Below are 144,179 nucleotides of genomic sequence, written 5' to 3'. Positions count from 1 at the left end.
CAAATGGCAAAGCCTCCTCTATCTTTCTAAATTGTCCTCATCAAATGTTATGGACGGGAGCTCATCACCACCTCATGCTACAGGAGAAGGGGGTAGCAATGCCCACACATTTAATGATTATTATTTAGTATTTATATAACACCGACATCTTCTGCAGCACTGTACAGGATGAGATTGGATAGTGTACTGGTTAAGGGCTCTCCCTCTGACACAGGGTTCGAATCTCGCGTTCGAATCTCGCTACACAGCTACTGCCTACCCTAGTGGCTGCAGCTCTGGTGCTTTGAGTCTGTCAGGAGAAAAGCGAGATATAAATGTTTTGTGTCTTGTCTTGTCATGTCATGTCACTAACTGTTCCTCAGAGGGGCTCACAATCTGATCCATATGGTCATATGTCCATTGTTGTCTAAGTCCAATTTGTGGGTATGAGAATATACTTATCTGTATGTTTTTGGGATGTGGTAGGACACTGGAGGGAACAAGGTTAACCCACACAGACATGAGGAAAACACAAGGAGAACACACAAACTCCATACAGATAGTGCCCTGGCTGGGATTTGAACCAGGGACTCAGTGCTGCAAGGCAAGAGTGCTATCCACTACTCCACCTTGCTTCCCACATGTTTGCATATGGTGGAATATGTGAGCCCCCTTTAATAATGTGACTCCCAGATGTCTGTTTATCCCAGCTAGATTGATAAAGGGGGTCAATTTTGATCCCTTGTCTATTTATAATAACACTTAGAAGAATATGTGTACAGAAGAACAGAGAGGGTGACATAAATGCATAGATGAAAATGATTAAAGAAGATAGAAGTATACATAAGATAATATTGCAAGCAAAAAAAAGGGAAGCAATAAGGGTGCACAACAGAAGAGAGAAGGATGAAGATGGAAACAGAATGCGATAATGAAAATAATAAGAAAAAAGAAGTTGTATTTATCATTTGTTTAATAAATTATGTTAATTTATTTTGTTAACATATAATAAATGTAATGTAACCCTTTTTTATAAAAAGATGGGAGGTCCAAAATTATCTACTTACCCTACATACCTGAGTGGTGGACATCTGGGAGAGTCCTTATTGTTAAAAGGGGCTCCCAAATTCCACCATAATCCACCTGGAGCAAACAGCCACATCCATGAAGAAAAAGACCCCCCTCCCCCCAATAGAAGAAAGTTAGGATGAGCCCCTTGTCTATAACATTGTACAAGAGCAATTTAAGAATGGTAAGATAGAAAGTTTCAGCAAACTTAAAACTAAATAGTACTGTATAGAGTGGAGATGAGTATTCACAGAAAGTTTGCTTTTGGGGCAACCAACCACAAGACTGGTATGAAACACAAGCCCATCCACACTGGTTTTGATGGTACCTTCAAACTGTCACATTCCCAAAAGAATAGGGCAAGTGTAAAAACCAATCAACGTACCATTAAAGGTAAGCCAATTATTGATAAAACGAGATGCTAAAAATATAATTTAAAAATGAAAACATAAAAAGTAGAAAGGGTGGCGGACATACCACCTTCACAGAAGAATACTAGGAGGCCCTAGAGCTGCACAGCCGCACTCGCGTCTATGTGGACTGCGCAGCCGTGGCCGGCTCTGGCAGTCATATTATGTGTGGAAAGATAACACGACTCGTGGGGAAGGGTCAGGACCTGACTGGGGGTCAGTAAAAGAGTGAGGGACCAGGCGGAATGAAACAGAGTGCGCGGATGGAATCCTCCGTGGATAAAAGAAGTGGTCAGGTATTTAATTATTTTTATTTTATTTTTTTACCTCGAAAGTTCTTTAAAACATGATTTAATTGTTTTTAATACCAGCCTGCATAAGAAGGGAAGACGTTAAACAGGCTTAATGGATGCATGAGGCACGAAAAAAATCAGATTTACTTACCTGAGCCGTCCTCCAGCCCCTTGAAGCCTATTTATCCTTTGCTGCAGCTTCACTCTCAGTCAGTCTCCTAGGGTCCACTCCATAGCACTAGTGGTAGTTCTCACCTCACGGGTCCTTGCAAACAGGACCCTGATACATAAACAAGCCTTCAACAATAGTGCACATAAAGCGCTCAGTGCAAATATACAGTAATTGTAAGTATATCATTGCCCACATCTCCACATTCTAACTAGTTTCGGATTTCAGGTCATCAGGGGATATTTATCGGCTACAGCGGAAGGCTGACACCTGATTGGCAACTGGACAAGTGGGTGTTTATATACTTCCAGTTACTGTATATTTGCACTATATGCGCACTATTGTTGATGGCTTGATTATGTACCAGAGTCCTGTTTGCAAGGACCCACAATGTGAGTACTAGTTTCTGGACCTGTTTTTAACTGGTTTTAATTAAATCGGATTTTACTCTGTAGACCTTTGTATGTGTTTTATGTGGTGACATCCACCTGTCAGTATATTGTGCACTGGGTGGCTGCAGGTCTCTGCAACATATTGCCAAGGGATATCTACTATTGTTCTAGAAACCTTTTGGAGAAAAGAAACTCTGGCAGCTGAACTGAATCTACTAAGTGTGGTGCACTTATAACTTTCTACCTCCATTGTGGTTTTTTTTACAAAATTGCTTTATAATTTTTGCCCATTGCAAAATCTTTCTTCACCCTGATTTACATTCTGAAATTGATCACAGGTTGTGACATCTTTTATGCTGTCAGGTGCATTTCTGCAAATATACATTTTCTGAAGCCAGTATAAATAATACCTGGTCTTTAAGAATGCTCTTGGAGAAGAATTCCACACAGCTAAACAGCCTAGGCTGTTACAGCAGAATATAGATATGGGAAATGTTTCTGATGCTGAAACCAGGATAATTAATGTAAAAGTGGGTATTCTAAATGATTTACGCCATTCTATTATATGTCACTACAGTGCCCCTTTAACTGCTCTGTGACCACCTAACGCCGATGGGTGGTCGCCGAGTGGCTCCCCCAGCACCACCTAATGCCAATGGTGGTTGCAGAGTGGCTCCCCCAGCACCGCCTAATGCCAATTGGTGTCAGGTTCTGAAGGCAGGGATCAGCAGGGAATGCATGTGCATGTGCGCGAGTTCCTTGATGACACGCAGAGCTGGGATCTGTGATCAACCTGCCAGCCCTGATCAGAGCTGGAAGGCTGTTAAAAAAACACAGCTATTTTAATTTGTACAGTGCTGCGATCTAACGCAGCGCTGTACAGGGGACAGCTCTGTCACCCAGCTGTCACCAGGAGTGGCAAACAATCTGATCCCTCTCATAGACTGATGCCTATGAGAGGTGATCATAATGATTGGATCTTGAGTGGAGGGAAGGTGGAAGAGGTAAAAACAATAGCTTTATTTATTTAAAAAAAATAAAATGAAAGTGGAATATAACCCTGCATTTCCTCTTTGCTCTAAAACATTATTTACAGCATATATATTTTTTCTTACTAGACCAGCGTTGAAAGGGTTACACACAGAGCTTGAAAGTTCAGTGTAGTGAAATGCAGACGCATCCGAACTTTAGATAATGCTATCTTGTGTTTACTTAAATGTATCAAGTGAGGAATGTGACACATTCTCAGACTGTGGAGAAGATGCTCAACACAGAGAGAGAGTCAAAGCGTGTCTGCCTGAATGAATTAATGAATAAAACCAGTTATTAATAAAATGCAAAGTCAGTTCACAAAGCAAAAAACGATACTTTTGGGAACCTATAACTTCTAAATGAATAATAATACGTATGCACAAATGCAAATATCATAACCGTATGGCATATAAAAAGTAGGAAAACATGTTCTTATTGAATATTATGTCAGGGTTTTAAACCGCTTTAAGTAAAAAAAATTGCAGCAGCAATCAGATACCACCAACAGAAAGCTCTGTTGTTGGGCAGTAAAGGAGGTAAGATTCATTTGGCTGCTAAGTTGTATGGCCGAGTAATAAACTGTTAAGCTGCAGAGTGCTGAATTGTAAACAATCGCCTGGTCACCAGGGGGATGAAAGCCTGTGGTCCTCAAGAGGTTAACTAAAACGAAGAAACACTTTTACAATCCCAATGGAAGTCAGCTTTCAATACATCAAAAATAAATTAAGCAAATTCTGTTATTTTTCATACAAAACATAAATTGTGTTAAGAAATTATTTAAAAAAAAATTCTTGGCTCACTCTGCAAATAATGGTACTTTGCCTTTAACAATACGATTTGATTCATAAGCAAAATGAATGTATTTCAATGTAAAAGTACAGTGTGTCACTAATACATACAGTTTCATCACGGAGACAAGCAACAAAAGCTTTAACTGTGCTCCTAGGTGAATATTTATCTTCAGTTTAGAATTGCTTCTATGTTGTATTTTTTTAAGAAACTAAAGGAGCACTAAAAAGTATTATAAAAATCATGCATGTGTATTGCATTATTCAAAAATGAATCTATGCAGTGAGAAAAACAGACACAGTTTATTTATGCCAAGTCTAAGCGGTTGTGTTCAAATAAAACAATACACATGGAAAGCCAGGCTCCTAGCCTTCATCATTTACAGCTTATGGATAGTCCTGCTATAAATTGGCCCACAATTTTTTATAGCCAATAAAAACAAGTAATAAGGCAATAAAACAGCTTCTTTTTAATCACTATAAAAGTGGTGAACAAATAGCATTATTGCCTAGTAAGGCCGTAGCAAAGATGCATGTATTTAATTTAAACACCATCTTGATAACAATAAATACAAGAAATACGGGTGATTATATCTATGGGGATTAGAATGTGAAAATGATACAGATAGAATAATGGTTCCTCTAACAAGGACCTCTGATCCTTTACTTAGGAATAATCAATCATGAGAGGGTGGATTTTTCACCCAGCAGTAACATGCAGTGGACTGTGCATGTCAAGTGAAGTCTAGCAGTTCCTGTACACAGCACTCACTTATCTTTGTTTAATTACAATCAAGATAAAAAGAAATGTAAAATTTAACAGTGTGTTCTATGGCTTGCCAGTGCTGATCTGCTGAAATTGTGTCCCTCAACACATAGGTGCATGTAACTCTTTTTAAAGAGAATCTGAAGTCTCGTTTTTTAGCAGTTATTTTTATTTATTCCTGTTCAGCATCAAATTCCAAGTAAATTTGCTGCATTCCCACAGCAAAATGAGTGTTATAAAGCAGAGAAATAGACCTGCAAAGTTCTATGACTTTACAGGTCGCAGATTGTGCTGCCCTGAAGAGCTAGAGCTTTGCACAGTAGCTCTGCCTCTCCGCAATCAATCTCCGCGGATCTCAAACTCCTCCCTGCCCCTCTCAGTGAAAGAAGACTAAAAGGGGTGGGAGAGGCAGCGATCCGCAGAGACTGACCAGTGTAGAAGCAGAGCTAAAGTGTAAAGCTCTGCCTCTATGCGGAAATAGAAGCTCCAGAGCCCAGGAACTTTTCTGGGCTATTTCTCTGCTTTGTAACCCTCATTCTGCCGCGGGAATGTGGCGAATTTACTTGGAATATGATGCTGAACTGATACTGAATAAATTTAAAAAAGGTAAAAAAAGAGACTTCAGAGTCTCTTTAATCAAGCACCATGATAGAACGTATGAGAATTTATTGTAGTGGTTGGGATATATATAGTATATATGTATATATACAGTGTGTATATATATATATATATATATATATATATATATATATATATATATATATATATATATATATATACTGAATATATATATATATATATATATATATATATATATATATATATATATATACTCGTATTCATGAGGTACCATTTGTTGAAACTAGTTTATGAAATGAAGTACGCCATCGAACCCAGTTTTCAAAATAGTTGGAGCACATGTAAAGTGTATATAAACAAAATGCAATATGTGCAAATAATGTAAAATCTATATTTAACTAATAATAGAACAGAGAATAGAGGAAATGCTTGAAACTGAGATTTTGAATGGTTTTATGAAAAATGTCTGTTCAGTTACATTTCATGGTAGCTACACATTTAAAAAAAAAATATGGTGGAACATTTTCGCTTGACTAAGGCTAATTTCACACCAGGACGTTGCGTTAGAGGAGGCGTTAAGGTCGCATAACGTCCCCCTAACTCAACGCCTGGTGGTGCTGGATCTGGTCGTCAGAGTGAGCCGCGTTGTGCAGCTCACTCTGGCGTCAGTGATGCCGTGATGCGCACTCTTGTGCGCATGCGGCATCACGTGGTCCCGCCGGCCAATCGCCGCACAGAGCGGCTGCTCCAGGATGTAAACACTGCACGTCATAACGTGCAGTGCATATTAATTAGCCATGTGCCTGGCCGCTCTCCGCTCCTCCCCGACATTACTGAGCATGTGCAAGCGTCCAAAGTACTGCATACAGTACGTTGTCTTGTGACGCAGCGTTACAATGTAACGCAACGTCCGCACTGTGAACAGCCCCATTGATTTTTCATTACTGTGCGGTGGGCTGCGTTACAGGCTGCTCTAACGTGCGCCTGTAACGTCCCACTGTGAAACCAGCCTAAAGGTGCCCATTAATGGTACCATTTTTTACTAAATGCGATCTTTCAATGCGATTTGAATGATTGAAACTAACCTGAAGGTAATTATTGATCGTTCACATTTACTGAATGATTCTTTATTCAAATGTGATCATAAAATCCAACTTTCGGATTGATTTCATCCTATTAAGCAATCAAATAAACAATCGCTTCTTATTGATTGCCTTCATAAACAGCAAACTTTCTACATAATTTGATCATTCAAATCACATTAAAAGATCACATTTGGTGAAAAAATCGTACCGTTAATGGTACCTTAAGTGAAGTAATTAGTAACTGATCAGTAACCTGACTGGTATAAACAGAACCTGGGAATACACATTGAGTTTCTTCAGCAGATTTACTGGCCGATCGATTTTCTGATCGTATTTTTGTTCGATTTTCATTCACTTCTATGAGAAAATAGATGAAAAAAAACGCCTCGTGCTTTGCATGCAGTAGAGAGAAGATAAGATGTGGACATGGATCAATGTCTGATAAAAAAAAGTTGTACATTGAACAACATTTTCTTATTTTTCACTGATTTTCATTAGATTTGATGTTTATATTCAATCTAATGTCTAATCTGTTTAATAACATACAGCACCTTTGGTCATTAGCTGTTTTATATACTCACAGTTAGCTTTTATGAACATAATTCGTTTGTTAAGATTTTTTTGAAATGTATTTCTTGCCGCAGAATAAAATCCCCTGCAATATTTTGTGTTCAAGTGTAGTGTTGGGCGAACAGTGTTCGCCACTGTTCGGGTTCTGCAGAACATCACCCTGTTCGGGTGATGTTCGAGTTCGGCCGAACACCTCATGGTGTTCGGCCTTTTTAGTTCGGGTTCGCCCGAACAGCTCAATGCCCAGCCGAACAGGCCGAACAGGGCCCCTGTTCGGCCGAACAGGGCCCCTGTTCGGCCGAACAGGGCCCCTGTTCGGCCGAATACTGCCCCCCTATGGGCATAAGGGGAGAGCATGCCCCGGTCGCGGGGGGGGTCGGAAATTCCCCCCACCCCCTCCGCTAGCGCTCCCCCCTCTGCCCGCTTCCCCATACAAAAATTTTCCGTAAAGTTCAATAGTACCTTCAGTGCCTGGCTGGCACTGTGGTGTGAGTGAGTAGGAGGAGTCCGAGTAGGACGCGTTGAGGCCGGGCAGCGGGCGGTTCAGCGGTAGTACCCTTGTGGTACTTCCGCCCTTTCTCTGACCTCACGTCCTCTACGTGATGACGCATACGAGGGTACGCGTGACGCGTACCCTTGTATGCAGAGGACGTGAGGTCAGAGAAAGGGCGGAAGTACCACAAGGGTACTACCGCTGAACCACCCGCTGCTCAGCCTCAACGCGTCCTACTCGGACTCCTCCTACTCACTCACACCACAGTGCCAGCCAGCCACTGAAGGTACTATTGAACTTTACGTAAAATTTTTGTATGGGGAAGCGGGCAGAGGTAGGAGCGCTAGCGGAGGGGGTGGGGGGAATTCCCCCCCCCCCCCCCGCGACCGGGGCATGCTCCCCCCTTATGCCTGCGACCCCATAGGGCCCCCAAAAGCGGGATGTTCGGGGGAGTTCGGGGTTCGGGCCGAACATGCCGAACATCTGGCCCATGTTCGGCGAACGGACCCGAACCCGAACATCCAGGTGTTCACCCAACACTATTCAAGTGCTGCTACTTTTTCATATGACAATTCAATCTTTTAACATAAGGTGCTCTTATAGATCATAAACATGTTTGTTCTAGCCTTAGATACCTATTAGACTATATAAAGTATGTGTTTGATGAAGGGTTCTTTTCATCAAGAAAGTATCAATATCACTCTGTTCTGTAATATTGACTGTGATATTTTAGGAAAGAAGGCTGCGTCTTCTGGGAGCTTAGTAGGAGGGTTCAGTCCCCCAGTTACCCAGTAAGGCTGCTCCAACGAAAAGTTAATATTCAAATTATATTTCATAGTTAATAATAATATCACTGCTATTCAGTATCTCACTACCCATTAACATTTTATGTCCATTATATCTGGTATATAATGACTATGTTCTATACTTATATGTTTATGCTGTTATTTACATAAATAATGTATAATCTTATTGATATTGTTGAAATTTGGCCATTTAGGCCTTGTTGTAAACTTAAGAAAATTTCAGAATAAAAATTATTGAAACATAAACATGTTTGTTTGCAAGTATTTTCATTACTAAGCACCTTTAAATGTATGAAAGACAGCAAGCAATGGGCAGCGCTCACAGGCTGCAAGTGAAGTGATAGCTCCAGAGATATGCCCAGCCCCTTGAGGCTAGATACACACCTTGAATACAAATCAAACTCTATTCCTGGGCAGCACAGTGGCATAGTGGTTAGCACTCTTGCCTTGCAGCACTGGTCCCAGGTTCAAATCCCAGCCAGGACACTGTCTATGCAGAGTTTGTATGTTGTCCCCATGTCTGCATGGTTTTTCTCTGGGCACTCCAGTTTCCGCCCATGTTTAAAAAACTTTGATACACAGGAGTGTGTAAGCCCTCCGACTAAAATGAAATGCCAAGCAGAAATTTGCCTTCTTATAACAGAAGGTATTTGTGATTATTCAAGTTTGAGTGTACTTTTGAGGTGTCCCACAGTGCATCACTGCTAAATATGCAAATCATCCCTTTATGTCCCTGAAAGCCAAACACACCTCCAGAACTGCTGGAATGCAATGATTTGTCAGCTTGTTAATTGTACAGAGCCACAATAATCCAGCATGCATTCAGCCTGGTGGGCCCTTAACTTCTTCAGGACCGCCCCATGCCAATGGGCATGGCCACGGCGGCAGCCCCAGGACCGCCTAACGCCAATTGGCGTCAAGTCTTGGGGCTGAAGTTTGCAGGAGATCGCGCGCAGGCTGCGCGCGCATCTCCAGCTCGGGGCGGAGCTCCGCCCCTCCTTCAGTCTCTGAATGGCAATAGCCGCTCGGGAGACTGTTAGATGGCGTAATCACCATCTATTTACATGTACAGTGCTGCAATCAGCAGCAGCGCTGTACTGGGGACAGCCGTGTGACACGGCTGTCCCCCTGGGGGGCAAGAGAGCGATCAGCTCTCATAGGCAGATGCCTATGACAGCCGATCGCCAGGATTGGCCGGCTGAAGGGAGGAAGGGCTTTGATTAAAAAAAAAATAGTAAAAAAAAAAAAAAATTTAATAAAGATATAAATATTTATTTAAAAAAAAAATAAACAACTTGGGGGCGATCAGACCCCACCAACAGAGAGGTCTGTTGGTGGGGGGAAAAGGGGGGGGGGAAATCACTCGTGTGCTGTGTCGTGCTGCCCTGCAGCTTGGCCTTAAAGCTGCAGTGGCCATTTTAGGAAAAATGTGCCTGGTTTTTAAGGGGGTTTACCACTGTGGTCCTCAAGTGGTTAAAGAAACTCAGAGAAGACGTAATAGAATAGATTTATACTATGGGTCTTTATCCAGCCCCATTCACATGGATTGCTTCCATGCCACCATCCTCAACCTTCTCTATCACCAGGTCCAGTAACTTTGGCCAGTCGCGGCCAGTTTTACGCATGCACAGTGACTCCCTGTGTCTCTCCGGCTCCTGCCTTATGCATGCACCTGCGCAGTACGGAGGGAGTGCACTGTGTTTGCTCAGACTGGCCCTGACTGGCTGAAGTTAGGGGACCAGGTACCAGCGATAGAGAAGGCTGAGGATGGCAGCGTGGGAGAGATCCATGTGGATGGGGCTGGAGGAAGCCCCAGGTATGTATAAATCTATTATCTTACTTCATCTCTGCATCTCTTTAACTAAAGTTAAGTGCTATAAAAACACTTGCAATACACTTAACAAAGATATTACTATAAACAACTTCATATAAAACAGAGTGCAGTCTGCACTGTACTGAAGAGGGTTATCTCTTCCTAATAAGAAAGTAACTGCAGGATTCTATGGTTAATGGCACATCAGCAGACAGTGTCAAACCAGGTTTAATTTCTAATGAATGGGGTTGCAGGGCTGCTATGATGAAAGGCTCTTACTTACTGTGGGGCATGAAGGGTTCCCAAGAGTTTTGCTCATCATCATGTATTTTCCACTTTTACACATACTGCAACCAATTCCATATTTCCGTAGAATCCAAAATGACCTCTACTTCATATTCTTCTTGCCTGTTGAATACAATGGGGGCAATGGGTGCCAGATTATGACCAGGGGTTAAATCTGACTGGACTAGCATAGGCAAAGAAGGACATGACACTAAATTAATCTTGTTGGAACTTGGAAGTAGAAGTTAAAATTTCACTGGGTTAATTACCCTGTTCCCCAGGAACACATTTGGGCCCCTGTTGCTTGGATGAACCAGGCAATCTGAGCTTGTTAGTCGCAAACTTATTTTAATCATCTATTATAAATTCTAGGTTGTTCATCAAGAAAGTATTCCATCATTGGTTATTGCATATATGCAAAGGAAACCACAGCAGCAAATTCAAAGGGTTTCTACTATTCAGCTATAGCAGAAAGAAAGGAGTTCTGGCAAAAATCATCTTTCAACTAACCAATGTGAATTCTCCTCCGGCTCCTGATGGGCAAATGCACTTGAAAAGTAGTTGTACGGATCAGCAGGAGAGCATATAACCACACAGGATATTGGGTCAGCAAGAGAGTACTTAGACAATCAAGCAGGTTTCAGCAGCAGTTCGAGTAGACAGGCAAGGCAGTGATAAGCTACGGAGTAGGCAGGCGGGCAAACTAAGGTTCAGTAACTGAGGTAATCAGTTAGGTAAAGGGATCAGCATATTAATGAGTACCAGGAAAAAGCAGACAAGGAATTTAGCTGAATAATACAGCACTCTGGTACTGTCAGCACAGGTCTTGAATGGCCTTACTGGAACCTATTAGAAGAATATGCACACAAACTCTCATGTATATATGTACATCACCATGCTCCAGCTAACACTGTATTGTAAACCCAAGTGCTGCAACGTGCACAGGCATGTGTGCACACAAGCGGGCACACAAACAACTTCTGCATGTATAGCAACAGCATGGTACCATAGTAAAAGAGATTCTGTGGCAATCCGGCCTACCTGAAGTTCTGACTTGTCACTAAAAACATCTGGCGTATTATGAAATGTAAAATATATAGTTACATGGTTTTCTAACTTGAAAAAAGACATGCATCCATTTTGTTTAACCTCCCATACAAGTATCATCTTTTGTTAGGAATCAGTAAAAATTAACCCCTGCTGGTGGCAGGGAGTTCCTGGACTGTGATGAACTTCCTCTGTCCACCAATAGGTGATCCTTTATTAACTTGTAAGGGTATAGGGCAAGGTGAAGGCTGTCAGTGTATACAAAGTATTACATATTTCTTATCTAACATATTAAATCAATATCTTATGTTTCCCAAATATTGGCATTTCCCCTTATGCCAGTTCATTGTGTGCCAAATTAACCAAAGTGATAAATAAACAGTAAAACATGAACATTTTTTATTATTTCTCTTTTTTTAATGCTGTTTTTATATTCTTAATGTATAATCCATAAACACTGCATTCACTAAGTAAGTTTCAATTTATTTTTCCATAAATATTTGTAGTTTTTAGCTTACCAGAGTAAACAAATAATGAAAAAAGGGAATATTTTTAATAGTTATTTGATTGTTTCCTATTAAGTTATTTATTTTAAACACGTGTAGTTCCTGACAAGAACATGAACAATGAAAGTAATTGTTATAAAGTATTAATAGAAACATAATCACCTGAGTGATTATTTGTTCAGAAAATAATTTTCTGTGACATTCTTATCCACAAAACTCATTATTGAATACTTAACCATCTACTTTCATTCAAGCATTGGTGCTGAATCCCTCAATATTTAGAAATGTCATCTTAAACAAGGTGTTGAGAGCCATGTCATACCACTCATTTAAGGTTAAAAAAAAAAAGCAGGCATCACAGGCACACTCAAATATTATGGTTATTATTATTAGTATTATTATTATCATTATATGTGAATAATTCTTTCAAATATGAATTATTTATCAAATTAACTAGAAGTGTTGGTTATTATGTATTATACCTGATGATTATTCATATTACTTATTTATTTATTTTAAGTATTTATATAGCGCCAACATACAGTATTACGCAGCACTGTACAGAGTATATTGTCTTGTCACTAACTGTCCTTCAGAGGGGCTCACAATCTAATCCCTACCATAGTCCTATGTCTATGTATGTATCGTGTAGTGTATGTATCGTAGTCTAGGGCCAATTTAGGGGGAAGCCAATTAACTTATCTGTATGTTTTTTGGGATGTGGGAGGAAACCTGAGTGCCTGAAGGAAACCCACGTAGACCCCGGGAGAACATACAAACGCCTTGCAGCTGTGGCTGGCTGGGATTGGAACCGGGGACCCAGCGCTGCAAGACGAGAGCACTAGCCACTACGCCACCGTGCTGCCCAGATTTATATTTTAAAACCATCCCCCCAGCCACATTTGACCCTACATCTTCCGTGCAGTGTGTCCACTGCCTGAACAATACCAATAAACTGCAGTAATATAATATTCTATTTTGAAAAGCCCAATATTTATTTAATCTGAAGGAATAAAGGATTGTCTTCTTCAATGCAAGATAAGCCTATTATGTAGCCGAACTCCACTTCTGAAGTTTAGTGTGAGGAGGTGAGGGGTGGTGTTAGACGTAGGTTTGGGGGGCAGTTAGTGTCATGAATAGGTGAGGAAAGTTAGTGGGAGAATTAGGTTAGTTAAGGTGACAGTAGAATATTGGTAAAATTACCAGTATACTTGTATCGGTATACCAGATGCCCAAATTCTTGGACGGCTTTGTGTACAAAGGTTAACTCCCACACCTTTGGGAACATACCTCAGGCGGGAGGGGGGAGAGAGAGTTGATTTATGGTGGAATCTGAAAGCCCTGTTTAATCAAGATTAAAAGAAAACCCCTGAAGATTATGATGATTGGAAAAGCTCATTAAAAAGGATTATGCCAATAATCAATAAACAGAAAGACAAAGGAGTTGATTCTCAAAGGTTACTTATTTTTCACCTTAACTGCAAGGAGTGCTAATGCAAGAGATACACAACTAAGGAGAAATAATTAATGAGATAAATATATAAGGAGAGCTAAACCATGATTTAAGTCAGTTAAGGATAGTTATACAATAAATTAAGTCAGTTAAGGAGAGCTAAACTATGATTTAAGTCAGTTAAGGAGAGTTATGCAGTGAATTAAGTCAATTAGGAAGATCTTAACCATGAGTTAAGCCAGTTAGGGAGAGCTAAATTGTGAGTTAAAGGCCCATACACACGTCGTATTTTAGCGAACGACCCGTCGTTTGAACGTTCCGTCGTTCGGACGTTTTCGCGTCAAATCCGACGTGTGTACAGACTATCGTTCGGGTGATAAGACTGGTTACCAGCGATCCGCCCGGCGGATCGTTGGTAACCAGTCTTATCACCCGAATAAGGACTCAGGACTCTACCTACCTACTTAACTTGCTTGAACCCAAAAATGGAAATAACAATGCTAATGCCTAAGAATCGTAGCCAGAATGCCCAATATTTTAATTATCTGAATACTAGACTGCCAGCAAAATTCTAAATATAAAAATCTTAGGATGAGACTAATTTTCTCTAGTCACTTTAAGCAAGACCTACAAAGTTTTCTTTGCCTCAAAGTTTTGTATCTCTCTCTTTTTTATTGCATGGACAGTGGAGTGTTAAGGATTAACATATTTAATTAGGGAACTCCTGCTAACTTAAGCAACAATTCATGGATCCATCTACCCTTTATTATCCCAGTAAGATATCAATTTCAATGCATATCCCCTTGAGAATAATTAAAAAATGGTTATGGTGGTGTGGTTTGTAAATGTGTATGGTGTTTATATTCTAGATGTGCATTAAGCAGTGTATTCATATGAATGTTATCAGACCCCCGATGTCCCTGTCATTTTATTGTAGGTATTGGAATCACTTCCCTGAAGGCACCCCTGATGTATTGTTTTGAAGTACACTGTTAGGAAAATATAATTCTTTGTGATTAAGATCCCAGGCTGCATCTTAACTATCTGCAATCACACAGACATAATAGGATTCCTACTCTACCCTTATGCTTACAACCAATTATCAGCTTAACTTTTGTCTCATATTTGATGTCCAACTGCCTTCTTAAAATGTTTTTATTTTTCAGAGAGCTTATTAAGTATTAACTGATTGCTGTGAAACAAGATGAAAATAGATATTTTATTTCTTATTTGCTTTTCTAATATGTTTTGCGTTCTTAGTTTATGGTATTTTTTTTTCATATAATTTATTATGGAAAAATGAACATTCCAATCTTATATTCCAAGCATCGGTATACATTTCACCAAGTTTTCAAATTTTACAAAAACAGAACTCCCCAATCCCCTCATCCTCCCTTATCCACAAACATAATCATCATCATATCAATATCTCATTATAACAAAAAACAAAACAAAAGAATTCCATAATTTTCATGTATCCCCTTAAAGGGACTCCGAGCAGTGCGGAAACTATGGAAAGATGCATATCATTTTAAAGCTCTCTTTCTCCTCTTTCCAATGATTAATAAACTGCCACCCTACGCCTTTTAGTTTTTGCGATTTTCGCGATTGAAATAGCAGCGCCCGCGAAAATAGAGAAAACTAAAAGGCGTAGGGTGACGGTTTATGTGTCGTCAGAAAGAGGAGAAAGAGAGCTTTAAAATGATATATATCTTTCCATAGTTACATTGTATTACACAGGGTGACTTTTTCTCAAAGACAGCAGCTCCATTTAGCAGAAAAAGTCGCCCTGTGTAATACAATGTAACTATGGAAAGATATATATCATTTTAAAGCTCTCTTTCTCCTCTTTCTGGAGAAAGATAGCTTTAAAATGATATGCATCTTTCCATAGTTTCCGCACTGCTCGGAGTCCCTTTAAATTCCATACCCTCCTATAATATATCCTTACATTCCCTTGAGTTCTCCTCCTCCTACATCTCCATCATATCCCCATATTCCCTTGTATCCTGAAACTCATTCCAATTTTCCCATTTTACATGAAACCCCTCTAATTTATCTTGTAATGCAATTTGAATCTCCAACCCCTTTACCTTATTAAGTCTTTCAACCCATTCCTTAATGGAGGACTCTGGCATCTCCACTTAGCCGGAATCAAACGCTTAGCTGCAATCAATAATTGAGGTAACAAAGATCTCTTATATCTACCAATAGATGCACGCTTCATTCAGCAACACTTTCACAACATCCAAATCACCCTCTCCTTCACACAATCCCCCAATACATTCCAACACACCTCTCCAAAACCCTGAAATAACCAGGCACTCCCACACCAAATTCAACAGTGTACCCTTTGCCCCACATCCTCTCCAGCATCTATCACTGATTCCCTAAAACATTACAGCTAATTTATCCGGTGTCCTATACCACCTAGATAACAACTTGAAATTAATGTATTTTATTCTAGAGCTTACAGACGTAGCATGAGCTAAAATACATATCTTCCACTTCTGTCCATTATCCAAAGAGATGCCAATTTCCTCCTCCCACCTATCTAAGTAACAAGGAAAATTCCCTTCTCCCCTCCGATTCATTTCTCTATACAGGAATGACACTAGATGTACAGGAGGAGCCTCCAAAACAAATAACTTTTCAAACTCAGACAACTCAACTCTATAGTAAGAGGTTCTCTCCTTCTCTGCCAAAAAATGCTTCAACTGTGCATATCTCCAAAAATCAAATGGAAATTGTCCAAATTTCTCCCGTATCTCATTAAGAGACTTGATTTTCCCATTTTTCAAAATATCCTTTAAGACCACCCCTCCCCTATTCCCCCATAATCCAAAAAAAAAGTTTCTCCTTACCTGGCAGAAAAAAAGAGAAACCCTCCAATGGTGACAAAAGGGAAATCTCCCCAGACCAACCCCACTTTTAATTAACTCCATCCCAAATCTTAATTATATTCTTAATTCAAAAGGGAATTAATCCTGGCAGCCCCCTAGACACTCCTGGAAGCCAAAAAACGTTTGCCAGATCTAATCCGACCAATTATTTTTCAATATTGACCCAACTTTTCACTCCTCCCCCATATGTACAATCAAATAGTCTAACCAGGACACATGCAACATAATACGACTTCAGATCAGGAACCCCAGTCCCCCTTTTTCCTTGGAATTAACCAAAATTCCATATGCTAATCTCGAAGAACTCCCCGCCATACAAATCATATAAAAATTGATTTCAAGGCCCTGAAAAAAGCTGCAGGCACACAGATCGGAATCATTGACATACAAAAAACCCACCTAGGTAGTACGTTCATCTTAATAATCAGTGGCGTAGATAAGGAGCAGTGGGCCCCGGTGCAAGTTTTACAATGGGGCCCCCCAAGCACTCTACACATAACAATTGATACAGCGCACCAAAACCTGCAAATGGCAACCCCAGTGTCAGAGGCACAAGAAGGGGATGGGGAACAGTTTGTTAATGATTATCACTATTCAAAGTATCTATAGAAGTGATTATTATTAGCACAGGACCAATAGAGAGCTAATACAATAGTTGAGGGAGGGCCCTATTGCTACGCCCCTGTTAATAATATCTATGCACCCAAACCAAGAAAACCTCTTTCCTCCCCACCCCTCCAAATCTTTTTTAATTTAATTAAGTAATGGGACATAATTAAGACAATACAATTTTTTCAAATCACTAGGTAACATTATACCCAAATATCTGATTGCATCCTTTCTGAATGGAAATGAAAAATTACTCTTAACTGTATTCAAAAGCACTGGAACCAATGACACAATAAGCGCCTCAGATTTAGAAACATTAATCTTAAAATTAAAAAAAAAAACACATACCTCTCAATTTTCCTTTATCAAATTAGGCAATGACACCAGTGGTTCCGAAACATAAAACAGAATATCGTCTGCAAAGGCCGACATTTTATGAATCTCTTTTCCAACTACTACCCCATGGATATCCCCAGATTTCCTAACCATACACAAAAATACTTCTAACGTCAAAATAAAAATAATGGGAGACATAGGGCATCCTTGCCTCGTCCCATTGGACAAGGAGAAGGCATCCCACAGGGCCCCATTCGCTCCCACCCTTGCAGCTGAATTAGAGTATAATGCACCAACCCATCCTAACATATCTCCAAACCCCACATATTTTAAAGTGGACATAATAAAATTCCAGTCTACCCTGTCAAATGCCTTCTCCGCATCCATCGACAAAACCATAATCGGGACACCTCTCCCTAATGCCCATTCAAATAATGCAATTGGCCTTGCCACATTATCCCTCCCTTCTCTCCCTGGCACAAACCCCACCTGATCTCTTTTAATAACTGAGCTTAACCATAGCTTAATCCTTTCCACCAAGATTTTGCAAAAAACCTTTATGTCCAAATTTAACAATGAAATGGGCTTATAACTCTCACCTAAGGTCGGATCTTTTCCATTCTTGTGAATAACAGTAATATGCGCCTCTAACACGTCCCTGGGTAGTATTTTACTACCAAGGGAAGGAACCAACACATCCCCAAAAGTAGAGAACCAACACATCCCCAAAAGTTGAGAAATATTGCTTAGAAAAACCATCCGGCCCAGGTGACTTCCCCAACTTCATGGCTTCAGTCATTGGTGATACTTCAGCTTCAGTTATCTCCCCTTCCATTATATCTCTACTTTCCTGCGATATTTTAACCATACCCGATTCTTCTAAATAATCCCACACCCCTCTGTCAAAGTTTCCTGATCCATTCCTAGGAAGATTATACAAAGAAGAATAATACTCTTTAAAAATATTTGCAATTCTGTGTGCCTGCAACTCCATACCACCTCCCACATCCTTTATCTTAGGTATATACATACTCTGTCCTTTTAAAGCTCTAGCTAGCCATTTTTCACTTTTATTTGCATGCTAAAACCATCTAGCAGAACATTTTTTATTCCTTTCTCTTAGTCTATTTTCTAATAATGTATTCCTTACCCCTTTTAATTTTCCTAGGGCCTCCTGATCCAAAGAAACCTTATGTTCAAATTCCAGCACTCTATTTTCTGATAATAAAGCCGCAATTTTATCATTATACTCCCTCTTTTTCTTGGCTCCCAGGGAAATGAAAACTCCCCTTATCACAGCCTTATGGGCTTGCCATATTATGCCCCTGTCCATGCCCTCCACTTCATGTATATAAAAATATTCAACTAATGCATTTTTAATCTTATTTTTAATTTCCACATCATCAAGAAGCTTGCAATTGAGTCTCCAATGCCAACTACTTCTATTCCTCACCATTAAATCCAAATCAAACCATACTGGAGCGTGATCCGATATGGTAATATTTCCTATATAGGCCCCTTTGACTCTATCCCAAAAATATTGGTCCAAAAATAATATATCTATCCTCATGTATACCTTATGAACCCCTGAAAAAAATAATAATCCTTAATAGAAGGGAAAGGTACTCTCCACACATCTATTAGATGCAAACTTTCTAATAACCTTTTTATTGATTTATTAGCTACTGCTGAAAAAGCCCTGGTGCCCGATGACACATCCATCTACAATCTACAATCTACACCCAATTACAATCCCCCCCAAAAAACAAACACCCCTCCCTAAAACTCTCCAATTGTTCAAAGATTGATCTAAAAAATGTAGCCCGCGTTCCATTAGGTGCATAGATATTCACAAATGTATAAATCTGTTCTAATAAATTACTCTTTACAAAAATATACCTATCCAACTCATCTAATTTCTTATCTAAAAAAACAAAAGGGCAATTATTTCCCACCGCTTTATTCTATGCAGCTCCATTCACAATTTGCCTCTCTTAACAGGAGACCCCAAACCTTTAATTTATAGGAAAGAATTCTTAAACTATCACCTTCTCGAGACATCTTCCCCACCCTCCACTATCTGCTTATAGGAAATCAGAAGGAGAAAAAAAAGGCAAAAAATAAACCAAGAATAACCCCAAAATACATAAAAAACCAAAACAAAACCCCAATTATCCCCTCAGGATACCCCCTTCCAGAGAATCCCATTCTTCTAGTCTTCCAACCCCTAGAGACCCGCCCACAAGACATCCGAGAAGACTCAGCAGCCACCCTCCCATTACCTCCCCCCACTAGTTTTATCTCTATCTAACTAACGCATACATATTAATCAACCAATACTTATTCATATGTTTCATTACTGTAAAAAGGAAACGCTTATTTTTTCTACTGCCATTTATCCTGTTGGGAAAAAGAAACATTGAAATCATCACATCTCCAATCTTCAAACTCCACCAAAGGAATGTTTAAGGTCCCTCAAAACTTTTTTAGATCATCCTTTGACCTCAAAGTCACAGACTTCCCGCTCAAATCTGTACTTAAACTAAATGGAATACCCCACTTGTATTTAGCACCAGCTTTTTTTAACTCCTCCAATAAACGTTTCACTGTCCGTCTAATCGACAAAGTCCTCCACGAAAGATCCGGATATAAATCAATTACACTTTCAGCCACATTAACTGAGCCAATTTCTCTAGCTCTAAACATAGTCTCTTCCCTGTCAGAAAAGCGCAACAGCCTGCATACCACATCTCTTGGTTTCTTGCAACCATTTTTCTTGGGACCTAACGATCTATGCACTGTATCAATCTCAATTGGTCTGTCATTTTTCAAAATGATATTAAAGATCTTCAGAACAGTCTCCTTTAAATCAGCTGCAGCAACATTTTCAAAAAGCCCCTTTATTCTAATATTTTGTCTGCGACTCCGATTTTCATAGTCATCCAAGTGGGACATTAACGCAGATTATTAACTTTAGAAGACAAATAAGTCACAGTCTGCTCTACCTTCTCCACCTTATCCTCTGCCGCCCCTACCCTCTGACCAATATTAATTACTTCATTTTTAATATTCATCATTTCTTTATGAAACGATTTTTCCAATCTCTCAATCAGACTCTCCATATCAGACAGAGTTGGCAAAGATCTCACCCATTCCTGCCAGTCCTCCTCCTCCTCTTCCTCCGTCCCTGCTCCTGCTAACATTTTCCTTTTCCTTGCAGAGCCTTTTATCGATACACACTCGTCCCCAGATTGTCCGACAGCACAAGGGATCTCGGCAGGTGATTCCTCCATCTCCTCCCCACCTCCAGCAGATTCTTTGGATCTTACCTCCATGAAGCCACGTATATCCGCAGTCTGTGAACTGCTATCACTCTTTCCTCTGTTTCTCCCACGAGTCATCTCCAAGTTTCCCTTCTGGCCAAAAGCACCAGATAGTGATCTCCAATTTCCTCTCCACCTCTCTCCTTCCACCACCCAAACAGACTAGGACCTGTAGGTACTTTGGCCAGTCGCACCAAACCCTGCAGTAATCAGCGTCCTTCCATCTCTTAGATTGCCGCTCTTCCTCCTCCTACCACCGTCTGAATCCTTCAATGAGCCGGCTCCCCCTCTCTCACGCTGCGACTCTCTGCTCCAGGTAGTAGTCGGCTCTAGAATCAAACAAGTGTGTGACGCGGCGGTAATCCAATCACTTCCTGGTGAGGGGGAGGATCAGAGCGCACCTCTCAGGATGTCAGCACGCCGCCTCTGCCCCGCTCATCTCTCCCAGTTTATTGTATTTTTAAGCCAAGTGGTGCTTTAGTTTAAAATTGATTTTGCAGCATAAAGTGCCATTTCATTTTTTTTTCCAGAAGTATTTGAGAATACCAACATTTCCACCAGTATTTCATACAAAGTAAAATATGAACCGGGGATAATTCCTTTAATAAGAAATAACTGCTTTAATTGTTGTGATTACAGCTGAGAGCCGTAGAAAACAACATTTGGGCAAAAAGCCCTTTCTTTAGCTGATATCTTTTTCGTCAGACTCCAGAAGTTTGGAGAATAGATCACTTTGTATTTGTATACTAGGGTCCTTGCTGAAAGGTTAATATATGGTTGGCCTTATGGTAATTTTTTATTTTGAATAGATTTTTATTTAAAAAAATGTTTTTATTTAATTTTTTTAAAAAAACATAGTCATATTACTGCTTTAATCAGCCATGCCGGTTGGATTTCCATTAAAGTAAAACTACAGTCTGGATTAGGCATACAATAAAAAACCTGTCTGCTAAATCCCCATTGACTATATAGTGATCCTACCTAGCTTTGACCTAAAAGTAACCCCCACCCATTCAGCCCACTCAATACTTACGGTGTGTGTATGTTCATGTGTGGTGTTGAAAGAGTCTTTGCATTAGAAGGTGTGAGGGGAACGTGTCATTATGCGTTCTTGCATAAGGAGTGACATCAATTTGTTCATGCTGCTGGAAAATAGTGATGTGGTTAGGAGAAATTAGAAAGCCCACAGCCACTTATGAGACCACTGTAACGATTGTGGGATATCTCTGTGGTCAGCGCACAAGATGTGCGCTGACACTGCGGAAGTCCTCCAGAAGCGTGTCAAAATGCTAGAACCCAGCTTTTGGTGCGAAGCACCAGTAGAGGGGAATTCCCACCGGCAGATGGAGCTGTGGAGTGCAGAGGAATAAACCCTCTGCGCTGCCACAGATGCCAGATGGAAATTGTACGAAGAGAAGCAACACAGGGCAAGATAGCCCCTAAAGAGACAGAGCACAGAGACAGAATCAATGTGTGTCCACCAAACTAGTCGCTACCCAGTGACGGTGAACACACAACAGCGGAAATGAAGTGGGAACACAATCGCAAGAATGGTGATTGCCAAATAGTGACACCAGACTGAGCAGGACAGAGCACGAGAGTAGCAAAGGCACAGCAAACAACAATCAGAGGATATGGAAAATAACAACCGCTAGCTAAACGCGAACACCGCACTCATTCGCAACAGCGAACGCGTTTTCTGCCCAATCACCGCACGTTAGGCGCCCAGTGATAAGCGTGCCACCCTAACTAGCCACAAGTAACAAAAATGAGCAAAACCAAATAAGACAGATAAATGAGGTAGCCAGTAGCAACCGCTGCTCCAGCTTACACTCCAGGAACACAGATCAGAAGGATCCACAGCCGCTACCGCTAGAGGCTAGTGCGATCCAAACAAGACGGACAGATGAGGTAGCCAGTAGCAACCGCTGCTCCAGCTTACACTCCAAGAATACAGATCAGAAGGATCCACAGCCGCTACCGCTAGAGGCTAGTGCAATCCAAACAAGACAGACAGATGAGGTAGCCAGTAGCAACCGCTGCTCCAGCTTACACTCCAAGAATACAGATCAGAAGGATCCACAGCCGCTACCGCTAGAGGCTAGTGCGATCCAAACAAGACAGAGCGATTCACTATCAACCACCGCTATCAATCGTGACAGAAAAACAAGACAGGACTAGGCAATACAGATTATACACAAACTGACTGCACTAAATAGGAATGCAAGGAGCACTCCCCAAGAATTAACTATACTAAGATAGCAGTGGCTGACACTGCAGGTGAGTCCAGCAGGAACAAACCTCTATGAGCAGCAAAGGATTCTGGGATCACATGGTATTTATACTGCAAGCCTTCAAAGGAGGCAGCTAGGCCATTTGCATGACAAGTGTATGCAAATTGATCAGCAGCAGAGCAGGTCTGAAACTTGCAAGGCACAGGCAGGTCTCTTTTCCAGGGACCTGCAGCCCTCAGACTTAAGGAATGGACAAACAGCTGTCTGCCCGTGCAGACCGCTGAGCAGATCGTTACAGTGCCCCCCCCCCCCCCCCTCTAGGGACGGATTCCAGACGTCTCTCAAAACTGACGTTTCCAAAAAAATCTAACTGAAGACTCATAAAGGTCAGGTCAGCCCGACAAGGCCCAATTCCAGAGTCAATCCTCCCGAAACCGGCCTCGTCGGAAACAGAAACCACCGAAACATGCCCATCAGTACTACAAGTCTCAGCGTAACACACATCAGAACTGTGAATGCCAGAGAACAAGCCATCAACACCCTCCAGGCAATACCCACCACCTTCCAGGGAGCGTCCAAAAATACCAAACCTGCCACAATACCTATTCGAAGTGTCCCTTTCAACAGAGAAGCCACTGTTGATCCCATCCAGGTCACCCAAAAAAAATTCTCCCAAAATCTCCCAGAACACTTTGAAGCTCCGCAGAGATCTCAAGAGGCCAGAACGCTCACCAGGCTCACATGGAGAACTACCAAGAACCCATATGGAAACTATGATTATTCCGGATTCAGGATTACCAGGACAATTATCAAGATCAGGGCTGCCAGGGACCACTTCTGGGCATGCAGGCAGGCAGGCAACATCAGAACATGTCTCCACCGGTGAAGCATCTGAGCATGCTGGTAACCGAGGCACACTTGGGCTTTCTGGGTCACAGAGTACATCGGGGTACACTAGCACAGGAGAAACCTCAGGACATGTCGGGGAACTGTCAACCTCAGAGTCCGACACGACAAGACCAAAACCAGGACCGGGCAGAAAATCATCACGAGTAGTGGTCACAGGTACTGGTCTTCCAAAAGAAGACTTGGACTCAGACTTAGAAGTTTCCATGACTATAATTGTATCTGACTAAAACTCATCATTGACTACGCATGACTGAAGCTCCACAGGAGCTGCAAGGTTAGTCAGCATAATGGCAATGCCTACAGAAGTGGGCAATACCTCAGACAGATCTGGGGGGCAGGAGGCATCCCCCAAGAGTTCTGCACCCTTTGGGAGGAACTTGGGAACCTCCAAAACATCAAACAAGACCCCAGAAATATCATTTTCCAAGTTTTCTGACAAGGATTCTGAACTATCCATGTTACAGGGCCGAACATTAAATACCTTCTGCGGACAGGGCAGATGTCCCAGGAATGGTTCTACCATATGCTGAGACTGAATTTCATCATCAAGACAAGGATACACAGGAATATCTAGTGAAGCTAGCTCTGATTTTCTGAGTTGCGTTTCACTGCAGGCACAATCCTCCATAGCAGTCAAACCAGACTGCAATTCTAAAATAGTAGAGAAACAGGTGAGAATAGTAGCAATACCTAGACGAGCCTCTAGGGTCACTGCAGGAGATTTTAAGCAAGGCAATATTGACTCATCCAGAGTACAGGGTGGAGAGTCAGTACTTTCTTCAGAGCAAGAAAGGGACTCACAAATGTCAGTGCGGGTGGACATCATGTTTTTATTCATGGTACAGGGCAGGCTCAGAGAAACCTTCTTGGACACAGCAAAGATGCTTCAGTATCAGATTCGCAAAACCAAAGTGCTGTCTCACTCCTAGACTCGGCTAACGATGTTGAATCCGAGGAGTCAGAACGCACAATTTGCGAATCCAAGATTGCAATCGATTGCGAAACTGGACAATTCGAGGACAGGGATTCTGAGGTCTCCAGGCTGGATTGCTAGATCTCAGAAACGCCAGCTGACAATGTGCTTTTTTAAACATCTACTGAGTGAAGTACACGTTGTTCATTCAGAATCATTTTCCACATACAAATCAGCGGGCTCACAAAGTCCTATTCACACACGTTTTCTTTTATTAAGGCGGAAGCAGAACTTATGCATGCTCTCACGACAGACTCACTTCTGGCAATGTAATACTCACAAAACGACTTTGAATCATTCTCCAATTCATACACCAGCGCTTTGAGCTGCTTTTTCTGGAACGGGGGCTCCCATTCACACCTGACTAGGTCTGAACATTCATATTGAACAATATTTGTAGAAGAAGTTGTGACAACACCATGAGAAACTTTATTTATCATATTAACCTTAATCTTGAAACTGCATAGTTTGGGAATATTCCCCATAGCAAGATCATAGATGGAAGATCTTAAAGTAGTAATGGGAGAAGAAGATCAGTTTTTACATGACAAGGGATCCCACATATCATTGACAAAACTGACACATTCATGTTGATCACCATCTGCAGGAACATCTGAGAAACAGGCTTTACATCGCATAGATTCAAACTTCACACAATCAGGAGAGGATCTCTCAAGATTCGCACAGTAATCAACCACAGTGGTACACCCCTTCACTTCAGTTCACACAATATCTAGACTCACATGTTTTACCCCAGAAAGGCAGGAACACTCATCCGATAACGATGTCTCTTTATTGAAGTCAATTGATTGGTGTGTGCAATTCATCCAAAATCGTCTGCCACACACAAATCACCGGATCCACAAAACATTCGTCACACTCATCAGAGTCAATCAAAGTGTACACCGAATCAAGACAAGCATAAAGAATCTCTTCGCTTTTTGCAATGTAAAAATCGCAAAAAGCCTTCCAATCAAATTCAAATTCTTTCATCAAGGCCCCAATTTCCCATGAGGCAAATGGAGGCTCAAACAAGCCTGTATCAAGGTAAGATTCATATGGGTTGGGCTCAGGAACATGTATAGATTATTTTACTCCTTTAATATACTGAACGGCTTTGCATGGAAGGGATAGAACAGATGACTGATTAGCAAATACATACTCATCAAAAATGGGTGGTAAAGAAGGCAGTTTAAACCAGTGGGAAAAAATCAATGTAAGAAACTGATAAAGATTATCCTCCCAGGAATTGCTTCTCAAAATATCATGAGCCCACACAAACAGATCTCCTTGCAACAGCACATAAGCATTGGAGAGCAGACGTGGACAGATCAGTAATTTGAAAGGTAGGATTCAGACAAAATTTTACACATTCAGAGAGGAAATCCTCTTTTGTCTCTGAATCTAATCTTTTAAAGCTCTTAAAGACATAGGAACCATATTCGACAAAAACGTACAAATCGGAAATTCCCTCTACACTGGGAATTTCGGTTTGGCTGCTCATACTGTAACGATTGTGGGATATCTCCGTGGTCAGCGCACAAGATGTGCGCTGACACTGTGGAAGTCCTCCAGAAGTATGTCAAAATGCTAGAACCCAGCTTTTGGTGCAAAGCACCAGTAGAGGGGAATTCCCACCGGCAGATGGAGCTGTAAAGTGCAGAGGAATAAACCCTCTGCGCTGCCACAGATGCTAGATGGAAATTGTATGAAGAGAAGCAACACAGGGCAAGATAGCCCCTAAAGAGAGAGAGCACAGAGACAGAATCAATGTGTGTCCACCAAACTAGCCGCCACCCAGCGACCGTGAACACACAACAGTGGAAACGAAGTGGGAACGCAATCGCAAGAATGGCGATTGCCAAATAGTGACACCAGACTGAGCAGGACAGAGCACGAGAGTAGCAAAGGCACAGCAAAGAACAATCAGAGGATAAGGAAAATAACAAACGCTAGCTAAACGCGAACACCGCACTCATTCGTTTTCTGCACGATCACCGCACGTTAGGCACCCAATGATAAGCGTGCCACCCTAACTAGCCACATGTAACACAAATGAGCAAAAACAGACAAGACAGACAAATAAGGTAGCCAGTAGCAACCACTGCTCCAGCTTACACTCCAGGAACACAGATCAGAAGGATCCACAGCCACTACCGCTAGAGGCTAGTGCGATCCAAACAAGACGGACAGATGAGGTAGCCAGTAGCAACCGCTGCTCCAGCTTACACTCCAAGAATACAGATCAGAAGGATCCACAGCCGCTACCGCTAGAGGCTAGTGCGATCCAAACAAGACAGAGTGATTCGCTATCAACCACCGCTATCAATCGCAACAGAAAAACAAGACAGGACTAGGCAATACAGATTATACACAAACTGACTGCACTAAATAGGAATGCAAAGAGCACTCCCCAAGAATTAACTATGCTAAGATAGCAGTGGCTGACACTCCAGGTGAGTCCAGCAGGAACAAACCTCTATGAGCAGCAAAGGATTCTGGGATCACATGGTATTTATACTGCAAGCCTTCAAAGGAGGCAGCTAGGCCGTTTGCATGACAAGTGTATGCAAATTGCTCAGCAGCAGAGCAGGTCTGAAACCTGCAAAGCACAGGCAGGTCTCTTTTCCAGGGACCTGCAGCCCTCAGACTTAAGGAATGGACAAACAGCTGTCTGCCCTTGCAGACCGCTGAGCAGATCGTTACAACCACACTCTGTTGCTTATTTGGCAATTAGTGGGCAATAAAAAGGACACATAACTATTTCATTCAGATTCTGGAGGCACATGGCTACCTAATTCTTCATCTGGAGGTCACACATAGATACCTTTATCTTGGGGTACACATACCCACTTATTTTTTTTATCTGAGGGACATAAATGGGTAGTTAATACTGATATCTGGGGAATATGACCTCTCAATTGTAGTGTTCTAGAGGGAAAATGTTTACCTCATTCTTTTCACTGTGAATCACGTGGCTACTTATCGGGGCACATAGCTTCTTTATTTCTGTATCGTAGCACTTGGCTTTATGCAGGTACTGTATCTGGGGCGAACACAGTGAATCCAGGAAGTAACTTTAGCACGGTCAGAAGACGGAGCTGTAATTACTTTTAAAACACAATAATTTGGCTTCCAGCAATTGCTGGAAGCCAAATTATTTCATACCCCATCATCAATGGCGGCCGAGAGGGGGAATAGTATGTAACATGGCCGGGACTTGTGCAGCAGCAGGATCAGCCATATATCGGCTTTATCCTGCGCCCAAGTCTCCCACACCGATTCCTCTCGTACGCATCTGGGGGCATTTGCAATGGAGACAACATCAGCATAAAACTCTTTTGCAGTCATGAATGTGCCAGGTTATGTCAGTCAGCACCATTGATGTATTGTACCATTCAAACCAGGAAGACTGGCATCATCTTCAAATAACTATTTTTATTATACAAGATAAGACCATAGGATAGCAACATTTCATATGCCGAGCTCCTTTATCAAGCTAGGGCATATGCATGCATAGTTACATATAGTTACATAGTTATTTTGGTTGAAAAAAGACATACGTCCATCGAGTTCAACAAGTACAAAGTACAACTCCAGCCTGCTCCCTCACATATCCCTGTTGATCCAGAGGAAGGCAAAAAAAACTCTTACAAGGCATGGTCCAATTAGCCCCAAAAGGGAAAAATTCCTTCCCGACTCCAGATGGCAATAAGATAAAATCCCTGGATCAACACCATTAGGCATTACCTAGTAATTGTAGCCATGGATGTCTTTCAACGCAAGGAAAGCATCTAAGCCCCCTTTAAATGCAGGTATAGAGTTTGCCATAACGACTTCCTGTGGCAATGCATTCCACATCTTAACCACTCTTACTGTAAAGAACCCTTTCCTAAATAAATGGCTAAAATGTTTTTCCTCCATGCGCAGATCATGTCCTCTAGTCCTTTGAGAAGGCCTAGGGACAAAAAGCTCATCTGCCAAGCTATTATATTGCCCTCTGATGTATTTATACATGTTAATTAGATCTCCTCTAAGGCGTCTTTCCTCTAGACTAAATAAACCCAGTTTATCTAACCTTTCTTGGTAAGCGAGACCTTCCATCCCACGTATCAATTTTGTTGCTCGTCTCTGCACCTGCTTTAAAACTGCAATATCTTTTTTGTAATGTGGTGCCCAGAACTGAATTCCATATTCCAGATGTGGCCTTACTAGAGAGTTAAACAGGGGCAATATTATGCTAGCATCTCGAGTTTTTATTTCCCTTTTAATGCATTCCAAAACTTTGTTAGCTTTAGCTGCAGCGGCTTGGCATTGAGTACGATTATTTAACTTGTTGTCGACCAGACTTTTGTGGGGAACAGTGTCGAAGGCCTTTGCAAAGTCCAAGTATATCACATCTACAGCATTCCCAATATCCATATTAGCATTTACTACCTCATAAAAGCTGAGCATGTTAGTCAAACAGGACCTGTCTTTAGTAAATCCATGTTGATGCTGAGAAATAAGATTATTTTCTACTATGAAGTCATGTATAGTATCTCTTAGTAACCAATAGTTTGCATACAACTGATGTTAAGCTTACAGGTCTATAATTTCCTGGATCTGATTTTTTGCCCTTCTTAAATAATGGGAAAACGTGGGCTGTACGCCAATCCACTGGGACTCTGCCAGTTGCAAGAGAGTAACAAAAGATAAGATAAAGGGGTTTATCTATAACTGAACTTAATTCCCTTAAGACCCGAGGATGCATGCCATCTGGGCCAGGTGCCTTGTCTATTTTTAATTTATTTAGTCTTGCCTTCACTTCTTCCTGCGTTAAGTATTTAAAGAGATATGCACTGGTTGTGCACACTAACACCAGCCTCTGTTGCCCCATGGTGTGCCTCCAAGACCCCCCTGCGCGCCGCTATACCCCCCGCAGTGCTGGTGACACGCAGCGTGTCACCCGCACAATGTTTACCTAAGCGCTGTCTGTCAGCGCCGCTCCCCCGCCTCCTCCGTATCGGCGCTACCCGCCATGTCACTTCCCTCCGGCTGATTGGAGGGAAGTGACGCGGGGGGTATAGCGGCGCGCAGGGGGGTCTTGGAGGCACACCATGGGGCAACAGAGGCTGGTGTTAGTGTGCACAACCAGCCTCTGTGCCCCACTAGCATAATAAAATCCCACCTCGGGTTCTCTTTAATATTACAGTTAGAAGATTGAGACTCTTCTGCCTCTGTAATTTGCAACAGTGCTGTTTCCTTTGTAAAGACAGAAGCAAAGAAAGCATTTAATAACTCTGCCTTACCTTGGTCATCCACCATTGAGTTCCCACCCTCATCCTTTAGGAGTCCTATACAGTCAACCTTTCTTTTTTTAGAGTTGATGCACTTGTAAAACTTTTTTGGGTTAGATTTGATATCCCTATGATTTTCAGCTTCGATCTTTGCCAGCCTAATTTTTTTTTTTTTACAATTTTTATTGCACTCCATATAATTGCTTAGTGCAGCCTCGGTCCCCACCTGTTTTAGGACCTTATAGGCATTCTTTTTCCTCTTCATTTTATCCCTAACCTTTCTATTCATCCTTAGAGGCCTTTTTTATTCGTAGACATTTTGTTTCCATATGGGATATACATACTACAATATTGATTGAGAATAAGTTTAAAAGCTTGCCATTTCCCTTCAGTGTCCTCCCCTTGTAGTACATTATCCCAGTTCACCAAACTTAGTGCCTGGTTATTTGATTGAACTTTGCTTTTCTAAAATTCATAGTTTTAGTGGTCCCGCTGCCCCGTGGCCTATCAGTCACCAGATCAAACGTTATCATGTTGTGATCACTATTTCCCAAATGTTCTTGAACCTGCACATTTGATACATTATCTGGTTATACTAGAAATGATCAGATCCAGTAACTCATTCCCCCTAGTTGGTTCCGTTACCATTTGAGTCAAGTAATTGTCCTGTAGTGCTGCCAGAAATCTGCTGCTTTTACTGTTTTCGGCCATAATAGTTTTAAAAGAAAACGTTCTGCTGTGGATAAAATGCCCATTTGTCCCAGTTATTGCAACATTCAAAATATTTCCCTAGTACAATGTATGGCGCACATTTTTTTATTTAGAAATAAAGGTGCATTTTTTCAGTTTTGCATCCATCACTAATTACAAGCTCATATAGGCTAAAAGTAATAAGGTTTAGGCTACTTGCAGACCAAGACGTTGCATTAGGTGCCACGTTAAGGTCGCATAACGTGCACCTAACGCATCGTATGGTGCTGCAAGAGAGGACGGTAGAGTGAGCCGCGTTAGGCCGCTCTATCCCTATAAGGTCTCCCAGAGTGGCGCTGATTGGCCGGCAGGACCATGTGATGCGGAGCGAGACACTCCGCATCACGTGGTCCCGCCGGCCAATCAGCGGCCGCCAGTGCAGTGAATATTAAGTAGCCATGTGCACGGCTACTGTAGCTGGCTCTCCCCGCCTCCTCTCCGCCCCCCACTGCCCATGTGCAAACAGTCTAACGCGGCTATAGCCGCTCTAACGCCGTAGCATGCTGCACTTTCCCGACAACGTGCAGCGTTACATGTAACGCAACGTGGGCTGTGTGAACAGCCCACTTGTGTTACATTGCTGTGCGTTGGGGGAGCGTTACAGGCGCACTAACGTGCGCCTGTAACATCCCTGTCTGGAAGCAGCCTAATAGTAATATACCTTCACAAAATACATATTTAAAATTTAGTCCCTAAGGTAATGATTTATGTATTTTCTTTACACTGTAATTTTTTTTTTTTTAAACGTGTGTGTTTTTATTTTTTTAGTTAATGGGCAGGGTGGGGAGTCAATCAGTTTTCATTTAGTGTGCATTGTTTGTTTTTTGTTGTTGTTTTTTTTCCCATTTCTACAGTAATTTTACTTTTTGGCCACTAAGCACTCTCCTGGAAGATACCAGGGAGTGTGAGATCTTTTTTTTTTACACATTTCGATTCTCCTGATTGGAGGCATTTGATTTATTTGCAGGGAATTGTTTGCCTCTGGGGAACACTGGTTCCTCTTCAGCAATCAATCCCCTGTAATAGCAGCTGGGATCCAGCCGCCTGCCCGCAGATACGCGTGCACGGGTAGCAACACTGCTGGACGGGTATATTCGTCCAGATTGTCTTTGAGTGGCGATTTTTGACAAATATATCCGTCCAGATTGGCTTAAGTGGTTAAAGGTTATTATGCTGTTGTTTACCTTTTGGAGCAGAGAGGGCATTCTGAGTTCTGATCCACTTTCTTAAAGGTTATTATGCTGTTGTGTATCTTTTAGTGCAGAGTGGACATTCTGAGTTCTGGTCCGCTTTCTTAAAGGCTATTATGCTGTTATGTATCTTTTAGAGCAGAGAGGATGTTCTGAGCTCAGGTCCCCTTTCACTAACCCCTCCATAGTCAGCCCTTCTCCTCCTCAGCTCTGAGTTTTTCCTCTCTGGCTCCCTCCTCGCTGATTTTCTCTGCCTCCGCCCTCCGCTCATAGTAGTTAGTGCAGGGCTACAAAAAGTGGCCAACAATGTCCGCAAATGCGTGCATCAGTGGCCATTTTCTTGTAGCCCTGCTCTAATAGACTGAGCAGATGACAGAGCCAATCTGGCAATCGGGGAGTCTGCAGAGCGGGGGGATGGGGCGACACACCCGTCGGGAACCACTGATCTAGTCAATGCTAAAAATACTTCCATGTCAAAGCGTCAAAGCAGAGAAAGAGAAAGAGGACATCAAAAAATACTTTTACATCCACATTGGGGAGCAATAAAGAAACAAAAAATATTTGAATATCAGCTGTAATATTTTTACAATAACTTTGTTACAACAAAAACTAAATTCTGACTATAAAACACTTAAAACAATGCTGCAGCTTCCTGTTGGTAATCATTAAAGCAATTATGTACGTATTTTTACAACTGCATGCATTAATAATAAAGCTTCTCAAAAGCCCGCTATATAAATAAATGATTAATTCGTAGAAATATTAATACATGCTACCAGCAAAATACAGGCAAATGACATGGAATTTAATATATGATTCACCCTATATTATTATTAAAACTCACATCATGTGCTATATAACAAAGTTAATCGATCTGCTGCTCAATATAGGACAATCTCAGAGGGCAAACAGGGCTAGGTGCCAAATTAAATTTCTTAGTAAAGGGCTGATTCACACTACAAGAGCTTTTTAAATGCTAGAGATTTTAAAAGCTCTTGCTAATGCAATGCTATGGGGGATTTTTACAAAACTACATCGCTCCAGTGTGAGCACACACATAGGATAACATTAGCAAGAGCTTTTAAAATCACAAAGTGCTCAGAAAAGCTCTTGTAGTGTGGCTGGTTCACACTACAAGAGCTTTTCTGAGCGCTTCGTGATTTTTAAAAGTCATACTTCAAATATATGTGATTCAAAAAGACTTAAATGAAAAAATACTTAAAGAGAACCTAAAGTAATGGAAAAAAGCCAGTTTAACCCCTAGCCGACCACTCCACGCCGATTGGCGTGAACGCGGCGGCAGCCCCAGGACCACTCCACTCCGAATAGCTGTGGGCGGGGATTGCAGGAGATCGTGCCCCTGATGCATGTGCATCTTCGCATGAATGACAGAGCTCTGCTCTGCTTTTAGTCTCCCAGTGGTGATCCACTCTAAGACTGTTAGACGGCGAAACCACCATCTATAAACATTGTACAGCTCTGCGATCTACAGCTGCGCTGTACTGGGGACAGCCGTGTGACACAGGGGGGACACAGGAGCGATCCGCTGTGATAGGCTGAATCCTATCACAGCCGATCGCTGTGAGAGGCTGACTGGGGGAGTAAGGGAGGGAGGGAAAATTCATCAAAAAATACATGATTTTATTAAATACAAAAGAAGAAAAATATATGTAAAAAAAAATAACCATTGGCATTGAGAGAACGATCAGACCCTACCAACAGAAAGCTCTGTTGGTGGGGAGAAAGGGGAGGGGGGATCACTTGTGTGCTGAGTTGGACGGCCCTGCAGCGAGACCTTAATGCTGCAATGGCCCAATTAGGAAAAAATGGCCTAGTCACTAGGGGGGGGGGGGGGTTAACATCACTGTCCTCAAATGGTTAACTTACCTAGGGCTTCTACCAACCCCCGGCAGCTGCCCTGTGTCCACACCATCAATAAGCGTTCCTCCAGTCCCCGCAGTGCCCCACTTTCATTTCCGGCGACTCAGCAAGTCAATGGCCACTGCGTCTGTATGGCTCTGGCTGTGCGCATCCTAGACTGCAAGTGCAGTATGAGAAAATTGCTACTGCGAATGTGCAGGACACTCCCGGCAATGGGAGCACGAATAAGGATGAGCACAGCCAGAGCTGCGCAAGCACAGTGGCCATCAACTTCCTGAGTCACTGGAACTGGAACTGGGGTGCTGCGGGGACTGGAGAAATGCTCAGTGACGGTGTGGGCATCGGGCGGCTGCAGGGGGCCGGTAGAAGCCCCAGGTAAGTCAAACTGGCTTTTTTTCCCGATTACTTTAGGTTCACTTCAAGATCCAGGTGTTAGTGAGTTCAGTCATACATATTGTAGTATCCAAACACTTCATCAGGGATGTAAGAGTGTGGACTAAAAGTGCAACTGCATATGCATGCAAAAAAAAAAAATCATAAATCTAATAAAGGTGCATACTGTACAGTGCAATGTCCCTGTTCTGATTTAAATAGCAGGAATGGGAAATCATGTAATGTAATGATGGAAGTCTTAAATGGTCTGTGCCATATTTTCTCACATACACACCTGTGTCATAATAATGTATATACATAATTAAATATTCAAAGTACAATATTGTATAACAAAATAAAAAAAATATTTAATCAATAATTTCATTATGAAGCATACTACAATACATGCAAAAATATAAAAATAGAAATAAGCAAACAAGATATATGGATACAACAGTGTGAAATATTGCCATCTAGTGGGTTAAAATATAAACCTTATGATATAGGGAGCATAGTTTCATACAATTATAGCTCATTTTAAACACCCCAGAGAAACATACAAGAAAATAGAATTTAAAAAAACATAAAAACAAAGGAAATCCACAAGGGCAGTCCAAGAATATCAGTATAGTGAAAAAGACCCAAAGGAGTGCTTGCAGCGGATTGTAGAAATCCTGTGCAATACACATTTCAGAGTAAATAAACAGCCAGAACATACATATTCATCTAACAATCTTTTATGTGAAAAGGCTAAATTCATTTTCACTGTGAAAATGACTGTGCTGATGTATTTATTAGTGTATTATATTACTATCAATTTATTAATGAAATAACTATTAATTACTGTTATCAATTGGAATTTTTACTTTTTATTATATTAATACATTGATTAATATTTTTGTAATTTATATTGTTAGCGGTTAATCACTAGGTGTTTTTGTTTGTTTGTTTGGGGGTTATCCTTCTCTTAACCATGGGGCACAGACTCTGTTGCCTGCTGACTTTTCCTTCTTCATGTTAAAAAGTACTGAAAACAGCAGAGGTATTATTATTATTTATTGTATTTATAAAGCGCCAACATATTACGCAGCGCTGGACATTAATTTAGGTTACAGACAATATTTAGGGGTGACATACAGCAATATGACAATACAGGAATACAAGAAAACCAGATCACACAGCACAGTAGGAGTACAAGGTAATGCTTAGTCAGTCACTGGATGGAGCATGGAGATTAGGCAAGTTAGGTTCACTCAAATGTATAGCATAGGTTTACAGTAATGGAGGTGCATGATCAGGTAGGACACAAAAGGAGGAGGATCCTGCCCAAAGGCTTACAATCTAGAGGGAGAGGTAGGGACACGAGAGGTAGGGGTAGGGACACAAGAGGTAGGGGTAGGGACACGAGAGGTAGGGGTAGGGACACAAGAGGTAGGGGTAGGGACACGAGAGGTAGGGGTAGGGACACAAGAGGTAGGGGTAGGGACACGAGAGGTAGGGGTAGGGACACAAGAGGTAGGTAGGTAAGACAAAGTGTTGGCACTGCAGTCTGAGAGGAGGAGCATCCACCTGGTTTGGTTGGCTCGTATAAAATTCATTAATTGTGCGCTCTGACCAACAAACAACGGATGCAGAGATGGGAAGAGGCAATGAGGAAAAGGTTGGCACCGCAGATGGCTGGTTTATTGTGATAGGCCTGGATTTACCTCACAGGAGCCTATAGGCACAGATGTCCTGACACCTTAGACTTTGCCTTAAAAATTAAAGGACCAATCCAGCAATAAAAGTAAGTAGCTAAAAACTGGTAGTACTGACAGGTTTTGAACTAGTCCATCTTCTCATGGGAGAGTCTCTGGGTTGTCTTTGATTTCAAAAGCAATGCCTGAACAGCAGTTGCTAAGTCTAGCTGCCAAAATAGTGTGCAAGTGAGTAGGGAGGCTGGCTGGTATGTTACTGTTTTGGCAGTTAAACTGCCATTCAGGAAATGCTTCTGGAAACAAAGAAAACCCTGAGAATCCCCCATGAGGAGATGGACTAGTCCAAAATCTGTTGGTTCTGTCAGATTTTAACTGCTTACTTTTTCGCTGGAGTGGTCTTTTAAGTAGCTAGAGGTGCCCTGACTGAAGGGAGATCTTGTCAGTAGAATGGCGAGAGCTGGGTGAGTAACCTCTCATTTACACTCTCATTAGGACTCTGCATAGGGAAGGAGGGAGGGAGGCACTCAGGGAGGGGACTGAGCCGCCTTTCCATCTTCAGGCACCTGTAGGCACGTGCTTACAGTGCCTTATGGTAAATCCGGTCCTGTAAAGTGCTTACCCAGCAATAACAGTTGCATGAGCTTGTGCAAGAACAAACAATGGAGGTGGACACCGGCCCCGGTGGTTCCGTAGAAGTGCTGTTTTTATCGGGAAACAGCCATCAGGCAACCAGTGCCCTGCACCCTCCACTCCACTGCTGCCCACCAGGAACAGCATGTGCACCTCCATTGTTTGTTCTTGCACAAGCTCATGCAACTGCTATTGCTGGTTTAAGCACTTTATTATCACAATAAACCAGCCATTTGCAGTGCCGCCGACCTTTTTCTCACTGCCTCTCCCCATCACTGAAAACAACAGCCCTGAAACATTGACTTTACAGGATCTTCTCAAAAAATTAGCATACCATGATAAAGTTCATTATTTTCTGTAATGTACTGATAAACTTTAGACTTTCATATATTTTAGATTCATTACACACAACTGAAGTAGTTCAAAGCCTTTTATTGTTTTAATATTGATGATTTTGGCATACAGCTCATGAAAACCCAAAATTCCTATCTCAAAAAATTAGCATAACATGAAAAGGTTCTCTAAACGAGCTATTAATCTAATCATCTGAATCAACTAATTAACTCTAAACACCTGCAAAAGATTCCTGAGGCTTTTAAAAACTCCCAGCCTGGTTCATTACTCAAAACCGCAATCATGGGTAAGACTGCCGACCTGACTGTTGTCCAGAAGGCCATCATTGACACCCTCAAGCAAGAGGGTAAGACACAGAAAGAAATTTCTGAATGAATAGGCTGTTCCCAGAGTGCTGTACAGGCATGTACAGGAAATGGGCTACAGGTGCCGCATTCCCCAGGTAAAGCCACTTTTGAACCAGAAACAGCGGCAGAAGCGCCTGACCTGTACTTGACACTGGACTTCAGGCATTTTGGCATTTACCTCTCCCCAGTCTTCCTCCAGACTCTGGCATCTTGATTACCGAATGACGTGCAAATGTTGCTTTCATCCGAAAAAAGTACTTTGGACCACTGAGCAACAGTTCAGTGCTACTTCTCTGTAGCCCAGGTCAGGCGCTTCTGCCGCTGTTTCTGGTTCAAAAGTGGCTTGATCTGGGGTATGTGGCACCTGTAGCCCATTTCCTGCACACACCGGTACACGGTGGCTCTGGATGTTTCTACTCCAGACTCAGTCCACTGCTTTCGCAGGTCCCCCAAGGTCTGGAATCGGTCCATCTCTCCAATCTTCCTCAGGGTCCGGTCACCTCTTCTCGTTGTGCAGCGTTTTCTGCAACACTTTTTCCTTCCCACAGACTTCCCACTGAGGTGCCTTGATACAGCACTCTGGGAACAGCCTATTCGTTCAGAAATGTCTTTCTGTGTCTTACCCTCTTGCTTGAGGGTGTCAATGATGGCCTTCTGGACAGCAGTCAGGTCGGCAGTCTTACCCATGATTGCAGTTTTGAGTAATGAACCAGGCTGGGAGTTTTAAAAGCCTCAGGAATCTTTTGCAGGTGTTTAGAGTTAATTAGTTGATTCAGATGATTAGGTTAATAGCTCGTTTAGAGAACCTTTTCATGATATGCTAATTTTTTGAGATAGGAATTTTGGGTTTTCATGATCTGTATGCCAAAATCATCAATATTATAACAATAAAAGGCTTTGAACTACTTCAGTTGTGTGTAATGAATCTAAAATATATGAAAGTCTAATGTTTATCAGTACATTACAGAAAATAATGAACTTTATCACAATATGCTAATTTTTTTAGAAGATCCTGTAATTCACTAAACTAATCTCCAGTCATTAATAAGGTTTCTGAGCTTTTTGTCCTGTTATCTACCTTGGCGATAGATCATCAATAGATCATTTAGCATTTATTAACCTTTTGGGGACCGACGTAGTTTTTTTTTTTTTTTTAAACAATTTTTATTGTTTTCAACACATAGAAAAAACATATAACAACACATACAAATCGGGTTCCCCCCTTCCCCCCGTCCCAGTCCGATCCCCCACCTCCCCCCGCAGAGGTTAATTATAAAAAATTGCAGTAGCAGTTAGACATTATGTAGACAGAGCTATTAAGCAAAAATACAGTTAAATGTCTATATAACAGAATGCTAACCAACATTTCCAGATCTTATAAAATTTCTTAAGGGAGCCTCTGTTTTCGTATACGGACCTGTAGATAGGAACATCCTGATTGATTTCTTTTTTGAGATCCGCTAGAGATGGAGGAGAGGATTTCTTCCACCGTATGGCGATTGCCCTTTTAGCATACATGAGGAGTAGACGAGCTAGGAGTAATTTTTTGTCTGAAAGTGCAATGTCCCCAAATATTCCAAACAGACATGCTTTAGCAGTGTAGGGTATTAAGTTATGAAATAGAGTGGAGAGCATGTCGTGTACATTTTCCCAATATTCATGTAAGTGAGCACACGACCAGAATATATGTAGAAAACCAGCCTCGTCCTCTCCGCATCTCCAGCATTTCCCATCCTCTTTTCTCCCCATTTTTTGGAGTCTGTGAGGGGTGATATATGATCAGTATAAGAATTTTAGCGATATTAGTTTGTGTCTGGCAGCTATAGGCGTGGGTACCATACTTGCAGTAGTTTCCTCCCAGTCCTTCTGGGAAAGATCAGGGATATCTTTTTGCCATTTATTCATAAGTTTGTCGGTCAGACAGGTCTCTTTGTCAATAAGAAGTGCGTATATTTGGGAAGTAACCCCTGTGAGTCCTGAGTGTGATAGTAAGTCTTCTAAGGGGTGGGATTGCACTACGAGGTCAGTGTCCTTAAACTGGGTATTGAAGGCATGGCGTAGTTGAAAGAATCTAAAGAGCATGGAGGTTGGGAGGTTATATGATTGTTTGAGGGTCCCAAATTGTCTAAGGGAGTTGCCATCAACTATGTCTCGGATTTTGAGAATGCCCTTAGTAGCCCATATGCTCGGATCAGGGATTGAGAGAAACTCTTTGAGTTTGATGTTGTTCCATAGAGGTGTATGTGGGGACCATTGCCCCTTCCGTGTCAAGTATGCCCCTGCTATCTCCCAGACCTTTGCGGTTGTTTTCATAGGAGTGGTTAAGGATGGTGTTGCTTTGGGCCCTCGAAAGGGTAAACTGGAGAGAGCCGCAAATGAACCCAAGAATGACGCCTCCAGTACTGTGGCCGGGTTGTAGTCTGATTGTGCGAACCACCAATATACTGTTGTTAGGACAGCTGACCAATAATAAAATTTGAATTTAGGAAGTGCAATCCCACCCCTGTCCACAGGGAGCTGTAGGCTATTTAATGCTATACGGGGGGATGAGGAGTTCCAAATAAATGATCCAATTATTTTATCCAATTCCGAAAAGGTGCGTGCAGAGATAAGGATAGGGGTGTTACGGAAAATGTACAGAAATTTAGGGAGTACACACATCTTAATAAGATTGCTGAGTCCTATTAAGGATAGAGGAAGTGTTGCCCAAGCCCGTAGTTTTTCCCGAGTATGTGTCAGGACGGGGATAATATTAAGCTCATAGAACTCTGAGATTGTAGGGGAAACATCAATGCCGAGATACCGTAGTGTGGATACCACCTGGAGTGGATGGGAGGGTGGCGATACCTGAGGGCAGGGATCTAATGGCATCAACAGAGACTTGCTCCAGTTAATTACCAACCCAGAATACCTTCCAAAATCGTCAATGATAGATAGCGCTGCGGATAAGGAGGTGGATGGGTCAGCGAGATACAGGAGCAAGTCATCCGCGTATAGGGACACTTTTTCTTCTAGGCCAGCAACACGGAGTCCGGTGACCTCCGGAGAGGAGCGCAGGGTTGCCGCCAGGGGCTCCATTGCCAGTGCAAAAAGTGCAGGTGACAACGGGCACCCCTGACGGGTTCCCCGGCCAAGAGGGAAGAAGGGGGAGATTCTATTCCCGGTTCTGACCTTCGCCATAGGGGCAGAGTAAAGAGCCTTAACGTAGGTAATAAATTTAGGGCCCACCTCAAACTTCTCCAGAACTCCCCACAAATATATCCACTCGACACTATCAAAAGCTTTTTCAGCATCAAGGGATGCAATGACCCTAGAGCCACTGTTGTCGTGTCGAGTGGATATATTCGTAAACAGCCTACGTAGATTGATGTCGCATCCCTTCCCGGGAATAAATCCTGATTGGTCCTTGTGAACAATTGAGGTGATAACCATATTAAGGCGAGTGGCCAGAATTTTTGCTAGAATTTTACTGTCCACATTCAACAAAGAGATAGGGCGGTAAGAGGAGCAGAGGGATGGATCCTTACCCTTCTTTGGAATTATTGTGATTAACGCCTCAGACATAGTGGGGGAGACTTTCCCTTCCCGAAGCGTTTCCTTAAATAGTGCTAAGAGCTGCGGAGACAGTTGTTTGCTGTACTTAACATAGAGTTCCGTAGGGAGCCCGTCGAGTCCCGGGGTTTTTCTTGGCTTAAGGGTAGATACTGCCTGGCACACCTCCTGGAGAGTAATATCCGCCTCCAATAGGTCCCTATCTTCCACCGAAAGTCTGGGGAGAGAAATCTGTGATAGGTAAGCTTGGATGTCTGAGGGAGTTTTTGTGATTACGGAGGTATACAGATGTGTATAGAAGCTCTGGAACTCGGCATTGATGTCCCCCGGGTGCGTTAGTTCGATACCATGTGCGGTGGTGATCTTTGCAATCTGAGCCATGTTTTGGTCCTGTCTTACTAATTGGGCGAGGAGTCTACCTGTCTTATCGCCATGTTCAAAGCTTCTAACTGTTTTGACTTGGATGCCTTGTTTAGTATAATCTAATTGTTTAGTGGAGAGTAAGGTCAGGGAGGTCTGCCATAAGTCATAGTCCTCATCGGTTTTGGTGTTAATGTAGGTTTGCTCTGCTGCCAGTGCTTTCTGTTCTAGATTTTGCATAGTGATGTTAGACTGTCTTTTTTCCTCGGTAACGCCGGACATATATGCGCCCCTGGTTACAGCTTTGTAGGCGTCCCATTTGATTAGTGCTGGGACAGGGTCGTGAGGGAGCCGCCAGTACTCTTTCATGTAGTCCATTACGTGATATTTAACTCTAGGTACGTCAAGCCAGTGTGGGGCAAGTCTTCATACTGAGTCCGAGCGAGTAACGCCAAGATCCAGTTGTAGAGCTAGTGGACAGTGATCTGAGATCCCCCTGGGCAGCATCGTCACATTGTGTATTAAGGTTAAACCTAAAGTGGAACTGTAGATTAGATCAATGCGGGACATAGTCCGATATGATGTTGAGTGGCAGGTATACCCCGGTTTATCTGGATGTTTCCACCTCCAGACATCACGGAGAGTGTATGCCTGAGACCAGTCATGCAGTGCTGTGGGTTCTGAGGGTCTTTGCGTTAGCCTATCAACTGTTGGGGACGGGACCATATTGAAATCGCCAAGTAAGAAAACATATGGAGTTGAGAAGGCAAGTGTTTTTTGCGCAATTTCATGTATAAGGTCGGGTGACCCGGGGGGGATTGTATAGTCCTACTAGCACTAGAGTGGTTTCATGTATTTTCGCATGCATCAGGACGTACCGACCAAAGGGGTCAAGATCAAGGTCTAGCAGTTGGAATGGGAGTCCCTTCCTGATCAGTATGCTGACACCTCTCGAATATGACGAGTAGGTGGAGTTGTAACAGTTACCGATCCATGGCTTTTTGAGGGCCATTAACTTACTACCAGTCAAGTGAGTCTCAACCAGAATTACTAGGTGAGGGGTTTGTTTTTTAAGGAAGTTAAACACTAAGGATCTCTTTATAGGTGAGTTGAGCCCCCTGGTGTTCCATTATATACAATTTATCTGTGCAGATCTATTAATCATGGTTTAACATATACATAGTACAAATAAGGCTACCTACATAGCAGGGATAATGTACACAGGAGCATAACCTACGGGTAGGAGGCAGAAACCGGACCATCTTGGGCAGGAAGAAGAATATGGAACCCGTTCCCCAGAACCCCCCCCCCAACCCCCCACCCTAACCCACCCTGCAGCTTCACCCCAACATCGAAGATGCCTATACCCTGTCTCCCACGGTTAGGAAACATAAACTGTGCAGTTACCTATACTAGTGGTGTCTTCCGCATGCGAGATATTTTTGGCTTTAAACATAACATATTTATAACATCTACAGCAAGCGCTCAGGGAGCAGCAGCGAAGAAGTATCAACATTTCCAAGGGAGAGTTCAGTAAACATCAGGAGGCTTAGACGTAGAGGGAGGCCTTCTCAGCAGTTGGATGTGACCTCAGTTGCCAGTTCTTTATCAGAGAAAGAGGTAGAGAAAAGTACGAAAGTCACATGAACCCCGAGAGATCAGGCCTCGCCCCTTCTCCACAGCCGTGTGTGGCACTGGAAGTGTTAGGACTAAGGCGCCTCCCCCCCCACGAAGGGCGCGGGGACCCCCGCACGACCAATAAAGACATGCCGGAGGCCCCCGCACCCCACCAGGGAAGGCCGGCACCGCAGCAACGCCACACAGGCAGCGGCAGCCAACAAGCCAAGAGTCAAAAGCTTCGCTGTATTGTAGGAAATAAAGTTCCAAGGCAGCCATCCCTGACAGACAGGCAGCTATAATGCCCGGTCTCCATGCCATCGTCATAGTTCAGTAGCAGAACGCTAGTAGTGGAAACACAGGGGCTGAGTGGCTCCTGGATAAAATCCGAGGTGGCCATATTGTAAATAACAGCAAAGTACCTGGATAGCGCTGGATCTCCGGGCATCACATTTAATATTAACGTTTAACTCAGGAACGTAGTAAAAGTTTGAGCAAAGGGCAGATCTTACCGCTCTTCGTTCACTCACGCAACTTATCGAGCCAGTCCGAGGCCTCAGATGCCGTGGTAAAGAAGTGAGCCTTTTCCTGATGCGTCACACGGAGCTTGGCTGGAAAGAGCATGGCGTACTGGATACCCTTAAGGCGTAGGCGAGACCTCACTGTGTCGAATAACTTCCTTTTGCGTTGGGTTTCAGTAGCCAGGTCGGGGAAGAACATAAGAACCGCGTTTTCGTAGCGAACTTCTTCTTGTTTCCTTGCTTCCTTCAGGACAGTGTCGCGATCTTGATAGTTAAGCATTTTGAAGATGAAGGGCCTTGGAGGAGAACCCGGGGGCTTACTGCGTCCAGGTATGCGGTGCGCGCGCTCAACGATAAAGCATGTAGAGAACGGCGCCTCTGGAAAGAGCTTTCGCAGCAGGTTGGTAGTGAATACCACCGGATCGTTGCCCTCTGTTCCCTCCGGCAGGCCTATTAGGCGAAGGTTGCTCCGTCGATTGCGATTTTCGCTGTCCTCCATTTTTTCCTCCAACTGGCGGACCCGAGTTAAGGCCTCATCGGAGGATTTGCGTATAGGCGGGATGGCATCCTCGCATTCCCCAACGCGTCGCTCCACTTCCCCAACTCGGTCTCGGATGTTTCGGACGTCCTGTCTGAGAGTGGATACTTGGGTCTCGACATGATCAATCTTAAGGGCCAGCGAGTCCCGCGTTTCTGCGATGAGGTCTTTGCACGCAGTGACTGCTGCGAGGACAGTCGCCAGGTCTGGCTGCTCTCTATCCTCCTCGATATCCATGGTCTGTATGCCCTTTGTCTTGGTCTTTTTAGGCAAGATGGCGGTTGGGCCTACTTCCGCTGAGGCTAGGGGTCCCTTCGCGCTCCTGAGTTTCCGCGAATGTTTGTTCACTGCTGTCATAGGTAGGTTCCCTGAGTGCTATATTGCAGTTTTTAGAACAAAACGGCGTTAAAAAAAGTAAAGCAGTAGGAGGATTGATTAGGATTATAAAAGCCGCATGCGGAGCTCCTCTTCCCTACGTCTGCTCAGGTCCCGCGCATAGCCACGCCCCCGGGACCGACGTAGTTTGAATCTACGTCCAGCCGGTGGTGCTGCCTCCCTGACTGGATGTAGATTCAACATCCACGACACTGGCGTATCCAGACGGGGGTTCTGGATGTATGGAACACCCCTCTGAGACTCCTGTACCTTTACAAAAAATTCCCTGAAATCGCTGAAGCAGACAAGCTGGTGAATATACAGAGGCTTGCCTGCAGGGTCTGTGGGAAAAACTCAGCTCTTTCCCTATTGTAAAGACTGCATGTAGACAGCTACATAAGGTATTTCATAGGTTGAAAAGTTTTTGACAGTCCCTAAACTCCAGGAGGGCTGCCTGCAGCTTGTGTGAGAGGCTGACCAACCCGTACATTCTCCACACCCCTATGGACAGTATACCTATATCCTTCCCCTATTCCCACAACCCCCCCCCCCCCCCACCACCACCACCACCACCACCACCACCACCATGTTGTTAATGTTTTGTTTTTGCTTTGGCAATGCTAAATGTATTTGGTCCTGCCAATAAAGATTTTTTGGATTTGGCTGGCAGGGACAGGAGACACAGTACATGCAAGTAGCCTGTGTGATGTGGGACTGCAATACAGATAGGCTATCTGCTCTATCTCAGTCTCTCCACTCCACCTGGGGGGCAATCTCCCTCCAGGCCCCCTTTCATTCAATGATTTAGGGCTGGTGTCCGGTGTATTCAGGTTTGTTGTTGTAAGGCAATGCAAAATACTAGGCTAGCTGATAAAACTGCAATTAAAGGGCAGGCAAGCTGGTATATATACACAGCATGATGCAGAGCTTGCCTGGAGGGTCCGTGGGCAAAAATATGTCTCTCCCCTATGTCATAATGACTGCATCTTGTTAAACAAGGTGAACATTTTTTGACAGTCCCTAGACTCCAGGAGGGCTGCTTTCTGACTTGTGTGAGAGACTGGCAGGAGTCCTATTACAGGCAAGTAGCCTTTGTGTGATGTGGGACTGCAATACAGATAATGCTCCATCTCAGGCTATTCTCAATTTCTATCCACTCCTCTTCTCTCTGGGCTAGTGCACGCCAAAATCACAATAGCAATCGCTAGCAATTAGTGAGTGCGATTTTCAGAGCGATTTCTGAATGAAACACTCAAAAAAATGCTACATGCGGTATACCTGCGATTTTGAAAAAATCACAACGCTGCTGTGGGAACACCCACATAGGGTAACATTAGCCAAGCGCTTTTCAAATCAATGTTGATTTGAAAAACGCTCAGAAGCCCTCTTTGTGTGCACCAGCCCTCCCTCATTCACCTTTGTTTCCCTCTTCCCCTAGTGCTGGGTGTCTTCTTGTCATACAGGAAAGCTAAATAAAAGTGCAATCCTGGTGAGGCAAATTATTATTATTTAGTATTTATATAGTGCCGCCATCTTCCGCAGATGCATATATCCCTGCATCATATGGGTATCGCTTGCGCTATGTGACATGTGACATATTCCACTGAATTGTCCAAACTAAGTCTATCTCCCGTTCCTCTCTCGGGGAGTTGTTCCAGCGCTGTCCCCTGCTGCTTCCAGAAGCCCTCAGAAACACTTGTGTCCTTGAGTACTTCCAAAGATAGGCAGCTCCGTAATACGCCAGCGCACTTTTGTGCATGGGCAGTATGGAGCCACCTGTATTCGGAAGCACTCGGGGACATAAGTGCTTCTGGACCTTTCAGGAATCCCCCCCTTAAAAATCCTGTGTTAGCCCCTGCACGATAATGAAGCGTCCCGACACGATCGGCTGTCATATGACAGCTGACATCTCCCCTCATTGATCAGAAGCCATCGCATATGGCTTCTGATCACGTGATCACTATAATCACCGGCGGATCATAGTGATCACTTACAGAGCTGCGGCAGTGGGGGAGAAAGAAGAGGATCCACTCACCTTCCTGCCATGCCCCCGATGATCGATGCTCCCTTCCACTCTGGCCGGCATCCCTGCTGTATTGACGCTAAGTGCCGGGTCCTGATTTGATGATGTCATCAAGCTGCAACCCGGAACTTAGCATCAGTACAGCGGGGATGCCAGCGAGAGCGGAGGTGTCCACAGCTGCTCATCGCTGGAGCCTGGGAGGTGAGTAAAGGCATCTGGCGAAAGGGAGGAACATCTGGAGGCAGGGGGGGCACACAGCCCAGCAAACCCCAGCAGGGATCCGGCTGCCTCACCCCCCCCCCCCAAACTCGCCCCCCTGCATGTAAAATGCCTGGTCCTTAAGAGGGGTAGACAGCCGGTCCCGAAGGGGTTAAACAATAAGCTTGCAAGGGCAGGGCTCTCTCCCCTTTTGTGTCTTGGAGTTTACTATACATTTTTTCCATTGTGCTACTTTTATCACTGTCATTACCAATTCTGTATTTTGTATTGATTTTGTATTTTGTCACGTACTATGTATTTTGTATATTGGTGTTCACCATTGTCTGTATTATGCACCCTATGTTCATTTATTATATAACCAATTTACCTAATGCAATCCTTAAGTTAAGGCTTAATCCTGTAACTTAACCACTTCGGTACCAGCAGCCTCTGCCCCCTTAAGGACCAGAGTCACGCCTACCTGTCCCCGCCGCAGGCTTCTATCTCAGCCATCTCTATGACAGCACAGTGCTGTTCGCCGGTCAAGAGCCGCTTTCATTGGCTCCTGACCCTGCCTATCAATGTAAGCCAATGGGATCGGCTTACAGTGATGACAGGGCCAGGAGCCAATGAAACGGCTCCTGACCTGCACACAGTGCTCTGCCGTCATAGAGACAGCAGGGCGAGCGAATTGCGGCATGGTCTATGCGGCGAGATTGGCGGTAACGGTGGGGACGTGCGTTTAATGGGACATTCAACCTACGTCCCATCAGGGCTGCAGCGCCACCTGCTGGTAGTAGATTCAACCTACGTCGATCCGGATCCGGTTGAAGATAGAATTTTGTGAAATGTCAATCCACAAAGAGAAATACTAATGATAACATCTATTAAAGGACACTCAGCACCTATTTAGTAAAATATAGAAAATGAACCTTCCCCTATGGGAGGTTTTGTAAATAGTGTGGGCTGTTGGGGGGGAGGGGGAGGAGGAGACAAGCATTACTTACATTTGTAGGGCTGCTCCCCAGTTCCCCTTCTGTATGCACTCCTCCATCTTCTCCAACCTGTAGTTGCCACAATTTCAAGCTACCGTAGTGGTGTCGTGCATTCCCAATTGCTACAATGCATGCAGGGAGACACATCAAAGGACTAAAAAAAAGACTGATATCAACTGATATCAAACATGGAGGAAGAAGTGTGATGGTCTGGGGTTCTCTTGCTGGATTCAAGGTTGGTGACTTGTGTTGCTGTGCAGAGTGAGAGGCACTCTAGCCACCACAACATTCTGCAGCACCATGAAGTTCCCTCTGGAATGTAAATTGCTGGTCAGGGGTTTATACTGTAGCAAAATAATGACCAAAAACATAAGTCCAAGCTATGCCAGAACAACCTTAGATAAAAGAACAATATGGTAAGCTTGTAAACTTGGAGTTGCCAGCACATTCTTCAGACTTAAACCCTACTGAGCTAGTTATGGATGAACTGCACAGAAGAATGAAACCAATGCAATGTACAAGTGCCCCACTTTATTGGAACTTTTGCAACAGAGTTGGGAAGAACTCTGAAGAATATTTGATTTCATTCAGCTATGATTCAGCTCACCCTGCGACCAACTGACCAGGCAACGGATAGATACATGATCAAAAACAATGCCATCGCAAGTTCAAGGAGCGCTCCTTCTCAGGTCGGGACACACCTGCACTCACAAAAAAGCTGCCCACACACACATACATAGATCCGCTGTAAGATAGCACATGCATATTCTGCACCATGTAATCCAAGGAGAGTGAAAGGTGTGTCCTTCTGACCAGTTTCACCTGACTTATATACTGGCAGCCTCAAGTCTAATGACTCATTCAAATTTAAACTGACTCTCGTCTAATTAAAATGGCAAAGCGTTGCAAGCTGCAATTGCTTACCAGATTGTGCAGGATCTAAGGCTACCTTCCTAAAATTCCTGCAGGAGTTGGCACATGCAAATTCTTGCATCTCAACAGGGGCGCCGCATGTAGGCCTCCTTGTACCCCCAGGAAATGAGGGGCAGCGCAAGCACCCCCACAAAGCAACCACTGCCCGGGAGCGCCGCAACTGCCCCCCTGGAGTGGGCTGTCTGCGCCTGTCCTTCCCCTCCCCCCCTTGGAGTGTTGTGTGTGTAGGGCCTTCACCATAGCAGCGTTCTCTTTACATTACGCCTTGGAAAGGCCATCCTGTGCATCTGGTGGGTCAGATGCCTGCTTCATTCTTTTCTGGCCTTCATTTCCTTTAATTGAGCCATACAGAATTTTGTGTTACGGCCTGATGAAGGGCATATGTATTATATAAAGAGCCCGAAACGAACATGTGTCGTTGCGTTTAAAGACACAATGCTTATCTAAGGCTAGCCTACAATCAAGCCAAGCCAGAATACAATTCCTATCAGTTCCACCAGCTTCAGTCTTTTGGATGTATTTTGATGTACCATTTATTATATGGAAACCAATCATGTGGAATTGAAGAAACCTTTTTAATGTTTTTGTAATACGTGTTAATAAAGTTTTTCTACAAAGTTTTTTGACACTACAGGACTTTAGTTCCTCGTTTTTTGAACCTAAGCCTTTTTCTATAAAGTGATTAAGGTTTATATAGGCAAGGTGGATTGCCTTTTAAAAGGACTGTGTTTTTTCGATCCTTCACTCTGAAAAAGGATTGTACCCCAATATACATATAGTGTTGTGTGTGAGCCAGTCCTGAGCTCTAAAGCTCAGTGCGACCCATGCTTCATTCCTTTCCTTTTCAAATGTGTTGCACCCAAGCTATGCTCAGTAGCAGAACGCAATGGACGTTAACGGGGAACTTCTGCCTAAACAAACATACTGTCATTAAGTTACATTAGTTATGTTAATTAGAATAGATAGGTAATATAATTTTTTACCCATCTGGTTTTTAAAAGAACAGGCAAATGTTTGTGATTCATGGGGGCTGCCATCTTTGTCATGGGGGCAGCCATCTTTTTGGTTGAAAGGAGGTGACAGGGAGCATAAGACACAATTTCAACAGTCCTGTGTCCTGATAACCACTCCCAGCTGCATACGCTAGGCTTCAAATGTCAAATTCAAAATGTAAAAAAAAAAATTGCACCAAAACAGCAGAACGAGAACAACAACATCAGAAATCCTATCATGCTTTGCACAGTTTCAGGGGAAAAATGCCCGGGCAGTTTTCTTCTGTGCAGCTAAAAATGAGGCTTGTATAAGAGAAACAAACTTCTAATGCTGTGAAACTGTTAAAGAAACACCAAGCCTTTTCAGTGCTGCTGAGTCGATTTTTAGTCTGGAAGTTCACTTTAAGGTAAGTGCCTGTTTTTAAATATTGGGAGGTGGGTGCGGACGGCTCTCCCCGGCGTTGGCCACGCTTGGGGGGGTCGCCAGCGCCACCCAGCCTCACCCTCTGGGGTGCTGCTTTGGTTCCCAGGCAGTGAGAGCGCCTGGGACCCCGCGGTCCCCCGGTTGTATGGGGGCATTGGGAAGCCTCCTCGTGGCGCTCCTGGATAGTGCTATTGTAGCATGAACTAATTCCTGCAGGGCAACCGCTTTGCGGCATTGGTTTTTGACCCTGCATTAGTTGGCATGCGAAAGCGAATGCATATTTGCATGAGCATTGCCTCATGAATAGCCAATTAGGCCAAATTTGCTTAGCCAGTTTTGTCAGGTGTTCACTTGGTGTTTAATGCACACATTCAATTCTCTGTGTAGTGATTATAGTCTGCACCATTGCCACAGTCGCTTGGATTGTACCCTGAAGGTCCTATGGGAGGAAAGTTCACCATACTGTCCAAACTGCTGCCTATGGTACAAACCACACTTATCACTGATGCCAAGTCAATTTTCAACTGCTAAGTCCCAGGTTTTCAGTGTGCATCTGCTAACACCGATAACAGGCCATTTAACAGTAAAAGGATCCCATAGTTCCAAATGTGTCTGTCTGCTAGCTACTGAATAACTTGCATAACTTGCCGATATAATACTTGCCATCAACACGCAATTTCAGATCGCCCCTCTGGCAACAACCAGTTATGATCAAAAAAACAATATCAGCGCAGCCAAGCAAATCTTAACATGTGGAACACTACATATATCGCAGCCAAAGTCCAACGTCTCAGCAAAACGTCTTCAATTAACATAAATAGTACACTTCAGCGCGAATTCACTTGTGTCCACCACCGAAAACACCATAAAAATAATACGCTTACCAGATTATCACAGACCTTAACTACAGGGTCTGCAATATGGCTTAATGAGGTCAGCAGCAGGTATCTTCGCAGCCGGCCTCCTCTCCAGACAAGCCGAGCAATCTAATCCTCAATTGCAGTATTTCACCAAAAATGAGGCATGCAAAGAGACAAACGCACATCTAAGCGTATCTACAGCGATTTTAATATCTCATTTAAAAAAACATAAAAGTTTTTTAAAAATCACTCACATCTGGGCCCTTATGACAGGGACCCACAAGGAAAAACAGCACTTAAAACATAGGACGCCGTCCAGCCACACGTCCGCCTCGTCCGATCGGTTTCACTGTCAAAGTTTCATCAGGGACTAAAAGCAGTTATGGACTCACTGCTCCTGTGTTTTGGCAAACTGGTCTGCTTATCATGATACAGCATACTTTAAAGCTTACCATCGCGTCCCATTGTTGGACAGGTACCTTCCATGATTTGTAATAGTGGGGATTCAAGGCTGCATGCTGACTGGGCAGCTCCAAACAAGTTCAACAATGAGAGGAAGTAGATGCTCTCTGTAGCTCAGTTCATGATCTGTGCCCCACATAAACGTTACGTCTTCTGTAACGTAGCCTTCATCATTGTGATACTTTGTGGATACTGCTATTGCTTTAAACAAGTTATTTTAAAGGTATTTTAATAACTGTAAAATTAAAATTAATATTGTAAGTGAAGCACTGAGAAAATAAGTGATGCATGGTGCTGAATAAGCTCAGTTAAAGGAATAGAAATAGCCCCAGTATCACTTAAAGCCAATTTTATAACTTTATAACTTAACAATCACTTTTACCTGGCACACACATCTATTTAGCACTCAATGTTACCTAGCAACCAATGTTTCTTAACCCCCTTGGCGGTATAAAAAATACCGCCAGGGGGAAGCGCAGCAGTTTTTTTTTTTAAGTTTTTTTTTTAATCATGTAGCGAGCCGAGAGCATAATGACATCCCCCCGCCCGCTTCGATCGCCTTCGGCGATCACCGATCAGGAAATCCCGTTCAAAGAACGGGATTTCCTGGAGGGCTTCCCCCGTCGCCATGGCGACGGGGCGGGATGACGTCACCAACGTCAGCGACGTCGGGACGACATTGGGAGACCCGATCCACCCCTCGGCGCTGCCTGGCACTGATTGGCCAGGCAGCGCTCGGGGTCTGGGGGGGGGGCCGCGCGCCGCACCGGATAGCGGCGATCGGGCGCGCGGCGGCGGCGATCGGGGTGCTGGCGCAGCTAGCAAAGTGCTAGCTGCGTCCAGCAAAAAAAAAATTATGTAAATCGGCCCAGCAGGGCCTGAGCGGCACCCTCCGGCGGCTTACCCCGTGTCACACACGGGGTTACCGCTAAGGAGGTTAATACCCACTGCTATTTAGCAATTAGGTTACTAGAACCCACTCTTGCCAATCACTCAATGCTACTTATCACACAAAGTTATTTGGCATCCAAAAGAAAGAGAGGGAAGAAGGACAGTAGACTACACAAGAGATATGTCATTTGCCAAAACCGCTGTCCATGTTTGGTGTGAGCACCCTATCTGGCCTATAGGATCCTGGGACCACAGAAGTAGAAAATTGGAGGTATGTTAATTTGTTCTTTTTGCCGTGCTTGCAGAACAACGTTCACAAACATAACATCAAAAACAGTCATCCTTACTAGGCAGCAACAATCTTGGATGTACATAACAAAGCCAAAATAGCAATACCACCACCAGGAAGAACGAAATGCATATCTAGGATAAGTGTTTCTTTTTGCAAAGACTCTCCTCATGGCAGCAGGGATGCCAGCTACCCATCACAACTCTAATACCCACTTTAGACAAAAAAGCAGCAGCAGTAGTGCCTTCACCAGCAAGAATCATTGGTTGCAATTTTTGTTACATTAAGTAGGCCTCAGTGGAACCACTTGTACCTGATGATCAGGGAGTATGTGAACTTCAGCTTGCACACCTACACTCTCTGAAAAGAAGACCATCATGCAATGTGCGAAATAGACACATTGCTACAGAGTTTGCATCAGCATCTGTGCAGATTTAATTCCCTTAATTTTATAAAACAGGGTTTGTTTGCATTAACTTATTCAGTTGAGCTGCCATCATCAAATCAAACACATCAATGTATAAGCAGCCCTCACCATCACACTGCTTTATCCTTAGCCATCTAGCCTTACAACTACATGATGTCACATGACTATGGCATGTATTAATGAAGAGGATTTCTACAGGATTCAATAACAGCAGAGGAAGGCCTTGGAGGAGAGCTTGGTACTGTAATCAAGGATTTGATTTTAACAGGGGCACCATTACAAAGTAACAATTATGAGTGACACTACATGACACTACATGACAGAAGTACATTAAAATGGGGACACAATAGGGTAAACAACACAACAGAGGTTCTATAATAGGGAGAGCTTACTAACAGGAGTATAATAATAAAAGGAAAAAATAAAATATGTTACTAGAGAGCCTCATAACTGAACCACAATAACTTGGAGCACAATAATGGGGAGAGTGAAATGATGGCAAAAGGATAGACATTACATTATAATGAGAAAGCGCTATACATGATGCACAAGAATGGAGGCTGTAAAACTGGAGGAGCATATCCCATCTAATTTCAGTTCTGAATCAAGTCGTTTTCTTGGTTTTCATGGCTATAAATAAATATCATGGTTTATACTCTGGTTTATATTCAAATTATGCACAGTACTTTTTTATACAAAAAGAAACATTAAAGTAGCCTCTCTACCAAAATATATTTTGTTTTTGTTCATATTGAACAATCAATAATAATTCTCAGAATTGCATGTAATACAAGCTCAGTTTACTCTTGTAAATCCATCAAAACCACTTTGCTGTGTTTATCCATTTCTTCAGACCTCACTTCCTCATTTAGTTCATCCTCCTGAGGAACCTGTCTCTCTAGCACAGGATAATTTAAGATGTGTTTATGTGGGAGTGGGACTGCATCTCTTATGAATTGCTTCTGTTTTCTCATTATGATCTCTTGTTCTTCTTTGTTCTTTCTGTGTTGTACACTATTTCCTAGGCTGTTATATGCCTAACATTCCCTAAAGGGATCCAATTTACGTGATAGATCTTTGACATTATCAAACTATACTGAGAGAGAATGTATGAAACATTTGGTCCCACTTGGTCCTTATTTTACCTTGCTTTTTGTATAATTACATAAGCAGACAATCTGGCCTTCTGTCTGGATATTACCTACCACAAAAGGCAAACCTAGTTACAAATGTAAAAGTCTTCACGGTGACTTAAGCAATGAACTAAGAACTTTAAAATAGAACAACCCTTTTGTAGACAAAAAAAAAAAAGAATTATCTCAGGGTGAACTCTGTCTACTACAAGAATTTTAATAAACATTATTCCAGGTCATTACCTTTTTCTTATTTGTACATATCAGCAAAGAGTATAGCAGTCTGTAACAGGAAATTGTGCATGGTTGTATAAGTTTGATGTGTCACAGAAAAATATATGTTGCAATAGAAAATAAAATCAGTTTATCGTCTTTAGATGTGTAAGATTTCCATGCTGGTTTCATTAAACCTAGAAATGCTAATTAGTATATATCTTCATGAAAACTGCCTCAGTTCAACTCTATTACTTCTGGGTCTTTTTCCTCCAACTCACTCCTTAAACCTCGTGTCCGCCGGCTTCTGGTGCGTAGCCCCGTCCCCTTACAGAAGAGTGCCATGGCATTCTCTCTAACAAGATAGAGGGTGTTATGGAAGCGCCTCGGCATATCTCTGCAAGGGGCTATGAGCCAGAAGCCGGCTGACACAGGGCTCGGGAAGTGAGTTGGAGGAAAAGTAATTATAACTTTTTATGAGAAGATACATGTTTATTTGACACTGAATAGTCTCTTTAAGCCAGTACAAGCTTTCAGAACCAGCACACCACACTCAATCAGTAAAATGTCTAAACAATGTCTAAACAATCAAAGGATAAGGAGGCAGCACACAAATTACTGTGCTGTAAAGCCAGGTGTATTGGAGTACACACAATCACACTACATAAAGAAGTTGGTTTGGAGCATTTGGGAGGCACGTGTGGGATTGATAATAACATAGAAGGAGTGTCCATTGGAAATGACAAGGAGGAGGAGAAGGTAGTGGTGACAGAGAGGTACACATTTCCAACCTCGCTAGTAAACAAGCCCCAGTGGCATGAAACGATTGTTCCTTGGGGTTTTTTGTCCCATCACCCACGCTGTCGAATGTAGCTGCTCCACAGATTTTACTATAAGCGAACTCTCTTTGTATACAAATACATTTTGACACAGTAGTGCAGCCTCCCTTGCTCTGCCTCTAAATATTCAAGTGGCATGTTTCTGGGATAGAGCACTCTGCCATCAGTATTTGTGACCAGGAGTGTTACTGACGAGCCATTGACTCTTGTGACTTCTTTCTGGAGTCTAACTTACTTCCCATACACACATTTCCAACCTCACTTGGTGGTACCAGAAAGTTGGTGCCCCCTTGATTCTTCCTTCTTTGCCACTGAAAGAGAAGGAGGGGGTGGGTCAGCCAGCCTATTCTCTCAGCCAAGTGTACCCTTTCAGCAAACTAGGTGATTAATCTTTATAAAGTTGACGTTGCTAACATTCCTGCTTAATTTTAAGTGCTAAGCATAGATGTTGCAGTTTAAAATGGTTTTGTCAAAGAATGAGGCATAAAAGAGGGCTTAGACAGCACTAATCTTATGTACAGGCCTAGCATCAGACTACAGCTGTTCCTGTATATTTTTGATGGTGGATGATGATATGTTTTGGCTGCTATCTTGACATGCATTGCATTGGACTGCTGATATTTTTGGGCATTCTGCTCCTTCCCAGTGTAACTTACTCCTCATTTCCCTCTTATATGTCACAGTGCAGGTCCATACTTTTAACCTATCATCATCTCCTACCTCCTCCTTCGCCTGACTGGAGTTGGCACTTCTCTTTCTGTAGATCTGCATTTTTTATCTTACAGCCTTAATTCATGTGGAGGACTCACAGCAGACAGTGAGCTGTCCTTATGCTACAACATGTTATTTTATATAGAAATTTTGAAGAAATTAGGAACATCTCACTTTGAATAATAACTAGCAACTTAGTCATGGTTATCTCCACCATTGGACTTACTGTATATCCTTGTCTTAAGTTGACCTTGTGTATAAGTCAACCCCAGTGTTTCACCAACTTAAACTGCAATTTTTGATGACTCAAAAAGTATAAGGCCACCAAGGAAAATTAATGATTGCACTTCGAAACTAGGAAAATTTAATGTTTGCACTTGGGGACCAGGAGGGGTAATGGCTGCACTCTGGGACCAGGATGGGTTAATAGCTACACTGCATAAAGTATTTCACCAATTAATACCTCCTGGTAGCCAATAGCTACTCCAGTTCCTTATATGCAGTCATTACCCTTTCTTGGTCCCTAGATGCAGCCAGCAACAGCCATTAACTCCTTGTGGTCCCCAAGTGCAGACATTAATCATCCTTGTCCTCAAGTACAGACAGTATTAACCCCTCCTCCTTAGTAACCAGTATAGCCAATATCTGTTCCCCTCTGACCTTGATAATAAGTATGGCTAGAATCTGTCCCTTTCCGCTCCCTCCTTGGTGAATAATGTGGTCAGTAAGTTTACCTACTACCTCCCCTTCTTGGTAATCGATATGGCCAATATCTGATCCTGCTGAATAACTGATGTAATCAGTATCTGCCCCCCCCCCTCCCCCCCACCTCAGAAATCAGTGTGGGCAGTATCTGAATGCCTAGTAAAACAAGTTCAAATCTGCATATACAGTGTATGCCTAATATGAAGACATCCAAAAATACAGCTGCAAGTTCATTTGAATTAACCCTGAAATGAGAAACACTTACCCTTGTAATCTTAAAGCCCGCTGTAAAGTAGGATGGAGATTCACTGGCTTATCTGCTTTTAGTGCTTACTTTCATGCACAGTTTTTGAATGCATTTAATGGAATATTTAAAAAAATAATTATCATAACAGGGGTTATAAAATATGTTCACTGCTCCTCACTCCCTAAACAGCTGTGCAATCAAATGCAATGCTTTCCAGTTAGAGAATGAAAGCTGAAAGCAGTGAGGCGATAAGTCAGCTGACAAAGTAATCAACACCACCACCCATATGCTCATGTGGCTAATGAGTAATTGTCTTAGATTGGCTGGGAACACACAAATGGTTTCTGCAAAAAAAGGTATACTTCATTGTTGTCAGACATTTTGGATACCTCATTGCTCATTTTACCTACTGGTGGTAGTATTTGCCTCAATGCTGAACTTCCTTATCTGATCTCACTCCTTGGTCTACTGGCCAAAAGGCTCTTTATATTGTCCTGAAGAATTGGGCTAATACACACATAATGAATTTCTTTTTTACATGCAGCATAAATGGTCATTTATTGGAGAATGTCAGTATTTTTCCTTGGAGATACAGTAGGCCAAAATTTTCCATCCATTTACATTTTTTTATTCTTATTTTAATGTCACTTTGGCCTTGTTTTTACCCTATGGCATAGGTTACCTCTATTAAGAGGTCAAATATATTTAGGTTTTTGTACAGCAACCGGTGTCAGGGGAGGAGGGTGGCACACACCTAAGTAAGGATGGATACTCCCCACACTTCTTTTGGTGTATCAAGAAAATCATAGCTGACTGCAGACTTTAATAAAAAGGCAATGTTTATATAATATTGTAAGGAAACACGGAAAATCAGCCGCCTCCACTCAGCATGAGGCGGCTGTTTCCATGGAGAGCATAGCGGAACGCAGAAAAACCGCCGCATCTGACGCGGCGGTTAGCACGCATGGCTCTGTTGCTGACACTTTGACCCAGCGTGGGGAGGCAGCCGCCGGTGCAGATAGCGGTGCGACCAACCCCGCGCATGGGTCCGTGGAGACATTGCTAAGCAGTACTGGTGTGGCTGGGACTGATAGTCCACCTAGGTTCAGAATGACACGCGTGCGCGCGGAGAGGCAGAACCTTTATGGCAGTCAGAGAAAGGTCAGCTGACCAGGCCAGTCAGCTGACAATCACAGCAACTTTCATTGGTCCAGCACTTGAGGGAGGTGCTGGAGAGCACAGGTGTATATATACTGGGTGCTGGTCATTCTCTGGTTGTCTGTCATTGCGATCACTACGTGGTAGCACTAAGGCCTTGTCTGTATCTGTGTTCTAGCATAGTTTCCAAAGGTGTTGACGATCACGGACCTCACACCTTAGCGTTAGGAAATTGAACTGTATTATTTGTTATGACCTTCTGCCTGCCTGACTACCCTGCTGAACTCTGATTCTGTACCTTGCTATCTCTGATATCCTGTTGCCAAACTCTGCTCATTCCTGGACTCTGTATTTTCCTCTCTAAGTTGTACCCCGCTATTCTGATACTCCGTTGTCAAACCCTGACTGTTTATTGGATTCTGTATCTGTCTCCTGAATCTGTACCGTATCTGTCTGTGTGTTAACGACCTGGATTGCCCGACCTCGAGAACTGGCCTTACTGTTAGAGGCAGTTCCCAGACCTGTTAGTGACACCCTCTCTCTGGTGTCACTCACGTTCTGTCCTTCCTATCCTCAGCCTAGCTCCTCGCCCGGGAGAGTCTAGGCATACGGAAGGAACCTACTTCTGTGCAGTACTCCTTACTGCTTCGGTACCTTCTCCTAACTTAAGGTGCAATACTCAAAGTATTACCGTTACACCAAAACACTCTTATCCCTCAGGTGTCCAGAGGTTAGAATATATATCTGATTATTGGTGATACTGCAGATCACCAATAATCGGGTGTATTCTGTATTCTCGATGATACTGCAGTTCACCGGTAATCAGACCTTCTCTATTACACCGATCGTTACAAATATTTAAAGAGAACCTAAGGCATGGAACTGCCTAAAAAAGTAAATACTTACGTAAGGAGAAGGTAGCTTGTGGATCCTATAGAGGCTTCCCACGATGTCTACCAGTCCTCAGACACTGGCTGGGACCCTCCTTAACATTGGGGCTGTGCTACTCTTCTGGCATTATTGGCCATACTGGACCCGCGCAAGCATGGCTGCGCCTGCACGGTAGCATGGTGCTACTCCGGCTTACTGCACAGGCACAGCCGTACTTGCAGGCATCAGGGGACTGGAGGATGAGATAGGAACCAGAGGCTTCTCTCTTCTTAGGTAAGTATTCTTTCACCGTGTGTATACTTAAATTACCAAATCATCTAAGTATTAAAACACGTCCATTTTTGTAAAAAACTACCATTCAAAGGATAAAGAGTTCCAAAAACATATGATGCTTTTTTTTAAACTATTGACAAATGAAATGCCATTTTTTGTACACTTCATACATAAATGACTGAATTACGTGAACTCAAGAATATCTGTGTATTTTGTGTCTTAGTATATTTCATTTGCTAGAAATGCTTAACTGAAGCACGATGTCATGTTCTTTTGTATTTTTAATTTGTATGTGTTACTTACTTTTACTCATTAGATTTACTTCAAAACATAAAATAACTAAATGTGCATATAATGAACACGATATCTATGGCAATTTTCATTGATATCATAATTTTCATATAACACAAATTGTTATTGTGTATTTAATATGGAATTAATATTAATTGCTATTAATATTAAATCTTAAATACATTTGCATGAATGTTGACATTGCTTTTATTGTAATCTATCAGCTAAGGTATTGATTTTAATTACAATATAGCTAGAAGTTATTTCTGAATGGTTTGTTTGCTTTTTATGATTATTCTATTACACATTTACAACTTCTAAGTTGAAATCAAACTATACCTCAGAGTAGCACAAAATAAATCCATATACAAACAAACAAATCAGCTGTGCCCACTTGGGCTATCCCAGGAGGCATCACAGCCTAAAAAAATGGCCTTGGAGTTGAAGAAAAGCTGAAATACTGTTCTTCTCATCCTTATTGTTTTGTTGATAACTTATATCTTGTTTGTTTGTTTTTTATTTTGCCTTCTACCTTTGTTCTCATTTTTGAAATGTTTTTGTGAGATTTGGTGATTAGGTTTAGTTTAATCTGGGCGTTTTATCTTTTCCTTTTTTTTTTCTAGAGGAGAGGAGGTTGGCTTTAAGGCTGTTTCAAGTGTTTTGTTAGGAGTTTGTATTTCCCAAACACAGGAAAGGATATAGGATATCTTAGATAAGGCAAGAAGATTAAATTGTGGGAGGATATTTCAGAGTCAATCCATTTTATAACTATGTGTAGAATAAGCTAGTGTCTTGTATGATACAAACAAGGGTATTATATAGACCAACAGCACATCCAAAAGCATATTAAAATGTTCACTGGTCAGCTGGTTTTAAGCCTCATCGACACAGTACAATTTTCCGTCAGATCGGATCTATGAGATGGATTTATTAGATCATTTCCAACCGGTCCAATCAGATTGCGTTAGATTTTGCAATAGATTTTGGGTACTTATCAAAGCAAAATCTATCGCAAAATTGATCTGAAACAATTCGGACGTCTAGACACAATGCAATTTCTTATTAGATCTATCTAATAGATCCATCTATCTGATGCAAAATTGTACCGTGTAGAGGAGGCTTAAGTTATGAGCAGATGATATTGCTAATATGCAAATTTTAACTGACCCAGGGAGAGAATGATAACTTAGCTGGCAGCAGTTTAATCAGCAGATAGAGGCTAAATATCTACTGTTTCCTTGGTCAGCAGAGATTTATGTAATCTCTATTTTAGACTAGGTTTCCCAGATGCACTTTTCCAAGTGAAGTGCATCAAGCATTCAGATAACTCCACACCTCCCAAATATTCAGAATTCCAGTACCTTAGACATTGCCATCAGTGCAGAAGCGATCCAGAGTCTGCCATTCTAAAAATAAAAAATAAATCCCTGCCATTAACAGAACACCCTGAAGTCTATGACATCCAGGCCTCCCCCTTTTTGGGCAAATTAGAAGATTTACACTTGTTTTGGTGTCAGAGGAATTTTTTCTGGTTTAGTTCAACAGCATAGGATGAGTGGGAGGAGGTTCCCCAAGAGTATACAAGATTTGAAACCTATTTAATTGAACAATCTTACCTCAGATGAATAGGATTACAGAATGACTCATTTTTTGGACAGTAAAAAGATGACAACTTTCACAGGCCTTACCCATTTCCTCAGCAAAATCACAGTGTCCTTAGTTAGAACACCATGGACTTGAAGTGCAATAAAAAAAGGAAAACTCTTTGAATTCACTGATAGGAACATTTATTTTATGAGGATTTCAGTCCAATATGGGAAAACACACAGTTTAGTAGGGGTGTGTAATAATGCTGACACTGTAAAAGATCACTGTAGCTCGTTTTATGGACAGTCCCAGCAGCCACACTGTGTATTGGCGGTGCATACTTTGTTCTATTCAGAGTGCTGATGGCCTCCCCTGACTGAGCTGGAATGGGAGATAAAGGAAGTGAGGACATCTCGGGAATAACACATTAAAAATGCAAAGAAAAAGTTTACATGCAATCCGGATATAGAGCAAAATATACATACAAACACCTTGAGTTTAAAAATATATCTGGAGTTCAGTTATACTTGAGCAAGCTTGTCTCTCCATTTCTTAGTCCTATCACACAATAAAAAGCTAATAATACATCAATATCCCACCACATAATATAAAGCTTATAATGCACTAATATCCCAATATTAAATGATTACATAAAGCTAGAACAATAAATGAAGGGCTATTTTGTCATGGCGTATGCATACATTGTACCATAGGTAAACTATAACAAAAAGTGTTTGTTGAATAAGAATTAAAATAACCTCATAGAGGATGCCAAAAAATGTATTTTACATAATTCTGTTAGGAATAGACGCCAGAATGTCCTAATGTGGAGACACAGATGGGGTGACCCTGTTTTCCACTTTAGTGGGCACCTTTGCAGGATTTGCAGTTTTGTTCTGCTTACAAGGGAAATTGCTATGTGCTGTTTCCATGTCAGTGGATTTGTTTATGACACTTCAAAATTGTTGTACAAGCTCAATTGGAGCTGTTTATTCACCTCTGAAGAATCTGACATTTGTTCCATAAAACGTGCATCAGGATTTGCATTTATAATTGAGCTTGAAAGACAATTGGCATCTATTTACAAAAGAATTACATGATGCATACTTTTTGGAGTCCTGTATGAGGTGATTTTAATATTGGTACAATAAATGTTTGTTTTTTATTGGTTTACCTATGGTTCTAGTATACTGTATAAAACTAGTATATTTTTAGTATATGATATGACAACATTGCACTATAGACAAATAGCCTTCCATGTCCATTGCACATTGAAAATGGCCTTCCTTTTGTCGATCTAGCTTTATATAGCCATGTCTTAGTTCAATTGGTTTGGAGTGGTTGCCATGAATTTGCATATAGTGCCATACCCGTGCCAATGAATCCAGCACCCAGCCTAAATCTTTCTACACAAATTTGCAGAGAGGACCAGGGAACTCAATCAAACGTTTGTTTAACATCCAAAGTAATATAACCAGATTCTATCCTTTTATTCCTGCATAAATGTGTTGTCATAATAATAATAATAATAATATTAATAATGCTAGAGTTGCCATAATGTTGTCCCTCCCCTGTACTTTGCCTGGATCTAAAACTTTCTTGAAGCCTAAAAAAAAGAAAAAAGAAATCCAGAGCCTAATATAGTGTAGTATTTTTGTCCAACGTGGTAAAAAGAAAACAATATAAGATATACTCATAAAGGTAGGTTGCTGATAAGCAACCACTTTCAAGGCATTAGGGGAACTTGACCTGCCCCTCGGGGTAGATTAAGATGTTACTCTCTGTAGGCAGGAAGAACGAGGGTAGACCCCTCCACCAAAGGTGGACTAGTGATACTTGCATCAGAAACACAGAGGTGCTAAAAGGATAAAACAATGTTCAAATTAAAATATGGTGGTTCTTGAAGCCTTATTCTGGGAAGCTGTAACAACTGAAGTTGGTTGCAATAATTTGCAACCAGCTCCTGTACATGAACAATAAATTCTGGCCAGGCATAGTAGATAGGATATTAGGAAATAATATAAAGGAAATAATATCAAGTCATAGAAAAATTACTGACAGCAGAATGACAGCCAAAATGATGACGCAAGAATAAAAAAAAAAAATACAGACACTTTTTTTTAAAATAAACCTTCTGTCAAGCTGTTACTGTTTGTGTATTCATGCAAGTTCAGTTAAAATACGTTTGTTCACGGACGAGGCAAGAGGATTTAACTCCCCCCCCCACCCCCTCACAGTCATGTGAAAGAATAAGACATAACGGTGTATAAGAGCAAAGCTGGAGGAGTGCAGGAAGTGAAATAAAACTAAAAGGAACAGAATCATAAAGTTAGATTTAGCAACTTTTTTCAGTTCAGGCGCCCTTTAAGTGTTATGCAGCAAATGCTTTGTGTCACTAAGCAAAGCTTCATATACATGCTAGGCAATCTTTGGCGAAGACGGTTGTTTTGGCACCATCTCTATAAAGTATCTAGTGTGTATAGGTATCCTCCGACATCCATACAGCATGTTGGATCGCCAAACAACATTGACAAAAAACAAGTGCATTGCATTTTCACTTACCTCACCATTCACTCATGTGCCACCCCGTTGTCCCTCCTTTCTTCTTCATTGAACAGTGCATGTTTCACAGATATATCTTTGGTAAGCTTTGAAAATGTAAGCAGTGCATGATAATCTGTTACAGATTACCATATGAAGGACAGTGGCAAGTAGGAATGATCAATTAGATGCAAATGACTTCCCCTTGCATTCTTAGTTTGTGTAAATGTTATGCAGCTTGAACTTGGACCAATAAAAATTGACAGGAAGTTATTCCAATTTCAAGCTGCATATAATTTACATGAAATTTGAATGTAAGGAGAAATTATTTCTATCTCATTGATCATCCGTAGTGGTGAGCCAAGTGCTGTAAGTGGTGGTGAAAAATGATCAGTTGAGTAGATGCAGCCTGCAGGCCATAGTAGGAAGGCCACATATTTATCCTGCGCAATGTGGTGCAGTATTCTTCCTTGCATCCTGGCTCCAGCTATAATTCTCTCCAGATATAGTTTTAGGTAAAATGAGGCCCTAATTTAATCAAAATGGAGTAGGATCGATAAAGGAAAGATGTGTGCCAAACAATATATACACATAATTGTAAAATATCATAACTTTATTAAATTCATTAGAAAAGTTAAAAAAGAATGTACATTAGCCTGATGTCTAATCTAGGCCGGCCGGCCGGCTAGCCCCGCACTCATACCTCACAAACACACTCAATTGCTCCTAAAAGGAAACAAAGTTCATAATCCTGTTCATGCGCATAGAACTGTATTAGTAATAAGGTTCAGCAAGGTTCAGCGGTGTAGAGTGAAAGCAGCGAAGCAATGGGTTATGGCAGCAGATCACAGTAGAGTCCACAGCATATACTGAAAATCACTGTAAGCAGGGCCGGATTTGTACTTTTCACCACCCAAGGCCAACTATACCGTCTGTTTGGTTGTTATCTCTGTGTGCCCCAATGAGAATTCTACTTACTTTCCATCATTGGATGTCAGTTGTCACAGACAACGACTATTTTAGTAATATGCGTATAGATTATAAATTATGTTTTCCTTAAGAACTTTTATGTTATGTTTGCTATCTCATTAATGATGGGACCATTGTGTCACTATGAGAGTTAGGCTGAAGTGTACCTGCAGGAAAGAGCTTACAGGTCTTGCAGGGACGACACAAGTACAGGACAGGGAGTTCGAAGGTTAAATCTGTCCTTGTAGATAGATAGAATAGCTTTATTGCACCTCACTGAGCCGCCCCTAAATTTCTGGTGCCCTAGGCCATGGCCTATCCGTCCTTGCCAGAAATCCGGCCCTGACTGTAAGTATAGCTGTTAGTGGTTGAAACAGCTCAGCAGCATAATGGCACACATAGTTCAAGGTACAACAACTCCCAGCAAGGCAATGGATATTGTAACCAGTATATAAGCTACGCTGTGTGCGGCTATGCAGTGATCCAAGTCCTCATGCACGCCGTGACAGCGTCACACACACAAAAATAGGAATAAGTCTCCAAAAGCATGAAGCAGTAAAGGTTATACTATACCACTCCGTTGTCCAGTGTTGGCTACAGACAAGGTCCTCCAGCACCCAAGGCTGAGACACCAAAGTGCGCCCCTCCATCCCTCCCACCCCAGCCGTCACACACGCATTGCTATTCGACTAAGATGCGCCACAGGGCCCACAGCCTCCCCAACACCTTAATCTCTAGTTGTCTGCCTTGCAGTCACTGCTATGTATCCACTTTTCTTATTTCTTTCTGCTTCAAACACAATTAGGAATGACAGCTGAATGAATTCTGTGCCCCCTCCTACACTGCGCCCTGAGGCTGGAGCCTCTCCAGCCTATGCCTCGGCCCGGCCCTGGTTGGCTGTACTGCTCAGCTGTGCAGACTCCTGAGCTCCATCACAGCAAAGATTGGAGATCACATGTATCCAGATCCATAAACATAAATGCCGCCTCCCACATGCAAATGCTAAACAGCTGGATAGTGTCCACTGGCAATTTGGTCACATCGCTGCTACTGGGGGCGTACTCTCACAAAACCGGGAATGAGTTCCTCAAATGCAGGGGATGAGCAACTAGAGGCCCTAGGCAACAATTAATGTGCGAACGCTTTCATGTTCATACTGTGCTGAGATTAAACTTGTGAAATGTACTGTCTCTGACTTGTGGGGCTCCCAAGAAACATGGGGCCCTGGGTGGTTGCCTAGTTTGACCCTATGGAGGCCCCAGCCCTCATCTTCTCCACCCTCATATTATTTTGCTACTGTGCCTCTCTGATGTTAAAGGACCTACAGAAGGTCCTGGTAATCCTCACATACAGTGGGGTGTGAAAGTTTAGGCAACCTTGTTAATCGTCATGATTTTCCTGTATAAATCATTGGTTGTTATGATAAAAAATGTCAGTTAAATATATCATATAGGAGGCACACACAGTGATATTTGAGAAGTGAAATTAAGTTTATTGGATTTACAGCAAGTGTGCAAAAATTGTTTAAACAAAATTAGGCAGGTGCATAAATTTGGGCGCCACAAAAAAGAAATGAAATCAATATTTAGTAGATCCTTCATTTGCTGAAATTACCCACAGACCAGCACCAAAGACCTACAACATAATTTTGCTGCAGATGGAGTCACTGAGCATCATTCAACCATTCGGCGCACTTTACACAAGGAGATGCTGTATGCGAGAGTGATGCAGAGGAAGTCTTTTCTCCAACCACAGCACAAAAAGAGCCGCTTGAGTTATGCTAAAGCACATTTGGACAAGCCAGCTTTTTGGAAAATTAAATTGAGTTATTTGGGCATTGAGTTATTTGGGCATAACAAGGGGCATTATGCATGAAGGAATAAGAACACTGCATTCCAAGAAAAACCCCTGCTACCTACAGTAAAATGTGGTGGTTCTGTCATGTTGTGGGGCTGTGTGGCCAGTGCAGGGACTGGGAATCTTGTCAATTTTGAGGGACGGATGGATTCCACTCAGTATCAGCAGATTCTGGAGACCAATGTCCAGGAATCAGTGACAACTGACAAAGCTAAATCTGCACCGGGGAATTCATGCAGAGGAACAAGTACAACATTCTGGAATGGCCATCTCAGTCCCCAGAACTGAAAATCTGTGGTGTGAGGTAAAGAGAGCTGTCCATGCTCGGAAACCATCAAACCTGAATGAACTAGAGATGTTTTGTAAAGAGGAATGGTCCAAAATACCTTCAACCAGAATCCAGACTCTCATTGGAACCTGCAGGAAGCGTTTAGAGGCTGTAATTTCTGCAAAAGGCGGATCTACTAAATATTGATTTCATTTATTTTTTGTGGTGCCCACATTTATGCACCTGCCTAATTTTGTTTAAACAATTTTTGCACACTTTCTGTAAATCCAATAAACTTCATTTCACTTCTCAAATATCACTGTGTGTGCCTCCTATATGATATATTTAACTGACATTTTTTATCATAACAACCAATGATTTATACAGGAAAATCATGACGATTAACAAGGTTGACCAAACTTTCGCACCCCACCGTAGATTAAAAGGATTTTTTTTCATTTATAATTTTCATAAAATGTTGCATTTTCTTCAAGTAAAAAAGGCATGCTGTGACAACACTTGCAGAAATGGACAAAACCTATATGTGCTGCAAACACTGACATGCATGGCCTGCTACTATGAGGTTGTACCTGTGTGAGATGCAGCAGAAGAGGGAGTAACATGAAGGGGGTTAACATGAGATGGCACACTCCAGAACCATCAAAGAGAAGCTGACTGCACAGACAATGTGAGGAAAAAAGGGAATTTAAGATTTTAAAAAGACAGTAGTAGTACATTTGAGATTTGTCTGCAATCTTACCAGGAAGGTTTCATTATGCCTTTTCTAAGTGACGTGCTTAACGATAGTTGTTCTTTAAACTTTCGAAAATGGTAAATTGGTGTTTAGAATATCATATTTAGGGTGAATAGAGGAACTAGGAAACAGGAAACACGCTCTTTAGTTTTTCTGTATTATGTCACCTATATTAATAGCCCTTCTGGGCATGCCATTATGCTAGTAATATGGAATCACAGTTATCACACAGTATCATATTACATAATTAACATGTATAGATACATCAGAGGGCAATATAATAGCTTGGCGGATGAGCTTTTTGTCCCTAGGCCTTCTCAAAGGACTAGAGGACATGATCTGCGCATGGAGGAAAAACGTTTTAGCCATTTATTTAGGAAAGGGTTCTTTACAGTAAGAGTGATTAAGATGTGGAATGCATTGTCACAGGAAGTCGTTATGGCAAACTCTATACCTGCATTTAAAGGGGGCTTAGATGCTTTCCTTGCATTGAAAGACATCCATGGCTACAATTACTAGGTAATGCCTAATGATGTTGATCCAGGGATTTTATCTGATTGCCATCTGGAGTCGGGAAGGAATTTTTCCCTTTAGGGGCTAATTGGACCATGCCTTGTAAGGGTTTTTTCGCCTTCCTCTGGATCAACAGGGATATGTGAGGGAGCAGGCTGGTGTTGTACTTTATACTGGTTGAACTCGATGGACGTATGTCTTTTTTCAACCAAAATAACTATGTAACTATGTAACTATGTAAGTCACAGTCATAGTAACTTAAACCAGCAGTTTATTGTAGCCACTTTCACCAAGCTTTGACTCTGACTTCTTCTTCATAGCTGCACTGTTGTGGATCTTTTCCATTAGATTCTTTACAGCACATCATTGTGTAGTTAAAATATTCTGAAAATACATTTAAGAAATATGAACAAAAAAGTGTCAGTTATTCTGCTGCAAAGACTTTCGTGATTTGTATGCTGTATGTCTGAGCTGCAATGATATAAATTGATTCCGTCTCATGAGGTAAAATTTCAGTTCACCCTAGAGAAACAAAACGTATTTGCTCAGCCTCTCTTCTAAAAGATTTTAACTTTATTGCAAGCTCAGTAAACTATTAAACTGACATTCATTACTTCATGACAGTCTGGGAATGGAAAATAAAGCACTTAAAATGCTTAAAACACGTATAAAATCTAAGAAAAAAAATATCCTTTGTCTAACTACAGCATTTCTGCTGTGTGTGTGAGCGTGTGTGTGCGTGTGTGTGTGTGTGTGTCTGCGTGTTATATAACGGGAGAGAGAGAGATGGCTTCTGTATTATTTTCCTCTATGTATGCTGCCCACTACACTCTTACATACAAACATATGTTAACTCTTCTGTACTTTTCATTCATTGTGCATTTCTACCACATCTCTACTTAAATCCATTGAGCATCTAAATCCCAATTCCTGGTAGAAGCAAAATTTAAACCATGAAATATACATCTATTGTTGTCAACATTAAGTGTCTTTCTGGTTTGATAAAGTACTATATAGTAATTTCATCAAGGTATCCATAGTGTTTGAATGAATATACCTCCAGACTTCAGACACCAGTAGTTAACAGTTGCTGCTGACTTTACTGTACTGGTGCCAGACCAGTGGCATAGAAATAGGGGATGCAGAGGTTGCGATCATACTGGGGCCCTTGGACCAGAGGGACCCACTAGGCCTTTTCCCTCAACAGTGGTATTAGATCTTCAATGCTGATAATGATCTTCTATGTATGGTTAAAATAGTGGTAATCTTTAGTAAACAGTTCTTCTCCTCTGCTTACACCTCTCATACTGCGGAGGTCCTTGGCAGATTTTATTGTGCCATTTAAATTGTTATGTATAGAATGCTTGGGGGGGCCCAATGTAAAGCTTGCGCTGGGGCCTAAAGTTCCTTAGCTACACCTCTGTGACAGACTGCAGTGGCAACATTCCATATAATGCTGGAAGTTGAGTATCTAGAGAACAGTGGGTGATTCCTTCGCAAATCCATTTAGAGACCAATTTTATGATTGATAGTATACAGCAGCCTTAAACATTTAGTCACTTTCCCAGTTGGAAAAAAGATGCAAGTCCTGCATGTTTGCTGCAGTTGCAGCTGCACATACAGTCCTTCCTTCTAAATTAAATCATTTGAATAAAGAAAATAATGATAAGGATGTGATCAGATATGTCATGGATCGATGTAGGTATGTGGCTGCATGATTACAACTGAAATGTGTTGTGAAATAGATACATAACTTTTTAATGTACATAAATGTGTCTTTCTTATTTGCTTGGACCTATGTGTTCACTATTACATGTAAACATATCCAACTGTCCCAGGAACAGAAAACGCTTCTTCATGTTTCTGACAGGACTACAGCTAAAGAGAGGCAAGCAACAAAAAAAACCAACATTTTTTTGGGACTATACGACTCACTTTTTCTCCCCAAAAAGTGGGGAAAAAAGTCACTGCATCTTATAGTCTTAATGCAGGGAGTTCCTGACTTGTGAACGCCTGCCAATATGAACCTCCAGCCTGCCGCAATGTCAGGACTACCTGTACTGTGCCCATGCAGAGGAGGACACAGACAGACAAACAGAGGACACAAGTAGGACAGAGGAGGACACAGGAGGACACAGGGGGACAGAGGAGGACACAGGGAGACACAAGAGGTACAAGGGAGCATGAAGTAAAAAGGGGGTATAATCCACAAGATGCCCCTTCACCATGGATACACCAGGTGTAGTATATATTTATTTCCCCTGGTTTTTGTCCTCTAAACCTAGTTGCGTCTTATGGTCAGGAGCATCTTATAGTCCGAAAAATACGAGTGCTGAAAAGTTATTCTAAACAGAAGATGAAAAATGACCACCTAGGAGTAAACTTGAATTGATTAAGGGCCAGTTTATCTATCTAGAGGTGGCATTTTTCCTGAGATGGTTCATCTTAACCAAGAGGAAAGCAAATCAACAAAAAGGCATTATGCTTGGTTGTTCTTGTGTCAAAAAATACATTATTATGCTATACCAGTTGCCATAATTACGTACAGTAATTATAGGCTACTACTATTAGTTTCAACAGCATTATCAATTCTATTATATTTTCTGAACAGATCTTTTAGACTTACAGTATGGCTTATCTTTTTTGACATTCACTGTGTCCACCTATTTTATATCTCTTCCAGACACTTAGCTCTGTTTAAAAATCACTAAAGATAAGTATACTCCAGAAAAGTGTACATTACTATGGATTAAATTGCCAGTCTCTCTTCGGTTTGAGTTTCTACATAATAATTGTTATAATATAAGCAGAGAGCTAGACTTTTGTTATTAAAGCTGGCATCATTGCTTGTTCTTGAGCTAATGATTTCCTTTTTAGTTTAACTTACAGGAAAGAAAATACTTCTGCCTGCTAAACTATATTTACATACTGTTTATGCATTTTATCTCTCATCTTGTCATCACCGCTACATCAGGTAAGAAAACGAAAGCAAGGTCAACATTCTGCAATGCTAAGAAACAGTATTCTTGACATTGATGTATCACTTTTTGATTATTTTCAAGGGGGTAGCAATTACTTAGGAAAGTGGTCTTTAAATGTTCTTCTAAACAGAAATGAAGAATGCACTGTCTAGCAGAAAAAAGTACAGAAACTGTAATTGTACCGGGAACTTATCATCTGGTGACTTTTCCTAAGTTGCAAGCATGCATATGTGTTAGTAATAGGATGGGTTGAATGCTGTTATTATATTCCAGAGGAAAAAATATATAATAAAAGCACATCTCCCATAAAGTGCTCTTGCAGTGACACTTTGAAAGGAGGCGTGTTGCCTACAGTCTTTTGAATGTGTTCAAGTTTCTCTTTCAAAGAGAACAGAAGCACTGAGGTCAGAAACAAAAGCAATTCTCATTCACCACTTATTTTCACACTTTGATAAACTTCCCTCAGCTGCTACTATGACAGAGGATGTTCATAGATAGGAATCATATTTTACAAACAGGAAATAAAATGACTACACTTTCAATATTACAATTTATAAGCAATATTATACTACTGATTTAAAGAGAACCCCAGGCGGTCTGGTGGGTGGGGCTGATGGGAAACAGAGGTATGTTCCCTGCTGCAGGACATGCCTCTATGTCCCTCCACTCCGCTCTCTGCCCCCCTACTATAACCCCCCGAAGTTGGCGACAATAATTGTCACTATTTTGGAGGGTAATGGGAGGAGAGAGATTCCCTGCTCAAAACGCCCACTGGGGGGCATTCTTGCAGGCTTTCTACAGCTGCCATTGGGCAGCTGTCTCTCCATGGCTTCTCCCCCTACCACTCCCCCACCTCCCTGCATGGTGTAAGAGCTTCTCGCTCTCCTTCCAGCATCGTGACCCCAGAGGTCACAAAAATGAAAGTGGCATACTGCAGGAAACAGGAGCAACTGAGAGAGGTTGATCAGGTAGCATAGTTTTTATTAAATCTTCTGACCCCACTTCGGACTCTCTTTAAAATAAACCATTCACATTTCTGGGCAAGAGAAAATGATCATATGATGAAAAACCACCTAGGTAGAAAAATGTTCTTCACAGTAAGAATACCTTACCAAGGGATGCAGATATGGAAAATTCTATATCTGCGTTTAAAAAGGGTTTGTATACTTTCTTAAAGGGATACTGAGGTGGGGAGGGAGAGAAATATTAGATTTACTTACCTGGGGCTTCTTCCATCCTCTTGCAGTCTACAAGGTCACTTACTGTAGTTTAACCACTTGAGGACCGCAGTGTTAAACCCCCCTAAAGACCAGGACATTTTTCACAAAATGGGCCACTGCAGCTTTAAGGCCTCGCTGCAGGGCCGCACAACACAGCACACAAGTGATCCCCATCCTCTTTTCTCCCCACCAACAGAGCTCTCTGTTGGTGGGGTCTGATCGTTCCCCCAATGTTTGTTTGTTTTTTATAAATATTTATAGGTTATATTTTTAAATAAAATTGTGTCTTTTTTTTTTAATTTTCACAGTGGCCCTGCCCTCCCTCCGCCAGCCTGCCTATCACTGTGATCGGCTGTCATAGGCTTCACTCTATGACAGCAGATCACCCGGGCCTCTGGAGAGGACAGCCGTGTCACACGGCTGTCTCTAGTACAATGCTCCCTTAGCTCGCAGCGCTGTACAGGGTAATTAGATGGCAAAAAAGTTTTTCAATCTAACAGTCCCCGAGTGGCGAGTGCCGCTGGGAAACTGAAGGTGGAGCGGAGCCTACCAAGCGGAGATGCGCGCTAACAGTCATCTAACAGTCTCCGAGCGGCGATCTCCACTGGGAGACTGAAGGCGGAGCGGAGCTCCACCTACCAAGTGGAGATGCACGCTCCTGCAAAAGCCAGCCCCAGGACTTGACGCCATATGGCGTTAGGTGGTCCTTGGGCTGCCGCCGCATTCACGCCCATTGGCGTGTTGATCTAGTCAAGGAGCGAGTGTGTGAGGTTAAACTTTATGGATGCACGTCTTTTTTTTCAGTCTAGATAAATATGTAACTATGTTTCCCTGTGCCTGTCCGGTACCTGTTTGTGTGTGACAGGTTCACATTGTAATACCCATCACTGCATATACCTGCTACCTGTTGTTCACTTCAGCGCACCCACCTACCTACGTGAGCACACGCAGTGTCACTGTGCCTGTCCGGTACCTGTCTGTGTGTGACAGGTGCACATTGTAATACCCATCACTGCATATACCTACCTGTTGTTCACATTGCACCCACCTACCTACATGAGCGCACGCAGTGTCACTGTGCCTGTCCGGTAACTGTCTGTGTGTGACAGGTGAACATTGAAATACCCATCACTGCATATACCTACCTGTTGTTCACAGTGCACCCACCTACCTATGTGAGCGGACGCAGTGTTACTGTGCCTGTCCGGTACCTGTCTGTGTGTGACAGGTGCACATTGTAATACCCATCACTGCATATACCTACCTGTTGTTCACTTCTGTGAACCCACCTATCTACGTGGGCGCAAGCAGTGTCACTGTGCCTGTCCGGTACCTGTCTGTGTGTGACTGGTGCACATTGTAATACCTATCACTGCATATACCTACTACCTGTTGTTCACTTCTGTGAACTCACCTACCTACGTGAGCGCATGCAGTGTCACTGTGCCTGTCCGGTACCTGTCTGCATGTGACAGGTGCACATTGTAATACCCATCATTGCATATACCTACTACCTGTTGTTCACTTCAGTGCACCCACCTACCTACGTGAGCGCATGCAGTGTCACTGTGCCTGTCCGGTACCTGTCTGTGTGTGACAGGTGCACATTGTAATACCCATCACTGCATATACCTATTACCTGTTGTCCACTTCAGTGCACCCACCTACCTACATGAGTGCATGCAGTGTCACTGTGCCTGTCTGGTACCTGTCTGTGTGTGAGAGGTGCACATTGTAATACCCATTCCTGCATATACCTACCTGTTGTTCACAGTGCACCCACCTACCTAGGTGAGCGCATACAGTGTGATATACCACTCTGTGCATACCTGTTAACTGCACCTGTGTGACTGCACATTGTATTAGTCAAGTCAGTGCATACCTTTCATCCCCCCCGATATGGACAAAACGGACAAAACAGGTAGAGGCAGAGGTAGAGGCAGACCCAGAGGAAGGCCACCCAGCAGGTCTGTGTGAGGTCATGCTAATGTGATTTCGTGCAGCCCTGGACCAAAGTACAGTGCTCAGAGGAAGGCACGTCCCATCAACTCCCAAGATTGTCAGGACGTGGTTGACTATTTAACACAGAACACCTCATCTTTCACAGCCACCAGCACTGCTACAAGCACCACATCCACTGCATTTGACAGTTCGCAGGAGTTATTTGGTGGGGAAATTACTGATGCAAAGCCATTATTGTTACAACCAGATGAAGGCGCTAAACAAGTCACACCACCTCATATGTCTGAGTTAGGCACAACAACTCACCTGTAGGCAGAAAGGATGCAGCACTTGCAGAGCAAGCTGGCAACTATGCTTTACAATGCGTTTAAGGGTGATGTCACAGCACAACGCAATAAAGGTACCACTGCCAGTAATCCTTCTCCCATGTCCACACAGGCAAGGAAAGGACGCTCCAGCGATCTCATGGTGATGTCGGATATGCAGACATTCTTTAGTCCAACGCCTCACCTTAGCCCTTCTGGATCCACCCTCCACCAATGCCTAGACCGGCAGGTAGCCGACTACCTGGCCTTAAGTGTGGATGTAGACACTGTAAGCAGCGATGAACCGTTAGACTACTGGGTGCACAGGCTTGACCTGCGGCCAGTGCTATCCCAATTTGCCATCCAATTTCTGTCTTGCCCTGCCTCAAGTGTCCTATCAGAAATGACCTTCAGCGCAGCTGGAGGCATTATCACTGAGAAAAGAAGTCGCCTAAGTCACAAAAGTGTTCAGTACCTCACCTTTATCAAAATGAATGAGGCATGGATCCCGGAGGGCTACTGCCCGCCCCAAGACTAAGTCAGTCCCAACACACAGCATCTCTGCCTGCACGCCATGTGACTGCCTGCCCCAAGACTAAGTCACTTCCCACACAGCATCTCTGCCTTCAGGCCCCTTGACTGCCTTCTCTGCCCCCACCAACAGGGTCCGGGACTCCAGGTGGATTCCTGAATTTTTAAGGCCGCTACTAGCAGCGGCCGCTAAAATAATTTTCTGGTGCGTGTACATGCCTGCCTAATTTTTCTGGCTGCACTGCGGCTACAACAACAAAACAAAAGGCATGTACATGTGTCAATTCCCCTTCGTGATCGTTACCTTGCCGCGGTGAAGGGGCTTGCGTATCACAATAAAGCAATGACCGCCGGCTATATGAGTGTCTCAGGGGGTGGCACACCAAAGATAATAAGGTCATTGCTCCATATGGGCTTGAAAACAGCTATCGCCTGCACTCCCGCATGGTGCGCATCAGTCCAGCACAGCCGTCACAACACAAACAGCTGTTTGCGGTGCGTTACACAGTGAGTTTGGTATGTCAGTGTGAATCAGTACTCTAATTACACTCCGTGATTGATGTATACACATGCAAGATGTTTGAAAGCACTTTAGGCCTGCAATTTAGCATTCAATGGGATTTCTGCCCTTAAAACGCTGCTTTGCGTCAAATCCAGATTTTTCCCCGGGACTTTTGCCGTCTATACCACTCATCCATGCAAAAACTCAGATGTTAGACCCCTTAAAACATTTTTTCCATCACTTTTGAGGCCAGCATAAGTGTTTCTAGTTTTCAAAGTTCGCCTCCCCATCGAAGTCTATTGCAGTTCGCGTGAACCAAACTTTTGCAGAAGTTTGCAAACTCGGTTAGCGAACCAAAAATCGGAGGTTCGGGCCATCTCTAACTGCCGGCAGATATTGCTCCTTGTCCAGGGTTTCTTTGTAAAGGGGGTGGGGAGGCATTGCTGCTTCCATTTCAAGAGTACCCCCAATGCTATGGAATATGTATACTGGTATTTCTCAGGAGGTGAAACCCAATGCTCATGGGTTCTGAATTACTTGGGAAATATAAGCCTACATGGGACATGGGGTTAAAAATATTTGGAGTGGGAACCACTTGAAAATCAATATCAACCAATGATTGCATTTTTAATTTCTACTTAGAAATGACATTTTCCAATCAGAAATTCAGAAGTCAGAAATCCTTAAAATTGGAATGTTCATCACTGCAGCTATTACACGAATGATTATGGGGTAACTGAATATTACATTTTTGCTATAGTGGTCCTTTAATAAATTCATCAAGTGTAAAATGTTCATAAGATCGAAATCCAGAGCATTGTTCAGCTGTCATTTGGCTCTCTGTGAGCTCTACAACAGACAGAATCTGTTTTTCAGCCTGGCAATATCTGCCAGCATGAATACATTAGAACCTGGCCTCATTTCTAAAGGGGAAAAAAAGAAAATGAATCGGTGCAGAATTAATTGGTACAAAAATACTAGATTTACATATTGTGAAATAAATTGAAAAACAAAAATGACCAGTAAGCATTTCTAGACAAGGTTGGACGAATTAATTATGTTCTTTCCCTACAAAACTTATTTAGCATTCTGAACATTTGCATTGTTGTCAGAAGTAATTCATTTGATTAAGCCCGTATAAATTACACTGTATTAACCAGTTTAATGACTCAATCAGCAAGTACCATTGGGCTTATCTTATTTGCTGCATCAATGATCAAACTCTTGCCTAACTATGAAGTACGATCATTTTATGAGAAAGGAAATGTTTTATGATTTCTGAACAGCGTATTTTTCCTCGGTAATTTTTTCAGCTTTATCTCATTCATTTTACAGTCAATGGATATACTGCCATTAAAAGTATCTATAATTGCATTCAAAGCATACACAATTATGCTTTTGTTGTGTTGGGCTCTTTGATGTCTTGTGGGACATCTTTTTATATATCATGCTAACAATATGTACAATGAATACCCTGTTGAGTCCAAACAGATGCAAGAGATGTTTACTTGCATCCAACATATTGTCGGAACTATTGATGTGACCAGAAACTGGAGTTATCAAGAGTATCTGTCTAATGTATTTGACTGAATGAGACCTAAAGCATAAATACAAAATGGTAGGCAGTTTATATTTGTACAAAGTAAGAAATAATTCAGTAAGTTTGATGTATTGTTTTGGCTATTTCTGTTTGTAAAAAAAAAACAAAAACCAGAAGTCTCCGCAGTATTAATTTACAGTTAAATAAAGAAACATCAGGGGGGGCGTGGCCAGCACGGAGACCAGGACGGACGTGCAGTAACTGAGCTCCGCACTCAGCAGGCCATAAGCGACGGAAAAGCTACCGCCATACACTCCCTTTTTCGCCCGATAGGATGGAGGACAACACCATGGACCTGGATCTCTCCAAAAAACGGAAGAAGTCAGGTCAGAAGCCACAGAAGCTGACCGACTTCTTTCCCCCTCGCTCAGATCCGCCATTCCAAGATGGCGCCGGACTGCCTGCAGCCTCACCGAGCGCCCAGACAGACAGCAGCGCAGCTTCCCAGCCGGACACAGCAGCGACTACAGAGACCGCTCTATCCTCGCCAGACACAGCCTCTCCGTTCACCAGCCCAGCAAAATCGAGGCCCAGGAGAGACGAGGACCAGGAAGCACCCACGCAGGTAGGCCCAGGATTGCCTCAGCGCACAGGGCACAAACACTCCCCAGCAGCTTTCCCGATCGAGGCATTCCCTGCTACTGACACGGCAGCTACACAAACATACATTAAAGAAATCCTCCTAACTTTCAAATCGGCATTACTATCAGATCTAGCAGACTTTACAAAAGAACTGCGGCAAGATCTCACTTCAATGGGAGACAGAGTGCACAGAGCTGAAAACAAAATCTCAGAACTCACCAAAGCACATAACGTCATGGTAGAGTCCTCTGATGCACAATCCTCTGACATAATCTGGCTCAAGTCTAAAGCAGCAGATCTAGAGGATAGAAGCAGGAGGAATAATCTTAAATTCAGGGGTATCACTGAACAGATTTCCCCTGGGGAACTTTCTGCTTACTTAAAAGGCCTGGTCAAAGCGGCGCTCCCTAATATACCTGAAGTCGAGCTGACAATCGATAGAGCCCACAGACTACCAAAACCTGCTCATCTACCCAATTCTACTCCCAGGGATGTGATTGCAAGGTTCCTGTTCTTCACAACTAAAGATGAACTGATGCTATTTATCCGGAAAAATGGAGCTCTCCCTGAGCAGTACTCCCACATCCACTTATTCTCTGATCTCTCTGCAATGACCCTACTCCTGAGGAGACAACTCCAACCCTACACAAAAGCACTTCAAGCAATACAAATCCCCTATAAATGGGGCTTCCCTACCAAACTAATGTTTTCTTACAACAGCAAGCAATACGTAATCACCTCAACAGAGAATGGTCTCAAACTATTCCGTCAGCTAAAGATCCAGATCCCAGAGACTGCACACTCTGCATCAGACCAAATGGGTCCCTCCAAGATTACCCCTGATTGGCGGTCCCAACCTAAGCGTTGAAGGCCTGTCTGAGGATTGGCCACATTCTTCCTGAGCACACACGAATAGATCACTTCTATTCCTATCAACACGTGAAATGTTGATAATCCTACCCCCAGGTTTTCTAGTGTGGCATGACGAACTGTACCACACGATCATACATCTGAGTTTGTTGACTGGGCTAATCCCAGCTGTAAATGGTTATTTAAGTTTGTTCGGTTGTTATATTATTATCTGGTTAATTTCGTCCACTTTATCTGCCTTTTATCACAGTAGCCTCTCCCCTTCTGGTACAAACGCCCATTCTCACACCACAGTGCATAGGTTTCTACAACTTCTTACTAAAATAATGCAGGATTCGCAGCAAAATGAAGAATAAATATGCCTTTAAAATTTCTATCGATAAATGTTAGAGGTCTCAACTCAGCAACTAAACGATTTATGTTCTGGAAGGAGGTCAAATCTAAATTGCCCCAAGTTGTGCTCGCACAAGAGACACATCTGATAAAGGACGATACCAAATATTGTCATAACCCCTTATATCCAACAATTTACTACAGCTCCTTTTCGAAAAAGAAAAGAGGAGTCTTACTAGCTTTTCACAAGGACGTAAAAATCGAACCCCTTTCAATCATACAAGATCCGCAGGGAAGATACATAATATTCATTGGATCAGTAAATGACCAACCTTTTACAATAGTAAATGTATATAGTCCCAATCAAGGACAAAAGGCTTTCTTACAAAAAATATGCACACGCCTTCAAACCCTGAAAAAAGGCCGCCTCCTAATTGGAGGAGATTTTAACGCCTGTACCTCAGCAATAGACTCCACAGCCAAAGACCCTAGTAAATTGATCTTAATTGATAAACAATTAAGATGGAACTCACTCTTCGACCCCTGGAGGATTTTACACAGCTCTGAAAAGGATTATACATTCTTTTCTGGGGCACATAAATCCTTTTCTAGAATCGATATGTTTTTAGTCGACAAAATTCTCCTTCAAGATATTGTGTCAGCCTCCATAGGTACAAAAACATGGTCCGACCACGCTCCAATTGAACTTTTGATCAAAGACGGCCCCCTGGCCCAAAAACCCTTTTACTGGAAACTAAACAGTTCCTTATTATCTGAATTATCTTTTAAAAACGAGCTGTCCCAAAACATAACCTCCTTTTTTAACATAAATGTCACCCCGGAAGTTGGCATGGCGACGATATGGTCCGCCCACAAGGCGTTCATTAGAGGATTACTCATTCGCAGAGGAGCTTTCCTCAAAAAGCAAAGAACCAAGGTATATGATGACCTAATTGCAAATATCCACCTCAAAGAAAAACTACATAAACAAAACCCCACTCAAGAATTAAATAAATCCTTGTTTCAGCTGAGGGAAGAACTACGCATGCATTTAACGCATCAATATGACTACTTACTGCAAAAAGCAAACCTACAATCTTATTCGCAGCACAACAAAGCGGGCAAGTTTCTAGCGAGACTACTCCACCAAAGACAGGCCAAAACTAGAATTCACACCATGATCAATCCGGCTTCTAAATGCGTAATCACAAATCCCAAACACATAGCTGATTTATTTAGTGAGTACTATGCAAAGTTATATAATCTTAAAGACGACCACATTACCCCCCAACCCACGGATGAAATCATAGCTAATTTTCTCCGCGACATTAATCTGCCACAACTATCCCCCTCCCAGCTAGAAAAGTTAAACATGCCCTTCACCCCATCAGAGGTATTAGGAGTGATCAAATCCCTAAAACGTAACAAAGCGCCCGGTCCTGACGGATTCAGCAACGAATATCTCCTAACCTTTGCTCAAAACTTAGCCCCGCACATCTCAACTTTATTTAATACCTTTGCAAAAGGTACGCAAATACCTCAGGAATACCTGGAGGCGATAATCACAGTCCTACCAAAGCCTGGGAAGGACCAATCCAGCCCTGCCAACTTTAGGCCAATATCCCTACTAAACGCAGACACAAAATTATATGCAAAGCTTATAGCCAACCGATTAATGCTATGTACCCCCTACTTATTATCGCATGACCAGGTGGGTTTTACAAAGGGCAGGCAGGCCTCAGATGGAACCAGACGCATGCTGGACATAGTCAAATTTATTGAACTCTGTCGGATGCCTTCGGCGATGCTCACTTTAGATGCGGAGAAGGCATTCGACAGAGTTCATTGGCGGTTTCTTAAAGCCACACTTCTTAAATTTGGCTTCACAGGTTGGATCACAACGGCGATTATGGCATTATACACTTCCCCCTCAGCTAGAGTCAATGCCGCAGGCTTCATGTCCAAACCCTTTTCCATATCAAACGGCACCCGACAGGGATGCCCCCTATCTCCTATAATTTTTGTCTTACTAATGGAAACAATCGCCCAAAAAATCCGTGCAAACCCAAATATCTCTGGTATTAAAATTGGAGACTCCCAACACCTGATCAGTATGTTCGCAGATGACGTAGCTCTAATCTTATCCAACCCTGAAAACTCTTTGCCCGCCCTAATGAATGTCCTTCTCTCATTTTCAGAAGCATCTTACTATAAACTAAATCAGCATAAGTCTTTCTTGATGGGGTTTCACTTGCCTGCCCTTATTAAAGCTAAATTAACAAAGACATTCAATTTTCCTTGGGCCGTTTCGGAAGTATCATATCTGGGAATCAAAATAACGAAGAACCCAGCAGAATTATTTCGATACAACTACATCCCTTTGCTAGCCTCTATTAAAAAAGAGACATCCGAAATGTCCAAAACCTGGCTCTCATGGTCCGGCCGTATAGCCGCACTAAAAATGTTCATCCTTCCTAAGATATTATACTTCTTTAGAACGGTACATATACCATTGCGTAAATCCTTTCTTCTGGATATTAAAAGATGTATCAACTATTTTATATGGCAAGGTAAAAAGGCTCGAGTTCCCTTCGAAATAATGAAACTTCCAAAAATAAAAGGGGGTTTAGGCCTTCCATGCATCATTTCCTATTACTATGCTGCTAACCTGGATATGATTAGATTCTGGTGGTCTTCTGACTCCCCAAAACCATGGGTTTCTTTAGAAACTACTATACTCAAAACTCCACTAAGACAGATCTTAATGAGCATAGCGTTAGGGGCCCCCACACCACCCTCCCCGTACCCTTCCATTCAAGCAACTCTAAAGGCTTGGGAATACTTTCTCAAACACCCTCCGGACATAAAGACCTCGCACAACCTCTTAATACAAATCGATACCTTGAAACAATTTACTCCTAATTTAGACCTCTCCATGTGGCATTCAGCTAACATTAAGTTTATAAACGACATCTATGAACATCAGAATATTAGATCCTTCAAATCACTTCACACTAAATATAACCTCCCTCAATCACAATTATACACGTATCATAGAATCTATAACCTACTGAAAACCCGCCAAATTACTATCCCACAAATCTCCAGCAAGATTTTAACAATGCTCAATTTTAGAGGGAATTTCTCAGGTGGCATCTCATTATGGTATGAAGAGCTGATAGATAATCTTACCTCTCCGCTTCAGAAATATGCTTTAATCTGGGCCTATGACCTCAACACTAATATTACCCCTGATCTCTTAGTTAAAACCAATTCGTTTATAAATAAATTCTCAAAGTGCAACTCCCATTGGGAAATGTCCCGCAAGATTTTATTTAAATGGCACTATACACCGCGGAAAATCGCATCATTCTCACCTGAGATCTCCCCTTTGTGCTGGCACTGCTCTGGTAATGTAGGCACTCTAGTACATATGCTGTGGGATTGTCCACTAATTCAAGATTTCTGGCTCAAGGTGGAGAATCTGATTAAACAATTATTTCTAGGGGATTTTCAAATATCTCCCCCACTAGCACTACTTCTGATAGGTATAGATAAACTTCCAAAGCAAGCTCAACCTCAAATATGCCACACTATACTAGCAGCTTTATCACTCATATTATCCAACTGGAAATCGGCAGACCAATTATGTATTTCTACGCTCTTGGCACTAGTCAATAGAAACCTATCAATGGAGGAAAAAATTAGGATAAGATGCCCTGGATCTCAACTCAACTTCTCATTGCCAGAAAACTGGGTGCACTTGTCCACATAAGGTATCAGAGAGGATCTCAGATGGTCACTATCTATTATTATGCAAGCAGAAAAGTGGACTGAACTTTTAAGTTGTTTCTTTCTTTCTTTTTATTTGCCTCTCTCCGGTGTTAATGGTCTCATAGTATGTTCATCATCAATCTTGCCATATCTGATAGGTTTATCGACTGGATATAGGTTTAAGTAGTGAGACACTGGAGATATTTGTTATTACTCTCAAGTTAATGTTAATTTAGATAACAGTTTCTTGGTACAATTTTCCCTATAGAATACTATACTTATGCTATCGACAGGCCCACGGCCCTCTGGTGTTGATAGCCCCATTGGACAACCGGGTATGCATAGTGTCAGCCTAGTCGGCTTAGTTAATGATACTATGTACGGTTACGAATAATTTAGTACCAATAACAGTGGATATATACTATAAGCAAAATAATTCTGTATATAATGGATTATATGAATAAGGCCTAATCATTACATAAGCTTTATAAAGTTGTTTAAAATGTTTGAAGCAGCAAAGCCTTTATATCTGTATGTCAAAAATCTCAATAAAAACTATTTTGATGGGAAATAAAGAAACATCAAAGTCGAAGAGAGATTCAAAGAAAATTAGAAAAGGCCAATTTGCATGCTGTTTTTTTTTTACTTGTCTTTGTAAGGAAACTCCATTGTGTCTAAAGCAACAGCAAGCAGAGGGTGAAGTAGTCAGGGGTGGGTGCTAGGGCAAAAAGCAGACCACTACTTTGGCTATTTCGCATCTTAACAGATGCTTGCTCACAAGCTAAGACTGGGTGCAAGACTTGAGAACATGTCTCTGTGGAAGTATTAACTTACTTTATTATTTTCTCTCTCCTGACAGCTGATCCCAGGCACAGGATATAACAGAAAGTGGATTAGACAAGATCTAATACTCACAGATGAAGCTAGCAGCTAGTTACTCCTACCTTAACCTTTATATGAGCAATGCCAGCAACTATTATCAGGCAGTAGGGAACAGGGAAATAATACAGCAATGTGAGGAGCACATTTTTACAATAGAGTAAAAGCAGTAAAAGCATGAATGCTAATATACTGTACTATTGGATTTCAGTTTGTCCACATGGGAAGACTTACTTTCCTACTTTTAAGAAGGTAGATTCAATACAATAAAATAAAAAGTGTAATCAAATAATGTGAATAGGCACCACCTGAACAATGAATTATAAATGTACTGATGGATATGGATGTAATACTAGTAGAACAGGAAAAGAAGACTAGATAACCTGCACAATGTAAAGATATCAAAATGTCCTTTATTGATAAATAATGGAAAACCTACTTAAAAAAACACAAAAAAAATACAGCAAGTATGGGGGAGAGGAACAAAATGCTGCACAACAAGAATAAATAATCATACGCCATCACAAAGTAGCAACCATTGGATTAATTGTAAAGGTTTGCACAAATTTTACTTGAGTATCCAACAAAATCAACCACGGTGACAGGAATATTTAGATTTATGCATGTTTTAAATCCATGAAAAATTCAGACAATATCAAACCATATACAATAAGAGGAGAAAAAAATTTGGCTGGCACTCAATGCAGGCTGACCTACAGCAACCTGCCTCCTGGATATGTGGTGTGCACCAGCTACAACAACTTGCAGTAAAGGAGTAGGAGAAACAGCGCTGGGCACTAGTTACATATGCTTCCAGTGAAATTTATTGACAGGTAAACATACAGACTTCAAGCCAAGGGGGTAACAGGTCTAACAGCCGTTTCGCGGATAGCCCGCTTCCTCAGAGACCAAGACTTTTGGTGTCTGAGGAAGCAGGCTATCCGCGAAACGGCTGTTAGACCTGTTACCCCCTTGGCTTGAAGTCTGTATGTATACCTGTCAATAAATTTCACTGGAAGCATATGTGCCTAGTGCCCAGCACGGTTTCTCCTACTCCTTTACATCAAACCATATACATGTGTAGCCCAACATACATAAACATTCCAAAATGAGAGAAGGGAAAAAATATATCATTCCCATTGGTTTCCAAGTGTGTGAATCACCTAAGGTCTCCATGTATGGAGCAAAAGAGTCATAATCATAAATATGGCAAGATAAAACACAACCCAATCAAGAAAGGGCAACCTGCATATAAAGCTTGGATTGCCTGTCAGTGGGGAGATGGGATAGTGCACAACCACCTTAGCTAAGTTCACTACTCCCTATTTTTGCTCCATATACAGAGACCTTATGCGATTCACACACACTTGGGAACCAACAGGGATGATATCATTTTTCCCTTTCTCAGTGTGGAAGTTTAACCACTTGATGACCCACCCTTTACCCCCCCTTAAGGACCAGCGCTGGTTTGATTGATCTGTGCTGGGTGGGCTCTGCAGCCCCCAGCACAGATCAGGGTGCAGGCAGGGAGATCAGATTGCCCCCCTTTTTTCCCCCCTATGGGGATGATGTGCTGGGGGGGTCTGATCTCTCCTGCCTGCTGTGGGTGGCGGGGGGGGCACCTCAAAGCCCCCCTCCGCGGCGAAATTCCCCCTCCCTCTCCTACCTGCTGCCTCCCCCTGGTGTTCCGGGCTGCACAGGACGCTATCCGTCCTGTGCAGCCAGTGACAGGATGTGGTCTGTCACATGGCGGCGATCCCCGGCCGCTGATTGGCCGGGGATCGCCGATCTGCCTTACGGCGCTGCTGCGCAGCAGCGCCGTACAAATGTAAACAAAGCGGATTATTTCCGCTTGTGTTTACATCTAGCCTGCGAGCCGCCATCGGCGGCCCGCAGGCTATTCACGGAGCCCCCCGCCGTGATTTGACAGGAAGCAGCCGCTCGTACGAGCGGCTGCTTCCTGATTAATTAGGCTGCAGCTGGCGACGCAGTACTGCGTCGCTGGTCCTGCAGCTGCCACTTTGCCGACGCACGTTATGAGTGTGCGGTCGGCAAGTGGTTAATGTGATACAAATGTAAATGTTTTGATACTGCCCGCATCATATGTGGAATCACAGCATGTACAGTTATGTAAATGTTCCTGTTATCAAAGCAGATGGTTTCGGCCACATAGCACCTGAGTTGGGGGCTGCTATAGCAGTAATGCTATAGCCCGCGGCCTGGGTATGGGTAATTCAGGGTTTCCAGGGATCTCTGAGTTGCTACGACTTGGAGGGGGAATAGCATTTAATGCCGCCGGGAATGTGAGCAGCAGCAGGGTGAGCCGTCATTCGACTCGCCCTGCACTCAATTCACAGACGGCATACACTTACTGTACGTACATCCTGTTGAATTACATCAGTTTAATTTGTTGGATATTTATTTAAAACTTCCATTTACAATTGATCTTACGCATATTACTTTGTGATGGAGTATGATTATTCTTATTGCACAGCACTTGGTCACCCTCCCCCATCCTCATTGTATTGCATTTAAATACATTTATCATTTATCAATTAAAGACATTTTGTGGAGGAAGAAGTCGATAGAGTAATTATTTTTTCCAGGATATGGGTTTCGGTGCTATGTCAACACTTACTGTGTGCAATCTGTAGTATCATTATTTTAGGGACTTTTTATAAAAAGGCAAACTAAAACACATGCAGATCTTGTAAAAGGACAAAAAAACCATACTGTATGTTATTTAGTTGTTCTAACATTATGTGTTATTCTTAACTTTTGATAAAAAAAACAACAACTTTACAATGATAGATATGTTATTTAGTTGTTATTTATCTGTTATTCTTAATTCTTGATTAAAAAAAATGAGCATTTGAAAAATGCTTTTCTTGTAACACTTAAATGATAGTCTACAATAATTGCAATGTAGATGCCAGACAAAATCTACTAGACTTTAGCCAGTGGCGTAGCTAAGGAGCTGTGGGCCCCGATGCAAGTTTTACAATGGCCCCCCCCCCCCCATGCACTCTATACATAACAATTGATACGGCACACCAAAACCTACCAATGGCAACTACAGTGTCAGAGGTGCAAGAAGGGGATGGGGAACAGTTTGTTAATGATTACCACTGTTCAAAGTATCTATAGAAGTGATTATTATGAGCACAGGACCAATAGAAAGCTAATACTGTGGTTGAGGGAAAGACCTTCGGGGCCCCTCTGGCTCAAGGGCCCCGATGCGGTCGCTACCTCTGCAACCCCTATTGCTACGCCCCTGACTTTAGCTTGCAAATGAAATAGAGTCATTTTTCATAATGGAGGAGTAAAGGTAGTCGTACATCTAGCAATGTATGGGCAGATTCAACCAAGAGACAAATCTCTTTCTAATCGCATCTGATTAGAGAGAGATCTGTCAGCTGCCCTGACAGATCCTGAAATTGATCCAGAATCGGCCTTGTGCGCAGCATCCGACGCCTCTACGCTGTTCCCTTATGAAAAATGTGTCGATCGGCCGCCAAGTCATCTGATGTATGGCCACCTTAAAGAAAACCTGAACTGAAAATAAAAGTCAAAATAAACATACACAAGTCATACTTACCTCCTGTGTAGTCTACTACTCAATCTATTTTTCCTCTCCTGCCTCCTGTTTGTCCACTGTGATCATGGGAATTCTCCGTCCTCCATTTTAAAAATGGCTATAACCCTATAACAGCTTCCTGGTCAGCACACTGTTAAACTGTAACATCGCCCACTTGAGCCATAGGGAAACATGCACACATCAGTTCTCCTCTCAGCTGTAACTGACAGCAACTGATACATAACTGACAGCAACTGATATATTTCAGTTCTGACAAAATGTTGTCAGAACTGGAAGGGATCACTGTAAGAAGAAAATGGTGCGCTTCTGAGAGGAACTGATGGCAAGGTAACTATGTAATGTTCATTTGAAGTTACCTCATGTGTTTATTTTAAATAATTTTACTCAGTACGGGTTCTCTTTAAGTCTTTAAATTGAACTGAAACTCTGACATAACATTCAATAAAAATGTGTTTTCCTACTCTTTATTACCCATACAGTTACCATATTTGCTTTTGTGCACAAGTAATATTGTCTGGTCACAAATTACAACTTCTCAAAGTACAGTTTATCTGCTCTCAAAGCTGCCATTGCATTTTTTGCAAGCTGCTTTTTATTATATATTACAATTTTCTAGTGAGCTGAGCTGTTCTGAACTGTGCGCATGCTTGAAGCAGAGAGAGCTTCACAGAGAGCTCATTTTCCGTTGTCACACACAATGTCACAACTGAGGAATGTAAACAAAAGATACTGTTATCTCCTCTTCTGATCGGATCCTACACTGAAGGGGCTTTCCATGGCAGGACAAAGTGCTGTGTTTAGCTGTTTGAATACTGTTTTGCTAAAATGCGTTTTTGTGATGGTAGCTTTAAAGCTGTAAAGAATCTTTTAAAGCAAAGAATACATGCTGAGTTTCAGACCACTTTAAAGTAATGGCAACATATCCACCTGGAGTACTTTCGGTGGGGCACTTTTTTCTCCAACATTTAGTTACATGCAGCTAATAATGAATTTCTTCCTGTCAACACCTGAACTTAAACTCCTCTGTAATATTACCTACTTCTTATTTACTTTCCACAACATTATTGCACCACTGATGCAGTTTGCTGAACATTTTTGAACAGTGTCAACAGGTGCAGCACTGTCTTATGTGAGGCTGGAAATGATTGCCAAGTGACTCTCATATAGCTAAGGGATATTGTGAAATGTCCACTTGATCTATCTGCAATTATGTGTCATTAGAAATTATATAAAACTATAGCCTAAGCTTAGACTTAAAGAGGAACTGTAACCAAGGATTGAACTTCATCCCAATCAGTAGCTGTTGCCCCCTTTCCCATTAAAAATCTTTACTTTTCTTAAATATATCATCGGGGGGTCTGTATGGCTGATATTGTGATGACATTCTTCCCACAGTGTGATGTCATGACCATGGTCCTGACAGTTTCCTGCCTGTGAACCTTGTTGCCTTGTGGAAAATAACAGCTTTCCAACTGCCAAGCAACCCTCTGTGCATATGTATATCTATTAAAAATACAACAACCTTTTGGCCTATTGCATTGTTAGTGGATGTGGTTATAAATAATGGCAGTTGGTTCTGTCTACTTTTTATTGACTGCCAGTAGTAAAGATGATTATGTGCAAGCTCATTGCGGATCAAACAACATGAACAAATTACATAGCGAATATCAACCATTTCTTGATCTCTCTTGAATTTTTTAACTTCTCACTTTGTAATGTTTATTTTCTATCCCTTTTTGCCAAAGTTGCTCTTTAAGTTGGTGACCAAAATATGACCAACCAGGTTGGCTGATAAAGATATGTGTGTTTAGAGAGAAAGAATCTGCTATGGGGAATATGACAGTTAAAAGAAGTCACACCAAATGGGCTCATTCCAAGAGGACAGGGATAAGATACACGTACATGGAAATATTGCCAAATCTCACTTCAAATGACAAGATCAAGCAACTATCAAACTATAATCTAAAGTGTATACATAGTGTGAGGGATCAGCTGCAAATGGTGAGTACTCAGCGGGAGATAGTAGCACAGACAGGTGTATTTTCCAAAACAAACAATAGTTTATTGGACAGCAGGCTTCTTAGACAGCAGTCTTTTGGCAGTTTGTAAAGTACAGTTCAAATGAAAACAAAATGCCAGTCCAGGCCAGCAGCTTACATTTAGCTTTCCATATCAGGAACACACCAAACTCCATGTGCAGCCTGCCCTTTCTCTCCAGAGCAAAACCAGCTTCCTGGAATCAAACGTGAAGTCTTTCTCAGCAGGCTGTCAGACCTTGCTGGTCACACCCTCTCTCTCTCCTCCTACTCCAGCCTTTTAAAGCTGCTCTGTTAACCCTGTGTGACCTGACTCCAGCAGAAGCCCACATACACAGAGCAAACGATCCACCCAGGATCTGGCGACCAGATGCGCCCGCCCACTCTGCATCTGGTCAGCTCCGGACCCAAGTAAGGTTTTTAACCTCTGTCCATGTGACAGACAGCCAAAACCTTTTTATTCCGGAGCTGCTACTGGATGTAGCGTCTGATCCCAGGTGGAATGTACCTCCCATCCAACACAACCTGGGACAAATCGATTACCTCCTGGGTATCGACTTTGTCACATACTCCCCCCCTCTGTTCGATCCCGTGGGCTCGGACACAGTCTGCGGCAAGACAGAATGCCCTTGATAGAGCATCTGCATTGCCATGCAGTCTTCCAGCTCTGTGCTCCACAGAAAAATTAAAGGGCTGTAATGCCAGAAACCAGCGCGTTACCCTTGCATTTTTCTCTTTGTTTTGAGGCATCCATGTGAGAGGAGCATGGTCGGTAATGAGGCGAAAGCGACGGCCCAAGAGATAGTACCGTAGAGCCTCGAGTGCCCACTTGATGGCCAGACACTCCCGCTCCACGATACTATATCTTTCTTCGGCTGCGGTCAGCCTTCGACTCAGATACACAACTGGGTGCTCCTCTCCATTGACGATTTGGGATAGGACTGCTCCTAACCCCACAGCTGAAGCATCTGTCTGTACCAGAAACTCTTTTTTAAAATCAGGCGTGACCAAGACTGGACCCCTGCACAATGCCTCCTTAAGACCTTGAAAGGCTTCTTCAGCCTCCTGTCCCCATGGACCCATGGAGGAACTTTTCCCTTTTGTGAGGTTTGTAATGGGAGTGGCCAAAGTGGCAAAATTTGGAATGAACCTCCTATAATAGCCCACCAAACCTAAGAAGGTCCTGACCTGCTTTTTCGTGGTAGGCCTAGGCCAGCCCCTTATGGCCTCCACTTTCTGCACTTGGGGCTTAATCAGACCTCTCCCAATTGTGTACCCCAGGTAACGAGCCTCCTCCAACCCTACTGCACACTTCTTGGGGTTCGCTGTCAGCCCCGCCTTTCTAATGGCATCCAGGACCGCCTGGACTTTCGGAAGGTGGCTTTCCCAATCTGTACTGAAGACGACCACGTCGTCCAAATAAGCCGCAGCATACCGCTGATACGGCCTGAGGATCTTGTCCATCATCCTTTGAAAGGTGGCTGGGGCCCCTTGCAACCCAAACGGCATCCTGACATACTGAAACAGCCCTTGGGGAGTCGAGAAGTCTGTCTTCTCCTTGGCTGATTCAGTTAAGGGCACCTGCCAATATCCCCGGGTCAGATCTAAGGTGGTGACATATCTTGCGGGGCCCAGCCTTTCGACTAACTCATCTACCCTTGGCATAGGGTAGGCATCAAATTTTGACACCTCATTCAATTTTCTGAAGTCATTACAGAAACGAATGGATCCATCAGGCTTCGGAACTAGCACTATGGAGCTATTCCATTCGCTGTTGGACTCCTCAATAACCCCCAGTTCCAGCATTCTTTCTACTTCCCCTGCTATGGCCTGTCTGCGAGCTTCAGGTATTCTATAAGGTTTAAGGCGGACCTGTACATGGGGCTCAGTCACAACATCATGCCTGATGACTTGGGTACAACCTGGAAGTTCCGAGAACACCTCTCGATTCCGTAAGAGGAACTCTCGGACCTCCCGTTTCTGTGAAACAGACAGCGTCTCAGACACCTGTACCAGCTCTATTCCACCCTTGGTGGATTCTTGAGTAACCTGGGAAGCTGCAAGGGCCACCCTCTCTTTCCAGGGTTTCAGTAAATTCACATGGTATATCTGTTCTGGCTTCCTCCGGCCAGGCTGGTAAACCCGGTAATTCACCTCCCCGACCTTTTCAATAATCTCATATGGTCCTTGCCACCTAGCCAAAAACTTGCTTTCAACCGTGGGAACCAACACCAGGACCCGGTCCCCAGGACTGAAAGCTTGCACCTTTGCTGACTTATTATAAACACGAGACTGCGCCTCCTGGGCATGTTGCAAATGCTCTCTGACTAAAGGCATCACTGCTGCAATCCTATCTTGCATACCAGACACATGTTCAACAATACTTCTGTAGGGGTGGCCTCTTGCTCCCAGGTTTCTTTGGCTATATCCAGGATTCCCCCTGGGCATCGCCCATACAACAACTCAAACGGCGAAAAACCTGTGGAAGACTGAGGGACCTCCCGAATTGCAAACATTAAGTAGGGCAAAAGGCAATCCCAATCTTTGCCGTCCTTGTCCACTACTTTCTTTAACATATTTTTTAAGGTTTTGTTGAATCTTTCCACAAGCCCGTCCGTTTGAGGGTGGTACACTGAAGTACGAATCTGATCGATCTTCATCAGTTTACACACTTCTTTCATCAATTTAGACATAAATGGGGTACCCTGGTCTGTCAAAATTTCCTTTGGCAAACCTACTCTGGTGAACATGTGGAACAACTCACGTGCAATCACTTTAGACGACGTATTTCTCAGGGGAACCGCTTCTGGGTAGCGAGTGGCATAGTCCACTACCACCAGAATGTATTGGTGACCGCGGGCTGATCGAACCAATGGCCCCACTAGGTCCATGGCTATCCTTTCGAAGGGCACTTCGATAATGGGCAAGGGGACGAGCGGACTTCGAAAATGGGGAGCCGGAGCACATCTTTGGCATTCGGGACAGGATTCACAACAAGCTTTTACATCTCCATGTACCCCAGGCCAAAAGAATCGCTGTAGGACTCGGTCCCTAGTTTTTTCGGTACCCAAATGTCCCCCCAGGGCATGTTTGTGCGCTAGGTCTAGGACCATTGTGCGATACGACTTAGGCACTACGAGTTGTTCCACAACCTCACCCTGAATTTTACAAACCTGGTACAGCAAGTCTGATTGTACCGCCAAATGAGGAAATGCTTTTTCAGCCCCGACCACTTGGGGTTCACCGTTCAACACCTTGACATTTTCCCACGCTTTTGCCAGCGTAGGATCCCTTAGCTGGGCCGTTCCAAAGTTATCCCGAGAAACCTCCAGCTCTGGTAGGACCGAGCCCTCAGAGGTCTCCGGGGATAACTCAGAGTCCCCAGCAAACACCTCCAAGGGAGAAAACATTTCATTACCATCAATGTCTGTATTATTTTTAGATTTCAGCTCTCTTGAGCCTCCACAGTTATCCCCTTACCACAAGTTCCAGAACAGTGGAAAGTCCCTCCCCAGAATGACACTATGTGCCAAGTTCGGGCTCACCACTATTTCCTGAGTGGCAGGTCCACAGTTTGTTTCAATGGTGAGAAGGGCGGTGGGGTATTGTTTAGAGTCCCCATGAACACATTGTACTGTGACCCGACGATTCCCCAGCCAGGCCGGGTCCACTAAACTGGAATGCACCAGGGTCACCAAGCTACCAGAGTCTAAGAGAGCCTGGACAGTTTTTCCAGCAATTTTTACCACCGCCAAATGAGAGTCACAGCTTGCGATATACACAGGTCGTGCAAACAAGGACCTGCGACGAGTGTAATCGCACTCCATGGGTTCAACTGCCTGAGGACAGTTAGCAGCAATATGTCCCCACTCTTTACATTGCCAACATTGTACCGGGGATCGACTTCTTACTATTGTGCCTGGTCGACCTCGGCCTGCAGAGCTTGGCTCACTGACCACACCCCCCACAAAGTCAGCTTTTGTCTTACCAGTTCCCTGGGGTGCTGCCAGTCTCCGGGTAGCTGAGCGCTGTCCTGTGGCCCAAGCCAAAGAGTCCTCTGCAGCCAGATAACGTTCCAGCAGCGCAATGAGTTCATCAGCTGACTGTGGATCTGCATGACTCACCCACCTTCGCAAAGCCGGCGGTAGGGAGCGCAAGAAACGGTCAATGGTAACTCTTTCGACGACCTCCGGAGCTGTTAACTTCTCAGGTTCCAACCACTTCTTTACCAAGTGGATTAGATCGTGCATCTGGGACCTTGGAGAGCATCCGGCTGAATAGGACCACTGGTGAACTCGCTGGGCTCGCACAGCCGGGGTGACACCAAGTCTATGCAGGATCTCCTCCTTTAGCTTGTCGTAGTCTTTAGCATCCTCTAGGGCAAGGTCGAAGTAGGCCTTTTGAGCATCCCCAGTCAGGAATGGCGCTACCAATCCTGCCCATTGCGTTTTAGGCCAGGCTTCCCTCTCCGCTGTCCTCTCAAAGGTATGGAGGAACGCTTCAACGTCATCATGAGGAGTCAGCTTCTGCAAGAAGTGGCTTGCGCGGATGGTGCCTCCACTGCCAGGTACCAGCAGCTGTCCCTCTTGGTTCTGAGCCACAAGTTGTTGCACCAACTCACTCACTGCTTTCCTGTCAGCCTCAGCAGTCTGACGATCGGCCTCCGCAGCTGCAGCCAGACTCTCACACAGGGCAACCGCTTGCTGCTGTACTGCCTCTGTATGTTGTTGTAGGGCTGTGTTCGTTTTCCGCTGCTCAGCATTAGCGTGTTGCAAGGCCGCATTCGCCAACACCAGCTGCTTCACCATTTCATCCATGCTGCTGTTCAAAATTTTAAATCTTGCGCCAAACACACTGTCGCTGTAGGCATGCTAAGTTGCCCGCATCCGAGCACCAATTGTGAGGGATCAGCTGCAAATGGTGAGTACTCAGCGGGAGATAGCAGCACAGACAGGTGTATTTTCCAAAACAAACAATAGTTTATTGGACAGCAGGCTTCTTAGACAGCAGTCTTTTGGCAGTTTGTAAAGTACAGTTCAAATGAAAACAAAATGCCAGTCCAGGCCAGCAGCTTACATTCAGCTTTCCATATCAGGAACACACCAAACTCCATGTGCAGCCTGCCCTTTCTCTCCAGAGCAAAACCAGCTTCCTGGAATCAAACGTGAAGTCTTTCTCAGCAGACTGTCAGACCTTGCTGGTCACACCCTCTCTCTCTCCTCCTACTCCAGCCTTTTAAAGCTGCTCTGTTAACCCTGTGTGACCTGACTCCAGCAGAAGCCCACATACACAGAGCAAACGATCCACCCAGGATCTGGCGACCAGATGCACCCGCCCACTCTGCATCTGGTCAGCTCCGGACCCAAGTAAGGTTTTTAACCTCTGTCCATGTGACAGACAGCCAAAACCTTTTTATTCCGGAGCTGCTACTGGATGTAGCGTCTGATCCCAGGTGGAATGTACCTCCCATCCAACACAACCTGGGACAAATCGATTACCTCCTGGGTATCGACTTTGTCACAATAGCTTAAAGCACACCTAAACTGGGGGAGACGGGTTAATTTTACTTACCCGGGGCTTCTTGCCAAATCACCTGTACAGAATTGAAGTAACTTAACAAAATGCATTACATTTACTTACGCTGGGGTTTGTTGCTATGGCTTCCAGCAAGTTTCCTAAAAAGTTATAGTAGCTGCAGTCTGTATTTACTCTAAAGAAGTATCAGGCAAAATTAGATTTTCTACTTTTATCTCAGTTGCAAAACTTCATGAACTGCATTAGCAGCTTCTTAAGTAGTTTTTCTTATTACCTGGGATTGCAGTTGAAGAACTACATTAAACAAAACCTAAAAAATATCCAGTTTGTGATATTTATTGCAGTAAAGCAAAGGTTAACGCTCTTTAGCATGCAAGATTTATTTTGAAGACAGCCTTCCTTTAAATATTGAAGATTTAATATGCTAAATGCCATCAATGCCAAGGCTATAATCCATTTCCAGAGGCTCCAAAGATTTATTGTCCTTGTGTGCACACCAATGAACTGTAAGTCACATACCTATATTTCTGTCCTTTGCCATATTACACCTCAAGTAACTCACACGCCGATATGTCAGGCTGCAGTTTTCAGGGAAATTCATCGCTTCTCTCGGCACAGAATCAGCCATGTAAATGTAAAATTTCATTAATCCTCCGAGGAAAGAGTCTAGTAAATTTCTTAAGTTGGAAAAACATTGCAGTGATAATAAAATGCTTGTATAAAAGCCAATTACCTGTAGTATTTTCTGTGAGTAAAGTGCTTGAAGATCACTGTTTCTTGAATTTATCAGGAGAGGTCAAATAAATAAAAACAAAAAAAGAAACCGTTAGATTTGTATCTTTCTTCCTCTCAGTACTTCCTATTTTATAGCAGATTAATATGCAGAAGTGTCAAGCAAAGAGCCATTTGGTACATAAAGCTGCTTTATGACTAGTGTGTTGAGATAGCTTGTGGTTTAATGAAGGACTGGATAAAAAAAGAATTTAAGTCATCATAAATGTCAAGTCTTATGTTATTAAGGCAAAATCGATCTGAATTTAATAAGAGAATGAATAGTATAGCACCTTGGTGAGCTCACCTCCTACTTTCTTCTGTAAATTGTTTGGGAACGTGTTAGAGTAGATCATGCTTATATCTCAGCCCACTGTGATATAAAACCTGGTAACAGATGCTACCAATGCAGCAGCTAATTTGCAACATCTACTGGCACTAGGAAGACTGGCAAATTACAGAAGGTAAGCCCAGAATAAAACACCTAAAATTCAAATGTAATCTGTTGTGATTCAAGTCACATTTTAAATATGCGTTAAATCTTGCATGCCTGGGGATTTAAGATTGCTTCTCATTTTTATTCCCTTCTCCAGTTTTCTATGCTGACAGACTTTTCTTCCCCTTTTTTGCTATCCCACCCATCATCACAGATGCATCAAGTCATGAATCTGTTTCATGCTACCCAAGGCTTATTTTCTAAAGATGGAGGGAAGAGCAATACATGTATTTACTTTAAATAAAAAAAAAATCTTATCATTGTATGTTTTATGCAAACAAAGCTTAGTTTGTGCCCCGATTTATAAAAATAATAATAATATCTAAAATCTTAGCCTTGTGTAATACTTGGATAATGATACATCTATGATGTACTTTGACATTTGCAAAGTGTCCTCAACGAGCATACAGGGATTCAGGCTGACACACTGGGGGAGATTTATCAAAGCATTACCGGCACTTTTTTCTTCTAAAACTGTTCTAACCAGCAGAGGAACTGAATGAGAATAAGAAACTTCTCAAATCCTACATAATAGCGGCAGTTTAGCGTGGATTTCTAGAACTGCACTACAGTTAAGAAAAGTGCAAATCCATCCAAAACTGCTGCAGAATAAGAAGTGCTTCATAGCAGTTCTACAGATAGTGTAGCAGTGAAGGCTAGATATGATTTGTGAAGGGCTCCTCCCACCTCACTCAGCGCCTGCTGACAGCAGATGTATTGGTTACCTCAGCAACAGCAATTCCCCTTACACACAGCACTACCTGAGAGACCCTGAGAGACCTTCCATATTCCTAACAGTTTAAGAAGGAATCTGCACTATCTAGTGATTTCTTAGGATGTCTGAGTCAGTTCTGCATGGATTTCTAAAAACCTACTAATATTTTGTCTCAGACACTCTTGATAAATGTCCCCCTATGATTCTGGGATATGACAAATTGTTTGCTGGTTTTTACCTACTTCCCACAGATAGACCTTTGACCAGCAAGTTCAGCTAAACGAGGCTTTCTTCTTTTCTTCTGGCATTCTAGTACAGTGGACACCTAAAAGATTAACCTGGAGATGGAGCTGTGATGTAGACATCTTGCACTTGATAAACGGGCCTGATTTAGAAAGGCATCTTCAAAGATTTCCAAGTATCTCCATTAGAGCTATCATAAGTGATTAAGCACAATGGATTGGCTTACTTAAAAAATGTCTACTACGATGCATGGGAAACACAATTTTTCTTTGACAGCAATTAATCACACCATTGTCCATGTATTCTGCCTTGGTTGCCTAACTAAAGTAATTAAAGTAGGTTAGGTGGATATTCCAGCACGCTGCTTAGTAAGGTGAGAAGGGCTTTTATTTTATAAACAGTTGAGATTAGTCTGGCTTTCCTTGTGCCCTAAAATCTGTCTTGTCCTTTACCACACTTGTTTGACCCTAAAATATGGTTATTTCTGAATAATGAGTTATTGTCAGTAGCATGACAGGTATAACCTGTGACATGGGAATCTTTAACTTTCCAGATAATGTCAGAATAAGTACATTCTTACCAAGCATGCGCAAGTTCACGAAGCGCGCATGCCCATTAAAAAGGATCTTTCAATTATGTCTTCTTTTCTTCATGCATTGACCGTTTCTTTTACTGGGAATGCTTGGATCATTAACTTGCACATGTTCAGTAAACTTGCACACATTCACAGTTGTGTCTGCACTGTGACAGCACAGCTGAGGAAGAGCAACTTCCTGCAAATGTATCTAACTGTCCTGCAGCTCAATAATACAAAGAAGATGTGCCGATGAAAGCTCAGTGAGCTTATGCTTCCTATCATTATTATTTATTGTATTTATAAAGCGCCAACATATTACGCAGCGCTGAACATTACTTTAGCTTACAGACAATATTTAGGGGTGACATACAGCAATATGACAATACAGGAATACAAGAAAACCAGATCACACAGCACAGTATGAGTACAAGGTAATGCTTAGTCAATCACTGGAGCAGAGCATGAAGATTTGGCAAGTTAGGTTCACTCAAATGCATAGCATGGGTGCACAGTAATGGAGGTGCATGATCAGGTAGGACACAAAAAGAGGAGGACCCTGCCCAAAGGCTTACAATCTAGAGGGAGAGGTAGGGACACGAGAGGTAGGGGACCAGAGTTCAGCTGTGGGTTTAGAGCAATTGTAAGGGGTGGTAGGCCAGAGTGAAAAGGTGAGTTTTGAGGGCCTTCTTGAAGGTGTTGAAGGAGGGGCTGCCCTAATGGGTGGAGGTAGGGAGTTCCATAGTGTTGGAGCGGCTCTTGAGAAGTCCTGGAGGCGTGCATGGGACTGGGTGATGCGGGGGGCGGTCAGGCGAAGTTCATTGGAGGAGCGGAGTGAGCGGCTATCATGTGATACATTTGCTGCATAGTGTTTTCTTATACTCGTGCCTGCTGTGATGTTCATCTACCCAGGGTGGGGTTTTTATTCTTCTCCATACTATACGCCTCAATCATGTTCTGGATGAAGAAAAATTTGCAAGACATTAAAAAATAGGGCCTGTTAATTTGGGCAACCCATGTGTAGTAACACAAATCTCCTTACTAATGGTGCTAACTGTGTGATATGGGTGCTTGGTTAAATTACAGCTTTACAGTGGTACAGCTGCTTGGGTAAATTGTGGCTGCTCGAGTAAATTGCAGCTGCTTGGGTAAATTGCAGCTTTACTGTTCTGCCTCAGATGAGATTCAATATATTTCAGTGCCATACTGTTGTTATGTCTTTTTACAGCATGTATATTGTTCAGTTAATATTCAGCACTGCCACCCAGTGGTACTTTTCTTTAATGCCCCTTTTCCGTTATGTCAATTCAAAACCTTGCTACGAGCACAATGTTTGTGAGTTGGCTAGTTTGCTGGTGATTTGCAAAGCCTCCTGCTTTGTGCAGCTAACTACTGATGCAAAGATATGGGAGATGCTCATGTGTTGCTAGGAAGGATGCACTGATTTCATGGTAGAAAAAAAATGAGAAGAACATTTTAGCATTAAATTACAAATTGCCATAAGATTTTTATTTAAATGAAGACAGAATCCTCTTTTTCAGACTGAATAATAATCATTGTGCTTATTAATTTCACATGCAATCACTCTTATCCTCATATGACTAGATCCCCTTAGAGCAGCTTAGTTTGGTCTGCTTTTATAAGCTTATTTTAATCGGTCACTCACAACAACCACACAATTTCAGCAAGCAGTTTGCATAACTGTGTGTATAAACATGTAAGCAAAAGACTAATTATTCCAGTTTAATTACCACTCAGACCTACTGGTTTTATCCAGTCCTTTACCTGGTGAAGTGTGTCAAGTTATTTCTATTTTTACTTGAAAATCTCCACAAAAAAAGGCAAGGTCATTTAACATCAGATGTCATCTGGCTGATATCAATGCTAATAAAGAGCCTTCTTATCATTACAGTACGCTATCCCATCAGCAGCTCTGTCATCATTACAAATACTGTACACAATGTCAGGAAAACATGAAGGTTACCTCTGAAGCTAAAAAGAATAGTTATGAGTAAGGAGAGAAAAGTGCCCTTTGTGAACCTTCCCACTTATATTATTCGAACAAAATAAGAAAACAATGCTCAGGTTGCCCTTTGTGTCCCCCTAGCTGAATGCTTTTACTGTTTGTAAGCTTTTTTTCCAAGCCCCAGGCAGACTTTCAGATGGACTGACAGCCTCCATTTCTCTCAGTTTTCCTGTCAGTTCTTCTGTCTCCGAATAATGAAAAATCTCTATTCCTTTCCTCCCATCCACTCAGTCTCTGCAAGCAATGTAATTTAAGGTATAATACAAACACATCAGCTAGTTCTTTGTTTGCCCCCAATTGCATAATAACTAGAGAAGGCAAAACAAAGGCCAATGTGAAGTTTTCACCATGAATAACTTTTCTGTTTCCATCTAATGGATTTATTTTCTTCTATTTAGCTAATAAATTGGGTCATTATGCTACAAAATCTTTCATTCCCTAACAAGTGCCTCAATCTTTGAGGTTCTCATTTTTTTCAAGTACAATAAGGAGCAGTGGGTAAGTGAAAATAGCGCTACTTTAATATATGTGAATAATAGCTTTCAAATGCCGATAAACTCTTCACGACCTTTTTTAATTTGAATGTTTGTATCACAATTTTTACACCAATTAGTGCTATCTACACATCTCCTATCAGGGATTTCTATGCAGCTACTCGGAATATATCAAAGGAATTTAATAAGCCTTTTAAGGTAAGTGCAATATACAGTTTTGCATAACTCTAACTTTTGTCCTTGGCATGTTCAGCAATATGACTTCAAAGACAATAAAAAAAAAAAGCTTCAAGAATTTCATTAAAGTTGTAACTTAAGGAAAGTGCTTTAAGAACATGATGTACATTTTAAATGGTTTTAACAACCAATGTAATTTAAAGAGAGAGTTAAAGAAAATGATCATTCGGAATCAGAACCAGTGACTGGTGGGTTGCTCACCACCATCTGCACAGTAACTGATTAGCAACTACTGGGCTTGTTGACAGAGGCGCCAGGCTATGTACCGGACCGCATTGGTGATATGCTCCTATTTATTGCCTGAGGAAGTGGGATATACCCGCGAAACGCGTTGCACCTTTTTTGGAGTATGTAAATAAACAGATTTTTGCTCAAAACAGCAATTTTTGTGTCTGTTTTGGAGGGGTAAGTCCACCGCTACCTACTTCATTTTATCCATTTTAAAGAAATATTGTTTTTACCCTGTTGGCGCCTCTGTACTACTTTTGAAGATATAGATCTTGTAATTGTGATTAGTTGTGATTAAGTTATTTTCAAAAGAAAGGAAGGAGTGCTGAAAGGTGAAAATTGCTCTGGTCCTAAAGGGGAAAAAACCCTCAGTGGTCAAGTGGTTTAACCACTTAAGGACCGCGATGTTAAAGCCCCCTAGTGACCAAGCCATTTTTTACTGAATAGAACACTGCAGCTTTAAGGCCTCACTGCAGGGCCACACATATCAGCATACAAGTGATTCCCCCCCTTTTCTCCCCACCAACAGAGCTTTCTGTTGGTAGGGTCTGATCGCTCCCCCAGAGTTTTTTTTTATATTTTTATTCTTTTTTTAATAAATTTACTTTTTTTTTTTACCTCCCTCCTTCCCCCAGTCAGCCTATCACAACGTTTGGCTGTGACAGGCTTCAGCCTATCACAGCGGATTGCTCCTGTGTCGCCCAGGGGGACAGCCATGTCACATCAGTGCACGCGCTCTCCTGCAAGCCCCATAGGAAGCCATTCAAGCCAATCGGCGTGGAGTGGTCCTGGGGCTGCCGCCGCGTTCACACCAGTTTGCGTGGAGCGGTTGGCAAGAGGTTAAGCAGGGAGGGGAACAATTTGTTAATGATTATCACTACTCAAAGCAGATTCCCACTACATATTCAATTAAGAGCTAATATAGTTGTTGGTGCAGTGCCCCCTGGTGGACGTCACTGGTCCATGGGCACCAGTGTGGTTGCAACCTCTTCATTTCCTATACTCTCCTAGTGGTTCTGGGTCACCATGAGCTATATGGGTATGCTGTATATATCTTTAAATTAACTAATAAAGGAATCCTTTACCACTATTATTTTAACACATCATTGAACCACAGTGAGTATTTACTCACCATGATTCAGAACTAGGTAGGTCAAGTTCTGACTGAGGCAAACTGACCTGTTTATTGCTACTAGAGATGGCCCGAACCTCAGATTTTCGGTTCGCACGAAGTTTTGCGAACCACAATAGACTTCAATGGGGAAGCGAACTTTGAAAACTAGAAACACTTATGCTGGCCAGAAAAGTGATGGAAAAGATGTTTCAAGGGGGTCTAACACCTGGAGGGGGGCATGGCGGAGTGGGATAGATGCCAAAAGTCCCAGGGAAAAATATGGATTTGAAGCAAAGCAGCATTTTAAGGGCAGAAATCACATTGAATGCTAAATTGCAGGCCTAAAGTGCTTTAAAACATTTTGCATGTGTATACATCAATCAGGGAGTGTAATTAGAGTACTGCTTCACACTGACACACCAAACTCACTGTGTAATGCACCGCAAACAGCTGTTTGTGTAGTGACGGCCATGCTGGACTGGTGCGCATCATGGCCAGAGTGCAGGCCATGGCGGTTTTCAAACCCATATGGTCGCCGGGCTGTGGTAGCTCAATGATAGAACAACAGTGACTGTCAGGTAGGTATATGCAGTGATGGGTATTACAATGTGCACCTGTCACACACAGACAGGTACCAGACAGGCACAGTGACACTGCGTGCGCTCACGTAGGTGGGTGGGTGCACAGTGAACAGCAGGTAGGTATATGCAGTGGGTATTACAATGTGCACCTGTCACACACACAGATAGTAGTCACTAAATGTGCTGGGCCTGGCAGTGGTACACACAGTAGGAATTAGCAAGGCTGTCTATGCAACACAAGTGTCAGTGGGACACACAGAAAAAAAAATTAGATCACAAGAACAAGATTAGCTCTCAAAAGAGCTGTTATGGGGTGCTTTTTTTGCAATAAGAATCAGCAAGGAGCAAGCTAAGAAGCCTAAAAGAGCCTAACTAAGCTTTCCCTATGAGAGTCTGCAGCAGAGCAGCTGTCCCTTCACTAATTACTGCTGGCAGTGAGTGAAAAGCCTGACGTTGCCTGCCTTTTATAAGGGGGGGTGGAGCTCCAGGAGGGAGTGTAGCCTAATTGGCTACAATGTGCCTGCTGACTGTGATGTAGAGGGTCAAAGTTGACCCTCCTGATGCACTATGAGGGCAAACCGAACTTCCGGAAAAGTTTACGGGTCTCTGCAATCACGAACCCCGGAAGTTTGCCGGAAACCATTCGCCTGCAAACCATTCGGGCCATCTCTACCTGCAGTGCCCAGTGCCCAGCCTTTTTTTAATAAAGAGTATCACAGATATCCACCTTCTCCTATGAAGAATTAGTATACGGGAACATTAATACTTCTCCTACATTCCCTCATTAGTACTGCATTCCAGAAACCTCAAGCTTCATTCCATATTGATGGCCATCTTGTGTTGTAGGCATGCAACATTGACCAGAATAGAGGGTGTATTTAGTGATGCCTCCCTCCAATTGCAAGAATGTGAGAAGGACCACATCTTCCCCCAAAAGGGAATGCAAGAGGTTGTGTCAATATCATGCCATTGCGACTAGGGATGATCAATGAGATGCAAATAATTCCAAGTTGATGAAGAATTATGTACATTTTATATGCAAAAGTAAGCAGCTTTAAAAAGGACCAATCAAAAGTCCCAAGATATAAATTGATTGGACCATTTTCAAGCCACATATATTTGCATACAGAATTTGCAAATCTTGTATCAAGTCGGAATTATTTGCAGCTCATTGACCATCTCTTATTGGGACATGAGCTAAAAACTGTTAAGTAGTGCTGCTGAAATATGCCTCTGATTAGCTTGAGGACATTTGGCTAAACAAGTGAAAAATGTTCTAAATCAAAATACCACTAACATTATTTGGATAAAGTTTGAGTTTGTTGTGGCCTAAATGGCCTAAATTAAATGCAAAAAAATGTGTACCGCTGTGCAGATAGGGTGCTTTTTTTTAGTTGTAACGACAGTATTATAAAGGTGCAAATCCTTCAGATTACAACTTTGGCAGTCCTTCAATGCTATACATACTGTTACAGAATCAAATTACTAAGGGTGATTTCTGTTAGAAACACACACATTGCTTAAACACACACTGGGTATTTTGAGTTTGTTGATGTGAATACTCAGTGTTATGTGTTGCTTTGTTATTCTGCTCTATTCTATAGTAGGTTTCTAGTTTTCTCTTTTTTAGATTAAGGTTCTATTATTCGTAAGTGATACATAAATAAGATATTTCCTACAAGATAAGCATTTTTTTGTTTCTGTTGTTTTGGTTTATGTGGTAGTTAAGATAAGCCAATAAATTAAAGATGTAAAACTGCTACATCCCTGAGGGAGTGGGGAGTTATGCACAGACCTCTGTAGACTAGAAAATGCCACATTTATTGCCATTAGGTATTGAGAAGAGATCCTGGAACACATTCACAGACATACACTGGTGCAGTGGGTCCTGTGTTCCTCCTAGTTCATGACAATGCCCAGCCTGTTGTGGAAAAAGTATGCATTCAGATCCTGGGGTATAAAGGAATTAATACCACTGACTAGCCCCCCATATTTGCATGACCACTTAAATTCAATAGAACACATATAGGGCATTATCCAATGTGACCAAATATCACCTCAGACTTTAAAGAAAAACTGTAACCAAGAATTGAACTTCATCCCAATCAGTAGCTGATAACCCTTTTCCCATGAGAAATCTTTTCCATTTCTCAAACAGATCATCAGGGGGCTCTGTATGCCTGATATTGTGGTGAAACCCCTCCCACAGTGTTATGTCAGGACCATGGTTCTGACATCACACTGTGGGAGTCTTGTTGCATTGTGGGAAATAACAGCTGTTTACAGATGTTTCCAACTGCCAAAAAAGCAAGCAGTCTACTTCCACTGACATCATCTGCCAGCAGTAAAAATGTCACCATGTGATAAATGCCAGGATGTAAATCAGGGAGAGGAAATAATTAACAATGGGCAAACACTGACTAAATCATGTATACATAATTATTGTAAAAATGAAGCACTTTTATATTACATTATTTTCACTGGAGTTCATTTTTAAAGGAGATTAGTTATGCCATTTTCCAGATCTGGGAGAAGATTATAACACCATCTGTCCATTCACTTTTTCACTTTGATTTGATGCAATTACATTTTTGTAAAATGAACTAGCCTACCACATAATTTTTTTCACTTTGATTTTTGGGGTGTCTTTGAATTCAGCCCTCTGTAGATTGATCATTTATATTTCCATTAAATTATGTCACATCCTTTCATTCCTAATGCCAAGTCCATATCAGTATAGATATCACGCATATTTTTTACCTTTGAAATATGAAGCATATTCAAAGTGTCCCTTTAGTTTTTGTTTTTTTAAGTAATGTATTAGTATTAATATTATTATTATTCTTAGTATTATTATTATTACTACCCATTGTATCCAGCAGTGGCTGGATGGTGTAATGGTTAAGGGCTCTGCCTCTGACACAGGCGACCAGGGTTCGAATCTCGGCTCTGCCATTCAGTAAGCCAGCACCTATTCAGTAGGAGACCTTAGGCAAGTCTCCCTAACACTGCTACTGCCTATAGAGCGCATCCTAGTGGCTGCAGCTCTGGTGCTTGGAGTCCGCCAGGAGAAAAAATGTTATGTGTCTTGTCTTGTATGAAGTAGTGATGAAGTAGTCATTTATTACTTAAATTTAGCTGATGAAATAATATTGTGCAGAAATATTTAAAGGGGCACTATGGCGAAAAATTGTAAAATTGAAAATATGTGCAAACATATCCAAATAAGAAGTACATTTTTTCCACAGTAAAATGAGCCATAAATTACTTTTCTCCTATGTTGCTGTCACTTATAGTAGGTAGTAGAAGCGACAGGTTTTGGACTAGTCCATCTCTCCACAGGGGATTCTCAGGAATTTATTTATTTTCAGAAGCACTTAGTGAATGGCAGTTGCTCTGTCCAACTGCCAGAAAACTGTGTAGTGAGCAGGGAAGCTGGCCAGCATCATTGTTTAAATCCTTTTTAGGGAATATCTTTGTAAAGAATAAAAGCCTTTCTGAGAATCCCCTATGAATAGATGGACTCAGTGGCGTCCCTACCATGGGGCGGCCAGGAGCGCTCCGCTCCGGGTGTCAGCTCCAGGGGGGGTGTCATCAAGGCCTCCCCAGAAGCCTTGATGACACAGGAGGGGAAGCAGCGCTGAAGGAGGGGTGGCAGCGTCGGCGGGGAGGGGGGAAATACCCCCCCACATCTCCCTCACCTGGGTCCCCTCCTTCGGCGCTTCCCCTCCACGGGCGCCGGCAATGGGCACTGACAGGGCGGCTGATAGCCGCCCTCAGTTTACCCGAGCAGGGCTACGGGAAGATGGCCGCCGAAGCCCGCACTGGAGACAAAAATAGACGGCAAGATGGCCGCCGACGCCATCTTGCCGTCTATTTTTGTCTCCAGTGTGGGCTTCGGCGGCCATCTTCCCGTAGCCCTGCACTGATGACGCAGCAGGAGACGGCGCGGGACATTCAAGAGGAGCTGCGGAGGCTGCCTGGGACTCGGAAGAGAGGTTTCATCTGCAGGTAAGTGAGTGTTTTTTTTTTCTTTTACAGGTGCACCGGCCCGGCCACCCACCGCTGCTGCCCACCTACCCACCGCTGCTGCCCACCTACCCACCACTGCTGCCCACCACCTACCCACCACTGCTGCCCACCTACCCACCAGGCTACCCACCACTGCTGCCCACCTACCCACCACTGCTGCCCACCTACCCACCGCTGCTGCCCACCACCTACCCACCACTGCTGCCCGCCTACCCACCAGGCTACCCACCACTACTGCCCACCTACCCACCACTGCTGCCCACCTACCCACCGCTGCTGCCCACCTACCACCACTGCTGCCCACCTACCCACCGCTGCTGCCCACCTACCCACCACTGCTGCCCACCTACCCACCAGGCTACCCACCACTGCTGCCCACCTACCCACCACTGCTGCCCACCTACCCACCGCTGCTGCCCACCTACCCACCAGGCTACCCAGCAGGCTACCCACCGCTGCTGCCCACCTACCCACCGCTGCTGCCCATCTACCCACCGCTGCTGCCCACCTACCCACCGCTGCTGCCCACCTACCCAGCAGGCTACCCACCACTGCTGCCCACCTACCCACCACTGCTGCCCACCTACCCACCACTGCTGCCCACCTACCCACCAGGCTACCCAGCAGGCTGCCCACCTACCCACCACTGCTGCCTACCTACCCACCAGGCTACCCAGCAGGCTACCCACCACTGCTGCCCACCTACCCACCACTGCTGCCCACCTACCCACCGCTGCTGCCCACCTACCCACCGCTGCTGCCCACCTACCCACCGCTGCTGCCCACCTACCCACCGCTGCTGCCCACCTACCCACCAGGCTACCCACCACTGCTGCCCACCTACCCACCACTGCTGCCCACCTACCCACCAGGCTACCCAGCAGGCTGCCCACCTACCCACCAGGCTACCCACCACTGCTGCCCACCTACCCACCACTGCTGCCCACCTACCCACCACTGCTACCCAGCAGGCTGCCCACCTACCCACCAGGCTACCCAGCAGGCTGCCCACCTACCCACCACTGCTGCCCACCTACCCACCACTGCTACCCAGCAGGCTGCCCACCTACCCACCAGGCTACCCAGCAGGCTGGCCACCTACCCACCACTGCTGCCCCCCTACCCACCAGGCTACCCAGCAGGCTACCCACCACTGCTGCCCCCCTACCCACCACTGCTACCCAGCAGGCTGCCCACCTACCCACTAGGCAATCAGGCTGCTCACCCTTCACCACCTACCCACCAGGCTATCAGCTTGCCAACACTCAAATCTGCTACCGATATTGTGTATTTTGTGGTCAGATCTGCTACCGACATTGTGTATTTTGTGGTCAGTTTAACTACCGTCATTATGTATTTTGTGGTCAGTTTAACTACCGTTGTGTATTTTGTGGTCAGTTTAACTACCGTCATTGTGTATTTTGTGGTCAGTTTAACTACTGATATTGTGTATTTTGTGGTGAAATCTGGTGCTGACATTGTGTATGTTCTGGTCAAATCTACCGCAAGATTGAATGATTTTTTTCTGGTCAAATCTGCCGACATGATTGAATGTATTTTCTTGTGAAATCTGCTCACATAACGTGTAATGTCTGGTGAAATGTTCTCGCATTACGTGTATTTTATGTTGAAAGCTTCTGACATTTTGTGTATTTTCTGGAGAAAAGCTGCGCAATGATGTGAATTTTCTGGAGAAAGGTTGACTAAAACTTGGGTGCACTTTTAAATTAGCTCCGCCTCATCCGGTCATAGCCACGCCCATTTTTCCGCCGCAGGTGGTGTACTGTGGGGGGGGGGTGTCTTTCAATACCTAGCACCGGGTGTCAAATGCCCTAGGTACGCCACTGGATGGACTAGTCCAAAACCTGTCACTTCTGTCAGATTTCTACTACCTACTGTAAGTGACAGCAACATAAGAGACAAGTAATTTATGGCTCATTTTACTCTGGAAAAAAAATGTACTTCTTATTTGTTTATGTTTGCACATATTTTACATTTTTCAATTTTTCGCCGTAGTCTCCCTTTAAGCTCAGCAGGTTAGGGATATATTACATAACGTTACTGATAAAATGTCAGCATGGGAACTTATATGTCCAATAGAATTTAATGCTCATAAAAAGTGTGCAACTAGGGTATGGAAATATATTTCCCTTATATGTATTGTAGCAGAACTGGAGTTATTAATATCTGGCTGAGATAAGGAAACGGTAAAGCCATTACCTTTACTTCTGTGGTTATCAGAGGCATTTCACCTAGGGATATTCGATCTTCTGCACTACAACAGTTCCCCATAACACTTCTAAGCGTTAAGATGAAATCTCCCACAGACTAATATGGAGCTGATTACTTCTAATTAAAGCTTCAGGGAGGTATACAAGTGCCCTGACCAAACCTGAACCATCAGCTAGTAAAACGTGTAGCTTCCACCATACCTAATACTGGATCACTGGTGGACAGCTATAGAGACACCACACTTAGACTGTTTATGTGGTATAATAAATTCACAATATGTTTTTTAAATTCTACAGGCTCTCTGCTTTCAGACAATACACAGTATATGTGAACACTGTATTACAAACTTTAAAGTGCCCATACAGGGAGATCGACCATTATCGACCACGAGACAGATCTCTCTCTAATCAAATCTGATCTCTCCGGAACTGGCCTTGTGAGGCTGCATCAAACCCTCTTGACCTCCCGCCCCCCCCCCCGCTGTTCCCCCTAACGTAAAATGCCCCCCCCCCACAGTACTTTACCTGTCCGTGTCCGCCACTGCCTCCTGCTTCTTCCACGTGCCCAATGTGGTTGCCAGCGTATACATGGGCGCGTGTTACGTCACACACACACCCATGTTACACCAGCAACTACATGGGGAGTGTGTATGAAGATGGAGCCAGCAGCGCACATGGACAGATAAAGTAAACTGCACCAGGCACTGGGGGGGTAATTTACATTGGAGGATAACGCCGGGGTTTCTTCGTGTTTGTTGCTCATCCTGATATTGCATGCCATTACTGGCATGCACCCTATCAAGCCTGAAATTGGTTGCATTGTCAATTAGGTATGCTCTTGGCAGCACCAATTTTCATCCGATTCGATAATGATTATTAAATCCAATGGCAAGCATAGGGTAAAATGAGACATAAATTACTTCTCTCCTATGTTGCTGTCACTTACAGTAGGTAGTAGAAATCTGACATTACCGACAGATTTTGGGTTAGTCCATCTCTCCATAGGGGATTCTCAGCATGGCCTTTATTCTTTATAAAGACATTCCCTGAAAAAGATTTATACAAAGATGCTGGCAAGCCTCCCTGCTCGTTGCACAGTTTTTTGGCAATTGGGCAGAGCAACTTCCATTCACCAAGTGCTTTTGAAAATAAAGAAAACCCTGAGAACCCCCCTATAAGAAGACGGGCTAGTCCAAAATCTGTCGATAATGTCAGATTTCTTCTACTTACTGTAAGTGACAGCAACATAGGAGAAAAGTAATGTATGGCTCATTTTACTCTGGAAGAAACATACTATTTGAAACATGTATTTAAAATGTTTAGATTTTTGCGACAGAGGTCCTTTAAGGTGCTAGTGTTTTAGACATGTGTATATAAAAATGAGGCCCTGATCAATAACACAATGTATTTGATGTACTTCCATTACTGTTTTTAACTCTGTTTTGAAATATAAGCATGTCACTCCTGCTGTTTCCATTTCAAAAATGACTCATCACAAGCCTGTACTGCAAACTTAGATTATCATCTTCACAGGTATGATATAGAGTGCAGATACACTATTTAGAAAGAGGGAGGTGAGAGGAGTACTAGCTACAAAAGCAGTGAGAATTTTTCTTTTCCATTCTAATTTTCATGATCCATTTTAAGACATTTTAAGCACTCCTACTGTAATGTATGCTAACACTTTCATTTACATCCTGTTATATTTACTATAAATTAAGTCACCAATGGGGCACACCACCAGTAGATCGAGGAAATTACTAAATTGCTACTACCATTTTCAAATAGCATCTCTAGATTATTTTGATATTTCAGTTATTTTACTTCTTATTTTCTAAATTCCTTTGTAGGTCCTAAATATGTAACACATTTTGTTTTTAGAAGGAATACAGAATTCAAAATATGCATACAATAGCTGCATAAAGCATTCTAATCTGCTCTGTTAACTTGGAAATGTTGTACTAATCCAATATTTAGTAGGACGGAGTGCAAAAGGTCTTTCCGATGAGACACACAAGGGATACCAACAACTGCAAAGCAGAAAATAGTGGCTGGTTCTTGTGCAAAAACAAATTGTTTAATTATAAAATGTTACCTACTGTGGAAATGGCATACAGGGGCCTCTGACTCCATTAGGATGTTTTCCTGAAAAAGCAATGTATGAATTATTGCAAAATAAAATATTATATCTAAAAATGCACCTCTCAGTATAAAAAAATGTAACATAAATAAACCCATTAGAGTTTTCCTTAACTATACAATATAAAATTAGAGTATTGGCGTATTGAAATTCTTACATCTTAAGTTAAAGCACAAGCTGTTTATTTCTTTCAAAATAAAACATAATATCCATTGAAATTTTACACAGACAAAAGGTCTCATGCTATAAGGTGAGAAATAATCATTTTTCCTGTTTTCACTTCAAATGTTCAGTTGGGTTCAAGAAGTTAAAGAGAATCTGTAACATCAAAATGTCCCCTGGGGGGTACTCACCTCGGGTGGGGGAAGCCTCCGGATCCTAATGAGGCTTCCCACTAGAGTTGGGCCGAACCTCCGATTTTCGGTTCGCGAACCGGGTTCGCGAACTTTCGCGAAAGGTTCGGTTCGCGTTAAAGTTCGCGAACCGCAATAGACTTCAATGGGGATGCGAACTTTGAAAAAAAAAATTAATTATGCTGGCCACAAAAGTGATGGAAAAGATGTTTCAAGGGGTCTAACACCTGGAGGGGGGGATGGCGGAGTGGGATACATGCCAAAAGTCCCCGGGAAAAATCTGGATTTGACGCAAAGCAGCGTTTTAAGGGCAGAAATCACATTGAATGTTAAATGACAGGCCTAAAGTGCTTTCAAACATCTTGCATGTGTATACATCAATCAGGTAGTGTAATTAAGGTACTGCTTCACACTGACGCACCAAACTCATCGTGTAACGCACCGCAAACAGCTGTTTGTGTAGTGACGGCCGTGCTGGACTGGTGCGCACCATGGCGAGAGTGCAGGTTTTGGTGGCTTTACAGCCCATATGGTCAGCAGGGCCGGGCCGAGGCAGAGGCTGGAGAGGCTCCAGCCTCAGGGCGCAGTGTAGGAGGGGGCGCACAATTCATTCAGTTGTCATTCCCAATTGTGTTTGAAGCAGAAAGAAATAGGAAAAGGGGATACATGGCAGTGACTGCAAGTCAGATAACTAGAGATTAAGGTATTGGGGAGGATGGGGGCCCTGGGGCGCCTCTTAGTCTAGTAGCAATCAGTGTGTGACGGCTGGGGCGGAGGGATGGAGGGGCGCACTTTGGTGTCTCAGCCTTGGGTGCTGAAGGACCTTGTCCCAGCTCTGATGGTCAGTCACCTGGCTGATGTAGCTGAATGACAGAACAGTGACTGTCCAGCTGATCAAATTTGGTCTGACCACAATGAGGCAACGACCTTATTATCGTGGGTGTGCCCCCCGAGACACTCATCTAGGCGCCGGTCATTGCTCCATTGTGATACGCAAGCCCCTTCACCACGGCAAGGTAATGATCACGAAGGGGAATGGGCGCATGTTCATGCCTTTTCTTTTGTTGTTGCAGCTGCCCGCAGTGCAGCCAGAAAAATTAGGCAGTCATGTACACGCACCCGAAAAATTATTACAGCGGCCGCTGCTAGCAGCGGCCTAAAAAATTCAGCAATCCGCCTGGAGTCCCGGACCCTGTTGGTGGTGGCGGAGAAGGTAGTGAAGCGGCCTGCAGGCAGACATGCTGTGTGGAGGGACTGGGAGCGACTTAGTCTTCTTGGGGCAGGCCAGGCAGCCAGTCACACGGCGTGCAGGCAGAGATGCTGTATGTGCGGGGACTGACTTAGTCTTGGGGCGGGCAGCAGCCCTCCGGGATCCATGCCTCATTCATTTTTATAAAGGTGAGGTACTTAACACTTTTGTGACTTAGGCGACTTCTCTTCTCTGTGACAATGCCTCCAGCTGCGCTGAAGGTCCTTTCTGAGAGGACGCTTGCGGCAGGGCAGGAGAGAAGTTGGATGGCAAATTGGGACAGCTCTGGCCACAGGTCAAGCCTGCGCACCCAGTAGTTCAAGGGTTCCTCATCGCTGTTCACAGCAGTGTCTACATCCACACTTAAGGCCAGGTAGTCGGCTACCTGCCGTTCCAGGCGTTGGTGGAGGGTGGATCCGGAAGGGCTACGGCGAGGCGTTGGACTAAAGAACGTCCGCATGTCCGACATCACCATGAGATCGCTGGAGCGTCCTGTCTTTGACTGCGTGGACACGGGAGGAGGATTAGTGGCAGTGGTACCTTGCTGGCGTTGTGCCGTCACATCACCCTTAAAGGCATTGTAAAGCATAGTTGACAGCTGGTTCTGCATGTGCTGCATCCTTTCCACCTTCCGGTGAGTTGGTAACAGGTCCGCCACTTTGTGCCTGTACCGAGGGTCTAGTAGTGTGGCCACCCAGTACAGCTCATTCCCCTTGAGGTTTTTTATACGGGGGTCCCTCAACAGGCAGGACAGCATAAAAGACGACATCTGCACAAAGTCGGATCCAGTACCCTCCATCTCCTCTTGCTCTTCCTCAGTGACGTCAGGTAAGTCAACCTCCTCCCCCCAGCCGCGAACAATACCACGGGAAGGTTGCGCAGCACAAGCCCCCTGCGACGCCTGCTGCGGTTGTTCTCCTGCCGCTGTCCCCTCCTCCTCCTCCTCCTCCCCCAAAGAAACACCTTGCTCATCATCCTCTGAGTCTGACTCATCTTCTGCACATGACCTCTCTTCTTCCTCCTCCTCCCCCCTCTGTGCTGCCGCAGGTGTTGAGGAAACAGCTGGGTCTGATGAAAATTGGTCCCATGCCTGTTCCTGCCGTAACGGTTCCTGGTCACGCTCATTCGCAGCTTCATCCGCCACTCTACGCACAGCACGCTCCAAGAAGTACGCGTAGGGAATTAAGTCGCTGATGGTGCCCTCACTGCGGCTCACCAGGTTGGTCACCTCCTCAAACGGCCGCATGAGCCTGCATGCATTTTTCATCATTGTCCAGTTGTCGGGCCAGAACATCCCCATCTTCCCAGACTGTTTCGTTCTACTCCAGTTGTAGAGGTACTGGGTGACGGCTTTCTTCTGTTCTAGCAGGCGGGAGAACATGAGGAGGGTCGAGTTCCAGCGAGTGGGGCTATCGCAAATGAGGCGTCTCACCGGCATGTTGTTTTTACGCTGAATTTCTGCAAATCGTGCCATGGCTGTGTAAGAGCGCCTCAAATGCCCACAGAACTTCCTGGCCTGCTTCAGGACATCCGCTAAGCCAGGGTACTTTGCCACAAATCTTTGAACCACCAGATTCATGACATGTGCCATGCAGGGTATGTGTGTCAGCTTCCCCATATGCAAAGCGGCAAGCAGATTGCTGCCGTTGTCGCACACCACGTTGCCTATCTCCAGGTGGTGCGGGGTCAGCCACTCATCCACCTGTTTCTTAAGAGCAGCCAGGAGAGCTGCTCCAGTGTGACTCTCCGCTTTGAGACAAGCCATGTCTAAGATGGCGTGACACCGTCGTACCTGGCATGCAGCATAGGCCCTGCGGAGCTGGGGCTGTGTAGCTGGAGAGGAGAACTGCCACTCAGCCAAGGAGGAGGAGGAGGACAGCGAAGAGCATGTAGCAGGAGGAGAGGAGGTGGCAGGAGGCCTGCCTGCAAGCCGTGGAGGTGTCACAATTTGGTCCGCCGCTTTCTGCTTGCCATCGTTCACCACCAGGTTCACCCAATGGGCTGTGTAGGTAATGTAGCGGCCCTGCCCGTGCTTGGCAGACCAGGCATCCGTGGTCAGGTGTACCCTTGACCCAACGCTCTTCGCAAGAGATGACACCACTTGCCTCTCAACTTCACGGTGCAGTTGGGGTATGGCCTTTCTGGAAAAATAAGTGCGGCCTGGCATCTTCCACTGCGGTGTTCCGATGGCCACAAATTTACGGAAGGCCTCAGAGTCCACCAGCCGGTATGGTAACAGCTGGCGAGCTAACAGTTCCGCCACGCCAGCTGTCAGACGCCGGGCAAGGGGGTGACTGGCCAAAAGTGGCTTCTTCCGCTCAAACATTTCCTTCACGGACACCTGACTGCTGCTGTGGGCAGAGGAGCAGGAACCGCTCAAGGGCAGAGGCGGAGTGGAGGAGGATGCCTGTGAAGGTGCAAGGGAGAGAGCGGCATAAGCAGATGATGCACCTGAAGGAGGAAGAGGAGAAGGAGAGTGACTTTGCTTTTGTGTGCTGCTGCTGCTTTTGCTCAGGTGGCCATCCCATTGCTGTTTGTGCCTTTTCTGCAGGTGCCTTCGTAAGGCACTTGTCCCTACGTGAGTGTTGGCCTTTCCACGGCTCAATTTTTGTTGGCAGAGCGAACAGATGGCTTTGGTCCGATCTGAGGCACACACATTAAAAAATTTCCACACCGCTGAGCCACCCTGGGATGTGGGCACTATGGGGACCTCAGCAGCTGATGCTGAAGGGCAAGTTGGCTGGCTGTACATAGGTGGCGAATCTGGCGATACATGGTGCCGGACTCTGCCACCAGCTGTTTCTGACGAAGAGCTGCCCCAGCTTCTTTCAGCAACTTCTATCCTCCTACTACTCTCTGACTCCCCCTCTGAACTGTCCCCCTCTTCATCTCCTCTATTGGGAACATACAGAGGATCCCTATCATCGTCATCATCGTAATCATCCTGCCCAGCTTCGCTTGCCTCAGAAAAATCCAAATGTGTAGGTCCTTCATCCTCCTTACACGTTACATCCATAGTGTTGTCGCGTAACGCAGACATATGAGCTGGTGAAAATTCATCTGGCTGTAACAATGGCTGTGCATCAGTGATTTCACCACCACTAAATAATTCTTGCGAAGTGTCAAATGCAGCGGAAGTGGTGCTAGTAGTAGCGCTGGTGGCTGAGCAAGATGAGGTGTTCTGTGTCGCTAAATACTCAACCACGTCCTGACAATCTTGGGAGGTGATGGGACGTGCCTTCTTCCGAGCACTGTACTGTGGGCCAGGTCCACACGAAATTACATTTACACGACCTCGCGCAGACCTGCCGGGTGGCCTTCCTCTGCCTCTGCCACTACCTCTTCCTCTTCCTCTACCTGTTTTGTCCATATCGGGTATGCACGGAGTGGTATATCACACTGCGTGCACTCACGTAGGTAGGTGGGTTCACTTAACTGCACAGGTATGCGCACTGATGCGGTGGGTTCACTGAACAGTACAGGTATACAGTGGCGGGTTCACTGAACACAACAGGTATGCAGTGGCGTGTTCACTAAACAGGTATACAGTGGCAGGTCCACTGAACAGAACAGGTATACAGTGGCAGGTCCACTGAACAGAACAGGTATACAGTGGTGGGTCCACTGAACAGAACAGGTATACAGTGGCAGGATCACTGAACAGGTATGCAGTGGCAGGATCACAGTACAGGTATGCAGTGGGCTGAGGGCTCACTGAACAGAACAGGTATGCTGTGGCAGGATCACTGAACAGGTATGCAGTGGCAGGATCACAGTACAGGTATGCAGTGGGCTGAGGGCTCACTGAACAGAACAGGTATGCTGTGGCAGGATCACTGAACAGGTATGCAGTGGCAGTATCACAGTACAGGTATGCAGTGGGCTGAGGGCTCACTGAACAGAACAGGTATGCTGTGGCAGGATCACTGAACAGGTATGCAGTGGCAGGATCACAGTACAGGTATGCAGTGGGCTGAGGGCTCACTGAACAGAACAGGTATGCTGTGGCAGGATCACTGAACAGCTATGCAGTGGCAGGATCACAGTACAGGTATGCAGTGGGCTGAGGGCTCACTGAACAGAACAGGTATGCTGTGGCAGGATCACTGAACAGGTATGCAGTGGCAGGATCACAGTACAGGTATGCAGTGGGCTGAGGGCTCACTGAACAGAACAGGTATGCTGTGGCAGGATCACTGAACAGGTATGCAGTGGCAGGATCACAGTACAGGTATGCAGTGGGCTGAGGGCTCACTGAACAGAACAGGTATGCTGTGGCAGGATCACTGAACAGCTATGCAGTGGCAGGATCACAGTACAGGTATGCAGTGGGCTGAGGGCTCACTGAACAGAACAGGTATGCTGTGGCAGGATCACTGAACAGCTATGCAGTGGCAGGATCACAGTACAGGTATGCAGTGGGCTGAGGGCTCACTGAACAGAACAGGTATGCTGTGGCAGGATCACTGAACAGGTATGCAGTGGCAGGATCACAGTACAGGTATGCAGTGGGCTGAGAGCTCACTGAACAGAACAGGTATGCTGTGGCAGGATCACTGAACAGGTATGCAGTGGCAGGATCACAGTACAGGTATGCAGTGGGCTGAGGGCTCACTGAACAGAACAGGTATGCTGTGGCAGGATCACTGAACAGCTATGCAGTGGCAGGATCACAGTACAGGTATGCAGTGGGCTGAGGGCTCACTGAACAGAACAGGTATGCTGTGGCAGGATCACTGAACAGCTATGCAGTGGCAGGATCACAGTACAGGTATGCAGTGGGCTGAGGGCTCACTGAACAGAACAGGTATGCTGTGGCAGGATCACTGAACAGCTATGCAGTGGCAGGATCACAGTACAGGTATGCAGTGGGCTGAGGGCTCACTGAACAGAACAGGTATGCTGTGGCAGGATCACTGAACAGGTATGCAGTGGCAGGATCACAGTACAGGTATGCAGTGGGCTGAGAGCTCACTGAACAGAACAGGTATGCTGTGGCAGGATCACTGAACAGGTATGCAGTGGCAGGATCACAGTACAGGTATGCAGTGGGCTGAGGGCTCACTGAACAGAACAGGTATGCTGTGGCAGGATCACTGAACAGCTATGCAGTGGCAGGATCACAGTACAGGTATGCAGTGGGCTGAGGGCTCACTGAACAGAACAGGTATGCTGTGGCAGGATCACTGAACAGCTATGCAGTGGCAGGATCACAGTACAGGTATGCAGTGGGCTGAGGGCTCACTGAACAGAACAGGTATGCTGTGGCAGGATCACTGAACAGGTATGCAGTGGCAGGATCACAGTACAGGTATGCAGTGGGCTGAGAGCTCACTGAACAGAACAGGTATGCTGTGGCAGGATCACTGAACAGGTATGCAGTGGCAGGATCACAGTACAGGTATGCAGTGGGCTGAGGGCTCACTGAACAGAACAGGTATGCTGTGGCAGGATCACTGAACAGCTATGCAGTGGCAGGATCACAGTACAGGTATGCAGTGGGCTGAGGGCTCACTGAACAGAACAGGTATGCAGCCAGGAAGAAGTTAAGCCTAACTAATCTTTCCCTGAGAGACAGTCTGCAGCAGCTCGCCCTACTCTGACTAATGCAGGCACACGAGTGGCCGTAATGGCCGCCGCTGCCTGCCTTATATAAGGGGGGGTGGGGCTCCAGGGGCTAGTGTAGCCTAATTGGCTACACTGGGCCTGCTGACTGTGATGTAGAGGGTCAAAGTTGACCCTCAGGTGCATTATGGGGCGAACCGAACTTCTTCCGCAAAAGGTTCGCGTGCGGTACCCGCACGCGAACCACCTAAGTTCGCGCGAACCCCGTTCGCCGGCGAACCGTTCGGCCCAACTCTACTTCCCACGCTGTCCTCCATCCCTCGGGGGTCTCACTGCAGCCCTCCGTACAGCGGCGACATAAATATTTACCTTCCCGGCTCCTGTGCAGGCGCTCTGGTGGCTGTCGGCTCCGAAGTAGGCAGAAATACCCGATCGTCGTCGGGCCTGCTCTACTGCGCAGGCGCAAGTCTCCGACGCCTGCGCAGTAGAGCGGACCCGACTGAGATCGGGTATTTCCTTGTAGTTCGGAGCCGAAGGCAGCCACAGCGCCCCCGCTGGAGCCAGCAAAGGTAAATATTAAATTGAACAGTCGGGTCTGTCGCCGGCTGTTCGGAGAGCTGCAGCGAGACCCCCGTGGGACCGAGGACGTCGTGGGAAGCCTCATTAGGATCCCTGAGGCTTCCCCCACCCGAGGTGAGTACCCCCCAGGGCTGGGGTCAGGAACCTTTCTGGCTGAAAGAGCCATAACCGCCACATATTTTAAAATGTAATTCCATGAGAGCCATACAATATGTTTCAAACTGTGACTGTGCTCATGCGTAGCAAAGGGCCAGGTAGTCCTGTTGCCATGGTGTTGTGTGTACAGTTGATCCGACAGGCAGCAGAAGTGTCAGACACGTCTTCAGCTTCTCTTGGGTTTGAGCAACATCAGCAATTTCCCGAGAGCCAGACAGGAGAAATACCGACTAACAGCTTGTACAATTCACTAGCTGACTTGGGGGTTGATTCACTTTGTAGGACGAGATCCCGCACTTTGGCCCAATAGGCTGCCTGTCAAGTGACAGGCAGCCTATTGGGCGAATCAAAGTGCGGGAATCTCGTCCTACAAAGTCACTGGACCTGACAGAGTCCTGAGTGGGACAATTGAAGCAGCTGTTCGATTTGGGGTAGTGTAAGTAAATTAGTAGTGCATGCTAGAGCAGTAGCGTGCCTACTTTGAAAATGTTACTTGCACTGCCACACTAAGCTGCGCTGCTTGAGTTGTGTAGCTTAGTGAGTCAACCCCTACTGATTTGTCTGTGATCCAGATGTAGCCATCAAAAGAGCCACATCTGGCTCCCGAGCCATAGGTTCCCTGCCCCTGCCCCAGGGGATGTTTTTGATGTTACAGAGTCTCTTTAAAACATTTGAACATTTCATAAGTTTGATTGGGTGATTGGAGTGAAAAGAGGTAAAATAAACATTTCTCTCTTTACCACAACAGCTTTGACCCATCGATTTTTCAACATCTTATTTTTTTTTTAAACATATTTTATTATTGCTTTTTTTCATAAACACACAAAAACATGCAATCTGGATCACACTAGTTAAAGATAGGCATAAAAGCATAAAGCAAATAGCTTGACCACACAATGGTCTGCACATCTTATTTTTTCAAATCTTATCTATATAAATACATACAATACTTTCTATAACTTGTTCTTGACTTAACTTACTTCCATATTACTAACCCAATCCTGTTTATATATCACGATGTTCACTTGCTGGGTGCTACATATATTCCGTAGATTTTTCTCATAGCATTTGTACCTTATCACTAAAATACTCTTTCCTCCTGTAGGTAGACACATGTGCCCCCAGTATTAGATAGTCCCCCCATTCACTATAGGTAGTCATAAGTTCCCCCATTATAGGTGACCACATGTGCTCGCAGCATTAGATAGAATGGTGGCATAGTGGATGGCACTCTCACCTTGCAGTCCTGGGCCCCCAGTTTGAATCCCAGCCAGGGCACGATCTGAACAAAGTTTGTTCTCCGTGTCTGTTTGGGTTTCCTCCGGGCACTCTGGTTTCCCCCCACATCCCAAAAACTACTACGATACATACAGTACAGGATACATACATAGACATATGACTAAGGTAGGAATTAGATTGTGAGCCCCACTGAGGGACAGTTAAGTGACAAGACAATGTACTCTGTACAGTGCTGGAGAAGATGTCTGTGCTATATAAATTCTAAATAATAATATTAAAATAATAATAATAAGTATCCCCTCATCCAGTTTATAGGTGACCACATGTGCTCCCAGTATTAGGCAAAATGCGAGCAGAGCATGCTGAACTTACTCACATCTCTGCATTGGGATCTCTCTTTAGCTATGTCCAGCATCCCTTCTCTATGACTCGAGCGGCGTCAGTTGTGAGAGGTGTCAATAGGGTCATAGAGAGGGACACTGCGAGTGTCTAAAAAGAGATCCTGGTGTAGAGATGGGAGGTTATTAGCTTAGCACGCTCCACTAACACTATGCAATCACTGGGGGAGGGAGGCAATTGCCAGGAAGGTTGCAGTACCTCTCCTGGCCTGCCCCTGACCAGAGATTGCTATAGACAGCAAATTTAGGTTTAGGTTGAGTTCTTTTAGTTAAAATGAAATAAAAAAATATGCTATAATACCTGACCTTAAAGGGACTCCTAGCAGTAAATAAATTCAAAATCGGAACTTACTTGGGGCTTTCTCCACCCCATCGTAGGTCGGGAGGTTCCTCGGCGTCCCTCCGGCTCCTCTCCCAGGGCCTGGCCAGAAATGGCTCCCGGCGACACTGGGCCCGAGTGTCGGGCTCCTTCTTCCTGAAAGGTGACGTCAGTCGTCACTACAGAGGCCGGCGTGGCAGTACTGCGCATGCTCTGTTTAATCGCGCATGCGCAGTACTGTCACGCCGGCCGCCGTGATGACGCGAGGTGGCCGGCGTGGTGACGACTGACGTCACCTTTCAGGAAGAAGGAGCCCGACACTCGGGCCCAGTGTCGCCGGGAGCCATTTCTGGCCAGGCCCTGGGAGAGGAGCCGGAGGGACGCCGAGGGACCTCCCGGCCTACGATGGGGTGGAGAAAGGCCCAGGTAAGTTCCGATTTTGTATTTATTTACTGCTCGGAGTCCCTTTATCCTTTCTACCTAATCTTAAAAAATTCTTAATGCTTGATCCTAACCTCCTCCTACCCTTAACTCTTTCCTGAAGCCTAAAGGTGGCCTGGCCGTACATCTAGCGATTTGGCTGTACGATCGACCATTCGATTCGATCATTTTATAGAATCGAGAGGAAATCAAGCGTGTTCCAGAATTCCCAATCAATGAAAAGTGGCTGATTTCATGTTGAATCAACCAGCTTAGTTGATTGAGCAGAATGCATGATATCGGTCAATTGCACAGGAATTGGCTACTGTTCACATGTCATTCAATCGACTCTGAATCGATTTTTGCATTCAGAGCATGGAGACATAACACATCGGTCAGATCGAATGTGAAAGTAAATTGCATAGAATATTGTTTGTAGTGTGTGGGTCACTAGTCGATCGACTTTCAATCAACCATACTGAAGTTGATTCCTTAATAAAGTCGAGCACTTTGTTGATTGAATCAGAATCACTAGAATCACTACGCCACTAGGTGGCGTAGTGGGCAGCACGGTGGCTCTCGCCTTGCAGCGCTGGGTCCCTGGTTCGAGTCCCAGCCAGGGCACTATCTGCAAAGAGTTTGTATGTTCTCTCCGTGTCTGTGTGGGTTTCCTCTGGGCACTCCGGTTTCCTCCCACATTCCAAAAACATACGGATAAGTTAATTGGCTCCCCCTAAAATTGGCCCTAGACTACAGTACTTACACTACATAATATAGACCTATGACAATGGTAGGGATTAGATTGTGAGCTCCTTTGAGAGACAGTTAGTGACAAGATATATATATATACTGTACAGCGCTGCGTAATATGTCGGCGCTATATAAATACTAAATAATAATAATAATAATAATAATGAATGGCTAGCTTAGCCCTCTCCACCCCTTCACTGAAATCTAACCTTATCATTGACTCCAACATTATCTACACTTAGAATTTCAACCCTAATATAACACGAATCTCCCCTTCTAATTTATGCCTCATACTAACTGACCTTCTGTTCTTTGTTTCAGCTTTAATGTACCTTGTCAAACCAGTCTCAAATGTTTTTTGCATAGGCCAAGCTTTTCCATTACCACATAACAGTGTGTGTCAGGTACCCAATGCTGTCAGCTACATGCATCAAATCAACTTGTGTCTAGATTTGCAGATTTGCTTTCCTACTTGCAAGCACACTCCCAATGCTCACAGACATAGCAGACGTGTTGATAGACCAGGATGGTACCCACTTGCTAGGTAACTTTTACCTGCTTTGCCTGGACATGGAAGTAGTAGTGATGTTCTAATGGCCTTGTGGGTTGTTTTGTTGTAGCTGAATAGTGTATTTATTACATCTTAAGTTATGCATGAGTAACACTGTAATGGCAGCTAAAAAAGTTGTCTTGAATAGTATTGGGCATAACAACTTAAAACTTGTGGCTTTTTGTAATTACATGCCGTAATTGCGGATTCCGACATTGAAGTTGTATTCCATAATTGACTGCGATTATGAGTTGCGACTTCAATTGCATTCGTAATTACACTCATAATTACAGTTTTGAGTCGTAATTATGACTCCGAGTACATTTTTACATTTGTGTGGACCAATCAGAATGTCCCTAGCAACCAATAGGAATGAGCTGAGCTCCGGGTCCACCCCTACTTATATAAAGCGGATGCCATTTTGGATGAACTCCTTGCTGTTACTCAGTACTGTGTGGAGAGGTTGCTTTGGAGAGAGCAGTGCTGTCTCTTTGCATCAATTTATGATTGATATGTGCTAATTTGAGATTAATTGTAACTGTGATTGATAGCTTTGCGATTCAGTTAGAGAGTTAGATTACTAATTGTTTGACTTTTCAATTCAGTTAGACAATTAGAAGTGCAGTGGTAGTGTGTAGTCAGTGGTAGTTTGCAGACAGGGATTTTGTACATTAGCAGGCCATACACTGGCTCGATTCCCGGCCGTTTCGACAGCAGATTCGATCCTGGGATCGAATCTGCTGCCAATCGTTCGCGGTAAACGCAGCCGCCGATCCGATTTCCTCCCGAAATCGGATCGGTCCGTCGATCATGCCGTGCGGGAAATTACCCTCGATCGCCCGCGGGTAAAGTGCGCGTCGCTAGCGGCGGCCGATCCGATCAAGTATACATTACCTAAGGCTGGCTCCCGGGCGTCTTCTCCGCATTGCACGGCTCTGTTCCGGCTCCATCCATCCCGGCGCTTCCTGTGTCACTGAAGTGACCAGGAAGTTCAAATAGAGGGCGCTCTATTTGAACTTCCTGGTCACGGAGTAACACAGGAAGCGCCGTAATGGAGCCGGAACAGAGCCGTGCAATGCGGAGAAGATGCCCGGGAGCCAGCGTCAGGTAATGTATACGGGGGGGGGGACAGGCGGCAGGAGCAGCTCAGCAGATGGTGAATCGGTTTCAGGCTGAAATTGATTCACAATCTGTTTGCAGTAAAGGCAGCCATACGATCCCTCTCTGATCAGATTCAATCAGATAGGGATCTGTCAGCTGGTCGATCTAATGGCACATCGACCAGTGTATGGCCACCTTTAGAGTAGTAATTAGGATCCAGGGATAAGGATTAGGAAGGCACTTAGTTATCTTAAAAGTCTAATACTTAATAGTCTGAAAAGTTCACTATTGTTTTAGACCAGGCATGGGCAAACTCGGCCCTCCAGCTGTTACAGAACTACAAGTCCCACAATGCATTTGCCTTTATGAGTCATGACTGTGGCTGTCAGACTCCCGCAATGCATTGTGGGACTTGTAGTTCTTTAACAGCTGGAGGGCCAAGTTTGCCCATGCCTGGTTTAGACAGTACTAGTATATGTTTCCCCGAAAATAAGACAGTGTATTACATTAATTTTTGCTCTAAAACTAGGGCTTAATTTCAGGGGATGTCTTATATTTCTATGAGGAAGTGTACTGTGCTGTTCCTGGATTTGAAGGTATGCTACTGTACTGATCAGGCACCGGTCCTGTCATTCCTGCACACAGCTGATAACCTGGCTGTGTGATGCCTGGGATAACAGGACTAGTGCCTAATCAGCACTGCACCGCTGTGTCCCTGCTTTACTGTCCGCCTCTTCTTTCTCTTTAACTTATTCTAGGGCTTATTTTCAGGATAGGGCTTATATTTCAAGCATGATCAAAATTCCAGCCAGGAATGTTTTGATGGTAGGTCTTATTTTCAGGGAAAGAGGGTAGTAGCAGCAGTTGTCACAGAAGTTGTAGTAGTTACAGTAGTCATTCACTCACTATTCACTACTCAGTGTATGTTGCTCAGTATAGTTATATCTGAGTTACTTGTTTGACTATTACAGTTTATCTTGATATATTCATTTTTATTTCTGAATGAGTTAGAGAGCTAGCTTAGTCTACTAGTGACTAGCACTTTTTGATTCCCTTACAAAGCATTTTCTTAAAGGGGTTCTGTTGGTGTTTTTGAAAACAAAAACTGACACTCACCTGGGACTTTTACCGGCCCCCTGCAGCTGTCATGCCCCCTTGCCGTCCTCTATGGTCCTAACTAGACAAATACAACTGGGCCTCCATCGCTGAGGCTGCATGCATCCTAGCTCCCGGTCGCGTCTCCAAGAGCTTATTGTGCAGGCGCAGTATGATACTGCACCTGCACAATAAGCTCCTGGCCGCGCAGCTGCAGTTGTATTCATCTAGTTAGATGAATAATTGAATGGTGACGGCAGCAGGGAACTACGGATCGTAGCAGACGGTGCAGGCACATGACAGCTGCAGGGGGCCGGTAGAAGTCCCAGGCAAGTGTCAATTTTTGTTTTTAAAACCTCCCACAGAACCCCTTTAAGTTTAGCTGCAGTTAGGGGTCAGGGACCTCTACTTTGTTCTTGAGCTATCAGCACAGCAGCAAGTTAGTGCTAGTGTAGTATTAGTTCCTTGTTTGTGCTTTTTTGTAGTTTGGCATTGCACAGTTAGTGTGTTTTTGTCCTCAGTGTGTTAAAGCACGTGTCTCATATCTCGTGTAGTTTTTTTTTTTTTTTTTTTCGTTTTTTTTCCTTTTGCACGTGTTCTGTGTGATTGTTTGTGTGCTAAGTGTTAAATAAAATTGTACTTTTCTGTGCTACGTCTGTTAGTTTAATCACTAGTGTTTGCCTAAACATTACTTGCATTTTTTTTCCAGTAATTAGAAGACCTATTATTTTGAGTTTCCGTGTATTTGATTAGTTGAGGTAATAGTTTGATGTTCCAGTTGTCTCAATCTGCATTTACATCTCACTGCTTCAATTTGACATGAACACAGTTCGTACCGCTTAAAGTACTACACAATTAATTTTTACACATTTATTGTTAATAAGAATGTTGTATAATTGTATTGTTGTATAATTTTCAAATAGCTGGCGGGGCAGAGGCAGGAAAGGCAGTGGTGTCAACTTGCCACCAGCCAGTGGGCGCTCAGCTACTGTAGAGGGAGCTCTGGGGAGAGGCACAGAGGCGCAAGGTATTTCTGCCTTTTTTGCTCCCCAGGTTGTCACCCCATTGAAGAGAGTCATATCGAGGCTGTTGTGGAGCTGAAGTTGCAGGAGCAGGGCAGTTGCACACAGTTCTCCTCCATGAGTCCTCCTCCTACTAGCAACAGCAGACCCCACCCAAGTAACATCTACTCCAACTGTTTCCGGCTCCCTGGAAAAAACACATAAATACCTAGCTAGATAGGTACATTATAAGTTATACTCAACTCCTAGTAGAAGCATGTAGCAGTGTGTGTTTATAGGGAGAAATCCAAGTAGATAGCTATGGCCAGTGGTTCCGTTTGGATGGAACTCCGGGCTGGTTCATACACTCCCTTCTCACAGGACACTAGGACCAGAGATTCAACTAGGAAAGCATTGACTACCTCCCACCCATGCTACTAGAATATGTAAATGTAATTACTGTGCTCATTAGAGCTACGTCAGGAGGATTTGCTAAAGGTTGTGCCATCTCGTGGCTAAAACGAAAAATGCTTCATACTAAAGAAGTGAGTTTACTACTTATAAATACAGTATATATACACCATAAAAAGCCACATAATACTGTGGGCAAATAAGCTCAATCCACATTACCCAAATATAAATATATACTGTATATATTCTTATATATAATTTTTTATATCTGGGTAATGTGGTAATATGTGTTTGACTGCTTGGTTCGCTGACAGGTTTGGTTAGAGTGTGTAGGCCTTTTCACTGGAGAAACCTCACCTTTGCATGTAAACCATTTTGGAAGTGAACATTCTCCATTTGTATGCCTGAATGCAAATGTAATGCAAATTAGTGCAACTTAGTGTGAATTTCATGCCAGTTGTTTTTATCATTAGTAGATTTCCTGCTTGATGCGAGGCCCTCCATAGGATGAGCACGGCTTCCCTTGCTTGAGTGCTGTAAGGGAGCCTGCCAATCTGCAGACATCAGCAGGGAGCAATGTGGTTCATGTGACCATGCTGCAGTAAAACTGTGGTAGTTACACAATTAGTTAACTTATTGGAAGTTTTATTTTGGGTTGTTTGGGGATAAGCTGAGCAATGGGGGATGAAATATGAGGTTAGAGATGGGCTGTAAACATTCTGCTTAAAGTATTAACAAAAAGGCAAAGCCTGCATAGGAATTCTGGCCTATGTGGTCTACTTTTCAGTGTTTTCAAAGACTGCATTTTCCACCTTTCTTTCTGCTATCACTTGCTTACTTCCTGTGCAGTACCCCATGAAGCATTTTCAATAAATTTTTCTACAAGTATCAGTAACAATAAATGACTTGAACTGGATAATGGAAACACATTGATATTGTAAAAGTTAATGACCCCATAGATTACAAGACAAGACAAATCACATATCAAATAGCATTAATTATTATTTGAACAACGTAACCACAGTTTATTGTTCCTCAATGCCCCATTGTTGCTGTTACTTTTACTGCACCTCCGTATTTCATTGTCTATATCAGCCAATTAAGCAGCATTTCATTTAATAGCGTAATGCTTTTATGCTGCTGCTCTTTGGAAGGAAAAAAAACAAATTTAGCAACCAATTTAGCTCTTTATGTTGTTTAGGAGGCAGCACTGTGTTGTACATTTGAGTTACACAGAAAGCAAACATGAATTGTATTATTTTCCTTGTGCTATATAACTGAATGGTGACAGGAAACTCTGGTGGAATATGAAATATGACTGGCAGCAATGTTCCCGCACAGCTGTTTGAGTGATATATATGCCTTTCATTGGCAGGAAATGGGTCTCATTTCATGTTAGCGTTGGCAAAATATGTTAGAGATGGATTGCTTTCATCAAGCCTTTTGATAGGGTGTCATCATAGCCACACATATTTTTTGGATAAGACTATATTATAAAGATGAAGAAGCAACCACACTGCAAAATTATTTAAAGTGCTGAGTTATTTTATAAAGTGATGGCACATCAGAAATTCTACAAATGTCTTGGGATACCTCAGTTGATTTGTGGATAATCCTTCCTGTCTTCCTGCCTGTCTTTCTCACCATCTCTTTCACTGTTTATGTTTTCCTGCATTTGATTAGCAGACCTTGCTAAATTGTGTGCATGTGCATCTTAAAACAAATCTTAATTTACAAATAAGCATTGGTAGTGATGAATCTCCACTTTGAAGTTCCTCTTAAGCTGGCAATGCAGCATACAAAATCCTGTCCAACCTTTTTGCATAGCCATAGCATTAAGTCTTATTTAAAGAATATGTCCCAAGGATATTCAGTCTGCTACCCTCTCAGAGAGTTCGGCCGAGGCTGGATAGGCTTCAGTCTCTGTGCGCACAGCTAAAAGGACGCAGAGAGGGGGTGGGGGCGACATCTATATCTATCTTTTCCCTCTCCTCGGCTTCCCTCCTGCAGATTGTGTGTGGCAGTGTGTGCTCACCACTACCCCCCACCCTCAGCAGCATTATGGAGCGCAGCCGGGAGGATTAAAAGCAGCCCACACACACTCACTTCCCCTAGGTTCCAAGCGCTGGAGGTTCCATTTCTGTGTGTTGTAACAACACCGCTCTTTACTTCCTGCTTCTTTGAAGCCAAATTTTCCCCACGTACTTCCAACCTCCTTTCACCCTAGCAGTATTACAGAGTGCAGCGGGGAGGATTACCACACACTCTCACCTCCCCCTGGTTCTAGGCACTGGAAGTTCCGTGTATGTGCCTTACAACACTGCTGCTCTGTACCTCTTGCTTCTTTGAAGCAGATGGTCTACATCTGCTCACTATACTGGGAGGAGTCCCTAGGGGGCACATCTGGTTATGATACTTGGGAGTGAAGAAGGGTCATTAGGGGGCACACCTGGCTACTGTGCTGGGGAGGGAGGAGGAACCTATTTAGCTTCTATACTGCGGAGGTGAGATTAGGGGGACTTCTGGCTATAATACTGGAGAAGGTGGGGCGCTCATGGCTATTATACTAACCTCCTGCATTCTGCACCTGCGTAGTAGTACTGCGCAGGCACAGAACATTTCCAGCGACGGGAGCGTGGCAAGGCGGGTGCAGGCGGCTGGGCATGCGTAGTACGCCTGACTGGCCATGGAGAGCGGGGCTGCTACCAGGAGATCTAGGAGGCTTTGGACAGCGGCAAGGGAGCGATCTGCACGGAGGGGGCTGGAGGAAGCCCCAGGTATGTATAAACCTTTTTTCCCCTCATCTCAGGTTCACTTTAAGTTTTGCAGGTTTGCATGGTTTCTTATGTTGTTCGATACCCTTCATCTCCAGTGAAAAATAATAATCCATGGCCCAATTGCATGCATGATAGATGGTGGTTTCGACCAAACATATCCAAATTGTTATTTTGACTACTGATTCCTCCACTGCATAACCACAATTTTCCTGGTTAAGCATAAAATAGTTCTAAGAAGACCTTCTAATTGTACTTTATTAAGAATATCAATCAAAAGCACATATTTCTGGTAGTGCCACCATTAGACTTGGAATTAGATCACTCCATAATTTAGCAATAGAGACCCATACACATATAAATGTGCTAATAAAAAAAAAAGATAAGGTAAAAATTGAAAACATTTTGAGTATTTTCTTGACTGCTGAGGGCATGAAAATTATTTGAATGGTGAGAAAACATCTCCTGTGAAAAAGCAATTAATAAGGGCCAAGCAAGGGAACTCGAATAGTTAGAGGAAATTCACAAAACATGGAATATGCACACAAAGTTCAAATCGATAATCTGCTGCCTGAAATTTGCACCTAACACTTTTGTACTGTAAGGCTAGAGAAAGAAGGGAACTGGATTCCTCTTGAGTTGGTAGCCATTAGAGTATATCTAGGAAACCCCTGATTTTCATAAGAATTGTGCGCACACACAACAAACGCCACATTGAGCTGCCACCACACTAAGCCGCCACCCACACTAAGCCCCCACCCACAACTGTGCGGCCAACATTAAAGGGAACCTGTACTAAGTAAAATTATTTAAAATAAACACTTGAGGTAACTTCAAATGAACATTAAATAGTTACCTGGCCATCAGTTCCTCTCAGAAGCTCACCATTTTCTTCTGACAATTAACCCTTCCAGTTCTGACAACATTTTGTCAGAACTGAAATATATCAGTTGCTTTCAGTTATATATCAGTTGCTAGCAAGGAAATGAGCAGCGCTACTTAACCAGTTGCCGACCGCGTCACGCCAATGAGCGTGGCCGCGGCGGCAGCCCCAGGACCGCCTAACACCGATTGGCATAAAGTCCTGGGGCTTACATTTGCAGGAGATCGTGACACGGCTGTCCCCCTGGGGGACAAGAGAGCGATCGGCTCTCATAGGCTGAAGCCTATGACAGCCGATCGCCGTTATTGGCTGTATGGGGGGTGGGAGGGACTGAGGGGAAAAAAAAATAAAAAAAAATACACACTTTTAATGAAAAAAACAAAACAAAATTATTTATATAAAAACAAACAAACACTGCAGGGGTGATCAGACCCCACCAATAGAGAGCTCTGTTGGTGAGGACAAAAGGAGGGGGAAATTACTTATGTGCGGTGTTGTGCGGCCCTGCAGCTTGGCCTTAAAGCTGCAGCGACCAATTTGTAACAAAATAGCCTGGTCACTAGGGGGGTTTAAGCCCATGGTCCTCAAGAGGTTAAAAACAGACTAGTGCCTACTTGCAAAAGAGTGCAAGCCCCACTTGTGGGGTCGAATACACACCGAGAATACACATGACCTGTCTACCACTGGAGGATGTTGGTTTCCTGTAACAGCTTGCATGCAACCTATTAAGTACTCGTCCCTCCCACTGTGAAGAAGTCAATCCTCCATGGGAGGGGCCTAACACTAACTAAATCCTAACCTATGTATATGCATAGCCTGGGTGCACTACCAAGTAAAATTGAAAAATCGAAAATTGCGCAAAAGATGGATCAGCGCAATACCAGGCCGCCTCCGGAGGCGGGGCCGGAGCATCGGTGAGTGCCTGCGTGGGCACAGGATGTCTGCAGGGGACCGTTAGAAGCCCCGGGTAAGTTCAACTCATTTTCCCCCGACCCCCCTACAGTATTCCTTTAAGCTGCTGCCTACAGGTGCTTCTGGAATCCACAATCGTCACCGCACCAATGGACTTCACTAGATGTGCTGAAATCGTCTTTGGAGTCACAAGACACTGCAGCACTGCAGCACTTCAGATTCGCACCATCTAAAATTCTTTATTAAGTATTGCTCTATAAAACATTACATCATCTTAAAAGGATATATGTGGGTATCTGTAGAGTAGATGACGCACAGGCGTTTCGGGCTTCCTCAGTCCTTTTTCAAATCATGACAGACCCACATTAAAAATACAACCACACAAACTACTTATAAAGATCCAAAGTGGACCACATAGAGAACTGATCATTTACATATATACATATTTATATAGTGACATGCACCAATCACAATAAGCCCTTATGACAAATAGCTGTCTAAACTTATATACATTACCAGAACATCCCTACACAGGTGACCCCCTTACTGCCAAATAGAACACAAAACAATATGACACTCACCAACGAGGTTTATCCGAGTAATATAACCCAGAAAAAAAAACAGATAGTCTTCCATAGATCATTGTGTCCAATAGAAATCTAGCCTACAGCGTCCGCCATAGAGCTGGATATTATTAACCAATCGGGAGGTGCAACACATTCCCCGCAATCTCCATGGCCTATCGCAAGCGGCGTTCTATCCGGAAAAAAGCCAATCATCTAATGGCCGACAGCGTCCGCTCCAGGCGACACGTGATCGGACTTCTACATGTCACATGTCTCCATCATCTAATAGGTGCGACGCCTACAATGTCCGCTCCCCATAATAGGGAAGACCAATCAGCTAGAGGCCGACAACGTCCACTCCACAACAGGCAGTGGGACACGTGATCGGACTCCTCCATGTCACGTGTCTCCACTCACCAATAGCTACAACGCCTACAACGTCTGCCCCAAGCCTGCCGTCGCTAGTGGGCAGTGACTCGGGAACCACGTGATCGGGGATCCCCGCATCACGTGATCCCTCCGCCCAATCCCCACAGCCTGCTCTGAAGCCTTTCTGCTATATAGTCTCCCAAAACAGCATGGAGACATAAACATAAGGATGCCCCATATGCAAATTAGCCATGTGTCTATGCGGACAAAAAACTGCGTCCCCAGTATATGTCTCTAGGGAAACCCGGACAGCAGAATCCATACTAAATGTTGGGACATTGTCCCAACCTAAAAATTATTTAAAAAAACAACGTTCTGCCGTTCAAATGTCCCTAATGGTGTCACCCCTGCAGAATGAACCGCAACATAATGAGGTCCTTACATATCACTAGATCAAATTAGTAAGATCATAATCCCTATTCAGACCTTTGGGAGCTATAGTATCAAGTTTGTTAATCCAATAATTTTCTCTCAAAGCCTGCATTCTCTCCCTATTCCCCCCTCTCCGCGGATAAGGAATCCCCTCAATTACCTGTACCCTTAATTGTGACAAAGTATGATTTTGAATACAGAAATGTTCTGAGACGGATACGTCCATGTTCCTATTATGGATCTATCTAGCAAGGAAGGAGCTCTTTTAAAGGACAACAGTGGCCAATCATGAAATTCAAGCCAGCATTGTTGCATCAGTCCCCAATAGTGGAGGTTTCCTAAAAAAACCTGACTTGAAGGTGACAAAACGGGAATTAGAAAGTCTGAAGAAAAAGTATGTGGAGCTGGAGTTGCATGCTAAACCTCTAGTTGAGTATTATAAGGAGGGGAATATCCCCAGAAATATTCGAGCACAAGTTGCACCGATTCTGTTTCCTAAAAATGCTGATTATTGCGGTCAATGGGAGTTCATCTGGAACCGCACAGCCTTTGATGCCATATTATGCACGGTGGAAGAGATTATGAAGGAATTACCTCTCCTGGATAAAAAGATCTCCGCATTGACAATCACTTTAGCTGAGATGATGGAGAAGGATGATTTTGATACGTTGAGACAACAAATGACAGTTACCGTCAAGGAATATGAGGTTTCTTTGGAGGAAATGAAACGGAGTAAATTCCACAGAGACTCACAAGATTACACAGTGGGTTATGTTTATAGGTGGCAGAGGGGACCAGATGAAGGTCCACCTAGACAGCCTAAGTTTGGCAAACCGAAGAACCCAAGGAAACATCCTAAACCCCGTGTGCCAAGGGAGGGGGGCGAACAACTGTCATCTGATTTTTTACCGACAACAGACGAGCAGTCCTGTCAGTCGGACAGCACAAGCGGAGGGGAGGAAAAAGATATCAAAGGCAAAGGGAAACAGAAAAAAAGAGCACGAAATGCAATTGAGAAGGGGAAGATAATCCCAGTGAATTTGGTGGTGAATATTTCATCTTACACACTATATGAGGCTGAACATCAGTTACTGAATCGAGGACTTTCTTTTTGTCCCACATATTTTCCTGACTTTTTTTCACTGGACTTGGAATTGACCAGATTTTTCAGATCTTTGAAACTAAAACAGTTTTTTAGTAATGGTGTCTTTGACAACCGGAATTGTAGGCAGGACACTGACAATGATTGAATGCGATTGAAAGAATGTGGGTTAAGGAATAAGAGCAACTTCACCCCGACTTCACATGGAGTGATCAATACGCATATAGAGAAAGTGTCTGCAGAAATCAAAACATTGAGGTCTAATTTTGAAAGCAAGAAAATTAAGAACATTACTAACAATCTTTCCTAACAGGAACGTTGAGCTATCCAATCCTTGTCACACAATAAATCGATTATAATAAGAGCAGCAGACAAGGGTGGAGCTGTGATGATTATGGACAGGACACAGTATAGGAATGAAATTCTGAAACAATTGGATGATGTGGAGGTGTATGAAAAAGTCACTTATGATCCCACTCCCCTTATTAAACAGCAGATTAGTACTATGTTGGATGAGGCAGAAGCTAGTAATATCATTGATAGGGATCTTAAAAAAATCTTGAATAGGGATTCCCCTAGGATCCCGATCCTTTACACCCTCCCCAAAATACATAAATGTTTGAAGGAACCCCCAGGGCGTCCCATAGTATCGGGGATTGATTCTATCTCTTCTAATATTTCAATTTATCTTGACAGGGTCCTACGTCCTATGGTTATCAACTTGGATTCATACCTGAAGGATACACAGGATTTTTTGAACGACATCTCTGGGATTGCAAATCTTGGGGATGACTCTCTGTTGGTCACCATGGACGTGAGTAGCTTGTATACAGCTATACCCCATGATGGGGGTCTTGAAGCGGTAGATTTTTTCTTGATGCTTTGTACAGATTATAGCACTAAACAGAAACGTTTTTTACTCAAGCTGTTAGAACTTATTTTGAGAAATAATTATTTTCTATTTGAGTCAACTTTTTACGTGCAGCGCAGGGGCACTGCGATGGGCTCGAACGTGGCCCCCTCATATGCAAACCTTTTTATGGGTTTGTATGAGAAGGCTTTTGTTTACTCCAATTATTTATTTTGTAAATATGCGGTTATATGGAAACACTATATTGACGATATTTTTTTGATTGGGGGGGGGGGGCGACGTTCGAGCCTTGATGCCTTTGTGTCTGAGTTGCACGTTAATTGTCCTACTATTAAACTCACTGTCCATGCTGACCAACAGAGTGTCAATTTTTTGGATACATGGGTTATTAAAAAAGGGGGAGCTTTGGTGACTGATTTGAATGTGAAGGAGACCGATAAAAATTCCATTCTAAATTTCTCCAGTTTCCATCCTCCCCATGTGAAATATAATATTCCCATGGGTCAAATTAAGAGGATTCAGAGAATTGTGGGGGACCCCTCTATGAGAGAACTGAGATTGGAGGAAATGAGGTACAAATTTTTGGCAAGGGAATATCCTCAGGTATGTTTACAAGATGATTTTAAATTTAAACCTAAGAATCAAGTTGTTATGAGAAGGAGAGGCATTACATTGGATAATGCAGAAAGAATTCCATGCATGACCACACATAATGTACTATCTGATTATGTGGGGCGGATCATTAACAAACATTGGCCAATTTTGAAGCAGGGTCTCTATAAGGAGGTTATAAGGAGTGCAATAAAAATTGTAAAAAAGAAATTAGGCTGGCAAAGATCGAAGCTGAAAATCAAATCGCTAGGGATATCAAATCTAACCCAAAAAAGTTTTACAAGTACATCAACTCTAAAAAAAGAAAGGCTGACTGTATAGGACTCCTAAAGGATGAGGGTGGAAACTCAATGGTGGATGACCAAGGTAAGGCAGAGTTATTAAATGCTTTCTTTGCTTCTGTCTTCACAAAGGAAACAGCACTGTTGCAAATTACAGAGGCAGAAGAGTCTCAATCTTCTAACTGTAATATTAAATATTTAACGCAGGAAGAAGTGAAGGCAAGACTAAATAAATTAAAAATAGACAAGGCACCTGGCCCGGATGGCATGCATCCTTGGGTCCTAAGGGAATGAAGTTCAGTTATAGATAAACCCCTTTATCTTATCTTTTGTGACTCTCTTTCAACTGGCAGAGTCCCAGTGGATTGGTGTACTGCCCACGTTTTCCCATTATTTAAGAAGGGCAAAAAATCAGATCCAGGAAATTATAGACCTGTAAGCTTAAAAGCAGTTGTATGCAAACTATTTGAGGGGTTACTAAGAGATACTATACATGACTTCATAGTAGAAAATAATCTTATTTCTCAGCATCAACATGGGTTTACTAAAGACAGGTCCTGTTTGACTAACATGCTCAGCTTTTATGAGGTAGTGAATGCTAATATGGAAATTTGGGAATGCTGTAGATGTGATATACTTGGACTTTGCAAAGGCCTTCGACACTGTTCCCCACAAAAGTCTGGTGCAAAAGATGAGGATGCAAGGACTGGGGAAGAGTCTGTGTGCATGGATAGGGAACTGGCTAATGGACACAAAACAAAGAGTTGTGGTCAATGGATCGTACTCAAAATGGGAGACTGTTAGCAGTGGGGTCCCACAGGGGTCTGTACTGGGTACAGTGCTTTTCTGTTTATTTATTAATGACCTAGTAGATGCAGTAGTGAGCAATGTTGCTATTTTTGCAGATAATACAAAATTGTGCAGAATCATCAACTCTCAGGAAGATAGTGTCATATTGCAACAGGATCTGGATAGGATGGCTATATGGGCACATAAATGGCAGATGAAATTCAATGTTGAAAAATGTAAAGTCATGCATTTTGGTCGTACCAATGGTCTAGCACCATACAAAATAAATTGGATACAGTTGGGGACATCAAACTTGGAGAAGGACTTAGGAGTACTCATCGACAACAAGTTAAATAATCATACTCAATGCCAAGCCGCTGCAGCTAAAACTAACAAAATTTTGGGATGCATTAAAAGGGAAATAAAAACTCGAGATGCTAGCATAATATTGCCCCTATTTAACTCTATCGGAAGGCCACATCTGGAATATGGAATTCAGTTCTGGGCACCACATTACAAAAAAGATATTGCAGTTTTAGAGCTGGTGCAGAGACGAGCAACAAAATTGATACGGAGGATGGAAGGTCTCGCGTACCAAGAAAGGTTAGATAAACTGGGTTTATTTAGTCTAGAGAAAAGACGCCTTAGAGGAGATCTAATTAACATGTATAAATACATCAGCAATATAATAGCTTGGCGGATGAGCTTTTTGTCCCTAGGCCTTCTCAAAGGACTAGAGGACATGATCTGCACATGGAGGAAAAACGTTTTAGCCATTTATTTAGGAAAGGGTTCTTTACAGTAAGAGTGATTAAGATGTGGAATGCATTGCCACAGGAAGTCATTATGGCAAACTCTATACCTGCATTTAAAGGGGGCTTAGAGGCTTTCCTTGCGTTGAAAGACATCCATGGCTACAATTACTAGGTAATGCCTAATGATGTTGATCCAGGGATTTTTATCTGATTGCCATCTGGCGTCGGGAAGGAACTTTTCCCTTTTGGGGCTAATTGGACCATGCCTTGTAAGGGTTTTTTCGCCTTCCTCTGGATCAACAGGGATATGTGAGGGAGCAGGCTGGAGTTGTACTTTGTACTGGTTGAACTCGATGAACGTATGTCTTTTTTCAACCATAATAACTATGTAACTATGTCTACCTACAGTTAAAGAATTTCATGATTGGCCACTGTTGTCCTTTAAAAGAGCTCCTTCCTTGCGAGATAGATTGGTTAAGAATGATCTGGGTCCAGACTCCAGAGAGAGAGGTCAGTTGCAGAAATAAGGGGACTTATCTATGTCTGAAATGCCACATTTACCCACCCCAGCCGGGGGACGAAGTTCAAGATTGGAGGTCGTTTTGATTGCGACTCTAGATTTGTTATTTATCTACTAAGATGTCCCTGCGGGCTGGGATATTTGGATAAAACAACGCAGGCGATCAAAGATCGCATTGCTTCTCATAAGTCCAATATCTGTAATAGGAACATGGACGTATCCGTCTCAGAATATTTCTGTACTCAAAATCATACTTTGTCACAATTAAGCGTACAGGTAATTGAGGGGATTCCTTATCCGCGGAGAGGGGAGAATAGGGAGAGAATGCTGGCTTTGAGAGAAAATTATTGCATTAACAAACTTGATACTCTAGTTCCCAAAGGTCTGAATAGGGATTATGATCTTACTAATTTGATCTAGTGATATGTAAGGACCACATTATGTTGCGGTTCATTCTGCAGGGGTGACACCATTAGGGGCATTTGGACGGCAGAACATTGTTTTTTTTAATAATTTTTAGGTTGGGACAATGTCCCAACATTTAGTATGGATTCTGCTGTCCGGGTTTCCCTAGAGACATATACTGGGGACGCAGCTCTTTGTCCGCATAGACACATGGCTAATTTGCATATGGGGCGTTCTTATGTTTATGTCTCCATGCTGTTTTGGGAGACTATATAGCAGAAAGGCTTCGGAGCAGGTTGTGGGGATTGGGCGGAAGGATCACGTGATGCAGGGATCCCCGATCACGTGGTTCCCGTGTCACTGTCCACTAGCGACGGCAGGCTTGGGGCGGACGTTGTAGGCGTTGTAGCTATTAGTGAGTGGAGACACGTGACATGGAGGAGTCCGGTCACGTGTCCCACTGCCTGTTGTGGAGCAGACGTTGTCGGCCTCTAGCTGATTGGTCTTCCCTATTATGGGGAGCGGACGTTGTAGGATTGGCACCTATTGGATGATGGAGACATGTGACACAGAGAAGTCCGATCACGTGTCGCCTGGCCTGCATTAGAGCGGACGCTGTCGGCCATTAGATGATTGGCTTCTTTCCGGATAGAACGCCGCTTGCAATAGGCCATGGAGATTGCGGGGAATGTGTTGCACCTCCCGATTGGTTAATAATATCCAGCTCTATGGCGGACGCTGTAGGCTAGATTACTATTGGACACAATGATCTATGGAAGACTATCTGTTTTTTTCTGGGTTATATTACTCGGAGTGTCATATTGCTTTGTGTTCTATTTGGCAGTAAGGGGGTCACCTCTGTAGGGATGTTCTGGTAATGTATATAAGTTTAGACAGCTATTTGTCATAAGGGCTTATTGTGATTGGTGCATGTCACTATATGAATATGTATATATGTAAATGATCAGTTCTCTATGTGGTCTACTTTGGATCTTTATAAGTAGTTTGTGTGGTTGTATTTTTAATGTGGGTCTGTCATGATTTGAAAAAGGACTGAGGCAGCCCGAAACGCCTGTGCGTCATCTACTCTACAGATACCCACATATATCCTTTTAAGATGATGTAATGTTTTAAAGAGCAATACTTAATAAAGAATTTTAGATGGTGCGAATCTGAAGAAATCAAATTGCAGGTGCTTATGGGTCAGAGAATATTTGCAACCCTTGGTTGGTATATAGGATTAATTTGGAAATAATACTGGTCAAAATCTTTGTAATATAAAAGATGACATTTGCCAGGTTGCCATGGAGCTCTCTCACCTTCTGGGCCCATTCATACTTACAATAGTGGATTAGTATTGTAGTTTATTGGCAGATCAGCTGTTGAGTGAGCAGTTGCTGCTTGCTAACTGTGCAGTTTAACTGGCTGCAGTGCATTGTTGCTGTACATAATTGCAACTGTGGTTTAGTATATAGGATGTAAGTTAGCTGTCTGGCATAAGATGTTTAATGTGGGTGCCGTGTACTTGGTTAGTAAATTTTGAAAATGGCCATTACCCATAACAGCTTTCTGGTCAGCACATGGTTAAACTGTAACATCGCCCACTTGAGCCATAAGGAAACATGGACATTACCTGGTACCTCAGTTTTCCTCTCAGCTATAACTGACAGCAACTGATATTTTACTGACAGCAACTGATATATGTCAGATCTGACAAAATATTGTCAGACCTGGAAGGGATTATTGTCAGAAGAAAATGGTGAGCTTCTGAGAGGAACTGATGGCAAGGTAACTATGTAATGTTCATTTGAAGTTACCTCATGTGTTTATTTTAAATAATTTTACTCAGTACAGGTTCTCTTTAAGAACACAGTTTACTCCTGATAGGTGTGATTCCAGCATCATAGCTGGCATTGTGGCTGTTGGAGTTTTCCCCCCAAGATCCATAGTTTGGTACATTGCTACTCTGCTGTGATATGGATAATTTAAGGGACCTGGAATTTCTCAATATCAATGCAGACATAAAGTAATTGAATGTAATTTTCTAAAGAACCTCATGGGTACCTGGCTGGCTAGATACAGGTTTTGTTTTGTTTTAACAAAGAAAGACTTTCTTATTTTTTAACTGAATTTAGGCATCCTGCCACTAGTAAAGATTTCTATTTCTGGCATGCTTCAGGAACACTTAAACAATAAAATAAAGTTGGAGTTCTTAGGTGCATGTAGCTATTAGGATACATATCTTTAAATTGCTGGAGTTGCTGGAGCTTAAAGTGAACCTCCAGACTAAAAATGTACTCAGCAGAATTGAAAAGGCTTGGTGTTTCTTTAACAGTTTCACAGCATCAGAACTTTGTTTTTCTTACCAAAGCATTGTTTTTAGCTGCATTTTTAGCTAAGCTCCACCCATCAAAGAAAACTGCCCGGGCTTTTTTTCCTGATGCTGTGCAAAGCATGTTGGGATTTCCTATTTTTTTATTCATGTTGCCTAGCAACTGGGAGGGGTGATCAGCACACAGGACAGTTGGAACTGTGTCTCATGCTCCCTGTCACCTCCTTTCAACCAAAAAGATGGCTGCCCTCATGAAATCAAACATTTGCCTGTTCTTTTAAAACAGGGTGGGTAAGAGATTATATTACCCATCTATTTCAATTAACATAACTAATGTAACTTAATGACAGTATGTTTGTTTAGGCTGACGTTCCTCTTTAAAGATGAAAAATGTTGTGAAAGGGTAGGAAGAGCATGTGATCTGTTTACAGTGAAAATAGATCATAGGTTCAGCAGCCAACATTTTATAGGTAGTAGACATGTCTTCTAGATAGTACAATCTTAGAGGAAGAATCCCCATTTGTTGTTTCTTGTCTTTGCAGGATGTGCCCTATTATAGCAGTATGCATGGATTTATTAACCCTTTAGCAACCAATTTATATAGAGGCTTGCAAGCGCTCCAGGCCAATTTATTTAGCACATTTTTATGTCTTACTTGTTATATTTCCTTGCTTCTAATTAGTCTCGCTGTAATGTATATTTATGGCCACTTGTCACTAGGAGGCCGTGTGAAACAATAATAGAGGCCTTCTGCTTTCAGTTTCTATATTTCTTCTAGCAGAGAAGAGAGATTAAAGCATTCCAGGAATTTACAGCATGAGTTCTACCAACTGAGGTCAAAAGCAATGCACTTATCTCAAACAAGATAACTCTACTGAAGCTGCAAATGGGTTAACGATGTTCAATTTACATATATGAACCTTTGCTACCTGCATATGTCTTTATTTTTAACGCTGAACAACACTAGATAATGATGCCTCTTAAAACAAAACAGTAATACCATTCAAATAGCAGATTATTCTGGAGAATGGAGAATAGTTCAGAGGATGTCATGTACAGCAAATTTTTCACATTCCTCACATTGCGGTAAATTAAATACGAATTACTTTGGATTGGTAGTTTAGTATAGTAATGTTATGGAAGGTTATTTGTTTTAAAATAACAATATAGCAGTGCACCACTGGCAGGTTTTCACATAAAATAATGATCCTGCATTGAGATGTATATCTTAATGCATATCACAGAACAGACCTCACTTCTTCAGGGGGGATACCAAAAATGTAATAAGGACAAAATGTATCCACCCAATAAGAAAAGAAATAGCACCTTAAAAGATAACCATACAATTTGGCAACATTATAATAATAAAATGCATCATAAAATAATGACCAAAGTATATGAATATATGTTACACTGCTAATACTATTCTGGGTAGTTAAACTAGTATACTTAGCAAGTTAGTTACTATGCTTTCAGTTGGTAGTATCTACGAGGGGGCATCATAAAGTTTTAATTATCACACAGAAGTTATTATGATATATTGATGACATTTTTTCAGTGTCATGATTGGTGTATAATGTTGAGAAATCAGCTTATTGTATCCTTTATTTCTTTTAAAGATTGTGCCAGAACTATTGACTAAAGTGTGAGATGGAAAAGATTTAGGCTTGCAGTGTGGTAAAGTTCCTGCATTTGAAGGTTAATAAAGCATGACCAAAAAAATCCTCTTCATCTTGTTCCAACTGTGTCAACATTTGTCTTGAAAGGTCATGGTGGGTTTGTTCCTGGAAAAGGGTTAGCAAATGTGGAACCCAGCCTGTAGGCACCTAAGACATGTGCAGTTCGCCAGTTTGTCATGAATAATTTTCCATACACTACCATAACTGAGGCCAGTTTCATTCATGATCACTCATGATCATTTGGATGGTTGTTTGTCTGTCTTCAAAGATTAAACACTCAGTTTTCTTCACTGTGGCTCCATTGTATATCAAGCATGGTCTTCTAGGTCTTGGCTCCTCTGTGAGGGACATGTGACCACTTTGGAAATTCTTTTTCCACCTCACAATACTGTCATAAGATGGGAAATCGTTTCCATAAACTGCCACCATCTCATCCTGTATTTACTTGGCACTATTACCCTTCAAATGCAGGAGGAACGCAAGCCTCAATCTTTTCCACATCACACTTTAGTCATTTCTGGCACAATCTGTAAAAGACATAAATGACACAATGAGATGATTTTCCCCACATCAAGCGCTTGCACTAACAAAAATTTCATCAATATACCATAATAACTTCCGGTTGATAATTATAACTTTATGGTACCCCCTCGTATACAGTCATATGAAAAAGCATGGAAACGCCTCTCAGCCTGCATTATGCATTTACTCTACTGTCAATAAAAAAGATAACAGTGGTATGTATTTCACTTCTTAGCATACTGGGGTATTTTCAGAACAAAGATGTTTACGGAAGCAATATTTAGTTGTATGTATTTAGTTTAGTAGTAGTATGAAATTAAATCCAATGTGAAAAACTAGCTGTGCAAATATATGGCTAGCCTTGTAATTCTAAATGCATGTAACTGCTCAATACTGATTAATTGTCACACCTTGCGCCCAGCTCACCAGTGGCGTACACATACGCACGCCATTATGTGATGATATACTGGGTGCCATATTCATTTGCTATTTGTTTTATTAGATGTCATCTTAAGTGTTGGAAAGACAACAGTGCCCAACTGCCCATGCAGATGATGACATGGGATTTATGGAATAGGCAAAGCACAAGGCTCTATCTTCATACTGGGTGGTGACAATGTGCTAAACTTGCAAAAAAATACTAGCTTAAGAATGCTGAATAAATAAAAATTCAATCATACAGGATATACTAGCATCAACCATAGGTGGCTCAAAAATCTGATATTAACATAATATAATTACTTCAGTGTACCAAAATAAGGTACTAGCACCTCGAAGTACGAATATAATGTGCATGTAGATGTGTGGTATGTAGGAACAAAAATCATATACTGTATGCAAATATATATATATATATACTTATTTGTTTAAGCAAAGAAAGGGCTGGGGTATTCATTAAAGGGACACAACCAGGCATGGGCTCACGAGTCCCTAAGGACTCAAACTTGTGATTTAAATGAGGCTTAATTGCCTCAGCTGTGCAGCTGGGAGAGAGGGGGTTAGTTACCCATAAGTCAGTCAGACTTCCTGAGTTCCAAACGTCTTGCACACATCCTATTGGACGCGTTGCAAGACTCACTCACTTCCTCCTTCCGGCTTGACGGAGAAAGTGTGCGGTAGTGAGTCTTGCAACGTGTTCAATAGGGCGCATGCAAGACATTTGGAACGCAGGAAGTCCGATGGACTTATGGGTAACTAACCCCCTCTCTCCCAGCCGCACAGCTGAGGCAATTAAGCCTCATTTGAATCACAAATTCAAGTCCTTAGGTACTCGTGAGCCCACCACTAGACACAACCCCAGAGCACTCTGGGAGACCAGGTTGTTTCTGCTCACTTAAAAACACACAATAAACAGACATTCCACAGAAATGTTTCTTGCCAGCACTAACGATATCGCCACCTGTGATATATATTTAAAGTGAGCCAAAGTAAAGTGAACCGAGTAAAATTATTTTAAATAAACACCTGATGTACTTGAAAATTAATATTACACACTTACCTCACACTCAGTTCCTCTCAGACGCTCACCATTTTCTTCTAACAATGATTCCTTCCAATTGTGTCAAGATTTTGTCAGAACTGAAATATATCAGTTGCAGTCCGTTATATGTCAGTTGCTGTCAGTTATAACGGAAAGGACAACTGATGTGCAAGGCAATGTCCATGTTTCCCTATGGCTCAAGTGGGCAATATTACAGTTTAGTAGTGTGCTGACCTAGAAGCTGTCATTGCCATGTTAAAAATGGAGGACTGAGAATTCCACCCATCACAGTGTACAAACAGGGTGCGGGAGAGTAGAAAGAGATCATTGAGTAGACTATGTGGGAGGTAAGTATGACTAGTGTATCTTTATTTTGACTTTTAATTTTCAGTTCAGGTTTGCTTTAAGAATGTAAATCAGCAGGAGGAAAGACTTAACAATTGACAAATATTGACTAACGAATTTATAAATGAATATTCTGAAATATAAGCACTTAATCATTAAGTTACATTCAGTAAAGTTCCTCTTTAAGCCCAAGGTAGTGATTAGTCCTGAGCCTAAAAATCCACATGGATTCAGCTTGTAATAGATATCTGTCCAACTATTCTTGATGGTTAAATGTTCCAGTGCTATTAACTACTTAAGGACCGCAGTGATTGAAATCTATGCCCTGTTTTGGTGGTTATCTGGCTGGCAGGGTGTAAATTTCAATCAGCTGCCGCTGCACGCATCTGCCGTTTTTGTCGCTCCCGCCGATCTCGCCGCTGAATCCCCGCCGTGTCCCGTCGACTTGCTCTGCCTGTCTTTATGATGGTAGAACCCCGTGAGCAGGTCAGGAGACGTTTTCATTGTCTCCTGGCCCTGTCTTTCAATGTAAGCAACTCCCATTGGCTTCCAATGAAAGACAGGGTCAGGAGCCAATGAAAGCGGCTCCTGACCAGCTCGTAGGAACTCTGCCTCATAGAGACGGCAGAGTGGGAGGCCCAGGTTCCCAATGTGGGGCGATGACAGTGACTGCGGAGGGTATGTGCGGTGATTTGTTGTTATCTGTCGGGATTCTGTTGTTTCTGTACCAGCGGTTTCTGGTCCTTAAGGGGGCAGGGATCGCATGTACTTAAGTGGTTAAAGTTAGAAAGTTAAAGTTTCTCTGTTCTACTGTATCTGTACAAACACTTATAGGAGCTATAGCAGTGCATGCCTAAAATAAATTACTAAATGGGTATGTCATTTTTAAGTAACTACGTTATCAATCCTAAAATGTGTAAGAAAATAAGACATTCCAGTTCATTATAAGATGTACATAAAAACAAAATCAGAGCTCAAAACGACACTTTATGCTGTTTATGCATAATAAATCGCTTACACATAAACATGGGGGATTTATAGCATTA

At 43.2% G+C, this 144,179-nt stretch overlaps 1 long non-coding RNA gene across 3 annotated transcripts; it reads right to left on the bottom strand.

Moving 5' to 3' along the window:
- Positions 1-61,025: 61,025 nt before the first annotated feature.
- Positions 61,026-142,887, bottom strand: LOC137570695 (uncharacterized). Of its 3 annotated transcripts, XR_011031140.1 has the most exons (4): positions 138,118-138,158; positions 110,278-110,323; positions 95,170-95,212; positions 61,026-61,207 (listed from the first exon to the last, which is right to left on the bottom strand). It is a non-coding gene; the product is annotated as an uncharacterized lncRNA (long non-coding RNA). The 3 variants fall into 3 exon arrangements; XR_011031141.1 differs by lacking the exons at positions 61,026-61,207; positions 138,118-138,158 and adding an exon at positions 142,807-142,887 and having other exon boundaries at positions 95,109-95,212; XR_011031139.1 differs by lacking the exon at positions 61,026-61,207 and having other exon boundaries at positions 95,109-95,212.
- Between the last annotated feature and the right edge of the window lie 1,292 nt (positions 142,888-144,179).

The sequence above is a fragment of the Hyperolius riggenbachi genome, chromosome 4 (genome assembly GCF_040937935.1).
Source record: "Hyperolius riggenbachi isolate aHypRig1 chromosome 4, aHypRig1.pri, whole genome shotgun sequence".
Lineage (NCBI taxonomy): Eukaryota > Metazoa > Chordata > Amphibia > Anura > Hyperoliidae > Hyperolius > Hyperolius riggenbachi.
This window is presented reverse-complemented; position numbering and strand designations above follow the sequence as displayed.